The sequence below is a fragment of the Trichosurus vulpecula genome, chromosome 4 (assembly GCF_011100635.1).
Source record: "Trichosurus vulpecula isolate mTriVul1 chromosome 4, mTriVul1.pri, whole genome shotgun sequence".
Taxonomy (NCBI): domain Eukaryota; kingdom Metazoa; phylum Chordata; class Mammalia; order Diprotodontia; family Phalangeridae; genus Trichosurus; species Trichosurus vulpecula.
The window spans coordinates 160,577,134-160,695,824 of NC_050576.1; the positions used below are offsets into that span (position 1 = coordinate 160,577,134).

General features: G+C 45.4%; 5 protein-coding genes across 10 annotated transcripts; 4 read left to right on the forward strand and 1 right to left on the reverse strand.

Moving 5' to 3' along the window:
- The first annotated feature begins 2,500 nt into the window (after positions 1–2,500).
- Positions 2,501–19,271, forward strand: HDGF (heparin binding growth factor). 2 transcript variants are annotated; one of them, XM_036756672.1, is made up of 6 exons: positions 2,501–3,045; positions 13,228–13,304; positions 13,525–13,663; positions 15,621–15,806; positions 16,778–17,028; positions 17,544–19,271. In XM_036756672.1, the coding sequence occupies exons 1-6, from the start codon at positions 2,959–2,961 to the stop codon at positions 17,548–17,550; spliced, it is 747 nt and encodes a 248-aa protein (XP_036612567.1). In that variant the 5' UTR covers positions 2,501–2,958; the 3' UTR covers positions 17,551–19,271. The 2 variants fall into 2 exon arrangements, with proteins under 2 accessions (XP_036612567.1, XP_036612569.1); XM_036756674.1 differs by lacking the exon at positions 2,501–3,045 and adding an exon at positions 3,361–3,491.
- A 10,060-nt stretch (positions 19,272–29,331) lies between these two features.
- On the forward strand, positions 29,332–35,770 carry MRPL24 (mitochondrial ribosomal protein L24). Of its 2 annotated transcripts, none has more exons than XM_036753503.1 (6): positions 29,332–29,432; positions 33,349–33,533; positions 33,625–33,720; positions 33,929–34,032; positions 34,514–34,644; positions 35,514–35,770. In XM_036753503.1, the coding sequence occupies exons 2-6, from the start codon at positions 33,351–33,353 to the stop codon at positions 35,648–35,650; spliced, it is 651 nt and encodes a 216-aa protein (XP_036609398.1). In that variant the 5' UTR covers positions 29,332–29,432; positions 33,349–33,350; the 3' UTR covers positions 35,651–35,770. The 2 variants fall into 2 exon arrangements, with proteins under 2 accessions (XP_036609398.1, XP_036609397.1); XM_036753502.1 differs by having other exon boundaries at positions 29,354–29,508.
- Positions 35,771–36,456: 686 nt separating this feature from the next.
- Positions 36,457–44,562, reverse strand: RRNAD1 (ribosomal RNA adenine dimethylase domain containing 1). Of its 3 annotated transcripts, XM_036754730.1 has the most exons (10): positions 44,325–44,415; positions 41,782–42,013; positions 41,524–41,643; positions 40,875–40,999; positions 40,503–40,695; positions 39,830–39,892; positions 39,347–39,490; positions 37,493–37,983; positions 37,070–37,254; positions 36,486–36,804 (listed from the first exon to the last, which is right to left on the reverse strand). In XM_036754730.1, the coding sequence occupies exons 3-10, from the start codon at positions 41,632–41,634 to the stop codon at positions 36,683–36,685; spliced, it is 1,434 nt and encodes a 477-aa protein (XP_036610625.1). In that variant the 5' UTR covers positions 41,635–41,643; positions 41,782–42,013; positions 44,325–44,415; the 3' UTR covers positions 36,486–36,682. The 3 variants fall into 3 exon arrangements, with proteins under 3 accessions (XP_036610624.1, XP_036610625.1, XP_036610626.1); XM_036754729.1 differs by lacking the exon at positions 41,782–42,013 and having other exon boundaries at positions 36,457–36,804; positions 44,325–44,562; XM_036754731.1 differs by lacking the exon at positions 44,325–44,415 and having other exon boundaries at positions 41,946–42,745.
- Positions 44,147–53,723, forward strand: ISG20L2 (interferon stimulated exonuclease gene 20 like 2). 2 transcript variants are annotated; one of them, XM_036754732.1, is made up of 4 exons: positions 44,147–44,629; positions 45,597–46,402; positions 49,664–49,864; positions 51,062–53,723. In XM_036754732.1, the coding sequence occupies exons 2-4, from the start codon at positions 45,731–45,733 to the stop codon at positions 51,176–51,178; spliced, it is 990 nt and encodes a 329-aa protein (XP_036610627.1). In that variant the 5' UTR covers positions 44,147–44,629; positions 45,597–45,730; the 3' UTR covers positions 51,179–53,723. The 2 variants fall into 2 exon arrangements, with proteins under 2 accessions (XP_036610627.1, XP_036610628.1); XM_036754733.1 differs by lacking the exon at positions 44,147–44,629 and having other exon boundaries at positions 45,441–46,402.
- Positions 53,724–73,531: 19,808 nt separating this feature from the next.
- CRABP2 (cellular retinoic acid binding protein 2) lies at positions 73,532–84,583 on the forward strand. Its single transcript, XM_036757002.1, has 4 exons — positions 73,532–73,744; positions 82,224–82,402; positions 83,207–83,323; positions 83,994–84,583. The coding sequence occupies exons 1-4, from the start codon at positions 73,675–73,677 to the stop codon at positions 84,042–84,044; spliced, it is 417 nt and encodes a 138-aa protein (XP_036612897.1). The 5' UTR covers positions 73,532–73,674; the 3' UTR covers positions 84,045–84,583.
- The last annotated feature ends 34,108 nt before the right edge of the window (positions 84,584–118,691 follow it).

Sequence of the window (118,691 nt, forward strand, 5' to 3'; positions counted from 1 at the left end):
TGCAGGAGTCAGGAACCTGGATCTGCTACTCTCTAGTTTTGTTACCTTGAGCAAATCATTTCATCTGTCTTCAGTTTCCTCCCTTTTTAGATAAGGATTAAAAATATTTGCCTTGTTGACCTCACAGGGTTATTATGTGGCTAAAAAAAAAAAAAAGACAGAATTTGAGAGTTGGAAAGGATTTTGTGAACCATCTAGTCCAACCCATACATCCTTAGTATTAGCAAGCATTTGATTAGCCTCTGTTTCAAGGGCTTCAAGGAAGGAAAACCCATCACCTCCCAGGAAACCTAGTCCACTTTTGGAGTAGTTTTCATTGTTAGGAAGCTTTTTCTTAACATCAAATCTAAATCTGGTTCTTTGCAGTTTCTCCCCTTGCTCCTGGTTGTGTCCTCTAGAGCCAAACAGAATAAATCTAATCCCTCCTTCATATGACAGTCCTTGGCTGATTGAAAAGAACTGTCCCTCCCTCCTTTCTTATTCCTACCTTTTCCTCCATCACTCTTCTTCTCTCTTCTTCCCCTCCTTCCTTTTATTATCTCTTCCCCTTTTCTTTGCCAGGCTAAACACCCCCAGTTCCTTTTCCTGATTCCCATATGACATGGACTCAAGGCCCTTCATCATACTTGTTGCTCACCTCTGTACCCTTGTTATAGGTCTCAAAAGTTTAAAAGTACCATGTAAATATTATTTCATTTTGGCCAAAGCTTGGAAAGTAAACAAATCAAACCACTCTGAAAACCAGGTCTTTAAGCTCATAAAGCAAGCCCTTTCTTTTTCTAGAGGCTACAGCTAGGCCTTGCTAAGCCCTGGGTTCCCACCCCACCCTGGATTTCCAGTAAAGCTTAGGAAACATGTTGTGAAGAATTACAGGTTAGCCTGGAAGGAATCTCAAAGATTATCTAATCCAAACCCTTTATTTTAGAGATGAGGAAACTGAGGCCTGAAAAGATGAAATAGACTTGACCAAGGCTACATAGAAAGCAAGTGGAAAAACCAGGACCCTGTCCAGTGCTGTCTCTGCTATTCTACTTCCATCCCCTTCCCCCAAAAAAACTTAATTGCAAAGAGTACCTTAATATGACCAAAACCCATTTTTCTATTCATTTATTAAGACATTGTAGGTGCTTATTATAAACAGAACATTTGTATAAAACAGCACAAGGGCTAGCCTGTAGTAGATACCACATAAATACTTATTCTCTTTTCCCCTTCGCTGCTGGGGGACATACAAAGTTTAGATAAGATACAGTCCCTTCCCTCAAGTACATTACAGTAAGGTAGGGGAAATTGACACATACACACACAAAAAATTATTTCTAGGTTCAAACCCTACCTTTGGGTGACCATGGGCAAGATCCTTTTTGCACCTCAAGCAACTCAAACTATAAGTGATAGAATATGAATTGGTAGTTTTCAGCTCATTCCTTATGAGATAGGGGATGTCAGGATTACCACCCCCATTTTGCATATTATGAAATGAAGGCTTGGAAAAATAAAATGGCTTTCTCTGTTATCCAGATAATTCAGGGTGTTCTTGCTCAGTCATGTCTGACTCTTTGTGACTCCATTTGGGGTTTTCTTGGGAAAGATACTGGAGTGTTTACCATTTGCTTCTCCAGCTCGTTTTACAGATGAGGCAAATAGGGTTAAGTGTCTTGCCCAGAGTCAAACAGCTAGTAAATATCTGAGGCCACATTTGAACTCAGGAAGATGAATCCTCCCGATTCCAGGCCTGGCCCTCTATCCACTTCACCACCTAACTGCCCTAATTCAGGGTAGGACCTAGAATTTGAACCCAGGTCTTTCAGAATCTGAGTTAAAACCAACAAGAAAAATGGTCATCTAGACATCCAGTAGAAAGGGAGAACCTGCTTCCCAGGAGACAAGACCATTCCATTTCGGGATGGTCCTCAAAGAGGCCTCTAGATTCAAGGTCTGGCACTCTTTCCCTTGTTCCACCTCTCCATGGTCTATTACTGTCACAGCTCCACTTTTCCATAATAACCTCACTAGACTATATGCTCCTCGAGGGCAGGCAGTCACAATCTTCTACCTTTGTGTCCCTCCCTCCTCCCCTTCTTGGGGTTGCAGAGTGCTGGGCACCAAGCTGATTCTGAGGAAACATCTGCTGACATGAAACACACAGGGAGAAGGCAGGACACTTAAAAGCAATAGTATTTGGAAACTCCGTGTCGGCACGAATACAGATGGGATGCTTTTCTGCCCTTAGATCTCTGTAACCACAATGCAAGCCAGGTCGGGGAGCCTACGAAGCAGGCCCTTTGAGCCCTGGATTCCCTCCCCTGGCTATCCAGGAGAGCATCTGTCCACCTTCCCTTTGCCACCCAACTAGGCTGCTGCACACAAAGCCCAATCGCTGCGCTCGGCACTTCACTCCTCCTGTCTGGCCCCCCGGGGTCCCCAGAAGCCTGGGGTTGGGAAGGCGGGGAGGGACAGGCTCTAGGCATCGAGTGGCCGGTCTCATCGAACCGGAGCCGGAGGCCGAGGGCAGGAGAGGAAGGGAGAAGTGGAAAAGGGAGGGAGGAGGGGGGAGGAGGTAAGGGGAGGGAGGAGGAGGAGGCGGAGTAGGGACTGGAGGGAGTGGGGGGAAGAGGCCTCGCTCCGAGGAGGGAGCAATTGAATTTCAAACACAAACAACTGCATGAGCGCTCTCCCACCTCCCGGGAGCTAAGGACCCCCAATCGGCGGCCCGCACCCCTTTGCTGGAGGCGGAGAAGGAGGAGAAGGCGCGGGGAGCTGAGCCTCGGGACCCGGGGCCGGGGGGTGGGCGCCTGTTTCAGGGCAGGGGGGATTGCACGAGGAAGAGGGGGGGCCCGAGAGGCGCCTCCTCCTGTCCCCCATTCGCGGTAGCAGAGTCAAACTTCAGCTCTCTCCTTTCCCGGGCCCCCCTCCCGCTCCAGAATTGAGTTTGGGGGAGCCACCGGAACCCCCAAGATGTCCCGCTCCAACAGGCAGAAGGAATACAAATGCGGAGACCTGGTATTCGCCAAAATGAAGGGATACCCTCACTGGCCGGCCCGGGTAAGGAAGGAAAGGGATGTGCGGAGCCGCTGGGGCCGGGGCCGGGGCCGGGGCTGGGGCCGGGCCGGGCCGGGCCGAGCCGAGCCGAGCCGAGCCGAGCTGGGGGAGCAGATGGGTCCGGGAGGGGAGTGCGTGGTTGGGGCGGGGGGGAGGCGGGGAGGGAGGGATAGGCCACGCTTATGCCCCAGCCGCCCGGGTTGCATAACGCGGGCACTAGCACATTGCACCCGGAGGGGGTGGGGGCAGGGGACGCCTGGGTCCCCGATTTTGCCCCCTCCCCGCCCCCATCACAGCCGGGTTTTCGGTCTCTCCACCTCCGTGTTATATAATGGTCCGGGCAGCTCGTGGATCGGGGCAGCCAGGCCTCTCTGCTCAGGGACCGGGTAGGACTTGGCGGAGAGGAGAGGGGAGGGCAGAGGAGGAGGCGAGCACCTGGATCGGAAAGGGTGAGGGCCCGATTTAAAGTATATGTATGTAAGGGAGGGGGACGACATGCTGGTCAATTTTATTACCCTTCCGCAAATAGCCAGTGTCCCACTCCCCAGGCCCCATCCTGGTCAATTCTCCCTTGGGGCAGTCTCGCCAGCTTGTCTGCTTCACTTGAGGGGCTGTCTCAGTCCCTCTCCAGAAACTCCTCCCACCCCCGGGGATGAGAGATGTAACCTCCCCTATATCCCTGCTCCCTATAATATCTCAGTTCTGGGGTTCCCCTCCCCAGTTCCCTGTTTCGCTCTTTCTGTTTCACTAACAGCACCACCACGACGGTGACGGGGAGGGAAAAGTGCCTAGACCAGCGTGTACGTTTGCGTGTTGGGCAGTGGGAAAAGAGTTTGCTCCTAAATCCTGAAAAACTTTGGGCTTGGGAGTGTGGGGTGTCTACCTGGCTAGGGAGGTAATTGGAGAGAAAAGCACCCCTTCCCCACCATAAGAAAATTCTTCTAATGAACCAAACCCTAATTTAGGAGCCAATGGAAGGATCTGGGCTGCTCTTGGGACTGGGGGTTCATGGGAGAAGGGAGCTTCTTTGTCGTTGAGGAGGGAGGGGGTGGTTGCTCCTCCCTCCCAGGTGTGTGCATCTCCCGCCACAACCGTCCTAGTCTCGGCCATGTGGTTGATCGCCACAGTGTCCCTCTGCCTGTAGTAGGCCCCTGGGGGAAAGGCTGGGTTGCTCTGTCAATTCTGCCTTGGGCCTTCCCTGCCCGCAGTACCTGTCCAGGTGCTAGGGGGGTAAGGAGGAAGAGGGAAAATCAAACCAATAGCTAACTCTGTTTCTTCAAGTTGTACCCTTAGAACTGTAGTGGAAGTTGGGGGTTGGGAGGAAGAGTAGGAACTCAGATTAAGGAGAGAAGGGGAGGTGGTCGATACAGGAAGGAAGAGGAAGGACAGAGTTGAGGGAGTGAGGACCCCCTACTCCTGATTTTTTTTTAAAGGTTTGGGTTATTAGTCACTTAGAGATAGTAAGGGAGGGGAGCCTGGACGGTATTTAACTTACAAGGTTTCCTTTAGAATAACTATCAGAATGAGGGACCACATGAAATTGGGAAGGGGGACAGTGGGGAAGAACCCTATGGGAGAAGGTCCAATTAGGGGGCAAATGCCAGTTTATTGAAAAAGTGCAAAGGGGAGGGGTTCTTCTATTTGTGTCCCTGGGTGTTATGTGGCTAAGCCCTAAATCCTAAGATGTTTGGAGTAAAGGGAGTTTTATTGTATGTTTGTTAAGTCTGGAGGGTGCCATTTGTGCCAGTGACTGTACCTGCGGGGGGAAAATCTCTTCTTGTGTGTAGGGGTGTCTGAATGTCCAAAAGTGGGGGGCGGGGGGAGAGAGAGAGGTGTGTGTGTGTAGGAGAGACGTCTGTTAAGGGAATCTACTTCATGTGTTTTGGGTCTGGGGAGGGCTGCCTTCCCTTTCTCTGGGTGTATGTGGGGGGAGTTTCTATGTGTGTATGTTTGGGGGGTGTCTTCTTTGGGTGTGGGGAGTCTCAATAACAACAATCATAATAGCTAATTTTTGTTTAAGATTTGTAAAGTATTTTATATACGTGTCTCATTTGGTTTACTCATGTGCCATAACAACCGTTGGAGGTAGGTCCTGTGGTTCTCGTTTTACAAATAAGGAAATTGCAGATGAGAGGTTAAGTGACATGCCCATGGTCACACAGCCTGTAGGTATTATAGGCTGGATTTGAACATAGGTCTCTTGACTCTAAGTCTAGAGATCATTCCACTCCATCACTTGTTCCACCTTGTGGGGGAGGTTAAAATGGGGGGAGGGGAACTCTCCTTGTGTGTGTATGTATGTGGGGAGGGAGAATCTCCTTATGTCTCCTGAGGGGAGGGAGTCTATTCGTGTTCTGTAGTGGTAGTCGAGTCTCTTCATGTAAAGAGGGAGTCTTCTTGTGTTTTGGTGTATCTGCTGGGGGTGGGGGAAGTGTCCTTCTTGTGTGTCTACTGGTAAGGGGGGGAACCCTCCCTGAGTGTGTCTGGTGGTGTCCAGGTAGTTTCATGTGTTTGTCTGCTGCTGGGATGGAGGTGGGGAGTTTCCATGAGTGTGTCTGTTAGAGAGGGGAGCAGAGCGTGTGTGTGTGTGTGTGTGTGTGTGTGTGTGTGTGTGTGTAGAGGTAGGGCATCTGTGTCTGCTAGTAAAGTCTCCCTGTGTATATCTACTGGAAGGGGGGGGCAGAATTATTGTCTGTATCTGTTGTTATGTCTCTGTGTGTGTCTGGTGGGAGGAAGTCTACAATATATATCTGCTGAGGGGAGAGAGATTATGTGTGTACCTGCTTGGTGGTGGGGGGGAGTGCTTCTTATATGTTTCTACTTTGGGGGAGGATCCTACTTCTTGGTATGTCTACTGGGAAAGGAGGAAATCTCTTCTGTTTGTGTGTCTGTCTGTCTAGTAGGGGTCTGAGGGAGTCCTCTTATGGGTGCTTCCAAGGAGAAGAGTCTTGTTGTGTATATGTCTGCTGGGGGTGGGGGAGTCACCTTATGTGTGGGTCTTGGGGGGTGTCCTTGATTTGTGTGTGGGGGAGGTCGGGAGAAATCTTCTTGAGTGTCTAGACAGGGAATCTCCTTGCTGTATGTTCTGGAAAGGGGTATACTTTTTGTATATGTAGGTGGTGTCTCCTTCTGGTTGGTATCTGCTTGGGGGGGGAGTGGAAATCTTGTTTTTTGTATCTGCTGGGGGGAATCTGTGTGTGTGTGTGTGTGTGTGTGTATCTTCTGGGAGGGGGTATGTGGAAATCTTTTGTGTGTCTGCTGGGGGGAGTTTTATTTAATGTGTGTGCTATCTGCTGGGGGGGGTGGGGTGGTAATCTCTTCTTTTGATGTGGATGTCTACGGGAAAGGGGATCTTGTGTGTTCAGTGGGAGGCCAGTGTCCTTATGGCGTGTGTGTGTGTGTGTGTGTGTGTGTGTGTGTGTGTGTCTCTGTCTGTCTGTCTGTCTGATTGCTGGGAGGGGGAGGGAGTATTTCTTGTGTAGAAGGGGAGGAATCTTTGCTCATATGGGGGTGGGGAGATGGAGAGACTCTAGGCCCTGAACTTCCGGGCCCTTTTTATAAACCTGAGCCACACCCTCCTTTTGGCCTTTTGGAGGACTATCCACCAGGCCTTTGATCTCCCTAGAAAAGTCCAGGAGGCCTCAACTCCAAGCCGTCTCCTCAGAGGCTGAAGATGTGTTTCGAATGCTGCGCTCGCGCGCGCGTGCACACACACACACACACACACACTTACTTTATCACTCTTTCATGCTCTTCTCCATCCTGCCCATCTCTCCATGTGGAGAAAGGAAGATCCGAGGCACCAGAATCATTGACACATATGAGCACATGTGTGTGGATAATGTTCACACTTGGACTTTAACCTATCCTTTTGACCCAGCTGGTATCTTGGTCCTGGTGCCAGAGCTGCAGTGGGTCACCACAAGCACCAAATGCAGGACTCCCTGCTCCAACTCCTACTAGGGGACAAAGTCCAGAGGTTAGGCTGGGGGCACCATGAAGGAAGTGGCCTAGGCTGGAAGAGATGCTTGCCTGGGTCCCCTTCTGGATTAGAGGGGAAATCGAAGAGGGCTGAAACCCCAAACATCTGTTCCTATTGGCATACTTTGGGGAGAGGCTAATATCTGATTCCTTTTGACATAAGACTAGATCTTAGGATTAAAGAATGGGGAAACTGGGGTTCAATTTTTCCTTGCTTCTGTTCACCTTAGGCCCAGTTCTGGGGAGGGGATGGGCCAAAACGATTACAGGGTTCCATAATCTAATCCTACTCAGGCCTTAAGCCTGGATCTTCCAGATAGGGTTATGTGGGAGCAAGGAGACCAGGCAGGGCCACTGTTGGCAGATAGGAACCCAGACTCTCCCTCTCTCCTCCCCCATGGGAGCCTGTTCTACCAGTAACCCTTAGTGTCCAGAATCACACCCTTTTCTGACCCTGCTCCCTTTCCACACCCAACTATCCTTCCCCAGTCTTCTGATTTCTAGATAATAAGAATGTTGGAGAAGGCCTAGTACATGGTATCTGGAATATAGTAGGTCCTCAACAGATGCTTGTTGAATGAATGAATATGAATACACTGAATCCTGTTATTTTTACCTGTAAGATGAAGTTTAGACTGGGTGATCATAACGCACTAAATCTAGCTCTAAATCCATTGATTCAGTCATAGGTATGTGATGTGGGAATATCATGGGGAGATGCCTCAAGGAGAGGCATCATGATATAGTGGGAAGAATACTGGACTTTGGCCTGGATCCAAATCCTGTTTCTAACACTAAACGTGTGACCCTGAACCTGTCACTTCCCTTCTTCAAGTCTCAGTTTCCTCATCTGTAAAATGGGGGAGCTAATACTTGCACTCCCTACCTCACAAGGTGGTTGAGAGGAAGTAGATTTGTAATCCTTAAAAGATTATAAAAATGTGAGTCGTTAGTATTATAGGTTTGTCATAAGACTAGAACCCCAAGGGAAATCAGCTCTGATGGGAAGAGAGATTGGTCATTCTTCTTTTTCCTCTCATGAAGCTAAAGCACAGAACCAGAGAGATTTAGAGCTTAGAAGGACTTCAAGGATCATCTAATCCAACCCTATCATTTGACAGATGCTGAAACATCCCAAACAAATGAAGTGACTTGTGCCAGCTCACACAGCAAGTCAGGAGCAAAACTGGGACTAAAGCTGATTCCCTTGCCTTTTCCTAGAGGAGTAGTTCATTACCCCAGGGACATCATAGAGTCATAGACTTTTAGACTCATATAATATAGAAGCTGGACTCAGGAGACCTGGGATTGGCTCCTAGGTCTGACACACCATTGCTCTATGATCAGTCTTTTTACTTCTCAGTGTCTCAGTTTCTTTATCCATAAAATGAGACCAGGCACCAGAGTATAACAGATGGAGGAGAGATTGCCTCGGATCAGGAAGGCCTGGAATCAAGTACTGCCTCTAACACATATTGGCTGTGTGACCCTGGACAAGTCAACCTCTCCTTTGTGCAGGAACTGTCTTTTGCCTCTTTTTGCATCCCTGGTGCTCAGCACAGTGGCCGGCACAACATAGTTGCTTAATAAATGTTGATTGATTGACTGACTGACCTACATTGGTAGAAGGATTTTCCTCATCCAAGAGGGAATTCCCTTTTCCAATAAAATCATAGATCCAATTCCTATCCCTAAAATGGGTAGATAATATATCATTTACCTCACAGGATAATTGTAGGGAAAGTACTTTGCAGACCTTCAAGCACTGTTGTTGGTGTCATTACTGCTAATAAGAAGAGCCGAAGGTACCTCAGAGATCTAATTGACTCTAACCCCTTATTTGGCAGATGAGAAGTGAGAGGGCAGAGCCAAAGTACCTCCTTTTATGTAAAACACCTTCACTGGGGTTGCCTGGAATCCACTTAGTTATGAGAAAGGGAGTACAATTTTCTCAATCCCCAGCAAAGCATGCTTTGACTCAAAATAGCTCCAGGTGTAGTGGGATAGGGCAGGGCTGTGGCCTAGGAGTCCAGATAGTTCCAGATCTTGAGTCTTCTCTAATCTGTGGAAATCCCATAGATCCCCTCAGACACTTACTAGGAGTGTGACCCTGGGAAAGTCACTTGACCCCTTTTGCCTCAGTTTTCTCATTGGTAGAAATCAGCTGGAGAAGGAAATGACAAACCACTCCAGTATCTTTGCCAAGAAAACCCCAAACAGGGTTACAAAGTGTCAGACTTAAATGAAATGACTGAACAACAAAGATCCCCAGAGAAAGAAATGGTGGTGGGTGAGTGGTTAACTATACTACTTAGAGGAGATTAGTACTATTTACCAGTTAATAATCATTATCATCATTAACCTCCTCTGGGATCTCCAATCACTTAATAGCTGCCCTCCTCTTTACCTTTACACTCACAGTCTCCAGCATGGAAACTCAGTGAGTGGGGCGTTTGTGTGTGAAACCTAAATTCTCGGTATGATCACACACACCCAAACATAACATCCTTTCTCTGTCCCCTTCCAAGTTCTCACCCACCCTCCCATATCTACATCCATGGTTTCCTTCTGTCTTTCCTCACCTTCTCTAGTCCCAACTGTCTCCTGCCCCAGATTTTCCGGTTCCTGGGTCAAATTGAACCTAGGCTATTGGGTGTGTCAGTCAGACTGGCAGTGAGCCAGTACCTATTTGGGCTCTGTGTCCCTGGCTCAGCCTTGCCCCAGTCTGGGCTCTCTCAGGGGCATGATTAGTTTTAAGATTTTAGAGATTCCCAAGGGGAGATTTTGTAGGCTCAAGTTGGTCTCCAGGCCAGGGAAGAATTATTTGGAGGTCCTTTCATGCCTAGCCCCCCAAACCATTCAAAATTTCTGAGCACTTATAAATTCATCTTGGAGGCCTCCCTGAGCCTGGACCTGGGAGCCAAATAAATAAGGCAGGGATAGGACTTCATAAAAATCACAGAATGTTACAGCTGGAAGAGTCTTTAAAAATCATTTAGTACACTGTAATCATTGTACAGATGAAGAAACAGGCCCAGAGAGGGAAGGGAGAGAAAGTGGAAGAACCAGGATTCTTTGAACCCTATATCTTATTATATCAACCTTAAATTCAAACAGGGCTTGGGAATATCTTAAGTAAGTACCTGATATGGCCAGCTATAAATAACTCAGTGGCCTCTTACCTTCCCACCCGCACAACCCCAGTGTGTATGTGTTGGGGGGGGTGTTGGAAGTAGCTAGGAGAATATGGGGGACAGGAGACAGGGTCCCTTGCTATTTGCTTGGGCTCCACCCTGACCCATTTAGCTCTGACTCATCTACTCTGAGTCACCCCCTGGGGTTGAAGTCAGTGCTTGAGATTCAGGTCCTTTGGGAGGAGGAATATATATGTGTGTGCCTGCATGCGCATGTTCACAAGCATATGTGTGTATTTTAGGGGAGAGAGACCCTGGACTCCAGATCTCCCACTCATTGGAAGAGCACCCTTGATTCTGAATGAGAGGAAATATTCTTTTGCAGCATGAAGAACAGAGATCAGACTGCAGAGAGGACTTTTTCCCCTTTTGAGTGGCAAGGAAGACTTGTAGGATCCTAGAAGTTAGAGGTAGAAAGGGACCTTAGAGATGGAGTCCAACTCTCATTTTACAGATAAGGAAACTGAGCACAACAGAGGGGTTAAACAACTTTCTCAAAGTCACGTGGTTACTGGCAGAACCAAGCTACTAGATCAGTTCCTTTGGACTTTCAATCTTGTTCTCTTTCCTTTCTTTGAATCCCTAGCACCTTCAACACAGTGACTGACACATAGTGAGCCCTTAATAAATTCTTATTGACTGCCACACTGCTTACCTCCCTACCCTCCATGGACCAGGGTGAGAGATGGAGATGTTAGTCTTTTGGGAGATCCAGAAGTGGGAAAGAGAGTCCTCCTCCACCCCAACACACATACACCAAGAAAGCCCATTCTCTATGGGGGGGCAGGTGAGAGGACAGAATGGTCCCTTTGGCCGTGTGTGTTCTAATCATGCCTAGACATATTAGGAGGGCCCTGGGTGCTCTCTCACCCTCTGGTCCTGTCCTTTCTTTGGATGGAATTTGGGATTATAAGTTTAGTGTCTTGAATCCTTTCTATTTTTAATTTCCATCCTTTGTTTTCCCTCTTTCTCCACCCCCAGGCCTGGGCAACTAGATGCCTGGGTTCTTTGCCATGCTGTGTGGCTTTGGGGAGGGGAGTGGCTGACCCTTTCTAAGCCAGTTTTCCGGTGGGGGTGTGTGCTTGTGCGTGGGCTCCGGTGGAGACTTATGAGGGAGGTGTAAGTTCTTTGAGATCTCTGGAATCTGGTGTAATGGAAGTCTCAGGCCTTTCCCTGGCTCTGACCCATAAGTGGCTGGAGTCATATCGTGGGAGTAACGAGCCGCTGCGTGGGTGCCTGCTTCCTTGGGAGACCCTCCATGTTCCTCGTTTCCTTTCTTTTGGCCTAAGTGAGGCCTGCCTTAATCTTCATCCCCACCCCCAGCCCTGGTTTATAGTTCCTGAAGCTCTACCAAGAAGGAAGGGCTGGGACCCGGGGCTTTTGCTATTATTATTTGTCTCCCTCCTGGGATCTCTAAGCATTGGTGTTTCAGATTTTGCTTCTTGTTGGCCCTTAGGGAGCTTGGGGAGGCGGGGTGGGAAGGCTTGCTGGTAATAGGGCCCAGGTGTCCTGGCAGGGGAACTCTCCCTCCCGCCCCTAGCCAGGTCTGAGGGTTCCAGGCATTGGTCTCGTGCTGTTCTCCATGTTGGGAACCTTGGTGCTCCAGTCTCCCTGCTGTGGTTTGATGGAGAGAACTCAGGTGTACGACTCCAGGCCCAAGACCAGGGGAGTGGGGCGAGAGTTTTGTGTAAAGTGGCCCAGGTTCCCCTCCCCCCGCTTATCCTGAAGGGCCAGTGGGGGAGGGGTGGCCACATTCCTGGTTGCTGAGTGGCCCGGGGGCGGGGCCGGGGCCGGGTTGTCATGGCGACAGGGATTGTGTGTTGGGGAGGGGAGAACCTGCCTTTCCACCCCCCACCCCCACCCTGAGCACACGTGCTTGTGGAGAAGACCACGTTCTCGGGTTCAGGGCTGGGCTGCTTCTTTGCCCCTGGGGGGAGGAGGCAGCTGGGGACCAGGACTTCTGCCCTGGGGAGGAGCTCTGGATGAGCCACATGGGGGGGAGGTTGTGGTTTAAGGAAGCTAGCAGGGTGGGGGTGGGGACAAAACTGAGCTCAAATTAAAAAAAAAAACACAAAAAACCTCTTTCTTTGAGTTTAAAGTATTCTATTTTTTGAGGGGCGCTCTGTTTGCCTTCCTGAGGGATGTCTCCCATCTCTCGGGAGGTTCTTTGTAGGTTTGGGTTGGGTTTTTTTTTTGCCATATATCTCTCTCTTTTTGCTGCCTTTGTCTGTCTGTCTATCTGTCTGTATGTCTTGTCTGTGTTAATCACACCCTAGGTCAGCCATCAGTCCTGTCTCCTCCACCCTGAATCAACCTCTGGGTCCTCAACCAACATGGCTACCCAGCCTCTGTCCGGCGGGAAGCCAAGCTGCTTGTGGTGCTGCAGGGGCTGCTGGGAGGTGTAGTTTCCTGAGCTTTGTAGTCTGCTCTAGATGGCCTAGCCCAGGATCCTGGGAGCCCTTGCAGGGCTTCATGCTCCCTCTGCTATGGGGCCTCCAGCTCCTGCCACCCCTCTAGAGCCCTCCCCTTTCTCCTCTCCCGTTTGTCCACATATTAATCGTCTCACACCTTTCAATAACAACCTTCCAGACCTTGGAGGTTGAGAGTGGGGAGGGGAAAGAGGTATTGTTTCCACGGCTATAGCTAAGCTTTGTTCTTTGCAGAGGGACCTGGCGCAGATGGTTGTTTCCACTGCCCCAAGGAGGTGGAAGGAGGCCTGATGTGGAAGTCAGGAGATATGGGTTTTGGTCTGGGTGCCAACGGTATATATTAGCTGTGTGATTTTGAGCCTCAGTGTCCTCATTTATAAAATCAGGGGATTAGTCCAGATGATCTCTAGCTAGCTAAGGCTCTTCCATGGCTCAAATGATGTGCTTTGTAATTACCTCAGAAGTGACCTCCTCTCCCTCAAGCAGATGTCCCTAAGACTCAGATGAGAGGCTGAGCCATCAGGTTCATGTTCCCTTCTCCTATTTCCCCCCCCACCCCCGCCTCCCCCACTCCTACCTAGATTGATGAAATGCCGGAAGCTGCAGTGAAGTCAACAGCCAACAAGTACCAAGTTTTTTTTTTCGGGACCCATGAGACGTGAGTGAGGTTTGGGGAGGGGAGGGGAAAAGAGGGGGAGGCAAGAGGGGAAGGAGGGACTGGAGAGGTGAAAAGACAAAGGGTGGTAGGGTGGTTAAAAGGGACAGAAGGATGAGGGGGTAGGGAGAAACTGTGAAGAGAAGAGGAAGGAGTGGTATCTGCTTTCCCCTCTGCATGGAGGCAGCCAATAGAATGACCTTGCATTTCCTCCATCTCTCAGAGCATTCTTGGGTCCCAAAGACCTCTTCCCATATGAGGAATCCAAGGAGAAGTTTGGCAAACCCAACAAGAGGAAAGGTTTCAGTGAGGGTCTATGGGAGATCGAAAACAATCCTACTGTGAAGGCCTCTGGCTACCAGGTAAGGCCCACTCCCACACACTCGGGAACCTCCAAGGAGAGGAAATACTCACTTTTCTCAAGTTGTTGCCATGGGGAAGAAAAAAAAAAAACCTACTGATAAACACTTGAGGGACAGACTTGAGGACTTCTGGCAGTGGTATTGGGTGGGGGAAGTGTTAGCAGAAGAGTTGAGGAGGAGATAACGAGAACATGGGGGTGAAACAGCTTATTTAGAAGCTCACATGATGGAGGGTGAGGCACCCGGGCAAGTCTGGGGCTTCATCCACTGGAGTACAGAATCAGAACTCTAAGGAGTCTAGGACTCTGAAGCTTGAGGAAAGGAGGGACAAGAGGTGGGGAGAGAAGAAAGCTGGGGAGTTGGGATTCGGCAGAGGGGCATTTCTGTCTTGGTGAGGAAGGGTGTTACGGTGGCAGTGAAGCAGAATTTATATTCAACTCTTTCTTTATTTTCACCTCTTATATCCAAGCAGTTACCAAGTCCAAAATCACAATAAAATATCTCTGGCATCTGGTCATTCTGGCCTATCCCCACTGCTACCCCAGGCCTTCATCATCATCCATCTGAAATGACATTATTAGCCTCCTAACAGACCTTCCTCCACTCTTCCTTCCATTACAACCTCCTTATTACTGAAAATATTTTGCTTTTTTTTTTTTAATTCATACATGTAATCTTGTTACTCTTATTCACAAACTTTCACTGGCCCCTTCTTGCTAGCAGACTAAAGTTCAGTCTGACCTGGCATTTGAAGTCATCCATCATCGCCGTATAATTTTTTTCTTCAGTATTTTTTGGGTCACCATCTCTATATAATTAATAAACATTTTTAAAGCATCTTCCATATGGCATCGACTATAAGCACCGGGTACACAAAGAAAGGCAAAAGACAGCCCCTGCCCTCAAGGAGCTTACAGTCTAATAGGGGAAAACAACAGATGGCTACCCTGGTCACCTCCTTAAATGGATAATTCTGGAGGAATTTTCCAGTGTCCACCCTCCACCTTCTCCAAACAGGGCAGGGCAGGTGTCAAGGGTGGGGAAGGAGGATTACCTTTGTGCTTCATCTCGTACTCTTATATCTTCTCTTCACTGTTATCAAACTAGATTGCTCCCTTCCCTTTGGACACACTGAGCTTTCCTACCTTTGTTTATCTAAAGTATTCCTAAACCTGTAATGTCTCAGTCCTCTACCTGCTAAAAGCCTACTCCTTCCTTCTAAAGCCCAGCTTAAAAGCTATCCCTTTTCCAGAAGTTTTCCCTAATTCCTTTCTAGGTCTTACCTTCTCTCTCAGACTTCACTGAGCACTTTTGTGGTGGCATTTATCTGGTGCATTTATCATGTTATATTCTGTGTTACAGCACCTAGTCTTTGGGTCTTATCCACCTACTAGAATGTGAGTTCTAGAGCCCAGGGATCTTTAACTTTGTTTCTCTCTCTGTGCTCTAATCTCAGTAGGCATTTAATGAAGGTAAACTCACATCAACAAGAATTAATTAAGCACCTACTTTGTGATGGAGTCTAAGTTCCTTCCCATTAGAGGCTTACATTCTACTGAGGGGGTCCCAAACATATAACGTGTAGAGTGATTAGTAAATAAAAGGTAACAATGTTGAAATGAATGGAGATTGTTTTAAGTGAATCCAATTAATCTGTCCAAGATAAAAATAGAGATTTGAGGAAATAACTCTCATCAAAGAGACTTCCTGGGAGGTATCCCTTGGACTGGAGGGAAAGGAAAAGTTCATCATAGAGAGGGATATGCGACTCCCTTCCCTATTAAACCATCCTGTGTGATGGTTTTTTCGAGGACTTAGAACCATGATCCCCTCAGACAGGGTGGAAGAGGGAAAAGAGAAAAGGAAGCACTAGGGAAAGAGGCACAAATAAGGGGGCCTAAACCATTTCCTGGGACCTACTTATTGTTGTTGTTGCCCCCCCTCCGCCCGCCACCAGCCATCCCAGAAAAAGGGGTGTCCAGAAGATGCCGAGCCGGATCGAGAGGTGTCGGAGGGGGATGGCGAGAAGAAGGGGAACACAGATGGCAGTAGCGATGAGGAAGGAAAACTGGTGATCGATGAACCTTCAAAGGAAAAGAACGAGAAAGGAGCACTGAAGAGGCGAGCAGGGGACTCACTGGAGGTAACACAATCCTTAGGACCAGCTACCTGGGATGGGGAATACTCCATCTCTTCCCCAAAGCGACAAAGAGAGGCAAATTTCAGCCCAGTATAAGGAGAAGCTTCCAAACAGTTAGCACTCTTCTAAAGGATGGGTTGTCTTGAGAGCCAGTGGGCTCCCCTTCATGGGAGTTTTTCAGATGCACACTTGCTTATCGGAGATGGCTATAGAGGGGATTCTTGCTCAGGCAGAGGTTAAGTTATATTATGATATATATGTTATGTTGTAGCTAGCACTGATGTAGCACTTTGAGTTTTGCAGATTGATATAAACCTTAGGTAAGTGTGTGTGCACGTATATATGCATACATACATATGTGGATGTCTATAAATATGTGTGTGTGTGTGTATAAAACTTGATCCTCACAACAACCTTGTGAGGTAGATGCTGTTTGTATCCCCACTTTGCAGATGGGGAAACTGAGGCTGAGGGAGATTAAATTACCATGACACCATGCTGCCTCTTGGGGTTCTTCTACCTCTAAGATTCTGGGAGGTTGGGTAATGGACCTGAACTGAGAGGTAGAAGAAACTGGAGAAGGGAGTGGAAGGGAAGGAGCCCATGTGGGAGCTCAGGAGACCCTGAGCCAGGAGACTTGTATTGGATCCCAGCTCTACAAGCTCCTAGCAAGTCACCTTCTCTGAGCTTCAGTTTCTTCATCTGTAAAATTATAATAATTTGCCTCATGGTGTTGTTAGGAAGATTAAATGAAACAATGTATCTGCAAGCACTCTATATAAGAGGAAAAGCTTTGTAGAAGTATATTATTATTGAAAATCATTATAACTAAGAAGAAGAGGGTGAGACGGGAGTGGTTATGAGTGAGGTTAGTCTGGGGATGAACTGAGGGGGAAGGAGGCCTATGTAAAGATCCCTTTCACCTGATCACTCCCTTTCCAACTCTCCCCTCTGCCCTCTCCTGTTGAATTTAGGATTCCCCCAAAAGACTTAAGGAATCCCAGGACCCGGAGGGGGAGGGGGATGAGAAAGAGGAGCTGGCCCTAGAGGGAGAAAGAGCCCTCCCCACCGAGGGGGAGAAGAACAGTGCCCCCTCGGAGCCAGGCCCTGGCCGGGGTTTGGTTGAAGAGGAAGAGGAGGAGGAGGAAGAAGAAGAAGAGGAAGAAGAAGAAGAGGCTGCCAAGGAGGAAGGCCCTACCCAGGGTGTCAGAGATCACAAGGAGAGGTAAATGAGTGAGAAAGAAGAAAGGACCCACCCTGGTGTAAGAGCCCTCTTAGGATCCTTGCCAGAGATTCATTTGCACACTGACCCTACAAACTGACAACAGGGACTGTTTTATCTAAGGGGTGAGACTTAGCACAGTGTTAATTAGGGTGTGGGTTTTGGAATTAATCACAAATATTTATTGTACAATTAGTATGCGCCAGGTACTGTTCTGGCATAGGAGAAAGGAAAGGATGGAGGACAGTCTACAGGAAAGACTTTCCAAGGCCTGGGATAGTATACATTAGGATGTGGGGATTTGGAGGAGAGGGGAGATTGTCTCTACCCTTGGGCCAGGAAGGAATTTCCTGTGGTCTGCCTCCTGATGTCTGTATGAATGTGGAGGTGGGGAGGAGGATGTATCCTGTTCTGGAAGCAGCTTGTATAAAATATGAGGGAAGAAGTCTCTAGTGAGCTGTAAAGAGAATGGACCCAAAGTAACTCTTCTCTCTTGTTTGTCTTCTTGTCTTCTTCAGCCTGTAGCCGACAATGTTTCCAGAGGAGCCCCCACCCTGTTCCTGCTGCTGTCTGGGTGCTATCGGGGAAACTGGTCATTGCCTGCAAACTGGGAACCCCCCTTCTCCTGCCCCTTGTCCCTGATACCCTGACATCGGCAGCTCTCTCTTTCTCTCTCTTTGAGCACCCCCTCCCCACTCTCCCTTGGGCCCAGCCCACACTGGGTAAGGAAGGAAGGGATCAGGGCCTGGCACCACTGTCTCTCACCACTCTCTCTGACCCTCTTCTACTTGGCAGTGGAATGCCTCTCTCCTCTCCTGAGTCTCAATCCCTTCCCCACTCTCGACCCCTTGCCCCCAACTCTAATTTTGGGAGGACTCAGTTTTGGGCAGGGTGCTAGCTTCCTAGGGCTGTTTTTTCAGTGGGGAGTTGACAGGGGCTTTCCTGAACTGGCTAACTTCCTGACCTTTCCCTCAGCCTTTCCCCACCTCCACCCTCATCCCTGGAAAGACTGGTGAGTTAGGATGTGGGTTTTGGGACAGAAAGGATGGAAGGTGGGCTATAGGAAGGGGGCTGGCCAAAGTATTGGAGGAGGGTGCAGCATTACATGAGGAAAGGGGTTGTCTCTTGAGGGAATAATCTCTGCCCTCTACCCCTGATCTATCATCCCCATGACTTGGGATGATCTGCTGATTCAGGGAAAGTCTGACAACTGAAGTGGGGTTAGGTAGGGGAATAAATGCTTGATGATTGGTCCCCATTCCTGCCTCTGGTACCTTAGAGCATTCTGGGAGTGACAGTTGTTTCATTCATTGTTTCTAAGGTTACTACATTGGGGCATTGAGGGTCTAGCAAGGGGTTAGGCTAGTCCTTTAGTAGGTTCACAGAGAAGGTGGCCCCGGGGAGGGTGTGATTGTATTTGAAAGACTGTCTCCAGTGAGGGGTGAGAGATTGTTCTTCATATTGCTATCTTCCTGCCCTTGGCATCAAAAGTCTCCCTCCCAGGGTCCAACATCTGGGAAGAAGTTGCCCCAGTGAAATGAGGTAGGGAAGCTGGGCATTAGATCCCTCCCCTTCACTCCTTCTAATCCCCACCCCCTGGTGCTTCAGGCCCTCCCTAAAGGAATATTTATCACCAAGGCAAAGAAAAAGTAAAGTGGCATTTTTTAGGAAACATTTTTAATAAAAAAAAATTACAAAAAAAATTTTAAAATATTCCCTAATCCTCCATGCCCCTCTTCTCCTCTCTCCCCCCTACCCCTGTCTGCCCACTTCCTCCTCCCCATCCTCTTGTCTTTCCTGACCCTTACTTCCTCACCGCCTACTGCTGCACCTGGATTTTCTGATTTGCTGGAAATGTAGATGTCTTATTTGGGGTTTAATGACTTTCTTTTTTGTAGCTGGGCTTTGGTTTTTTCCTCCTTGTGTCTCTCTTGTGTTTCTTCCTCTTCCCTTGTGTCTCCTCACCTACCCCCAAGAAATAAACCCATTCCTCTTGCTATTACCACCAGATTCAATTTGTGACCTACAGAGAGAACAAAAAGAGGGAAAAAAGTCCCCTACCCTTCCCCAATTCTCTCTCTCTCTCTTTCTCTCTTTTACATCTGCTCCCCTTCCCAACAACCTCCTCTCTCCCCTCTCCCTGGGCTCTGATGAAAAGTTGCCGACTGTAGCTTTGGAAGTTTAGCTCTAAGAACCGGTAGACAATTTCAGTTCTAGGACAATAAACCTGTTGATTATTATTTGGGGCCCTGGCTGGTTCTGTTTTTTTGGTGGGGAGCATTGGGGAGGAGACTGGGTATGGGTTTTCCCCCTCCCCTTCCCTGCCCCCTGGCTCAGACTATTTGGAACTAGGACCACATGTGTAACAGCTTGGTTGGAGCTTAGAGACAGGGCCATCTTACAGAATTTGAATACTGGGTGCAGTTTAGTAAGTGTAGATTTTACTGCCCTAAACTTTTAAAAAAATAACAAATCTTATGTCCTTTCATAATAACAGTGAGCATTTATATAACATTTTAAGATTTGCGAATTCCTTTACATATGTGATCTCATTGATCCTCACAACAACCCTGTGAGGGAGGTGCAATTATTATCCCCATCTTACAGATGAAGAAACCAAAGCCAGGTAAGTTAAGCAAGTTGCCCAGGGTGATACAGCTCATAAGTGTTCAAACTGCAGTCTTCATGACTCCAGGACTAGCCCTCTATTCATTCTACCACCTAGCTGCCTTTTTATCCAGGTGACATAAGGATTCTCTACTAACTTTGTCCTCAGATGCCTCAGCATGGCATGGATGAGACCCTGAGGTCTCAAGGCTGTGCCAATGGAGCACAAATTCCTCCAAGTCCCACTGAGCTGGCATGGCTTTGAGCATGGCAATGGAACCATACCATGTCAGAACTAGAAGGATCTTCTATATAACCCAACTCTTTCATTTTGCAGCGGAAGAAATGGAGGCCCAGAGGAGGGAAAATACTTCATCTAAAGTCACATGGGGGAGTTTGTGGGAGAGAAAAGACATATACCCAACTCCCAATTCATATGTTTTTCTCATCTGCCCTGCTGTCTATCATCCAAGGACCAACCTGTCTAAGAGAGAGAGTCTCATCTTCAGAACATTGGCCATCCGGGGATGAGTCTTTTTTTGGCCACAGTGATAATGTGAAACTGCTAAGGTTTAGAAGGGTTTTCATTTGCATCAGTGGGAAGGGGCATCTATATTAGGAGAGCTAGCTGGCCCAGTGAAAAGAGTGTAGGACAGAGTGAGGAAGATGAGTTCAAATCCTGTCTCCAGCACTAGCTGTGTGACCCAGTAGCAAGTCACTTAACTGCTGTCTGCCTCAGTTTCCTCTTTTTTAAAATGGGGTAATAATAGCACCTGTGTCCCAGGGTTTTTGTGAGGATCAAATCAGATAATATGTAAATTATATAAATGTTCACTATTAATGTTATTAAACTCATTTTCAAAGTATCAGTATAGGCTACAATGAACACTAAAGGGAGCCTTGAATGGGGAAGAACAAGAGTACGGCCTGCCAGTGGAGGGGTGGGTATGTATAAGGTGGTGTGTGGGGAGGACTCTTGGAATCGTGGGTGTTGGAATGAACCTCAGAGGTCATCTAGCAGACCTATTATAACTGAAATAAATTCTGTCTATAACTTCAGCAAGGGCTCATTCTAGCATATATTTGAAGGCTTCTGGTGATGCGTAACCCACTGCAAAAGCTGCCCATCTCACCTGGGTACAACTCTGATTTGGCAAGGTCTGTAGTCTCACCACCCTGATTTGCACCCACCCCGAACCTCAACAAATAGGAATTTGCCATTGTCCTTAAAATGTGGCATGTGAACCCGAATGTGTTAAGATGTGGTCTGACCAGGGCCAACCATATAGAACAGGATTACTGTCTTCCTCACTCTGGGCACTTCTGTGTAGCCAAAGATTATACCTTACCTCTTCAAAATGTCCATGGATCTGTGATCCCACCAACTTAGGTAATTTCCATAGATACAGATCAGAATCCACCTCAACTTGGATGGTTCTTGTCCATGTTACAGGGATAACTTGGGGTAACCACCTTCTTTTTTGCCATTCAGTCATTTTTCAATTGTGTTCAATTTTGCATAACCCCCTTTGGGGTTTTCTTGCCAAAGATACTGGAGTGGTTTGCCATTTCCTTCTTCAGTTTATTTTACAGATGAGGAAACTGAGGCAAGCAGGGTTAAGTGACTTGCCCAGGGTTACACAGTGAGTGTCTGAGGCTGGATTTGAACTCAGGAAGATGAGTCTTCCTGATTCTAGGCCCAGTACTCTATCCACTGTGCCACCTAGCTGCCCCAACCTACCTTTAAATATCTACACTTTGTACATACCAGTAGTCTTCTGTTATCTTTTGTTCTCTCTATGTGACCAGCTCACCTCCTCTCCTAAACTTACATGTCTTTGAAGATAGCCAGTTTTGTATGTTCGACCGATGCTATTATCTTTTTCATCACAGTCTTGCCCCTCAAAGCCTCCCTTGTGTCAAAAACAAGCCAAAGTGACATCTGATAATGCATACAGTAATCTGTCATAGTTGTCCCCCACCTTTCTGTAGTAAGGGAGGAGGTGTACTTTATCTCATCTCCAGGACTTACACTGGTTTTTTTCCATTACTCAGAATTCAACTTCCTTTTTGCAATCTTTTCATTAACATTGTTATTGTTTCTAATTATTATTATTTATCTCTTGGCTCTGCATCCATTCACACAAATTTCTCTAAATGTTGATATTTGTTGCATCTTACTGCATAATGATATTTTACTATATTTTTACCTTAGTTTTTTCAGCCATCCTTCAGTTGATGGGCATCTACTTTCTTTGCTGCCAAAGACTGCTTCCGTGAATATTTTGCTATATATATGCCTGTGGGTTCTGTCTTTGACTTTCTTGGAGATATGTGCCCAGTAGTTGGATCACTGGGTCAAAGGATATGGAAACAAATCCAAAGCAACTGGACCCCTCTACAACTCCACCAACAGGGTATCTGTATGCCCATTTTCTAGTGCTCTTTCTCTGCCATCTTTTGCCATCTTTGCCAATTTGGAGAGTGTGAGATGAAACCTCAGAGGTCTTTTAACTTATATTTCTCTGTTAGTCATTTGTAGTATTTTTCTTGTGATCACTTATGGTTTACAATTCTTTTGAAAACAGTTCATATCCTTTGACCACATATCTTAAGGGGGATTGTACTTGGTATCTTATATTTTGTATTTGTTGCCAATTCTTTACACGCTTTGGTTATCATATTTCTACATATATTGCAAATAATTTTCCTCTTTACTGTTTCTCCAATTCTGTCTTCATTGATCTTACTGGCCAAAAGCTTTTTAATTTTATGTAGTAAACGTTTTCTGTTTTATTTTTTATGATTTCTGTTGCTTATTTAGTTAAGAATTCTCCCCCAGGCATAGTTGTAACAGGTACCTAATCTTGTTCTTTCATTTTTTTTTAATGGTGTGGGCTTTTATGTTCAAGTCTCATATCTATTTGGGCCTTATTGTGCTACATGGTGTAAAATCTTGGTCTAAGCTTAACTTTAGCCAAACTACTTTACAGTTTTCCCAGAAGTTCTTGTCAAAAAGGACATCCTTTGCCCAATAATTTATTTATCAAACCCTGGGCCACTGTTTTCACTTTTTTCAGTTTTTTGGTTATCTGGTCTGTTCCACTTGTCTGCTTTTCTGTTGCTTAACCAGTATCACATAGTTTTGAGACTTCTGCACTGGAACATAGTTTGAGGTCTGATAATGAAGATATCCTTTGTTAGAGCCTCCTTGCTGCACCATGTGGTGGGTGCAACCCAACTATCAATGGCCCTGTCAGTCCCCAGTAAATGTGATTGTTGGGTTTTAAGGGTCTTTGTGGAGAGGAGCAATTTAGAACTATCGAAAGAAATGCACAATTTTCCAAATGTAATCTGCCATTCTCTTTTATTCAATTCTGGCCTAGGCCCACTGTCTTCCTCCATATGTATATACATGCACAATACATGTATGTACACATGTAAAATGCATGTGTGTGTGCATATATACATGTGCATTTGTGCACTAGATTGGCCATCCAACTGCATTCATAGCCTAGACCAATGGTATCAAACTCAAATAGATTCCTGCAGCACATTCTGACTTAGAAAACCACAAATTAACATTATCTATATTCTATTGTATTTTTGTTTTATTTTGTTAAACATTTTTCCAATTACATTTTATTTTGTTTTTTATTTATTTATTTTTAGTTTTCAACATTTGCTTTTATAAGATTTTGAGTTCTAAATTTTGCCCCCTCTCTCCCTCCTCCCTAAGATGGCATGTAATCTGATATAGGCTATGCATGTATAATCATGTTAAACATATTTCCACATTAGTCATATCATAAAGAAGAATCAGAACCAAAGGAAAAAACCACAAGAAAGGAAAAAAAGAGAGAAAATAGTATGCTTTGATCTGCATTCAGACTCCATAGTTCTCTCTCTGGATGTAGATAGCATTTTCCATCTTTAGTCTTTTGGAATTGTCTTAGATCATTGCATCCAATTATATTTTAATATGGCTCTCCCTGCACTTGGAATTTTGCTGGCTGGGAGTGTGACACCTCTGGCTTAGACAATACGCATTCTTGAACATCTATTTTGTTTTTCCCGTGCCAATTGTTAAGTCAGTCTCTTTTGAGTGGCCTCAGATCTTATTGAGGAAGACTTGTAATATTCTGGGAAAGATCACATTAACTTTTTTGGCCACCTTGTCGCATTGTTGACTCAAAATACACTGACTCAGAGTCTCTGGATTTTTTTCTTCCCACATAGATTGTCATATCTTCATTGTCCTATGCTTGTACAATTGATTTTTTGAACCCCAAGGGTAGGTTCAGAGAATCATAGCTTTAGAAGTGAAAGGAATCTGAGCTCAAATCTGGCCTCAGACACTTACTAGCTGTGTGACCCTGACAAGTCATGTAACCTCTGCGTGCCTCAGTTTCCTCATCTGTAAAACACAGATAATAGTAGCACTTACAGAATTGTTGTGAGGATCCAATGAGGTGATAATTGTAAAGCATTTAGCACAGTGCCTGGCACATAATAAGTGTAATATAAATGTTAACTATTTATTATTATTATTTTTATCTTATCCAACTCCCTCATTTAATGGGTGAGGAAACTCAGACCGAAGGAGGCTGTGAAGTTGCTCAAGACATACAGTAAACTTGATAGGTAGAATCTGAAGCTAATTCTGATGATTCCAGAGCAAGCCAGTGGTCTTTCCATTGTACCATGACCTTTTCATAAATTTTCAATAGCAGCTCAACACTTCTATCCATTAATTCTTTCTGTACCTTTGAATGGTGCTGTGAACCCGGGTTCCAGTTTCGCCTCTGCTCCTTTCTTGTTGCTTCATTAACTCAGATGTAAAAGGGGAGTGTTGGAGTGGGTGACTTCTAAGGCTCTGGGCAGCTCTAAATCCATTGATCCCTGTTCGGTTACTCATTGAGAGCCCCTAGGTTCATTCTGTAATCAATAGAAATAGTGTCAGGTTTGGAATCAGTCAAACTAGGTTCATATGCTAAATTAAAACATAGTTGTAGGCCTTGGAGTCAGACTTGAGTTCTAATCCTGCTTCTGAAATTTATATGATCTTGGGCAAATGACTTAATCTCTTTCCACTTCCATGTCTTCGTTCATCTGTAAAATCTGGATAATGACAGTTGTGTGACTTACCTCACAAGGTTATTGTGAGGAAAGGGCTTCACAGACCTTAAAAGTGTTATATGAGTGAGTTGTTATTACCATCTCCTAACTTATCTTTTCCTTATTGACCATTTTTGTTTTAGTCTTCCCAGTCTGATGATCATTTTTAGTAGAGAAATATTAATACTTCAAAAACCTTGGATTTTACAGGTTTGGGAATCTCCTTAACTAAGGCAGGTCACAACTTGGCTATAACTTAGGAGATAAGTCTTAGTTGCCTGCATCTCAAGTTAAGTGAATTGCCCAAGTCATTTCAACTAGTAGATTTCAGAGGGCAGGATTGGAATCCAGGTCTTCCTGGATTCTATCCAAGGCTAGCGATCTTTTTGCTACACCATGATGTCTTTCTGTTTTAGTAAAGAAATTAGAAGAAAAATTGAGAGTTGAGTAGTTCTCTCTTGTCTCTATTTTTCCATTATCCTTTATGTTTGTTGGATTTGTTGTTGAATCCTGCTACTTAGGATTCATCACTGATCTTACTACCTTCTGATCTTAAGTGGTCTCAACCCTTTCCTTTAAGCTAGTCAATGTGGTATAATGGATACTGGGCTTGGAATCAGGAATCTACCTCAGATACTTACTAGCCGTGTGACTCTGGACAAGTCACTTAACCTCCTTTGTGCCCCAGTTTCCTCATCTATAAAATGAGAGGAGTTGAACTCGATGGCTTCTGAGGTCTCTTCCAGCTCAAAAACTATGATCCTTAAGACTCTACTTAATTTTGTCAGTTTCCTGAGCATCCACACAGGTCTATTTAAACCAATCCTTCTGTGTTTAATTAGAAAGATTTGCTTTTGTGTTTTTAGAATTTTTTTAAACCATTCCAGTCTTGTGGTGTTTACATTCCATATAGAATTTTAGGTCTTGGGATCCTATCTATTTTTTCTCTTAACCCTTTTAAAGTTTCTTCCTCTGTAAAATAATGCAAACCACATGACCTATAAGATCCCTTTCAGCTACAGTCCCAAAATCTAAAGTGTGCCTTAGAGAAAGATTTCCTAAGCCATCATGAAATTTAAAATCAATTCTATTTTGGCAACGAGTCCCTCCTTTTTGGTCAGACTCAGATCTTTATACTGAAGACGGTGGAACAGCAGTCTTAGGGTCAGGAATACCTGGTGAGACAGTAAGCCGCAGAACACTTGCTGCTCTGCATTGATAGTGAGGGTTCCCTAAACCAATGAAATAAAAGATAAACAAACAAAACAAAATGCAAAACAAACCATGGGGGAAGTACCTACTACAGGGAGGTCTTGTGCTAGGTTTGCCATACAAAGATAAAAACAAAACAGTCTTTCTCCTCTAGGTTAAATTCGGGGAGATACAACATGTATACAAAATAATTTGAGGAAAAAGAACCCTAATAATGTGTGTGTGTGTGTGTGCGTGCGCGCGCGCGCGCGTGTGCCCATGCACACGTGTGTTCCCTGAGGTGATAGCACCTTAGCTGATCTTGAAGAAAGATATACGGAGGTTTGAGATAGAACACAGAAATCAGGGAATAGCTCATAATCCAGTTTGTCTGGAATGTAGATATGCATAAGTCTATTCTAATAATAGTACTGTTTAATCATCTCTTTTGTCTATTCTTTTTGAATGAAGTATATCTTTCTGGGTGAGAGGAAGCATGATGTAATGGAGAGCGTGCCGGACCAGGAGTCAGAGAAATCCCCTGGGTTCAAGTCCAGCTTCCAATAGAGGCGATCTGCTTGTTGTATCATGACTGGCATGTCACCCACCCTCTCGGTGCCTAGGCAACTAGCTAAGATGACAAATAAAAGAGTTGCCTGTCTACTTGGCAAGTCCCCACACTGATAATCCATTGTACTGGTGAAATCACAGGTCCAGATCACCAACATTTTTTTAAATTCTTCATAGCTGTATTTCATTAATGAGTCATAAGATTAGAGGACTTAGGTCTGGAAGGATCCCTGGAATTTTAGGGTCCTGCTAATCTAACACCTTTGTTTTATAGGTGAGGAAACAGGCTTATGGGGGGATGTGACTGAGATTTGGACCTCACTAGGTGGCACAGTGGATAGAGCACCTGGCCTGGAGTCAGGAAGACCTGCCTTCAAATCCAGCCTCAGACACTTACTAACAGTGTGACCCTGGGAAGAAGAGGAGGAAGAGTCATACAGTGGAAAGAATAATGATTTGGAGTCAGAACCTGGGTTTGAATCTTAACTCTCCCATTTACTACCTCTGTGTCCTTGGGACAGTCACTTAACTTCCCTAGGACTCAGTTCCCTCATTTGTCAAACAAAGGGGTTGGACTAGATCCTAGTTCCATGATTCTTTGACCACTAATTCACCTTGATTATTCATATTTTATCCATTTGTATAAAAATATCAACAGCCATGGGTCTTATCACTCCCCTTCCTCTTGAAGACTATCTCTGGAGAATCACGTTTTCTCCACTGAGGCCTCTGCCAGATAGTCACTCCATATCCTTTAAGGTTCCAGGTATGCTTCTACTGAGGAAGAACCTCAGATCTACTTCTCGCCTGCCCACTACTTCCTAAGTCCTTGTCATACCTTGCCGTAGCACAGATCATACGCTGATACCAGGACAATAGCCCTGCCTCTACCTTAAGGGATGCTCTGTTTTGGAGACAGACTAACTAAGGAGAGCACTAAGGGAAATACGAAGATGATCCCTGCTCTCGTAAATAGTGCATCGTACTTTATGACTAAGAAGCACTTGTTTTCAGTTATTTAATTTGATCTTCACAGCAATCCTGTGATCCAGGTAGAACATTATTCTCATTTTTCAGATGAGGAAACAAGCTCAGAGAAGTTTAATTCCTCCAAGTTCACAGTTGATAAAGAGCAGAGCCACAATCAGAGCTCAGATTGGCTTTCTGTTTGGTTTTTAACTCCAAATAACAGAATACACAATATAGTAGAAGAAATGACACACACAGAAACAACTAAACAAAACAATGCCTAATAGCAAAATTCAGCATAAGAGGGCTGGATTTGGAGTCAGGAAAGATCTGGGTTAGAAGCCCATCTCTGACACTAGGATTAGCTTCAGTTTCCTCCTCTATAAAGCAGGGGTAATAATTCTTGCATTAAGTAATTCCCTGATTGTTGTAGGGGTCCTTCACTGTAAACATGAAAGGGTTATAGAAATGAGTTATTGTTACTATAGCAAGAGAAGTGCGGCTAAAGTGTTATGTGAGATCTTGAGAGATGATCAGGGAAAGCTTTCTGGAAGAGGCAGCATTTGAACTAAGCTGTCTTTATTCAGTGAACTGGCATGGGGTTGGGGATGTGGTTTGGGTTGGGTCTGTACACAGGGGAGCAGTAAAGAGGTAGTGGATGTGTTAGTTTGTTGGACATTTGAAAAGTCCAGTTTGGCTGCAGTGCAGAGTAAGTAGAGGGGTGTGATACAAAGCTTAGGGAGGAGGGGGAGGCAGGAGGGTCTTAAATGCTGGTTAAGGAGTTTGAACTTTTACTGGGTAGCCAATCAAGAGTCATTAGAGATTTTTGAGACAGTAGTAATGTGAATAGATCTATAAACCCCAACAAAACACAATCTATTGTGGTGGTAGTATGAAAGAAGGATTGGAAGAGAGGAAGAGATCGGGAAGACCACCTTGTAGGCTAGGTGATGACAGCAGTGGGAACAGAGGGTGGGTTGGACCTGAGATGAACTTGGTAACTAGGTAAAGGGAAAGGATGGAGAAGGAAGAATGAAATACAACAGCATCTGAGAAGCTGAGAGGATTTCAGAGGTTAATAAGCCTGTTTACTGGTTAACACTGGAGTGCCTGGTTGGTAACGTTGGTGACCAGTGTGAACTGCCATGTGTGAACCAGTATCTTCCTTTCTGTAAGCCTACAGGTGAGAGAGAGAGAGAGAGAGAGAGAGACAGAGACAGACAGAGAGAGAGAGCACTAGCTCCGCTTTCTCCCATCGGATCACAGAGTGAGAAGAGGCCTGAGAAGACATGTACGTCCTCACTTAAGAGAGGAGGGAACTACAACCCGGTTAAATTCAGTGATTTGCCCAAGGCCACACTGGTACAGGTTCTAGGGTTCCAGTTCCAGTGCTTTTTGAATTCACTGTACCTCCCTTATGAATCCAGTTCTGTCCTGGCCTCCCTCCTCCCCTTTATGGGAAGGCTCATCCCAGAACTGAGGAGTCTGGGAGGCGCGGGACGATGGAGGAGGGAGGATGCAGAAGTTGGTTCGCCATGTGCCCTAATTACCCAGCCATCACCACCTAGAAAATGGAGCAGCTTTTTTTGCTCCGCGTAGAACTACAATCCCCAGGCACCTCAACTTAGGCCATGCGCAGAAATTCGTCGGACCAGGAAGCCCGTTCCGCCTAGGCCGAGACTCCAACGCCCAAGGTGCACCTCGGTGTTCCGATCTCACCACGTCTTCCTCAACTACTGCTCCCGACATGCTCAGTAGCGGTGGACTACAATTACCAGCAAGCCTAGAGACCCGATCTTCCACTCAGCTTCCTTTGCCTCGCCGCCCAACATTGCCCAGAAAGCCAAGCGTCTCAGTTTTGTCATCCCACGTGCGAAGGTGAGAGGCGGAGTCGGAACTGAATGTACCCTAGCGTTTGGAGTTGAGGCGACCTGATATTTGGGCTGGAGGCGGTACTTGTTCCTTTTTATCTTCTGTAGGAACTTGATTTACCTTTGGGAGAAGGGTCCTTGCCCCCGGGATATCAGGGTAAGGTGCTTGGAGATCCTGAGCGTGCCAAGATGGGGAAGGGTCAGCCAGACCTTTACAGACATCTGACAGCAGGATGGAGGGAAGGGGACAAGGTCTTTCTTTCCTACCCTTCCCCATACCTACCGCTTATCTGGACGGAGGCCGGGGGAGGGACTCGATGGCCTAAGGGAAAGCCTCCCCTCCTCGCGCGGGTTTTTTGGGAGGAGGGGGCTGCCCCAGAAATAGATCGTTCTCCCATGGAGGCTGGATGGCTCTTGCCAACGAAATTGTGGGTATTCAGGCGATGGGGTGGTAGCTATAGAGCTGAAAAGGAACTTAGAGGCCATCTCCTCCAGCACTTACATTAGTCTGAAGCCAGGGGCTGCGGTGTCTTATAGGAATAAAGTCATCAGAATCACAGAATTTGAGAATTGGAAAGGAATTAAAGGAAACAAGTATTTATTAAACACCTGCTATGTGGCAGGCAGCGGGTTAAGCGATTTACAGGTATCTCATTTGATCCTCACAACAACCCTGGGAGGTAGGTGCTGTTATTAACCCCATTTTACGTGGCACAGAGATTAGGAGATTTGCCCCACATCTGAGGTTGGATTTGAACTTGGGTCTTCCAGATTCCAGGCCCATGGCTCTATGCCTGTAAGAGAACTCAACCCATCTACCCCGAAACATATTCTATCCTTGTCACACCATATCTGAAGTATTGTGTTTAGTTCTGGGCAGACATATTGTGAGGACTTTAATAAGCCAAAGGTCCCTCAGAGGAGGGCCACTAAAATGATTCCACTGGGGAATTGATTGGAGGAGTTGGGGATTTAGCTCAGAGAAGAGGAAGCTCAGAAGGAACATATGGTAGCTCTCTTCAAGTACTTGAAAGGCTAAAAGGTGGGATTACACTTGTTCTGTTTGGCCCTAGAGACAGAAACAGAAGCTATGGGTGGAAGTTGCAAATAAACACACTTAGGCTTAAGGTAGTCCAAAAAAGCACCCTCCTAATAGAGCTATCCAGAAGTGGACTGGGTGCTATTTGTGGCAGTGGGTTACCCCTCACTTGATGTCTTGAAGTAAAGATGTGGATGCTTAGGATGTATGGTAGTATCATCAACTTAAGGGCTAGAAGGGACTTGTAGAGATCATCTTGTGTAACTCCTCTGTTTCACAGGGAATGGAAACCCAGAGGTTAAGGGACTTGCCCAAGGTCATATCAGAGATAAGATTTGAATGGTGGCACAATGGAGAGAGTGCTGGGCCTGAAGTCAGCAAGACTCATTTTCCTGAGTTCAAATCTGGCCTCAGACACTTACTAGCTATGTGACCCTGAGCAAGTCACTTAACCCTATTTGCCTTATCTGTAAAATGAACTGGAGAAGGAAATGACAAATCACTCCAGTATCTCTGCCAAGAAAACTCCAAATGGGTCATAAAGAGTTGAACATGACTGAAAAGACTAAACAACAGCTGCTGCTGCTGCTACTACTACTACTACTACTACTACCACCGCCCCTTTGATTATAGGTCCAGTACTCCCACATACTACCAGATTCCTCTTCTGTTGTAGGATGTAGTAGTTCAGAGGGGTCAACAACACTCCCAAGTTCAGCCTGAACCAGAGTAAAAAGTAACTGGGAAATAGTTAACTAAATAAAACAGATAATAGTATATTTTAAAACCAAGTCAACATGTGGCCTACAGAGATCCTTCTGTATGGTTTAGTGGCCTCGCTTCCTATTAGAGTTTGATGCTTCTGGACTAGATTACCTCTGAGGTTCTTTCCAGCTCTCATATTCAGGGCCTAGACAAGAGATAGTCTACAGGTTGATCTGCCTCCCACAATTCTTTCCTCACTCTAGTCCATCCTCCATTCAGTCACCAAAGCAATTTTCTTAAAGCATAGGTCTGACCATCAACCTCTTCCCTCCTTTAATAAACTCCAGTGGCTCCCTATTACTTCTGGGAAGAGAAGACCCTCAAGGTTTCTGGCCAAAATAGAAACAATTGCCATTTACATTCACTCTGAGCCAATCAGGGCCCAAACGATGACCAAGTGGGGCTTGGCCTGGGATCTATTGTTGGCCAATCAATGAGGGCCAGAGTAACTTGGGTTTAAGGTATGGTCCTTAAGAAAGACATCTAGCCAGTAAACTCCAAGGTATCTATTGAGGTTTCAGGGATCAAAATTTACACTCCTTTGGCAGAGCACTTGCAGGTAAGGATATGATACCCTATGTGGACAGAGGGTAGGGAAAGGGAGAGCGGGAAGAAGGAAGGAAGGAAAGAAAAAAAAAGCTGTGTTGTCCAACTGGCCAGTTCCAGTTGGGTCTCCAGTGGGGTGGTTCCTACTACTACTCACAGAAGTTATTTGTCCCTCATTGACATCAGGGAGGTGATGCCATGACATACAAGTGAATTGGATTTAACTGAGGGAGGGCTGTGCTAAGTCATCAGCCTCACTTTTTTCTCCAGAGCCATCTGGATCCAGTGGCAAGATATAGATCAGGCCCACTGGAGATGGCCCTGGATGCAGTAGGAGACCCTGGCTCGTGCTGATGGCCCAACAGTAGGTCCCAGGCCAAGCTCCACTTGGTCATTGTTTGGCTCAGAGTGAATGTAAATAGCAACTGTTTATTTTGGCTCCTCCCAGATTGATTTTTTTTTCTTTTTGACTCTGCCTCATTTCTTACCTAGCCTTAATCACTGGATGGGTGTTGCCTCAGTCAAACTGAGACATGTTAAAGACTTTAGCTTAAAAAGGCCAAGGTCTCCCACTGCCATCTCCAGTCAACTTGATCTATATCTTGCCACTGAGCCCCGATGCCTCAGGAGGAGAAAGTGAGGCTGGTGACTTTGTACAGCCCTCCCTCACTTAAATCCAGTTTTCCTGCATGTCAGCATCGCCTCCCTGATGTCATGGTCCTCTTCTAGAAAGAAGGACAAACAATAGCAAGGATCAGATACAAAATTATATCTGTCATTCAAAGCCTATCATAACCGAGCCCTTCCCCCCATGTACTCTTTGATCAGTGATGCTGACCTCTTTGCCATTCCTTAAACAAGACACCCAACTCTTAGCTCCAGACATTTTCTCTGCCTGTTCTCTGCCTTCCATGCTCTCCCCCCCTAATTTGAGCCTCTTAAATTCCTTGAAAAGCTAAAATTTCACCTACAGGAAGCCTTCCTCAGTCCCTCTTAATTCTAGTGCCTTCCCTCTGTGGATTATTTTCTGTTTTTCCTTGTTTGCACATAGTTGCTTACATGTTCTCTTGCCCTAGACTGGGAGCTGTCTGAAGGCTTTGCCTTTCTTTTGTGTCTCCAGCACTTAGTACAGGGCCTACCACACAGTACAATGCTTAATAAATGATTGACTGAGTCTATGACAGGTTTCTTCAGGTATTTGAAGAGTTGTTCTGTACAAAGGGGTTAGGTTCAGATGACAGACTAGAAGCACTGGGTAAGTTACTAGACATAGTTGAGCTCATTAAAAAAACCACCACTAACTAGAGCTGTTTGGAAATGGCAGATGTCTCATGAGATGTAGTGAATTTCCCATGTTTGGCAGAGGCCAGTTGATCATTTGTCGGAAGCTTTTGAGGAGCAAGGTATCTTACATGGAATAGGAGATTAGATGATCTCTTAGATCCATTCTAGCTGAGATCCTGAGGTTTCTTTTGGGCTAGAGACAACTTTTTGTCTCATCAGCTTTCACCCTCCCTTTTGGTTCCCTCTACCTCATGGCTTCTGCTCCTTGGGTTGACTGATGCCATTTCTGGTCTGGACAATTAATTGATATTAGTGTTCAGTTCTCATCTCCTTTCACCTACATACTGTCTTTCCAACCTCCAGATATGCGTCTGTCAGCCTTGCTAGCCTTGGCAGCCAAGGCCAGCTTGCCTCGTAACTACCGCTATGGAATGAGCCGACCTGGATCGATGGCTGACAAGAGGAGAAACCCTCCCTGGAGAAGGCAACGTCCAGTCCTTGTGGAGCCTATACCTGAGGACTCCTGGAATGTGTTTTGTGGGGACACGGTGAGAAATGCAGGGCTGACAGATATGGATGTTGGAGCAAAGGAGAGAATGGGCCTGAGGTTCTTCCTCCCCTGACACTGTGTACCTACAGGTTGAGATTCTGGAAGGCAAAGATGCTGGAAAGCAGGGCAAAGTGGTTCAGATCATCAGGGAGAGGAACTGGGTTGTCTTAGAAGGACTGAACACGGTAAGTAGTGGGGATTGGGACCTTCTGCATTGAGTTCTGTTAGCTTCACTTTTTTGCCCCTTTCTTTACCAAAAATCAATCACTGATAACAGCAAAGGGAGGGTTTGAGGGCTGGGCCCTGTCTCTCAGCTCCTGGGATGGTCCTTGGGAGAGGTGGGAGGGGCTTCCTCATATCGGTTTCTGACTTCTCCCACCTCTCTCCCCACAGCATTTCCGATACATTGGCAGGAGCAAGGATTACAGGGGAACCATGATCCCCAGTGAAGCCCCCCTGCTTTTCCGCCAGGTCAAGCTTGTGGATCCCGCTGACAGGCAAGAGGGCAGGACATTGACCTTTTGGAGGAGCATGAGGGCAAGAGTCTGGCATTTCTAGGTGGTGAAAGGGATGGAATACTGGACTTAAGAAGTCAGGAAGACCTGGTTTTTGAATCCTGCTCCAGGCACTTGCTTGCTGTGTGACCCTAAGCAAGCCCTTCATCATCTCTGTGCCTCAGCTTCATCTCTAAAATGAGGAGCCTTTATGGCCAATTCTCACATCTTAATCAGAATGATCATTGTGGGGTTGGATTGAAACAGAACCTCAGGAAATGCTGCCTGGGGCAAAGAACAGGGGTACCATTTTGGAGAACAAGAGGAGAAGTGTTAGCTTTATAGCAGGAGAATGTTTAGACATCACACAGGATTTCTCAGGAGTCTGAAGAATTCAGTTTTTTACATTCTGCCAAGTTGATTCTTTGTGGTTGGAGAAAGAATGCGGGGCCATATAAACTTGGTTCACTCTCCTTCCCTGCAGGAAGCCAACTGAAGTGGAATGGAGGTTTACAGAGGAAGGCGAGCGTGTACGAGTCTCCCTGAGGACAGGAAGGATCATCCCAAAGCCTGAGTTCCCCAGACCCGATGGCATCATCCCTGAGCAGTGGATTGGTGAGTCAGATTATATAGAAGACAGAACTTAAGAGGGATAGGTAGCTTTTCATGTGAGGAGTCTCTTGGGGTAGGGCTTGAGGCATCACTGGTACAAACATGGGGCTGGTACTACAGGTCTTTAGTTATCTAAAAGCTATTAATGTGAAAGAAAGAATAGGAGTAAGTGGAATTTGGAGAGGCTGATGACATGTATCACCTTGGAAGACTGGGAATCTCCTTCCCGTTAGGTGGTAGCAGGTGGTACACTGGGCCTGAAGTTAGAAAGACCTGAACTCAAATCCAGTCTAGCTGTGTGATCCTCAGCATCTCTTAACCCCCTTTCAGCCTTTTTTCTCAACTCTAAAATGGGGATGATAATAACACCTACCTCCTAGAGTTGTCTCAGATGAGATGTGTGTAAAGCTTTTAGCATAATACCTGGTACATAGTAGGCACTTAATAAATGCTTATCCTCTTCCCCTTTCCTTCTCTTGCTTCTCTCTCTTTAGGATCCGAAGAAACATGCAGAGTTAGGGGAAAATCAGTGAGGATGGAATAGAGGGGCTGGGACAGCATCTCTAGGTGGGCTGGTGGAGGAATGTCTTGTTCTGCTTGGTCTCAGAGAGCAGAACCAGGAGCAGTGGTGGGCATTTCCAGAGGCAGATTTTGGTTCAATAGGAAGAAAACTTCCCAGCAATGAGCAGTCTTCAAAAGCAGGATGGCTCGCCACTGTGGGCAGTGAGGCAGTTGAGCACTTTAAAGTATGTGGTTGATAGGATTTCTGCCCACGTACAGGTTAAGTTAGACTGGACTAGACAGCTTCTAAGCTTCCAACTCTGAGATTCTGCAATTCGTGTATCCCTAATGTAACTATGCTGGCTCTACAGATGGCCCCAAAGATACATCCGTGGAAGATGCTCTGGAGAGAACTTATGTCCCCTGTTTGAAGACGTTGGGAGAAGAGGTGATGGAGGCAATGGGGATCGTGGAGACTCGGAGGCACAGGAAAGTCTACTGGTATTAAAGCTATGGAGGGGACTGTCTTCTTGGCAGCACTGCCTCTCCCCAAGATCATGACCCTGGGCGTCTGAGGAATTGCTCTAAAATTTACTGCTGTCTAATAAAGATAAGGATTTTGTGATGAGTGCGTAGCTCTCTGCCTTGTAGGAAGAATAAAGGGATGTGGCTGAGCTCCATTGCACCAGTGATACAATGCTGCTGTACTGGAATAGTCAGAGGTTTCTCTTTTTTTTTTCCCCGGGGACCCACTGGGCCACTTGGCATGGTGGCAAGGAAGGTCAGAATATTAGGCCAACCTGGTTTATTTCATAGGTGATGAAACAGAAGACCAGAAAGGGGAGATGATTGGACAAGGCCCTTCACCTCAACGGGCCTCTTTAACCATCCTTTAAGTAAGGGGGTTAGACTGAATGGTCACTCAGGTACCTTACAGTTCTAAATTACGTAATTTGAGGACTCCCTTGTGACTGCACAAGGAGGGCAGAAATGAGGTTTAGCCTTGCCAGTGGATGGCAGTGCGTGGGGGGCAGGAGTGGTAGAAGACTTAACCTAATGGGGCATCTGTGAAATACACCAAGGAGACCTGGGTGGCAAGGTGTCCTCAGGATTTACCCTTTGGGGAAGCTAGGTGGTACAATGGATAGGGCATTGGCCCTGAGGTCAGAAGGACTGAGTTCAGATCTATCCTCAGAAACTTAGCTGTGTGACCCTGGGCAAGTCATTTAACCCCAATTGTCTCCAAAACAACAACAACAAAGATCTACCCTTTGCTCACATGGCATTCAGAGAAGTAAGAGGCAGGAAGGATTTGATCTTTTAAAAATTATTTTTAGAATGTTCATTTTTTAAATAACAGAAAAAGTCTGAGTTCCAAGAAGCATATATATGGTTAGGGATAAGCCAAAGGTAAAAAGATGTGGTTCCCTAAGTGAGAGGGGATTATCCATATGGCTCTCATCTCTAGCATGGTCTCACATATGTCCTTGGGAACTGGGAAGTTTTAAAGAGTCTTGAAGCCTCCCTTCCTGTAACACTATCAGCTTTCCTCTATTTCCAGGTCAGAAAGTGCTGGGCCCAATGGGGTCTTAGTGGCCACCAAGACCAAATTTCGAGGAGATAGTTCAGGCCTGAAGACAGGGAGGAGTTCAGCATGGCAACCTGAGGTGGGAAGAAAGGAGGGAGGCTCAAGATGTTAGAAAGCTGCTCCTCCTTCAATTCTGCCATTGGGTCCCCACCTCTGAAACCCCTCCAGTGGAGAGATCTTTCAAGTGCCCCTTAGTTCTCTGCAGAGGCTGGGGCTCCTTGGAATTCACAGGCAGTAGAAGGTAAGGGTGGAGAGATTCTTGACTCTGTGCCCTCTCTGCTGGGGCACTAAGCTTTCAGCATCACCTTCTCCCTTCACTCCACTTGTGCTGGGACTCACCTTGCTCCTGGAGGAAAAGCAGCCGATCCAGTAGTATTAATGTCTCCACCAGTGGTGCCAGCAGCAGTGCCAGGCTGAAGAACGCCACCACCCGATGTTCCTGTGCCATGCAGGCATTCAGGGAGGCCAGGTCCAGGGGCAGCCCAGGGTCCAGTCCCACCCGTTGCAGCCCTAGCCGTATATACCTGCAGGGCAGTGAGTGGCAACAAGAGCATTTTAAGGTAGTGGAGATTTATCCTACTGGAAGTGTTCTGAGATGGAACCCTCCACCCTAAGTTCCTTCCAGATACTACTTTAAAAAAGATTATAGGCCAAAGTCTGGAGTAAGACCTCTACCTTGAATGCCTGGAGACATCTTCACTTTCCCAACCCCTTCACTCAGGTGCCTTTCCCCCTTCCCATCCATGCATCCCCATTCCTTACTCTTCCAAGGGCAGCTCATGGGCCCTTGGGATGCTTTGCACCCCAGGTCTGCAGAGGCCTGGTTGGGCACCCCGGATGACTGTCTCTAGTGCAGCTCGGTAGCAGTGGGTGCGGAGGGTAGGGCCTGCTCCCCGAAGCCGCTCTGCGTACTCCTCCAGAGCATGGCAGGCACCCTCTCGGAACTTGTAGGGCAGTCTGTGGTCCTGGAGCCCACTAACCCAGTGGCTTAGGGGGTAGCCCCCAGGGGTGGTGAGCTTCATGTAGCAGCAGCCCACAGATGCCAAGGCCACTGCCTCTGGGCAGCAGGCAAAGTGCTGCAATAGAGTCACACTTAGGTCACCACAGGCATGGAGGCCGGTCAGGAGCAGGCGTCGAGCAGGGGCCTGAGCTGACTCTGACTTCAGGGGTGATAGGAGCTCCTGAGACAAGGCAGTGGGGTCGACCCAGCTAACAACATGATTTGGGGGGCGGTGTGGGACAGCTGAGATGATCTGCAGGGAAAGGAAAGAACCAGCACTTAGCACAGTGCCTAGCATATAGCAGGCACTTAATAAATACTTGCTGACCTGAGTTCTGGGGGCCTAAATTCAGTACTACCCAGCCTCTAAACGGTCAAGGAGTTTGGGCTGGAAAGGACGTTATCCTGGAGATAACCAAGTCCAACTCCCTAATTCATATTGGTGACAAAACAGCCCAGAAAAGAGAAGTGACTTCACTGTCACAATCACAGTGAGAGGCAGGGCTGAGATTGGAACTTGGATTTTACAACTCCAGACAGTATTCTTTCCACTTGGACAGAAATAAGAATGCATCACATTGCCTTCCTTCCACGTGTCTCTAATCAGGTTAGTACTCTGCTCACTATCACCTATTTTCAAATGTTCACAATCCCTTGGTATGAAGGGTCCTTCACAATCTGATAGCATCCTACCTTTTTAGCATTCTCTTATACTATTCTCCTCCAGGTCCCCCCTAACAACCCCAGGGGGTGGGAAACTGCCTCTAATCACCCCTAGAATGTTCTTTCATTCTTGTTATTGAATCCCTACTCCTCCTTTAAGTCAACAAGCCCAATTCAGGTAGGAAGACTTCTCTGTCTCCTGGACTTCACCTAGTAATCTGTTTCAAACCTTTCTGCTACATTTGTTAAGTATCATAGTACTCTGTGTTTCTCTTTTCTCCCATTAGTCTGTAAGCCCCGCAAGGGTTGGGAGGACTCTGCTTTATCTATCCAACGTTATTACTGCTCCTCCACCGTGCTTGGCATTACTAGGTACCTGTTAAGTGGGTAGCCCGCTCTGTGTGTCTGTGTCTCTTTCCTCTGCTGTCATAATCTGCACAGCCCCTTAGGGGTGGTGGTAATCAGAGGCTGGGGATGAGATGGTGTAGAGTCAGGATCCTTCTCCCCCAAGCTCAAGAGTGGGGGCAACAGATTGGAGCAGGCCAGGCCTGTCCTGAAGAGAAAGTCTAAAATCATTTGATTCTGACAGCAGGGAAGAGAATTATAGGTACATGTCTTTCTGGCCCAAGTCTTTGGAACTGACAGAACCCCCAATTAGAAACCTCCTAGTTCAGAAATTCTTGGGAATAACTGTTATAACCCCTGTTATAAATGCTGTGAAGTATCATGAGTTTTATCATGTATTGCCAGATCCCCTCCCAAGAAGAGAAGCTTTCCACTATGTCCTTCCCAAGGTCAGGGATGGGAGCAGAACTATGCAAAAGACAGGAAGGAGATTGAGGCTGGGAGCGCAGACTTTGGAAGTGAGACAGCTCAAGTGGGAGAAGGTTATTTTAGGATCAGAAAAGCCCTGCATGGCTCTTTCAACCATATTCTTGGGGAAGGAATCTTACCTCTGGCCTCCTCTGTTTTTCCTTCTTCAGGATACTAAGGAGTTCCTGGTCCAGATGCTGGGCTCTCTCCACCAGTCTCCTATCCTTTTCAATGCCAGTCACAGAAAGCCCCAGCCCCAAGGCCAGGAATCGGGTGAGATGACCCTGCAGCCACGAGGGTAGGGGTGAGAATATGTCCCAGTTGTCCTTTTCACTCTTCCCATCAGGGGCTAAGCGGCCTAACATCACATCAGAAGGTATGGAAAAAGTCTCAGGCATCCCTGTCCCCTCAATCCTATCTCCTGGACATTCGCCCTTTTCTACCACAGTTCAAATCCTTCCTTTCCCTTTTTTCCTAACTTTGTACCTATGATAACTTGCCGTCATCTCCCTCTTTCCTCAAACCCAGAATGGACCTTGGGTGGACTACCTCCCAAATTCTACCTAATGTCTTGCCAACAAAGATAAGGGTAATAGACCTAGGGAGGACTGATAAGAACTCACCTGGCCAGAGCCCACATCCACCACCTGGTTGCAGCCTGTAAGATCACTCAGTTTCTTCACCAGCTGGAGGAGAGGATTTGGAGTAGAACAAAGATCTCTCAGCCACTGTCTCCTGTTCACAACAGCAGGAGGCAGTAACTGAGGGTAGTCTGCTGGATGAAAGAATCAGTACAGAAAGCCAAGATACCTAGAACCTAGAGTAGGGGGTTACATGGGGGAAGAATGTGAGAAACAGTAGAAAACAGGTCCCTGGTCTTCTCAGAGAACAGAACCTGGCTTGACCTGCCCAACCTGTTCATTTTCTCCCCCGATTATGGGGTGAAGGCGCTTACCCCCATACCACCTCACCCCCATCTCTCCACAAATTCCACAAGCCCTAGGGGCTACAGATGTGACAAAAGTAAAGAATTGCAGACAAACATAAAGAATGCTACACAGACACTTCCAGAGAGGCAGACACCAACCAAGACAGAACAGGGAAAATAGAGAAACAAACTCAGACAAAGATAGCAGCTAGAGAGAAGAGGAGAAATGGGGGTGGTAGTGGGGGAATCATGGCCTTGGAGTCCCTGGGAGGGTAGAGATCTCCACATTTAACTCCTCTGCCCTCACCAACCCTACCTCCGCCATTCTTCCCTCAGTCCTCCCTTCTCATTCCAGGGCTATTCCTCACCTCTCCCAGTCGCCTTATCTCATGTTGTTTCTTGGGCTTGACATGTTTCCGGAATTGGGCTGCCAGCCGGGAGCTCTGGCTGGGGTTCTCCTGGAACTCGGATGGGCCCAGGGACTCAGGTGTCCGGGTAAAGGCCAGGGCATGGGCAGTAGCCTTCAGGGCCAGAAGGGTCAGTGGCCACACTGATCTGTACCTGAGACAGCGAAGGTCCTCCTGTGAATGTTTCCATCACAACCAGAACAGATCACCCAACCACAAAATAAGGAAGTCTTTGGGCAATTTTATCTCCAAACGACCTTGCCCATGAATTACAGATAGTTACATGAAATTAACTCTTGATAATTTTTGTTTACCTGGAAACCACTCCCATACCTGATCTCTTCCCCAGCACTAGGCATCTCAAGTAGCATAGTAGCAATCTGGGGTGGGGTCAGCCCATCTAGGACTTCTTGCCATGAGCTGGGGAGCTTCTCCCACAAGCGATCTGTAAAGAACTCCTACGAAGTAACAGAAAACCAGTCAGTAGCTGCACACTGCTGAGGACCCCCTAGGCTGTCTATCACCACTTCTCCCTTGTGCCCCAGACAGCAGATGTGTGTTTCCAGGCACTGTGGATCATAATACTTAAAGATGGAAGGTCAGTTAGAGGCCTTCTTCCCTCCTAGTCTACTTTCTTCCCTCATTCTGAAGATGGAAAAATAGAAATTTGGAGAGCTTCCTGATATGAAAAGTGAAAATTGAACTAGATGATCTTGAAGCTCTTTTCCATCTGGATCCCAGAGATCATAAAGATGGCAATGGCAGGGCCAGGATTTGAATCCATGTCATCTGATGCCTCTCATTTGTACCTGCAACTTTATTACCTAGGCCTTAGTTGGAGGGAAGTGCAAAAGGATAATGGACAAATGAAATCCATAGATGTCCCAAAAATATATACTTTGTGTTACCATCCATTTCTTCTTCCATACACATATCCCCCCATTCCTGCCCTTAAACTACTCCAACCCACAGCCTTATTTACAATGATGTAGGCATCCAGGATGAATCCATAGAGGGGAAGAACACGGGTCAGGTCCACAGCTAGCTGCCGCCTTCCCTCTAAAGAAAGTTTTCTGGCAGCAAGGCCAGGCATCCTGCGGACCTACAGAGAGAGCAGAGAGAAGAAATCCAGATGTGACCCTTCCTGCCCCTAACTGAGGCTGTACCTAATGTGAAAGAGATCTGCGGGACTCAGTGGCCTTAGGCTACAGTGATAGGCATGTTTCCAAGAATAAGGTACCTAGTCCTAGTCAGACCATGCCTAGGTACTATGTTCAGTTTTGAAGTTAGGAAGATAACTGATGAACTAGAGAGTATCCAAAGGAGGCAGGCCAGGAGGGTGAAGGATCTTGAGGATGTTTGCCTTGGAGAAGTGCTGGGAGGATATATAACAGCTGTCGTCACCTATCTGAATGGCTGTCATGGAGGAGAGATTGGCTCCAAAAGGCAGACCTCAGAGCAGTGGGTAAAAGCTGCAAAAAACCAGATTGAGGCTTTATGTAAACAAAGATTTAATAACAGAACTTTCAAAATATGGAATGGAGTCCTTCAGGAGGCAATGGGGTTTCTCATCACTAAAAGTCTTCCTCATGGGCTAGATCAGGGCTGTCTAAAACATGGGCCATGCGCCCCCATGCGGCCTGCTTGTGTCCACCACAAGCACAGAAATCAACACAAATGCTTTAGTTAAAGCATTTATGTCAATTGCCACGCCTGTAGTAAACATAGGTGGGCCCCATAAAATCGCACTATGGGCTGTATTTGGCCTGCGGGCCACACTTTGGATAGCCCTGGGCTAGATGAACACTAATTCAGGAGGCAGCCCTGTGGAATCCTGTTTGGGTATGCACTAGACAACCTCTGAGGTCCCTTCTGTGATCCCTAATGACCAAGGCTTTAACTGCTGGCCCTTGTGACAAAGGGGACCTTGGAGACACCAGGGATCTGTATCCTATTTCTTCAAGTCCTGCTGCCTCCAGACCATGAGGAGACAGTTACAGGATCATTAAATGTAATTAATTAAATGTCAGAAAGAATCTTGGACACTACGTACTTCACCCCTTTCCTTTGAAAACTGGGGAAACTGGCACCCAGATTGGTGCTCCCCATCTCGTGTTCTGCCTTATCCCCCAGAGACCAGATTCTTAGGTGCTTATGATTGGTCCTAGCAATAACATTAATAATCACTAGTACTGATATATCACTTTAAGATTTGCAAAGCACTTTATAAATACTATCTCATTTGATTCTTACAACAACCCTTGGAGGTAGATAAAATTATCCCCATTTTACAAATAAGGAAGCTGAGGCAGACAGATTTAAATCACTGCCCAGAGCCACATAGCTAGTAAGTGTCTGCACCTAGATTTGAACTGAGGGCTTTCTGAATTCAGGTCCAGCCTTCCCTCTGCTTTGCCATCTAGCTGCCTAGATTTTAAAGAAAGAGGAGGAGCGGCTAGAGCATCTTTATAGTTACTGCTTTTTTTCTTTTGTAGTGGTAAAGAACTGGAAACTACATAGGTGCCCATCATTTGGGGAATGGCTGTATGAGTTATGGCATATAAATATAACAATACTATTGTGCTGAAAGAAATGATGATTTCAGAGACCTGGGAGGAATTTTAGAAAATGATACAGAGTCAAACTAGCAGAACCAAAACACTTTATGATATAACATCAATACTATAAAAACAAAAAATTCTGAAAATCTTAAGATAACTCTACTCAACAATCAACCATGATTCCAGGGGAATGATGAATGCTGGGCACCTCCTGACAGATGATGGAGTGACACGCAGAACACGAAAATAATTCTTTGATGTGGCAGTTTGTTTCGTTTGACTATGCTTCTATGAGACAATGGCGCTTTCTTTTTTTCTGTCTTCCCAGTGGTGGGGAGAAGGTGAGAGAAAAAACAAAACTAAATGATTTAAAAAAAAATGAATGAAAAAAGCAAGCAAGGAAGGAAATACATGTTTATAAAGCACCTACTATGTACCAGGTGCTTTACAAATATCACATTTAAGACTCACAAGCTTGGGAGGTAAGTGCTGGCATCTTACAACTGAGGAAAACCAAGCAGATATAGGTGAAATTGCTGTGGTTTGGGGGTGCTGGGGACCCCAAAATGCAAGGCTAGGGGGCGGGGTGTCTGCCTCGAAAGAATTCTACCACTCAAGCCTTCTTTCAGAGACACCGGATTAGGCGGGCTCATAGTAGGTGCTTAATAAATGTTTACTTATTATTTCTTATTTACCCTGTATATAGTTTGCTTTGTGTGTGCATATACGTAGGTATACGCTTACACAAATATATGTTTGCATGTTGTCTTGGCCATTACTCCCTAAGCTCCTTGAGGGCAAGGTCTATCTTTGCTTCTTTTTGTATTCCCAGCACTCAGCACAGTGACTAGCACAATGTAGGCACCTAGTTCACTTGATGGCCCGATTAAAAACAGCTTGGAAAGCAGACGCGATGTAACGGGGAGGTGAGCCAGATTCCTGAGACACCTTGCCCACGCGGCGCACTCAAGTCACAGAGCCCAGAGCCGGGAAAAGGGGGAGGAGATAGCGTGGGAACGTAAAGACGTCACAGAGCAGTAACGCGGGGCAACGTCACGCGCTAGCCGGTGTGGGGTGGAGCCTCCGGGCCCCGGCAGGGATGAGGGCAAAGGAAAAGACTACCCCAACCACCCCAGGCTCCGCCCTGCCCGCCCTCCGCCCGGAAGTGAGGCCCGACCCCACGGCGTCCACCGGCCTCTCTCCCCTCATTCCCCGACCTTACCCTCCCAGTTGTACTTCCACGGGGCTCGAGGGGCCGGGGAGCGCGTGCCGCTCCCGCCCCCGTCTACCCCCCCGCCACCTCCCTTTCCGCTTCCGCTCCCTTTTCCCCAGTCGGAGTCGCTTTCCTCCCTCCCCGAGGTGGTGGGGGAGGGGGTCGCCGTGGTGTCTGTGGGTCCTTAAGCGCGTTCCCGTCACACGCCACCAAGCCTTCGCCCGCGTGTTTGTCGCCCGCAGCCGCGCAGGCGCGGTCCCATCTCCACTTCCGCCTCCTGTCGCTTCCGGCCTCTACGGGGGCCGCCAGAGGAGGTGAGTGAAGCGCCATGGGGCGTGCGCCCGGCGTCCGTCCGGGGTTTCCTCGGGCAGTGTTGGGGCTAGATCGGGGTGGGGCCCCGGGCCGGAAGGCTCTCCGAGCCCCCGATTGATTACCGCGACGCCGTGGAATGTGATGCCATCCTGCAGCAACTTCCATGGCCCCAGCCTCAGTTTCCCCCCTTGTTCATTCATCCCCTTCACGGGTCGGGAGCTTCTGCTGGGCAGGACAGTTTTCGGAATCACAGGATTGAAAGCCGCAGGCGTCTTGGAGAGCATCTAGTCCAATCTCCCGAGTCTAGAAATGGGGAAACTGAGGCCCAGAGAAGGGGAGGCGGACACCGGGGCCCGAAGCTTCGAGGTACATTAGCTTTTGAGGTGCCGAGAAAGTGGAAGAGTCTGGGGGAGCAGGAAGAGCCCGGAGGATTCGGGTAGGGGACAAGGGCGGAGAGCAGATCCATTTTCTAGGCTTTAAACCTGAATGAGGTGGGCCAGGACACCATGGTGGTAATAGAGATAGCAAGTATTACGACCCACATTTTCCGGAAGGTGTCGAAATCTTTAACAGTGTGGGTCGTTAACCACTTTCTAGTTGCAGGACATTAGGCGGATCACTTCCTTTCACCCTGAGTGCCTCAGTTTCCCAAGGAAGCTGACTTAACTTGAACAAGATTAAAACCTCCATGTTCTTTCTAAATCCAGTCTTTTTTTTTCCCCATCTGTATCATGCTGCCTCTCAACATCTCATTCATTCCTTTGCTTTTGAGTAGGTTGTCTTCCCTCACTCTCACTCCCCCCAACACTGGCTTTTAAAGTGTTTTCTCTATTCCCTGTCTTAAGACCCTTCAGGTTGGTATTTTTCCTGATATCTAAGGTTATGCTGAGTCTTATAAAGAGTCATGTCATCATCCATCTATTGGACCCTTAGACTCTGGGGTCAGCTTGGTCACTCTTCTTTCCATAGGGTATGCTACACACCTCAAGATGTGGGTCTCTGGCCTTTGGCCAGGAATAAGCCCCCAAGCTTCCCTGTTTTTAGAAGCTACTGTCTGAAGCCAGATCCCTCCTGGTCACTCTTCTCTCCAACCCTTCTTGACAATGTCTACCCTGATTCTCAACTTGGACTTTGGGGACTGTCCTCCCCAAAAGAAGGCAACTGAGGGGAACCACAAGCACCAGCGTTTCATCCAACGACAACGGCGGATACAGAGGAACCTTAAGCAGAAACAGATGCAGGTCCCTGCCAGGCCTTCGGGATCAGGGCATTCTAAACTCCAAAATAAAGGGGGGGCGCTTAGCACAAATAGTAAACAGAAACTCCATCCCCAGGGCCCTGAACCTATAGGGGAGACACCCAGTCAGAAAAATGGAATTGAAAAGCCCTTGAGTAGGAAAGTATCAACAGTGTCTTGGTTGACACCTGCTCCTTCAAGGAAGACCAGTTCAGTATCGGTGGCATCTAAGGTAGATCTCCTGTCAGAGTTCCAGAGTGGCCTCCGCCCCCTCCCACCTGCCCGAACCCTCCCGCCTGCCCCAGAGAAGGGCTACAACAAGAAGATGGTGGCTCTTGATTGTGAGATGGTGGGCACAGGGCCTAAAGGCCATACCAGCTCTTTGGCCCGATGTAGCATTGTAAGTTACAGTGGTGACGTGCTATATGACGAATACATTCGTCCTCCCTGCAAAATTGTGGACTACCGGACCAAGTGGAGCGGTATCAAGAAGGAGCATATGGTTAATGCCACCCCTTTCAAGGCGGCCCGGAAAGAGGTGATGGGAGTGGGGAAGGAAGGGTGGGGTTAGGATGCCTGGGGTCTTTTTCTTAAAAAGAAACAATTGGGGACAGCTAAGTGATGCAGTGAATAGAGCACTGGCCCTGGAGTCAGGAAGACCTGAGTTCAAATCCATTATCAGACTCTTGACACACTTACTAGCTGTATGACCTTGGGCAAGTTACTTAACCCCAATTGTCCTGCCTTCTCCCCTCAAAAAAAAAAAAAAGGAAACTTATCAGGGAAAAGGCTTGACAGAGATTAGGTAAGGAGGAAGACTTCTAGATAGGGACTGGACTTTGGTGAAAGCTAGTAGGGAGTGAGAGAGGAGGTAGTGTCTTAGTTAACATTACATACTGAGCACAGAGCCTTGTTCTGAAACTAGGTCCCTAAGAAAGGGTAACCCTACTCCCACATTTCCCACCAAGACTTGGACAGAGACTGAAACAAAAGATCAAGTTGTACACAGATATTTAAATATGGGGGAAGGAAGGATGTTGATTTGGGAAGCCCTCCTGGACTAGGAGAAAAATGCAGAATAGTCTTGGAAAAGAGGATGAGCAGTAAAAGAAATAATGCAAAATGTAGGTGATAGAATTTTCCTAGATATTCTTTTCTCAGTCCTGTCACTACTGTCAGTCAGAATGCAGAATCAAGTGATGAGATGCTCCTGAATGATCCCTTCTTAGTCCCGTCTCTGCACTCAGGCCTTGGACTGCTTTTCCCTGTCTCACACAGGAGGGATCTAAGTGTACCTTTGGAGGAATGTGTCTATTTTTCAAGTGCTCTGTGGCTGGCATCACTTGGCTAGAAGTCTTACAAGAAGGTTAGAACTGGATGGAAACCTTAGGAAACATCTAGTCCAACACCATTATTTTGCAGATGAAGAAAAGGAGGTTCAGAAAAGTAAAGTCACACAGTTATTCATGGCAAAACTAGGGCGGCAACACAAAACTAGGGCTTAACAGTCCAGCATTCATTCCACTTCACCCTGCTTACTTCCTGCCTTATCCTAACGCTTAGTTTAGCATCCCTTCACCGAGTGTGGGCTTTGTGCTTCCTGGCTCCCAAATAGGACCTGTTTCAGTATCACATCAGCATTGTATTGTCCAAGGCAGTCTTTAATGTGTGAGTATTCAGATTGAACACCTCTTACCATACCCAACTGTATCTGACACAGTAATGACCCCGAGGAACTCAGCTTTGGCTGTAGGATTCTTCAGAAACCTGCAGGTGGTGCCCTTGGGCCAGCTCTCTATCTCTGAGCTGCTTGAAGGTACTTGGTATCCTGTGCTTTTTTATTTGTGCCCATATATCCTGTCCCATAAGCTTTCAGTATATAGAATCCTGTTCTGATCTCCAAGACTGACCCAGGCAGAGGAGAGAGAATCTCCCTGCTCTTGGTGAAGCTCTTTCTCCAGTGGGGGAATACTAGAAGCCAGGGGCTAGAGTTGAAAGGGATCTTAGTCTAGTTGAACCTTATTTTAGTGATTGAAGCCCCAAGAAGGGACATGATTTGCCTCCAGTTGCACAGATGGTAAATGGCAAAGTCAGAATTCAAATCCAGGTCTTTTGCTCTAGGGATCTTTCTGGTATTCTGTTTCCTCTCTGGTTCATGCCAGTGCATTGTGGTGTAAATGAAAATATGGAGGGGAAATTCCAAATAAAGACAAATGGTTGAGTTTAAGTTAAGAGACGGTTTCCTGAATTCTGGAAAGGGTTTGGAAGAAGGAGAATGCAGAAGGATGCAAAAGAAGAAGTGTAGTGGGGACTTGTAAAGCTTGAGGTAGCTGAGCTGAATTGGAGTCCCAAGCCCAATCTGGGGAAGAAGTAAGAGTGATGGCCAATTGTTGATAGGAAGGAGGAACGTGAATGCCGGGCTTAGGTTGAATTATCTTCAGAAAGCATTTGCTCCCTGCTTTTTTGTCAGTAGCCATATGCTGGGTGGCATACGAACTGATGGAATTAATGCCTCCATCGGAATATATCCAGCCATGAGTGCTGTCCCTTGCAGAGCAGACTCCCTCAAGAGGCCATGTGCATACTCCAGTCACACTGCCCCGCCTGAGATATTCTTAGGACTAAGCTGGGGAATTGCCTTTAGAGCAGAGATTCTTCATTTTTCATTATGGACTCTCTTGGCAGTCTGATGACTCTGCCCAGAATAATGTGTTTAAATGTTGTATGCCAAGGAAGCCAATTATGTTGAAATACAGTTCTCAAAGTATTTTTTTTTTAAATCATGGACTCCAGCTTAAGAACCCTGGCTTTATAGCTTGTAACCTATTCTTTTGACCCTCAGAGTGGTGGCATATCATCTTTTGAGGGTGATTTTGATTTTTTGAAACAGCCAGAAGTCATTTGGAGCCAAGTGTGGCAATAGAAGTGAGTGATTAAGCTAGGAAGATACAGTTTTTAATTTTTAGAGAGTTGTGATTATAATATAGTGAGACTGATTTTTTTTTTAAGGGTAGGCGGTATTCATACAGTATAGTAGAAAGAGCACTGACCCTGGACTCAGAGAATCTTGGTTCAAATTCGGCCTTTTACATTGTAACCTAGGAAAAATCATTTAACCTGAGCCTTCATTTCCTCATCTATAACGTGAAGAGGTTGGATTAGATAGCTTCTTAGGTCCCTTTCTGCTCTAAATCTGTGATCTTCTTATGAGGTATTTATGATAGGGATCATAGGAGTTGGTGTAGTGGAAACAATATTGAATATAGAGTCAAGATCCTAGATTCTAATCTCTTCTTTGTCTTGGATTAGCATTGTCACCTTGGTTAAATCATTTCTTGGGGCCTCAGTTCCATTATGTATAAAATGAGGATGACAGATCAAGGTCAACAGCATTAAAATCATTAAGTACTCTTGAATACTTTGTTCTAAGGTAAACCTAGCAAGCCAGTAGAAACTTAGACAAACTTACAATTCAGGGTAAGGGTGAGTAGATTTATCATTGGGTTGGAGAGTTGGGGGGAAGGGAGAATCAACCATTCGATTTCCAGTTCCAGAGAGTAGAGCAAGAGAAATCACCTGCTGTCATCTAATTAAGCTAGGCAAGGTACCTTGACAGAGGGGAATTAGAGAATTTAGAAACAATTTGACTGTTTGTGAAGATGTAGTGGCTTTTGAGAGCAGTTTGAGAGGGAGACACTGCACAAAGAGGATATGGAAGGGGGTGTATCAGCTAAGCGGGGCCATGCTGCATTTGTACGTGGAGGAGAGATGTCAACCACCTGTCCTTCCTGAATTTCAGATCTTGAAGATACTCCTTGGCAAGATTGTAGTGGGTCACGCCATCCACAATGACTTCAAAGCCCTCCATTACTTTCACCCCAAGAACCTTACCCGAGACACTTCCAGAATCCCTATCCTTAATTCCCGGGCTGGCTTCCCTGAGAATGAGTCAATCTCTTTGAAGCGTTTGACCAAGCAGCTGCTCCACCAGGACATTCAGGTAAGTGGGTGGGGGTGGGTGAACATTTTCTAAGCTCCAGAAAGCATCTCTAAACTTCTCCTTCATATACCAACTCCATCCCTACCCCACAGCTTGGAGTTCTGTTAGTCCTTTCAGCCCCCTTTTTCCTGGAGTTAGCCCCCTTGTCTTTGACTGGAGGTCTAATAGGGATGGCCCTGGGCTTAAAGGCAAGGCGACTGGACTCCAGCCCTGCTTCTAATTTGCTATATGTGACCATTCTAAACCCACCTGCCCTCTCTGACCTCACTTTTTCCATCTGTAAAATGAGGATAATAATATATCTCTTCATTTTTTTCACAGCTTGATTTTTTTGGGAATAAAATGATGATGATAACCATGAGTAGATAGGCCCTGGAATTGGGTTTGGCTAAGAAGGAGAAGGGTAGACCTTCTTCTGAAGAATAGTTATAAAAAGTACAGACAAAGATATGACTTCACTATACCAACCTCAGGGAAGTACCAATCTCTCCCAGAATTCAGCCTATCTCCTGAGCCACATAGAAAAGGGGAAAAGGACTGAGAGCAAGAACCCGGAGAAGAAATGATTGAGGGCTAATAGTGTCCTAGACTCCAGTGATTGATTTGAAGGGTAGTTCTCTGAAAACGGAGGATAGGTTTTATCAGTACAGAATGCAGAATAAGATGGAATTAACAGACATTATATAGGAGGGGCAGAGATTAGACAGCATGGATTTCCCAAAGGTGAAACCCTGAAATGAAGAAATTCACAATGACGGCTCTATTTCTAGAGAGGTCTGACTGTCAGAGGAGAGACAGATGGGTTTTTGGTTTATTTTTAAAAATCTGGACCTATGATATTATTTTAAGAGACTCTTGGTGATGGAACTCCCTCTACCAATGCAGATCAGTAGCTGTTCTGCTTGGGGCAATAGGAGAAATTAAATTGATCTACCTGGAGTCACATAACCAATAAGTGTCAAAGGTGTGACCTGAACCAGGTTCTTCCTGATTCTGATGCTAGCCCCTACATCTACTATACCACATAGTCTCCTTGTAGCTAAAGGGTACAACTTAGACCAAGTACTTATTAAGTGCCTACGTCATGCCAGGCAGAAATAAGATCGAGAGAAAGGAGTTGGTACATAGGGAAGTAAGGAGAAAATGGAGAAGCAGTACCTTATAGCTTCACTCTACTCTCATCTCTTCTTTCCTTAGGTAGGGAAGAGCGGGCATTCCTCAGTTGAAGATGCCAAGGCAACCATGGACCTCTACAAGTTGGTGGAAGTTGAGTGGGAGCAACAGCTGGCCCGGTCTCCTCCCTCTCAGGAATAGGGGAGGTGGGATTGTGGGACTGGTAGTCATTGCAGAGAGAAGGCATCAGACTGAGGGTAAACAGCTACCCAAGGGGGAACAGACTATCCAACCAGCCCAAGACTTAGGCTGGAGCTGTTGGGAAGTGAGTCTGTCCCAGACCCAATCTCTCCGACCATAGACCATTGAAATTTTTACCACAGGTGTTGTGTCCTACTTGTCTAGAGTGTTTCCCCTCCCAGTCCCATTGAAGGGGTGGGGTGAGGGGAAGCTCCCTACGTTGAAAGCCAGCCTTGCTGCCCACCCCTTAATATTGGTGTTTCAGGCTGGTTAGAATTCCCAGTATGCCTTGCTTCAGCCAGGCAGCTTGGCTAACAGGACAGTGCTGGGATGTGTAGTTTCCCCAGATCTCCCTTAAGTCATTATGGCTGTGATTAAGTACTTTTGTCCCTAAGTACCATCGGCCAATACCACTTTTAGTCCAGGACCCTCATCTCCCCATTCCTCATATCTGGAGGAGCCACCTCTGATTATCAGTTGATTCTCTGTTTTTTCACTGGGTAGTGGAAAGCAAAAAAATCAACTTTTTCATGGTTACATTTTTTAAAAATACCCCTTTCCTAAGGGGAAGAGGTATTTATTTGAGTCCCAGGTGCCTGCTGAGAAAGCATTTATGTTTTCAATGCTCCCTCCTTCATGTTAAGTGAAGCCTCTAAATGCCCAAGTTACTGCCTTGTAAACTCACAAAGGAATTTTTATAAAGGAAGAAGTATTGTTTTTTGCTACTTATTAAACAGATTCAGGACAGTGTATTTTGTAAAAGAATGCATAATATGGGCTAGCTACAAGTAATTCAGTAAAGGAGTTTCCTGGTTTGTGAGTTTGAAAAGCCCTGAACAGCAGCCAGCATGTGGATAAGACCAATCTCAACCTCACAAACATTTACTAAGGATCTTCAGGTGGCCATTGTGTGCCCTTTTGTTCACAGCTGTGCTCCAGATCCCCACTCATAAATCAGATGTATTGTGGATAATAATGCAGTGAGATACACAGAATGGCTGGAAGTGTGGCATCTCAAAGCTAGTACAAGTATAAGTTTAGATGGTATGTATCTTGACAAAGAGTATGTCTGAATACCCTGCCATGGTCCTATCAAGTCTGTAATTTTGTGTTCAATTTTGAACACATCCCGTTTTTAGGAGGAATGTTGATAAGCTTGGAGCTGGTACTGGGGGGACTTAAAACCATGTCATTAGAGGCATGGTTGGTGGAAACTGATGTAGTTAAGACTGGAGGAGGAGACTTACACGTGTCTTCAGATATTTGAAGGTTTTTCACGTGGAAAAAGGATGAAGTCTTTTTCTGCCTCACTCCATTGGTTAGAGCTAAGAAGTTACCCAGGAACAGATTTCATCTTACTATGAGGAGGAATTTGACCTGGAAGGGACCTTAGAGATCATTCCCTTGTTTCTAAGATGAGGACAGAGTTAATTGACCTGCCCAGGGTAATATAAGAAGTAAGCTGCAGAGCTGATGTTTGATTTCAGGTCTCTTTTTCCAAACTGGACGTCTTCCCCAGTCTGTGTGTGTGAGCAGAGGCTGAATGACTGCCTTTGGACACATGGGTGAGATACATGTTTCAGGGAGGGTTGGACTAGATGACCTCTGAAATCCTTTGCAGTTCTGAGGTTAAATAATTCTATAAAATGGATCATTTGGTGCAAGAAAAGGGGATAAATGGGTGAAGAAGGATATTCTGAAGCAACTGCAGGCTAGTTTTTCAACATGGAAGCCCAAGGGGTTTTCTTTCTGCCCTTTCAATCTGGGTTTGCAGTTTGTACTCACTTTGGGTAGTGCAGGCATTTTATCCGCACAAAAGACCCGGGACCATGGTTCTATAATCACTGCCTTGCCTCTGGTGACCAGAGCTACCTCGTTGGCTGCCATTGGAAAAGAAAAGCTTCGCCACAGTAACGTCTCTTCCTTCAGCCCAGCCAGGCCCCAAGTATTAGCTCATTGACTCCTTCATAACATGATCTACCTGCACAGACAGCCAGCAAGACCTGAGCAAGTTGGTTCCTGTTGAGCCTAGCAGGCATTAATGTCCATGTTGGCATAGAAGGAGTGACACTGTGCCTGGTCCATTATCACAGAGAACCAGGAAGTCTATGGAGTCTGCATAGCCTGAACAAGGGTAACCTATGTTGGCCACATTAAGAATCAGAATTGGAGGTGAAAACAGAATTAAGTTACCAATATCCATCACGGTCAGTGAAGAAAAAAGATACCAGCAAACTCATGGAATCCAGGTCCTGTTCGCCAGGACTGTTGACTAAAATTCAAATCTTTTGCCTTTATGGGAACTATTTATGAAAACAATGACAAGGTCACCATGGGAAGAAGACCAGACTCCATCTTATACATGTGGAATTCAGAGTACAAATATCTAGCCTCGCTGAAGGCAGTACCTGGAAGTGTCTACTAGATTATAAACTCCTCTAAGGCAAGAAACAGTGTATTTACCATATTGGTCCAATTTGAGTAAAGCCTGAGAGTGTCCAACAAATGTTATTTTCAGTGTGTACTTATATGTCTTTTTGAGATTTCATTTTAGTGGTGAATCTTACATTTAGTTTAATATAAGTGACTGAGACTCTGGCTCAGAATTGTTTTGTGAGATCCAAACTTATGATTTCATTGGTTTAGAGATGTCTTAGTGAGAAAACTCCCGTTACCAATGCAGATCACCAGCTACTCTGCAATGTGTAGTCTTAGAGAGTTTAATCCTGGAAGCACTGAGAGTTTGTGACTTGTCTAGAATCAGTCATCATGTGTCAGAGTTGGATTCAAACGCAGGTCTTCCTTGACTTTAAGATAACTATCTACTCTGTTATACTGCTTCTCAAACAAATGACAACAGTTGATGATAGAAATGTAAACACTACCGTAACTAATTAATATGTTAGTGTCACAGAATTTCATAGTTGTAAGGAATCTTAGAAATGAGATTAGTGCATCCTGTACCAAAAGGATCCCTGTACAGCATAACAGGTAGTCACTAAACATTTGTTTGAAGACCTCAAGTGAGGACCCACTTCACTTGTGAATAATTCAAGTTATTAGTAAATCTTTACTTAAATTGAGGCCAAATCCACCTTATTGCAACTTCCATCCACTGTTCCAAGTTCTGCCCTCCAGGGCCAGGCAGATCAAATCTAGTTCACTTTTCACAAAGCCCTTCAAATACTGGAATACAGCTTCACTGTGGCTTTTCTAAGCTAGTCTGGCTCCTTCCATCCTCATATGGCAGAAACTTGAAGACCATCACCATCCTGTGAACATGCTCCAATTTAGCATTGTCCTAACTCAAGTATGTCCAGGACTGAACACAGTACTCCTACTGTGGTCTGACCAGTGAAGAATATTACGTAGCAACCATGTTCTTGGATACTGCCTCTCAGTGTGTAGCCTAAGATCACATTAGCTTTCCTGGCTGCCTTATTACGCCTTATTAACCTTATTAACTGGGCTAACACCCATTTTATACTTGTGATATTGACTTTTTGAAATCAAGCATGACTTTACACTTATCCCTGTGACTTTCATCATACTTGCTTTGACTCAGTGTTCTAGCTCACCTTAAGATCTTTGTACATTCTGATATATCTGAAGATTGGAAAAGCATGCATCCCATACCTGTGTGAGTCATCAAGATGCTCAGAATCCAGCCCATGGGCAACCTTCCAAGTTGACATTGGATCATTAATAATTACACTTTGAACCTAGCAGATCACTTCTGAATCTACTTAATTGTAGTATCATCTAGCCCACATTTCAGCATCATTTCCCCAACAGTTAACATTCGAGACCTTATGAATTCCTTTGCTAAAATCTCAGTAAACTAGATCATTCTGATGTACACAACCTGTCAAAAAAAAAGTGGAAATAATCCTGTTTTTGATGGTCATCCTGGATCACTTAGGTCCTTTTTCAGATATTCACTAACCATCTCTTTAATGTGTTCCAGAGTCCCCACAGAAATCAAACTATTTGGCCATGTTTGCAGTTTCCATTCTCTTCCCTTTTTTGAAAATTCAAACACCCTTCTCCTACCTTCTGTTCCTGAGTTCTCCCAAGAACTTTCAGAGACCATGAGATGGTGGATCACTGTCTGCCAGTTCTTTCGATTCTTGAGCATCTGGTTAAGTGACTGGAATTCATCAAGGACAACCAAGTATCCTCACAGCAGAAAGAGAACTGAATTTGAAGTTGGTGAACCTGTAGTGTCATGAGCAAGTCATTCATTTCAAGATCTCAGTTTCCTCAACTGTAAAATGAGAGGGTTGAACTAGATAATCTGAAATCTCCCTTTTAGGTCTAACTCCTGTATTTCCATAACGTGTCCAGTAATAATATTAACACACTTCGTAGTTTGCAAAGCTTGCTACGTATATTTTTCTCATTGTCTAATATATGTTGTAGCTAAAATACAACTGAATGATGTAGGTCACAGTGTTTAGAAGTTGAATTTAAAGATTACTTATCTATAAAATGAGAAAGTTGGTCTCGATGACCTCTGGTCATCTGTGGTCTGCCTGTAATGTCAATGGAATGAGCATGGAATTTGGAATTACAGGACCTGGTTAAAATCCTCAGCTACTTAAAACTTGGGCCACTAGGTGGCGCAGTGGATAGAGCACCTGGCCTGGAATCAGGAAGACCTGAGTTCAGAGCCTGGGCAAGTCACTTAACCCTATTTGCCTTAGTTTCCTCATCTGTCAAATGAGTTGGATAAGGAAGTGGCAAACCACTCCAGTAGCTTTGCCAAGAAAACCTCAAATGGAGTCATGAAGAATTGAACAGGACTGGAATGACTCAACAACAAAACTTAATACTTGTGTGTATTTGGCCCTCCAAAGGGTTGGACTATTTGGTATTGATCCCTGATGGACACTAGCCAGAACTTAGAATCAATTCCATTGTTATATGGATGGCTATAATTCTAGCTTATATTATAGTATTTAAAGATATACACAGCACTTCTATCGCAACAGTCCCATGAAGCAGATGGTGTAATTGTCCCCATTTTACTGATGAGAATATTAAAGCTCAGAGGCTAAATGATGTAGTGTTAGAACTAGAGTTAAAATTAATATCAAAGCTATTAACTTAATTTACCAGTCTTCTAATTACCCCTACCCCCATTGAAGAAGAAAGAAAAATGCCTTATAAGAAATAGGTATAGTCAAGCAAAACAAATTCCCACAGTGGCCATGTCTCTCCCTCTTTCTATCTCTCTGTATGTATATTTGTATACATACACATATATGACTCAGTCTGTCCTCTGAGTTCATCACCTCAGGAGGAGGGCAGCATGTTTCATCATGAGTCTTCTGGAAGCATGGTTGGTCATTGAATTGATTAGAATTCTTTTAAAGACTCTTTCAAAGTCGTTTAATTTTACAATATTGTTACTGTATAAGTTGTTCTCAAGGATCTGCTCATTTCATTTTGCCCCAGGTCATCGAAATCTTCCCAGGTTTCTCTGAAACCATCCCCTTCGTTTCTCATAGCACAAGTGTGTTCCATCACATTCATATGTCATATAACTTGTTCAGCCATTCCCTAATTAATAAACACCCCTTCAGATTCTGGCTCTTTGCCACCTTCCCCCCCCCCCAAAAAAACCTGGTACGTATCCATTTCCTCTTGTTTTTGGGGGGTATAGATCTAGTAGTAGTCTTTAAAGGGTAGGCGTATTTGAATAACTTGAGCGTAGTTCCAGATTGTTTTCCAGAATTGGCTGGAATCAGTTTCACAGCTTCTAGATTAATATACCATTTTTCCCACATTTTTTTTTCTTTTTTGGACTAACTGACAATTTGAGGGATAGATTGAACCTTAAGAGTTACTTTAATTTGCATTTCTTGTTATTTAGAACATTTTTATTTTCATATGGCTATTGATAACTTTGATTTCTTCCCCTGAAAATTGCTTATCTTTGACCTTTTAGAAATTGGGAAATGGCTCTTATTATAAATTTGGATCATTTTTTCTATATGTCTTAGAAAAGACACTTTTATCAGAGAAACTGGCTTCAAGGTTTTCCCCATTTATCTGCTCCTCTTCTAATTTTAGCTTAATTGGTTTTGTTTGTTCAAAAATTAATTTTATGTAATCAAAATTGTCCAAATTGTCTTCTGTGATCCTTTCCCTTGTTTGGTAATGAACTCTTTGCCTATCCATAGATCTACATCAGAATTCTTTCCACTGAACTATGAGGCCTAATTTAACCCCCTCGTTTTACAGATAAAATTGAGATGGAGTGATTTGCCTAAGGTATTGAGTGGCACTGCTGTACTCAGAATCTAGGTCTTTGACTTCTAGTCAAAGTTGTGTCCTTAACAAAACACCACAAATCATTAGGAATGCAAACGAGCTGCAAACACCATATAACTGTTGTTTGTTGTCCATATAAAACATGTTGGATTCACTGTTTGGGTATATGGGTCAGGGTATTTCACAGTCCATGTGTTTGTGGCACAAAAACCCCTGGGGAACTCCAAAGCCTAGTGTTTATTTGCAAGACTGGCCTTTTCTCCTGCTCTTCCTTTCCCCAGGAGGACAGCCACAAGAGGCCTTGCATGATTCTCCTTATGCTGCTCCATCAGTCTTTGTTCCCCTTCCTCTGCCCTGTTTTATTAGAATCTTGCTGAGCCCTCAGTTGAGGATAGGTGTTCCATTGCATCTAATCTGACCTCTTACTTCTACTCCTTCCCTCCTTTTCTTCCCTCTTTTTCCCTGTGAATAACAAACATGTTCTGTTTCTTGCTACATCAATGCATTCCTAGCTTTCCTTTGCCATCCTTCCAGACTGAAAACCTCAGTCATCTGTGACTCTTCTTCCTCCTATCTAATCAGTTGCCAAGACATACCCATTCTCTCTCCTCATCTTGTATTTAGATGCTTTTCTCCGCTCACATGACTACCACCTTAGTTCAGACCCTCATAACCTCTTGACTAGATGTCTACAGATACCTAGTTAAATCATCTCCTAGCCTCTTGTATCTTCCCTTTTCAGCCTATCCTTCACACGGCTACCAAAAATTACCCTGAGGCACAGGTCTGACCATGTTATACCTAGCCAGAAACTTGTCAGTGATGCTTTAGCTCATAGGATAAAGTAAAACTCCCTAGCCTGGAGTCTAAGACCCTTCACAGTCTGAAGCTTTATTTCTTGATGTTCCCTTCCACGTGCTCGACACTTCAGCCAAAATGGACTACCGGCTAGCTGTTACATCCCCTGCTTCTCCATACCTCCATGGTCTCCCCATTGCCATGAATTAATATCTTTCTCTTCCTTCAAGGCGTAGCTCCACTGTCACCTGTTCCACGAAGCCTTTCCTGCTACCCACTGGTCAGGAGCAATTCTTCTGTTGCTGAGTTTCTCAGGAGGCTCTGAGCATCCCTTCCCACTCATCAGTTACTTGTATATATTTCTTCCCCATTTGTCTACATGTCTCAGCCCCTTGAGGGCAGGGACTGTGTCATCTTTTCATCTTTGCATCAACACCCAGCAACATACCTTGCACATAGAAAGACTTAAATAATGTTTATGGAATTGAATTTATTCAGTATTTATAAAGGACCCATCACGGGACACTGAGGCACTGAGGATAGAGACAAAAATAAAATATCTGTTCTCAAGGAACTTACATTTAATTGGGGAGGAAGGACATAGATAAAACCTCTACAAAATATGTGTCAAATACATCTAAACTAATTTCCAGGGGTCAAGGGCATTCATGGGGGGTGGTGGTGGTGGTATAGCTTAAGCTGAGCCTTGAAGGAAATCATGGATTCCAAGAGGTGACAGTAAAGAGGAATAATAGTCTTTGCAGAGGCACAAGTGGGAGGTAGAATGTCCTGTCTGTGCAAGGAACAAGTAATCATGACATACATGAAAGAATGAATTAGACTGACTAGGGCTTTAAATGTAAACTGGAAAAGTTGATGTTTTTTGCTGTAGGTAATTGTGGGAACCACAGAAACTTCTTGAGCAAAGGAATGATATAGGCAGACTTTTTCTTTAAGAAGATATGTTGGGCAAAAAAAAAAAAAATCAGCTTGGCAGCTCTGTGTCTTCCTCACTTCCCATACAATCCAACCAGCAAGCATTTGCCAATATTTAATATTACCACATCTTAACTTCCGCCTCTGATTCCTATTTGTTGCAACCTCCCTCCAACCCCTCTCCCCCATAAAAGCCCTCATTCCCACCCATGTAGACCATACTAATAGCCTTGTGTCACATCATCTCACTTCTGCTCTCTTCCCTACCTCAAACTATCCTTCAGACTTGGGCCAGAATAAAAACTTCCTTATACATAGAAGTGGTCATATCGGCCATCAGTGACTCCCTGTTGCCTGCTTCCTAGTCACTCATGACCTCTAGCTAGCATGACTCCTAGACACTCAGGACCTCTAGCTCACCCTACTGTGTTAGCCTGCTTCATCTGAACCTTGCCTGCAGTCTTTCCTGTCTCCAGTCCTGACTCCACACAGCTGCCAAAGCACGCTCCTGAAGCTCTGGTCTGACTATGGTACTCCTTTGCTCAAGAAGGTCCTATCATTCCCAAATGCTTCTAGGATCAAATATAAACTCTGATGTGTAAAGCCCTTCCCTGTCTGACTCAACGTGTCTTTCCAGGCTGTTAGCACGTTACTGCTATCACATCCTCTATGGCCCTTCTGAAGTGACAACTGCTTGCTGGTCCTCATGCCTGTCATCTTCCATCTCTGTATGTTTGCAGAGGCTGTTCTGAGCCTCAGATGCCCTCCCTCGTCTCAGCCTCTTCTTGAGCTTCCTTCTGAACTCAGCTTTGCACCACTGTCTGTGTCAAGACCTTTCCTAACCCTCCCAGCGACTAGTGCTCCCTCTCCAAAAATCATCTTTTATCTGCCTTTATTTTGTATAGATCTTGTATCTATTTATTTGCATCCTTGTTATTTCTTAAGATGAAATTTAAGTTCCTTAAAGGGAAGGCCTTTCATTTTTTTCTTTGTATTCACAGCACCAGCACATGCCTCAGACATAGTATGTAATGAGTGCTTATATGCTTGAGCAAAGTTCAAAGGCTTCAAGGCCCTCCCAATCCTCCCCCTTCAGTCTACAGCCAAACCAAACTATTCACCCTCCCCAGGAGAGTTTTCTGACTGCCTTTTTTCACTATATTACCTCTGCTTGTATTGTCCTCACCCACCACACCCCAGTTGAATTCCTGTTTGAAGCCTAATTTAAATGCCACCTCTAGGAAGCCTTCCCCATCTTTCTCTCTCTACCTTCAAGTAAAAACTCCCTCTCCCTTAGATTTCACAAAACAGTTTATTCACACCTCATCTATACTTGTCTACTTTAAATACCCATGTATTATCTTGTGGTCTGTTCGTTTGTGTCATCTCCCCACTACAACACAGCCAGTCATTCTAGCATCTAACTGCTTGGTAGACAGTGTTTTCTTAATAAATATTGAGCTGAAGTATATTTATAAGTTCCATTCCTTCCCTCCATGCTTCAGTAATACCCAAGAGGCTCTTCCCACTCAAAAGTCTGCTCCAATGACCTCTCTTGGCCCTGTTTTTCTCATCTGTAAACTGAACAGGAGGCTGAATTAGATAATATCGAAGGCCCTGTCTCCAGTTTTAACAGTCTCTGATGGTATGTCCAGCTGGAGCACTGAGATAGAAGGGAAGGCTCAACACTAATTCAAGTAGCACTTTTGAGCCCCAGCATTACTATTAGTTGTGATTTCGAACTTAAACTCTGAGCCTTGGTTTTCCTTTTAAATGGGGTTTATTTCACCTGCATCACCTATCTCACAGGGTTGTTACAGGGATCAAATGAGATAAAATACTTTGTAACTTCATGTGGCGATAAATGTAAGTTAACTTCTCCGAGGCTCAGTTTCCTCATCTGTAAAATGGGACTCATAAGTGTATTGCCCTCCTCACGGAGCTGTTAAACAATCCAGTTCAACGTTTATTGAGCACCTGTTAGGTGCGAGGCACTGAACTAGGTACTGCAGGTAAAAAGATGTGGTTCCACTCTCCTCTTACTCACCTTCAGACACTTAAATGGGAGTTACTACATCTGAGGTAACTTGTCCAAGATTTATATATGAGTGCAGTGATGCTTTCTCACAGAATCTGAGGATCAGGCATTGGAAGAGGCTTCAGAGAATGAATATCCTGTCCCTTACAAATGGTCATCCAGTCGGTCTGGCCTCCCCTTCATCTGAAGACGCCCATCCTACACCCCAGGCTGGATGGAGAGTTCATAAAGGAATGCCCTTCGCAGCCGGGAATCTTGTTCTGTTGCTTGTTTAGAAGAACTCCAGGAAAGTTATCCGAATGAAACAGGCCAAATGATTCCAAAGAGAAAGACGGTCCCAGCCCTCGTGGAGTGGGGAAGATGGAGCCCACACCCAGAGCAGAGACAATGGCGAGATAAGCCATACAGCCCTAGACAGAAGTACCTGGGGGGAGGGATGTGAGGGGAGATGTGTAAAGGGGGATGCCAGAGTTCTGAAGCACATGCTCTTGGAGATGGGCTCTTGAAGTAGTTTGGTGGGGGTTGGTGTGTAGGGTATTCACAGGATCACGTGATGTCAGGCCTGGAAGCAATGAGTTCACTTAATCTAGTACCCTCCTCTTTTTTTGAAGGTGAGGAAACTAAAACCCAGAGAAAAGAAATGTGCCCAAGGTCACACAATGGCAAAGCTAAGATTTGAACCAGGTTTTCTGACTCCAAATTAAAGTCAACAAAGTGCCTAATAAATGCAAAGCACTAGTTAAGCATTGGGAATACCCCAAACCAATCCCCACTGTCTATTCCATCCTTTCTACTACACAATGCTTTGTCTCCGTGGGACTTTCACCCTGGGACTCCCCATTGCAGAGATAGTGCTTCCTCCCTCAGCAGTCAGTTTTAAGAGGTTTAACTGAGAACCTGCTCCACCTATCACTGTACAAAATGTGGGAGATTAAGGAGAAGGATGACAGTCTTAAGTGAGGCTCTCTTGACCATTTTGTGTCATGGACCCCTTTGGCAGTCTGATTAAGCCTGTGGACCCTCTCTCAGAATTATATTTTTAAATGCATTAAATAAAACACACAGGAAACCAATTACAAATTGGTTTACAAAAACCAATTACAAATAAAATGCAAAAGGAACCAATTATATTTCAATATAATTACTAAGCATTTTTTTTTAAACTAAGTTTGCAGATCCCAGGTTCTTTTAGACCACTGGTCTAAAGAGACTAGACTTGCCAACACGAGGTGGAATATGATGAAATATCTGAATAAATGATATAGTTGTTAAGTGATAAGGATTTCAGAGGAGATTGATCACTGGACCCAGTGGCCAGGACGTAGCCCTTTGTGTTGGGGCTCTCAGAGGACTAACTTGAAACTTGGATTATCTGGAATCTGAAGGCTTTAAGATTTAGGAGGCATGAGACCATGGCTGGGAGACTGGCAGCTGTGAAATCCAGGAGCTGCTGGCTCCTTTGATCCCCAGCGACATGTCCCTGTGGATCCCAAAGCTACAGTCCGAATGTCTCCCTCTTCCTTGGTGAAAGGAGACAGAATGATCTGTGTTTTGGGTGGGGGGTGTTTGTTGAGGTGGGGGAGAGGATTAGACAATTTACATGTACCCTCTATAATGGGCCCAGTAACATTCAAGAATCACACCCCCTCCCCTTCAGAAAATTGGAAAAAGGGTTGAGAGATACTGGAAGAGAAGGGTAAAAGCTTGGGATGACATGGATGGGGCAGAGTCCAGGAGCTTGATGGCAGGAGGGAAGTTGGGGGCAGAGGCTGAGGGAATTATGAGGGAAAAGGATTTGGGGAGACCAAGGAAGAAGGGTAGGAGTTAGGAGGGACATACTAGGAGAAAGGGGGCTGAGGGGACAGTGGAAAAGCAGAGAGGGGGCTGGGAACAGGGCAGCAGTTAGGCACAGTAGGTGGTGGCTGTCTTTTTCAGCTCCCTTGACAGCTGAGTATATCCAGACCCCCATTCCCCCATTAAGGAGGGAAAATCAGAGCCTCTTGCTTCCCACATCTTTTTCCCATTTCCATCTTGCCACCAGTTAGAGCCCTGGGGTCAGGTTCAGGCCAGTTCCCCATTTTTCCTATCCCTCTCCCCCATCTCTCTGGCCCTGCGTAACACATGGGAATGTATGAGGAAAGGTCACTGCAAGGACAGAGCCAAATGAGGTGGAGGTTCAGGTATGGGGATAGGGTCCTAGATTCTATTGTGTTATGCCCAAGATAGGGTGAAAGTGAGGGTTAGGCTAGGGATGGTGGGGGCGTCTGAGCTGGACTTGTGTCCAATTCTATAACCGCATGAATATTTTCTGCAAATAAATTCTTTGTTTTCATGTGGCATAGGTAATAACGAGAGAGCATAATATAGTGGGAAGAGCCCTAGATTTGCATTCCTAAGACCTGTTACTATTTTTTGACCTCAGGCAAATCACTTTCCCTCTTCTAGGCCCCGTTTTCCTCATCTATAAAATGAGAGGGTTGGATGATCTCTAAAGTTCCTTCCAGCCCTAAGTCCTGTGAACCCCAATATGATCCTATATCTGGGGCCAGGCTAGAGCTGATGGTTCTTTGTTCCCTTCTCTCTATCTTCACGTCTTACAGTCATCAGTCCCCTTCCCAGTCCTATTATGGAAGGAATCCCAGAGAGGCTCCCACCTGGGTCCTGAGTCCAATCGTCATGAGGGAGAAGCAGCTGTTTTGAAGAGATGCTAGGAAAACAAGAAACAGAGACTTTGGGGAAACTTCATTCTAGTTTCCTCTCATTTCTAGGCAGAGGCAGTAGCACCATGGATAGAGCATTGGACCTGGAGTCAGGAAGACCTGAGTTTGAATCCTGTCACAGACTCTAACTGTGAGACCCTGGACAGGTCACTTTATTCTCTCAGCCTCAGTTTTCTCAGCTGTGAAACAGATAAAACCACCTCACAGGGAGCTTGTGAGAATGATCTGAGATAGCACATAAGGTGCTTTGCAAACTCAAAGGGCTGTATGAATGCTTCATTGTGGTTGTTGAATTGTTTCAATCACGTCCAACTCTTTGTGACCCCGTTTGGTTTTTTTTGGGCGAAGACACTGGAGTGGTTCATCATTTCCTTCTCCAAGTCATTTGATGCATGAGGAAACTGAAGTCAACAGGGTTCGGTGACTTGTCCAGGGTCACACAGGTAGCGTCTGAGGCCTCCTATAAATGCTAGCTATTGTTATTATTGATTAGTAGACCTTCCTTCAACCTGACCTCTATCCCTCAAGTGCTCTATGTGCTTCTGCCACCCCCTGTGGAGAAAGAACTTAAGAGCTTCCACAATTTGTGCTCCCCCATCCCCGCTCCCAAGACTAGCCCTGTATCCCTCTTAGCATCCTCTTCCCTCCCCTCATTCCCAGTCCTCTTTGATCTTTTCTGGGCCCCTGAGCCTGGGAGGCCTGCTCTTGTTCTCTGCCCTCCTATGGCCCAGGGAGGAGAGGGATGACCTCCCCCCTTTCCCTCCTCCTCTGAATCTGACTTTGATCTTCTCCCTCTCTCCTTAGGGGCCTCCTAGGTTTTTCTGGTGGGGAAGGTGGGGGGGTTGGGGAGGAGACCAATGGAGATGGGGAATGCAGACAGGGGAACTCTGCCTCCTTTAGTCAAATAGGAAAAGTTACAGCTGGCCAAAAGGAGCGGGAGGGATGGAGGTTAGACTATTGGCTGTTTATCTTTTCCTAGGGCTCTGGGCTTCCCCTCTCTGATGCTCCTCAAAGAGACTTCTTAACCCAGGCCCCAGGCCCCTGGCCTCCCTCTGTACCCCAACCCCTCCCACCCAGGCTGCCTGGGGTTAAGGGGCAGCATAGGAACTAAAAGAGCAGGCACTGGGATAAAGATTGTGAAGGGGTGCAGGGGCCCCTGGGTAATTGAATCATAAAAGCAGAGAGGAGTTTAACTACAGGTCACAGAACTGACTAACTTCATCATCCGGCCCTTAATGCCCTGGGGAAGAGGGGGAGGGTCACTTTGGAGGCTGCAGCTGGCCACAGCCAAGTTGGGACCTGCCCAACACCAGATGTTGGCAGCTGCCTCCCTTGTTCCCAAATGACTGCCTTACTACCTACCCCTAAGGTCCCCTCTTTTCTTCTACCTTAAGGGATCTTTACTATCTCCTGCAGGATTGAGTTTTTTGCAGGGGCAACATTGGGAGAAGTCTAACCTGCATCTCCTTAGAGTGGAAGAAGAGGGTGCTGAATGGGATGGAAGAGACCGGAGTGCTTAAGGAAGACAGGTTCCTGAACAGGGGTAAAAAGACCAAGACACCAGTGTCAGGAGAAGAGACAAAAATGGAGATAAATGGACAGGACTCACCTCCCTCCAAAAATCTCAAAGCACTCAATCGTCCTGCTCTTCCCCGATTTACAAGAAAGCAGAGTCAGGATTAGGTGCTTCTTCCCAGTTTGAACAAGAACCCAGGCATCCTGACCTCCCAGCCCAAGAGTTCCCACCTCCTCCCTTAAGTTAGCCTAGCCCAGCCCAGCCCTGGGGAGAGTTGTTGGCAGCTGGAGCTGGGAACTGGGCAGGCAGGGCCAAGAACAACAAATGCAGGATCCCAGCCCAGGAACGGGGCAGGCTTTTTTCTCTCTGTCTACCTTCAATCCCATCTCTTCTCGCCCTCCATCTCCTGATTCCTCTCAGCCACATCTCTCAAGGAAAACCATCTTTCAGATCCCAGAGTTTCCTGGTAAAGCCATTAAGGAGACCTTTTCCTCAGCACCAGGTAGCCTTTCTCCTAATCCAGCTCTGATCCCTAGAGGCTTCTCCTCTTTTCCCAGATGCCCATTGGGAAGATCTTGTAGTCTTACTTCCACCCCCTTCCCACAACAACAGTCTCCTTGGGGAGTAAAAGATCTGCTATCTTAACTTGAAATAGGATTGAGACACTGAACCCAAGGATAACAAGGTCATAATTTGGAGAAGGTAGGGGCTGTGGAGATCACATAATCCAACCCCTTCATTTTACAGATGAGGAAACAGAGATCTGGAAAGCTGAAGTAATTTGTCTGAGATGGCAAAAGTAGGAAATAGCAGAGTTAGGTTTTGAACCCGGGTCCTGGACTCCAGAAACAGTGCTTCTCATCAAGCCTTTTAGATTAGGGTTCCTGGGGATAAAGAAGGGCCAGACAAGAAGTCCCAATCTGTTTCTCTGTAGTTGGGAAAGAGAGAAGGTGATTCAGTTGTCTTGCCTTTCATTACTTCATTCTTTCATTCACCAAGCCCTTATTTAATGTCCTTTACCTGTTGAGGAACAGCTGAGGCATAGAGGCCTCAGCCAGGAAGACCTGAGTTCTAGTCTGACCTCTGACACACTGGCTCTGTGACCCCACCCCCGCCCCCAATCACTTTATTTAGTGCTCTAGACAACTCTCTAAGACCAGAAGTTGCATTGGTAGAATTTCCTCATCAGGGAGTTCTTAGCACTGAAATTACAGGTGTAGTACCTATCCCTGTCTCTGAGTTCAGAGCACTGTATTAGGCACTAAAAACATAACCAAAGATGACAGAATTAGGCTACCTGGCCTCAAAGAGCTTGCACCCCACTAAAGGGAATGACAATATGTAAACAAATAAGTATCCTGCAGCAGTGTAAATGTAGGACAGTGTGGCAGGCCTATAGGAGAAGCCAAGATGACATTCTGTAGGAACATTTGAGGAGGGAGGAGGTTAATTTTAGCTGGGGAGGATCAGAGAAGACTTCCCCGAGGAGGTGTGGTGAGCTGGAAGGAAGAGGATATTAAAAACAAAAAAGCCTTTGGCTTTGGAGTCAGGATCTGGGTTTGAATTTCAGCTTTGCTCCTCACTGGCTGAGTAACCTTGGGCAAAGTTCCCGACCTCTCCAAGGCTCAACTTTCTTTTCTATAAAATGAAGGAGCTGAACTAAATGATCTCAAAGGCTCCTTCTGGCTTCAAATCCTAGTTTCCTATGAACAGGAGATGGGGCCATGGTCTGGGTGGGAGGGATGTTCAGTGCAAAGAGTAGTGTGTGCGTGTGTGTGTGTGTGTGCGTGTGTGTGTGTGTGTGTGTGTGTGTGTGTGTGTGTGTGTGTGTGTGTGTTCAGTTGGGTTACAATGGAGAGTGTGGAGAGTGCAACAGAGCAAGGCTGGAGAGGGACATTAAATACTAGGGTAAGAAGTTTGTGGGAAGCCACTAGAGGGTTTTGAATAGGGAAATCTCTACCATAGGCAGATTGATTCATGTAGCCATTGTGAAAGATGGATTCAACAGGGGAAGATGAGGCAACAAAGTCAGCTGGGAGACATTTCCCCTTCTTTCTTCCTGTTTCTATCTCCTTTTGCCCTCTCCTCAGACCCAGGTGTCCTACCTCCTAGCTTTGAAACACACCCACGCACACACCCACACCCGCACCCACTGTCTCTATTTCTCCTTCCTCTCTCCTTGTCCACTAGAATCCACTGCCCTGCCTATCCCTGTTCTTCTTAACCCTCTATGAGTGAGAGGCAGAGGACCCAGGTGAACAGGCCTGAGCCTGGGTTCCATTTCTCAGTGACGCCCAGCCAAACAAACCCTCTGACCCAGCAGATGTCATAACAATGCTTAGGGTGAGGCAGTTCTACAAGATGCTGAATTTGGCTCAAACACCACCAGCCTCCATCCCTGCTTGAGAGCTCATGATGCTTGACTCACACCCTACAGAGGTCATCAGCTCCCTCCCTGGCCATTGGGCTAAGTGCCCCAAGGCCCCCCAACTAAATCTCAACCCCTGCATCTCCCAGCAAAGCAGAAGAGGTGCAAAAGAAGGGAAACTCTTCTCCAAAAAATTCAGCCCTCAATTACTGTCACCTAACCTTAATTATCAGGAAGACCTTTCTATTATTCAACCTTGATCCCTCCTGCTGCGATATCAACATCATTTATCTTCAGTGAGAACAAATCCCCAAGACTTTTTCTTTCCTTAGGCCTCTCCCTCTTTAAGAACCTAGGAGTTTTGCCTCCTCTTCTGGGGAAGCCTGTGATGAAGGCTTCCTTCAGAGGGAGGGGGCCAAGGCATGGGGCGCCAGGGGCAAATCTGTTGCTGATTTGGTCATAATTAGAAGGCCAGCAACTTTGGGAAATTCCTTCCCCTTTTTGATCCCAGTGGGAAATTAAAGCCAGTTGTTTGTAGACTCAATGTGACCGATGCTGGATGGGGTTCCTCCCTACCCCATCCTTTCCTCAATGTCCCTAGCCACTGCCTCTTTTGTCCCCTGGTCATACCCTCTACTCCAGTGCCCCACCACCAATCTCTTACCTTCTTCTGAGTGTCGCCTAGCCACAGCCCTTTTCCCTTGGTTCTTCTAGCTACTGCTTCTCTCCCTCAGCCCTAGCCTCCACCCTCCAGTCCCTTCCACTTACCCTAGTGACCTTTTCAGTGTCTTTCCCTCTCTTCAAAGTTATTTCCATCTTTTCCCTTTTTCTCGGTATCTTTCAGCCCCTGACACTCTCCATCAGTATCCTCCAACCCCATCTCTCTTTTCTAATTCACCCCAGCCCCTTCCTTTCTCCCCCCAATGTCTTTCAGCCTCTGTCCCTCTCCTCGAATACCATCCCCGCCCTGGCTTCCTCCCTTTTCTAAATTCACTCTGGTCTCTTTGTTCTCCCCTAGTGCCCCCTAGTCTCCTTCACTTTTCAGTGCCTCCTAGCTCCCCCCCTCTTCCCCAACCCTTTTCCCTTCTTCTTTGGGTCCTCCAGCTCCTGTGCCTCTCTCTCAGTTTTCCCAAATTCCTTCCCCTATCTCTGTGTCCCCTAGGCCCTGCCCCTATCATTCAGAGTCCCCCATTCCCTTCCTCTCTCCCCCAGTGCCCCTAATCTCTTGCCCTTCTCCCCCAGAGTCTCCCTGTCCCTAATCCCTTTCCCTAGGGTACTCCACCCCCCCCCCCAGGAAGGGGAGAGGATGGAAAGGGTGAACGAATAGGTCCTGGCTTTCCCACCTCCTGACCCTGCCAGTCTGGTCGGATCCCCTCCCGGCAGGCAAAACGGCCCCCTCTGTGCAGAAGATTAGGCCCTGGAGCGGCCAAACCGCAGACTTTCACATCTGGAAAGAATTCCCCTCCCAGCCTGACTTCCCTTTGTCTTACTCCTGTCTCTTTTGGAAATCTGGGCCTGGCTAGGCAGAGGCAGGATTTGGGGAGTCTAAGCCTTCCTGTCCCCCAGCCCCAAGTTGTGCTGCCCCTTGTCTCCTTGCCAGAAAACCCCTCCCCAAGCTGGGGAGTCTGTGGAGGGGCTGGAGCAGGGAAAGGTGGGGGTCGTCTCTGAAAAGAAGAGTCCCCTCCCATCTCTCCTATTGTATTATTAGGCCATTTTCTCCTAACCTTTCTGGAATGGATTTTAGGTTGAGTTGGTCTTCAGAGTGGGGAGCATTCTGGGAGAGCACTGTGACTCAAGAGCTACCCTCACCCCAGTTAGCTATGGTGGTCAATACTTTGGGGAAGCTAGGGAAAACCCATAAAGGCTTTTCCTATATTACCATGACTGAGCTAGCTAGGGGAGGGAACTGGAGATACACCAAAAAAGAAAGAAGGGAGCTGGAAGGGGACATTAGGGGAAAGATTGGGGAAGAGGGACAGGAGTTGAGGGACACTGGGGAAGAATGGAGGGGACTGGAACTGGGTGAGAAGGAAAAGGGCTGGGGACACTGGGGAAGACGGGCAAGGGGCCATGGGGCCACTCAAAAGGGATATGAGGAATTTAGGGAAGAGCAGCAGGGACTGGAGATACACAGAGAGGGGACAGGATCTGGGGAAGAGACACCAAAGGACTGCAAAACAGGCTGGGACGTTTCCAGGAAGAATAGGAAGCAGCCTATATCTTTTGTTAGAAGAAAGTGAGGTGCACAGTTGCATACCTAGTATTCAAATCCAGGTCCTTCTGACTCTGAGCCACTCCAGCATGGCCAGAGAAGGAAGGTGACTTATCCAAAGTGACCCAGTAGCTGGCCTGGGGCTCCTGGCTTCTGATCTAGAGCTCCTTCTGATGGGAGTGTAGTATAGGGGAAAGATCCCTTTATCAGAAGAACTGGGTTCAGTCCCTGGCTATGCTCCTTCACCTTGGGCTAATCATTTCCCCTCTCAGTCTTTCTTGTAAAAGGAGGCAGTTTGGACTCCATTTCTAAATCTTTTCTAGCTTTAAATCCTTTGCCTGGAATTCACTGGCCCTTCATGTATCTTTGTGATGTTGGGTCACTTGATTATTTTCTGGAGATTTTTAGGGCCCTAGGAGTCAGGACTAACTTTAGTTTTGTACTCTACCTCTCGAGTTTCTTTTGTCACTCCTAGCTTTCTCAAAGATGGTAGGATTTTAGGATCCTATCATTTTTACAGAGGAGGAAACTAAGGCTCTGACTCCATCATTTTATTTTACAGGGGAGGAGACCGAGGCTCAGACAAGGGAAGGAACTTACTTGCCTGTGGTCACAACTAAAAAGAGCATTCAGGACTCTGCCTGTACTCTTACTTAATGAATCCTGTTGATAATGGCCCCATTCAGAAATCCTTTCTGTCTAACCACCATCCCTTTGTGGCAGGATCAGCTCAGCATCATCTTTCTTTTACCGTTCTTTTCTCGAAAAGAATCCACCGGCAGAACTTCCCCCAAACCTCTAGCTCTCTCCTCCATTGCTTTCTGGTCTCTTTCACATTCCTGGATTGACACGTTGGCTGTTTTGCACAAGCGTCCTCTTCCTCCTCCCCCAAAGCCTTCTCTTCTCTGCTATGCTCCTCCCAACTCCCATCCCTTCCCCCTTGCTGCTCAGTTGATCCCACCATTTGAAGCCTTTCCTGCAGCCCTTAATCCCAGGGACCCACGTCCTTGTTCATGTGGTTAAGTGCTTGGAGATCTGGAAAACCTGTTTCCTATACTGTACCATCCCCCAGCCCAGCTTCCTCCACACTACTGACTGCGTTGGGGCGGGAGTGGTGGGGAGGGGGTGCACAATTGCTCGAAGGCGGGACTCGGACTGAGTTTTCCATCAGAGCCTTTGGAATGAGTTGAGCTGGCGGGAGCTGGGGACCTGGGGCCGGGGGAAGGGGGGAGTTGGGGAGGGAGCGAGGGGGACATATGCACAAGATTTTCCAAGGCGAGGCCCGCTCAGCCCAGCCGCCTCTCCCTCAGCTGAGATCCCAGGGAGGGAGTGAGGGAGATGGCAGAGAAGTAGGGAGGGGCGGTGAGGGGGGGGAGGGTGAGCGTCAGTGCGTGCCTACCTCTGCTCACCTATCTCCGAAGCTATCTCTTTGTTCTTCCTTTTTCTCTCTCTCTGGCCCTCGTTCTCTGTTCTGTGCATTGTCTCCGTTTCTTTTCCCCAGTTTCGCTCCCTCTCACCCTCATTTCCCTCTCCCTGTTTCTTTCTGTCTCTTTCACCCTCTTTATCTCTCCCCCTCTACCCCGCTATAGAGAGTCTGAATCTCTTCCTCTCTCTTTGTACTCCGATCTTTCTCTCCTCCCTCCTTTCTCCCTTTGTCTCCCTCTCCGTCTTGCTTTTCCCATCTTTGTCTCTTTTGCTGTTCTCCATTTCTCCTCCCCTTTTCCCTCTTTCTCTTCCTTCTTTCTGTCCTCCTCCTGCCCACCTCCTCTGCCTCCTCCCCACCTCCTCTGCCTCCTCCCCTCTGTCTCTCCATCTTTCCTTCTGTCTTGGTGCCTCTCTTCCAATGGGTGGATGTCGGAATCTTTCACATGACAGCCCCCGGAGGGACTGAGACTACTGGCCAGAGACTGCTGGGTGTCTCCCCCACTCCCCAACTGCTTTGATCTCCAGACTTCAAAGCTGCTCCCAAAACGGTTCCCACTTCTTCCGCTGCTATAACTGCCCAGAAAAGTGATACCTGAGCCCCTCCCCACAGGATCCCTCCCCCCTGCAATCCAACCCTAGCATCCGCCTCTCCCTCCGGGAGCCCTGGGACTTTCTCTGTTCCCCAGGGGATCCAGACCTCCTCCTATCCCCAACCTCCCCTCAGGCGGAGACCCAGGTAGCCTTCCTCCCGCGGCCCAATCTCCTCCACGGGGACTCAGACGTCCGGTGCTTCAGCCTTCTGCCTCTCCCTAGGTGGTTTTTCAGCAGAGTTTTCCCCTCCCCCCTTTCTCCTTCTCCTCGCTTCCTCCCCCCTCCCCCGGGCCCCTCTCTTCCTAGACCAAGGCAGAAAAAAAAGTTCTTTATTAAAGGGACTGTGTCAAGTGATTGGCTATGACCTCTGGCCTTCACAACCTCCTTTCAGATTCTTTATTAACCCTTTGATGTCTTTTAAGTATACAGCTAGGGAGAGGCGCTCAGCCCTTAGCCGCCAAGGGGGGTGAGGGGGGATGGGGAACTCAGGTGTCTTGTTCATCCCCTGGACGTTCCCAACACTTCCTAATCGCTTCCAGCAGGGGGCGCCAGTGCCTCACCTGTTGTCCTGACCTTCCTGACCCAAGGACTGGCCTCTTTCCCCTTCCGATTCCCCAGTGATGTGCTGAGAAGCAGAATGTCTGGATCCATCCCATTTAACATGTGGTGAAGGTGCTTGGGCATCCAGTCCACTCTAATCCTCTCGTCTGCTCTCCCTTTCTCTCCCCCTACAGTACAAAGATAGTCTGGTCTATGGATGCCCTTACCCTCAGTGCCTTTACCACTCCACTACAGTAGGCACGGACCACAGCTTTAGAGCGCTTGGAAAGCTATCAGAATCAGAGTACCGAGGCTCACCTGAAGGATTTGGCCGAAGCGCGGGCTGAAAGAGGGTGGGGAGTGTGTGGAGAGAGGAAGGGGTGGAGAGAAGTAGAGTTCCGAGGTGTAACCCTGGATAGGAGGTGGAGAAAGGGAAACTGGGGCCTGAGGGGTCCAGGAATTTGGCTTTCCAATTCTGTCCCCTCCCCCTCCTCCACCATCGGCTTCTTGGCTTTCCCTGTGCCCACCGAATGTATCCTCCCAGTCTAGCTGTCCCATTCACTGAAAAAAGAGGACCCAGGCATCCCTTCCCCCTCTTTCCCTGAAACCCTGAAAGTAGTTCAGAACCTCTTCTCCCCTTCCCTCCACGGCCCTGACCCAGGTTACAGGAGGAGAAGGGATGCACATTGTGGGGGAGGGGGAAAAGATCGGCCCAGATCTCTGGGGATGGGGATTGGGAGTTGGCATCTCCAAGTCCCCGCTAGTAGCGAAGGGGAGCCGGGCCCCGCCAGGTGGAGAGAGGATGGGGTGGGGCGGAGCGGAGGGAGGAGGCCGAGGAGCCGGGGCGGGGCCAGTGGCCCTTATAAAAGGAGCCCAAGCCGGATCACTTTCCCGGCTTTGGGGTTTCGCTGTGATTGTCTCCTTCGCTCGTGGTGCTTAGAGATCCCGCGGTGGGAAGGAGAAGGAGGTGTCTTCCGAAGCTTCCAGTCTTCCAAGCCCTATTTCTGGGGGAAAGTTTACCCACTTCTGCCAAGATGTCCAACTTCTCGGGGAACTGGAAGATCATCCGTTCAGAAAACTTTGAGGACTTGCTTAAGGCGTTGGGTGAGAAAGGCTCTGGGATTAGCCCTGGGTGGTCAGAATAAGAACGGGTCCCTGGGGAGAGGGAAAATGCCAGACACTTAGAGACACCCCTAGAAGGCGGTAAGTGACTGGGGAGGGGAAGATGTTTGATGCCTGGGTCGTTTCCCGCCAGTCCCCCCTACCCCGAGTGAGGGCGAGGGTTGAGGAAACTGTTGAAATCTTGGGAGATGGGGTGGGAGATGCCTCAGTTCCTCCCCTCCAAACTGTGGTGTGCCCGATATATGGGTCCCTAGAGGAGGAAAGGAGAATGATAGATACCTCCTCATACCTCCCAGGGAGAGAAGGTATGAGGAGACATACACCAGAATTCTGCTCAAGTTTTCCTGGGAATCATCCCATCAGTCCCCCACCCCAATAACTCAAAACCCTGGGAAGGGTGAAATTAATTTCCTGGTTTGGATAGAGATGGGGGCAGATAGGCTTCCTTAGGGGATCTCAGCTTGGTAAGGTTGTCAGCTGAGACTTGATTGGCTGTCTGCATCCCTGGAGGTCATACCTGGGAAAATTCCTCATGGAGCTAGATGCCTGGGTCTGCCTGGCACCAGTCCCTTTTATATGGGTCTCAGTCTTTTCCCTCCAATGAATAGCAATCCAGTCCCTAGGAGGTTCTCGATGAGGGAGTAGGTGGCTCCCAGCTATCCCTGGTCCCTTCTTCCATCCAATTAAAATTATGAGTGACTGAGCTTGGGGTCCCCTTTCCTTCTATGACTGAGCCATCTCACCTCCCTGATTCCCAATTCTCTTCAGGGACCCAGGCATCCTGCGCCCATTCCAGACTCCCTTCATACCTCTATCCTCAGCTATCCTGCCTTCTCTCTCTCCTGCTCTATTCCTACTTCCCTACCCCCTTCTGCAAGATGAATATTTTCCACCAGCAGCTTCTGGATCCTAGGAAAATAGTTCTGGATAATTATCACTTTCTTAGGTTTCATCAAATGGCTTTGCATGAAGCCCAATTCTTTCTCCACCCCACCCCTCTCCTGAGTCCCTTCTTTCTTTGCACTCTCCCCTTCCCCCTTCTTCCCCTTCCCATGCTGGTTAGGCAGGGCTTACCTGCTACAGGAGCATGGGAAGTGTGAGGGACCACCTAGGAATTGTAGCCTTCCTCCATTTCAGACCCTCCCCTCTATCTCTGATTTCAATTGTTCTCACTCTGACTCCAGGAGGATGCTTTGGAGGATTTAAGACAGGAATCTGGTGCACAGGGTTCAGAGATCCAGAGGCTGGAGATAGTCAGAGTTGCATGGAATCTTAGAGACACCATCTAGTTTGGCTTCTCTCCCCCCACCTCCACTTTACAGATGATGAAACTGAGGCAAGGTGATCTGCCCTAGGTTTCACAGCAGGTTAGGGCAGAGCTAGGGCTTGGAGCCCAGGTTTCTTAATATCTAAATCAGTGTTAGTTTAGAGGGAAGGAAATGCCAGAGAAATGGGGAGTGTCTTTAGGGCCCAGGACCTTGAAGAGAAATAACAGGGCACAGGGACTAATTCTGCTGTGGGAAAGGGATGGAAGTTAGATAATAGGAGAGACTAAGGCTGGAGACAGGACAGAACAGCAAGAAGGGGCAAATAGTGCTGCTATGGTCCTTCCTGAGAGGAGATAGAAGATTTTGGGGACTGAGCAGGGGTTACCCTACAAGGCAAGGGACAGATAGCATGAGTTAGAACCCTGTGAAGGATTCTAGATCAGAGTTAGAATGTCATAGAGTTGCAAAGTGGAGCTGGATGGGACCTTAGCAACTATAAAACTCTGCCGCCCCCCTCCCCCCGCCTTTTACCGGTAAGGAAACTAAGGGCCAGGTAGTTTGGAGACTTGGTCATCCCTGTATCTTACTGCTGACTGTTTGGAAGTTTCTCGAAGTCTAATCTGTACTCCTCTTGTTCTACTCTCCATGGAATGGAGCCCAGGCAGATCTCTGGAGAATCCCCCTTCAGAGTCTGGGACCATTTATGCATGCCCCCCTCTCCCCTAGCTTTGTCTTCCCTGAGCTCTGTCCAGAGAAACCTGCTCTAAAGGAGAATGAGGCAAGAGCTCTGGTTCTCCCAGCCCCAGCTGGAAAGTGAGATCTGAGACCTGACCTTGTTGTCCGTCTGTCTCCATTCTGTTTGTCCTCTCTGCAGGGTCCCTTCAGAGCCACGTGTCCTTCCCAGAACATGCTGGGGACAGATTGAAAACAGACCCATTAGACAAACACACATCGCCAAAGTCAGCTGAAATCATCAGAACCCTCTCCCTGATTGTGCTCCAGCAGGGTGGGGGCAGGGGGGAGGGGGAGGGCAAAGATGGGGACAGAATTTTTTCTAAGTCTTCCTGAGAAAGAGGACAAACCCCTGACTCCACCACACTCCCTTCCCACCCCTACCCTGGGAAGTCCATCTGGGGTGGCTTAACCTTTAGTACAGTATAGAGAAGACCCTGGACTCTCATCCCAGCTCTGCCACTTACTAGTTACATGGCCTGTTCCTAAAGGGCCTCAGTTTCTTCTAGCAGATGCAATGAATAGAACCTCAGGCCTGGAGTCAGGAAGACCTGAGTCCAAATTTGGCCTCAGACATTTCTTAGTTGTATGACTCTTAGCAACTCACTCTGCCTCAATGTCCCCATCTGTAGAATGTGAATTATAATGGCACCTACCTTCCAGGTTGTGGTGAAGATAAAAACAGTTCTCAATCACTGCTGGTCATTATTATTATAACATGAAGATGATAATAGTCACACTGCCAATCTTGGAGAGCAATTGCCAGAGTAACATGAGGTCGTGGTTATGAGCCCTATGTGGATTGAGCTAATAGGCTTATTACCATTCATCTTATTCTCCTGTTTTGGCATCACTCTACCTGGTGGCCAGGTGTGGGACACCTGTGTTTTACTTCTCTTCCCCAAGTCCTACTACATAATTAATTCCCTTCTCTGTTGATGGGCTAGAGGTAAGTAAAACAGGAAGCCTGGTTACCCTTTCCAGTCCTGTTTTCTCTTCGGGGTAGTCTGATTTTCCACTTTTCCCTGCTCTGAGATCTCAAGGATACCAGTACATCATCTGTCTTTAGCTTTGGAGTCAGGGTACCAGGGTACAGCTGGAGAAAGAAAGCTTCTCCTCTGGACTTCCTGGAAGGAGACAACTGGATCCTCCTCAAGAGGTCCTCAGCTCATCTCCCCTCTTAGGACCCAGGAGTCCTGACCTGGGGCAGAGAAGTGTTTGTGTTCCTTGTTAATAGTAACAGCAGGGCTGGAGGCAGGCCAAGACTCAGTAGAGTCTGGAGGTGAGGAGAGAATCCTGCTGCCCTGATCTCCCAGCTCACCCCCACCCGCTGTCTTCCTTCAGGGTTCAATTCTAGCCTAGCCCAGCCTAGGGCCGGGAGCTGGGGAGAAAAGAAGGCAGTGGGTAGGACTAGGGTTCTATGTTTCTAGACTTGGGATCACACCTTGGGCTTCGTCACTTCCTTCCCTTCATTTTGCTTCTCTTTGCTTCTCCACCCCCCAATAAAAGTTGGAGGAGAGAACAGACAAAGAGTCCTGCGGAGGAGGCCAGGCCCAGAGTGATAGGGGTGGGAATGGAGGGGAGGGACAGCCTCTTCCACTGAGAAGGAAGATTTTCCAGAGGCCTCACTGGGGTCTATCTCTTAAAGCAGGGCTGTCCAAAATACGGCCCGCTGGCTGCATGTGGCTTGTAGTGCCATTTTATGCAATCTGCCTGTGGGTTTTAATTCTCAGGAGCAAAAAAATAAAATAGTAATTTGCATAGAATACTTATTAGATTTTTTAATTCCATCACTAATAAATAATCTCGATGTTAATTTTCTTTGATGTTTTTAAGAAGTATTACGGACGGAACATATTGCATGGAATTTTCAATCCATCTGTGGGATGCGTTCCGGCTGTATGGTACAGACTAGTCAGTATGCACCTACCTTTATGCTGTTGTATTGTCACTTTGTTGTTTTGTGTTTGCTTTCTCACTTCGTCTGTTGTATTGATGACACGTGTTCCCCCACTTTCTATTAGTGTACTATATTTTTTATTCTGGGTGCGGCCCTTGCATAATTATTTTATTTTAATGTGGCCCTAAGATAACCTAAGGTTGGACAGCCCTGACTTAAAGGATTATAGGATTTAGGGAGGAGTGGGGCCTTAGAGATCAACTAGTCCAATTCCTTCATTTTACAGATAAGGAACCTGAAACCCAGAGAAGTAGGGGCTTACCCAAGGTCACAGAAATAATAAGTAGCAGAGACGGGATTCAAATCTGTGTCTTCTGATTTCGGATCTCCGCTACATCAAGTTGACTGGAGTGGGGCTGGTGAGGGATCAGAGAGGGAGAAGGAGATGGGTCCCTGGTGCAGATGTCTAAGAGAAATGGGAAATGCCTAGAATGAAGGACTAAAGGAAGAAGGAGGGTGGTGTGGGGGCTGAGTGAGTGTCAGGAGACCTAGGCCTATGCCCCAGCTCTGGCTTGATGTCACTGCCCCCCTCTTTCAATTTCTTCATCTGTCAAATGGGATTTAACGTCTGAACTACCTACCTCAGCAAACGAGATAACTTGTAAAGTGCTTTGCAAACCGTAAGATGTGATGTAAATTCAAGCTGTTCCTATTACTTCTCTGGGTTTGTTGGGAGCAAAGTACTTTATGAATCTTAAAGCAGTATAGAAATGTGATCTTTTTTCCTTGTCTTCCCAGAAGCAGGGAACAGGTGGGAATTTCTGGTTGGTGGAATTGACATCAGGGTTGGTACCCGGGTCAGTTTTCCAAAATTCCCGAGCCCTTCTCTGTGGATCATGAGTGGTTCTATGCTTGGGTTGAACTCCTGCCTGGTATCCTGCTCTGGGTCAGGACTTGAAGCTCCTGGCCCACAGGTCTCTTTTGGGTTTGTCTCTCAGCTCTGACACTTTCCTGGATGTGAATGCCCACGGACACTTAAATCACCAAATCCTGAAAGAAATGAAAAGCACTTACCAAGTCCTTCTAGGTTCCAGGCTCTGTTCTAAGGGCCCGAAATATAGCTACCAAAAAAATGAGGCAGTCCCCCCTTCCTGGAGGTAACATTCTAATTGGGGGGAAGACTACACGTTTAAGGCAAGGGATTTGGTTTGCTCGGATACGTACTTTCTAGAAGCTATGGTAGTATCGATGACTGTGCTTAAAGAAAGAAGTGGGAAGTAGACCTTAAAGAACTATAGAAATGTGAGTTGTCTCTTCTCCAAAAGGACCCAAACATTCCCTTTCCTCTCTACGGCCTTTTGTTCTCCCCAATCCTTCACCACTGAATTGTTCCCTCTTCTCATCTGATCTGACTTTTGCCTGATGCCAGAATCTGAAATTCTAGGCTCTTAAATTTTTTTTCATGGATTCTTATGGCAGTCTGATGAAGTCTATGAATCCCTTCTCAGAATAAATTTTCATACACAAAATAAAATAGAAAGAATTACAAAGGAAACTAATTCTATTAAAATACAGTTATCAATAAAAAACAGATTCATGGACCCCAGGTTAAGAAACTCAGATCTAGAGGCCAGATCGCAGGAAGGACTTCCCTATACCAAAAGGGAGGTAGGCAGACAAAGGAGGTAAGAGCTTCCTTCTGAGGGAGATTTAGGAAAAATTAGCCCCTCTAACCCATACCCCTTTACAGGCATGTTTGGGGGAAGGCCAGAACAGCTGACCTAGCCTGAGGGGAGGATCCAAAGGCCACAGGGGGCAAGCAGGGCAGAAAAAGGGAAAAGATGGGACAGAAGACTGGAGTTAGGTGGGGTTCAAGGGACTGAGAGTCAGGGAATAGGAACTCAGATCCTTTTGGCTGCCTGTGGAGGGAAGTCTGGACACCTAGATTCAGCAGCACCCTTAGGGGAGGGGTTCTGGAAAAGCTGCTGGAGAAAGGCTCCAGAGAATCCAAGATATCACCATGAACAATGGGCGGGAGAGGGCAGGCTCTTGGAGGACACAGGAGTGACTAGGGGTGGCCTCCAGGAAATGCCAGGGTGTGAAGGGAGGAGAAACTGGCGCTCCCTGCTAGAAACCGGCCCTGATTCACTCCCAGGAAAGCCACAGAGACAGGGAGAGGTTGTTAGAGACAGTTCCCATAGAGGCTTGGACCCAGAGGTGCAGGGGACCCAGGTGCCTTGATTCTTAGTCATAGGACTAATAAATACCTCAAAACCTAGGGGAGAAAAATATCCTCTTAGCCTCCCTTCCTTCAAGGCCTATTTCCAGTCTTATCTTCTCAAAAAGCCTTCCTTAACCTCCCCTCCCCATCCTGGTACCATTTTTGGCAGCATAGCTCCTAAGAGATTAGTCCAATTCTCTCACATTTTTTTTTTTGAAGGCATAGCATCTCTTTTTTATTGCTACCAATAAAATCAGATCACTAGGAACAACCTGTTTAGTAAATACCAACTCTATGCCAGTTTTAGAAAGCTAATTAAATGCTAATCTCTTTCCTTTGTAGAAGGCGCATTTATGTATAGTCATGGGACAACCCTCTTCTTTCCCCCCAATCTGCTGAGACCATTCCATGGAGCATGAATGGGAACTGACCTACAGAGGTCACATAGCAATGGGGGGGTCCCCTTGACCACTACCATTACAAGAGAAATACATGGGACTATCAGGTCAACTAAACCAGATACCTTGAGTACTAATCCTACTAACTTCTTCATTTTCAGAAAACTAAACTGAAGCCCAGAAGCAGGGGCATGCTGGTAAATATTTAACAATAGGCTCCTCAGAGGGGGGAAAACATACATTCAATGCACTTTTAAGTTTAGTCTGCCTTGGTAACATTTTCTTCATCACTTTTTTAAGTTTAGACAATTAAAAAAACACACATTAATCAAACCCTCATTTGTAGCATTTGCTGATTCTGAGCTATAAATGCCCTACTGAAAATTTAACAGTTAGCTCTCATACCTGGTTCTAACCCAATTTGACATAATAGGTAATTGACAGAGCCAGGATTATTTTTTTTTTTAAAGAGGAAGTGGGGGTTGAGTGATTTACCCAAGGTAGCATAGCTAGTAAGTATCTGAAGGCAGATTTGAACTCAGGTTCTCCTGACTCCAGGGCTGGTTATCTATCCACTGCGCAACCTACCTGACTCCAGAGTTCTTTTCCCAATACAGTGAGGTATTTATCAGGCACTTAGAAATGCTACATCAAAATAGAGAGGAATTATTTCTCAAATGGTAAACTCCTAGGGACAGAACTTCTAGTAGATAGACTGCTGGAGTCAAGGAGGTCTGAGTTCAAATCCCGTCTCAGACAAGTACTAGCAATATGACCCATAGCAACTCATCTAACCAGTGTGACTCAGTTTCTCTATTTATAAAATGGAGATGATAGTAGCACCTTCTTCCTGGACTTTTCTGAGGTTCAAAGGAGATATTCTGTATAAAGTGCTTTATAAACTTTAAAGTGCTAGCTATTACTACATATGTTATTATCAATGCTAGCTATCATTCTTCCTCATGGGACCTGGCATATTACAGGTGTTCAATAAACGCTTTATTGAGAGAGGGAACAGAGACACTCAACATTAGAGATCATCTCCAACCAGTACCCAAATCATGGATCCTCTCTGCAGTATCCCCAGTGAACAGTCACCTGGCCTCTACTTAAAATGAAGAGGATCCCAAGGCCCAATCCCACTTTTGGATAGCTCTATTTATTAATATATTTTCCTTAAGTTGTGTTAAAATCTGTTGTCATATGACCTTTGCCCGTTGGTACTACTTTGGAGGATCATGGAATTTGACCCTCTAGGGGACCTTAGACACTGTCTGGTTAAAGTTCATCATTTTTACAGAAGAGGAAAAAAAAGATTTGGGGAGAAGGGGCTTGTTCTAAGTCACGAAGGGAGCACAAAGGAACCCCCTTTCAAATCTGTCTTCAGATCCAGCGCTCTTTCGACTATGTCATACTGTGTCTGTCTGAGGGCTATCTCCAGTGGTCCTGATCTACATCTGGCCACAGGGCCCAGATGGCTCAAGGAGGAGAAAGGCTGGTGACTTTGCACAGCCCTCCCTCACTCAAATCCAATTCAATTGCCAGTCATGGCATCACCTTTCTGATGTCATGGTCTTCTTCAAGAACAAAGAACAAGCAACAACAACTGTATCTGTCCTCTGGAGCCAAACTGAACCAAGTTCCACATTTCAAGCCTGTTGTTATCATTTCAATTCAACAAACATCAAGCCTCTCTCCTGCCTTCCAAGTCTTTTGACTCCAAATTCAGGGCTCTTCCACATCTTCAGGGATGGGACTAGGGGAGGGGGAAGCAAGGGAGAGGACCTGCAGTAGGGTACCAGCTGTCCTGGGGCCGTGTTGCAGGTGGTGCTGAGGGTGGGATCCTTGAGGAGTGGGGGTATCCTCTCCAGCGGTACCCTGCAACAGGGAGGAATTCTTACATCCATGGGCAGGAAGTTACAACTTCTCCATCCCTTGGCAGGGGTGAATGTGATGCTGAGGAAGATTGCTGTGGCAGCCGCCTCAAAGCCAGCAGTGGAGATTAAACAGGATGGAGAGAGTTTCTACATCAAAACCTTTACCACTGTGAGGACCACTGAGATTAACTTCAAAATTGGGGAAGAGTTTGAGGAGCAGACAGTGGACGGGAGGCCATGTAAGGTCAGTGTTCCTTATGGGAGGAGGGAAGGGAGAGGGAAATGGTTGGAATAGGCTATAACAGGGGTAGGGAACCTGCGGCCTTGAGGCCATATGTGCTAGGTCCTCAAGTGTGGCCCTTTGACCGAATCCAAACTTCACAGAACAAATCCCCTTAATAAAAGTATTTGTTCTGTAAAACTTGGTCTCAGTCAAAAGGCTGTACCCAAGACTTAGAAGGCCACGCAGGTTCCCCACCCCTGGATAACATCCTGACCCCTTTGGAGCCTACCTTTCTGCCTCATTTTACCCTTTTTCTGGTCAGGAAGGCTGATACCTGCTTCTCCACTGAAAAAGTCTTCCAAGTCTGCAGCTAAATTGCACTGATTTCAGAGTCTCATTCTCCACCTATGTCTTTCTGTGATATGGCTTCCAGCCCTTTTACTGAAGTCATAACTAGGGTGGGGCAATTAGGACTTCACCCCAGAGTACCGAACCTAGAGGGCATCAGGAACACTTAAGCTAGTTTAAATGGGTTAGGAACAATTGAACTTAGCAATTAGCTAGCAAGAATAATTAGTTAAAAATAAGAAGCTTCCTTCTGGGAGGGCTTGACAGGCTCAACACAGATGAGTACCTTCTGAACTTCTCCCCATCCAGCCACCTCCCTCTGGCAACAACCATTAGCTGCCTTGCTATGTCACATGAGAGCCTCTTTAGAGCTGCTTGACCTGGGAATGACCCATGGTTCTTGCCCTGGGTTCTAGTGGGGACTCTGCCTTCTGCTGACCCCACCCCATTGCAAAAACTTCTTCCTCCTCACCTTAGAGCCTGGTGAAGTGGGAAAACCCGAACAAGATGGTCTGTGAACAGAGACTCCTGAAAGGGGACGGACCCAAGACCTCCTGGTCCCGGGAGCTGACCAACGATGGAGAATTGATCCTGGTAAGTGCTCCCCACCCGCATTTCCTCTTGCACAAGAGCAAATTGTCTCCCATCCCCTAGCTCAGGCTTGGTTCTAATGAGTGTCCCATGCAGGTGGATGGAATAGGGATTCATTTTTGTCCTGCCCCACCCTACTCCACCCCCAACTGCCTAACCTAACCCTAACCTCTACCACCTCTACCACCTCTACCATATTGGGAATGATGGCTAGGTATGAGGATGAAGGGAGACACAGAACAGGAGATCCCAGCGCTAACATTAGATTTCTTCCTCTACCTTAGTCCATGTTCGAATACCCCAATTCTCTGAAAGCTCACCCCTGGGCAAAACTGGGGGATAGGAGGTAGTCTGGCTCCATTTCATGTGGGAGGGTTTCATGAAGTCAAGGAGGCCTTGGTGAATAAGAAGCCAGGACTAGAAGGTGGGGAGAAGGGAAGGCCTCTTTGTGGTCTATATTGGGGAGGAGTGTTGGCTTTGCCTTCTCTTCCCACAAGGACTGATACTGGGGAGGCTGAGAAAAATCATGTCCCTTTCTACCACCGACTCCAGGCAGGCCTCCTCTGCCAGTCTCCAGAGGGGGAATAGAGGCCAGAAGAGCCAGGCCCTACCCCCACCCATCTGGAGGACTGCCTTGGTCCTCTCCCCTAGACCATAGTTTCTGTCCTTCCAGACCATGACAGCTGACGATGTGGTGTGCACCAGGGTCTACGTCAGGGAATGAGTGCTGAAGGGATGTTCTGAGAGGCTCCCCTACATCTTCTGCCTCTCTCCTGCTCCATGACCTCCTAGTAACCACTCAACTTCAGAGTCTTTTGTTTACCTTGCCATACTTTCCTTCCAACTCTGCCCAGCTAGTTCTCTACCCTGCTCCCCTGACCTACCCTGCCTCCTGTTATATCTGGAAGCCAACATCCCTGGGCACTTCCTAAAGCCCACCTCTGCTTCCTCTACCCCTTGCTATTTTACCTGACCCACCCCAAATGAATCCCTGACCACTCTGGCCAGGGACTTTGGCTTCCCTCCCTCTGTCTCTGATTAAGAGACTCCGTCCAGCAGAGGTCCTCTCCATTTCTGAGAGATCCTGAAAGAGAGGGTGAGAGAGTGCTCCCCATCAACACCAGACAGAAGCCCATGGCCTCTGCCTTATCCCTAAGGCCTCTCCCTCTGTCCCACAGCATTCTCTTCCTTCCCCGTATCCCTGTAGCTGATTCGATTTGGGATATTTATTTGTTAATGTTATTAAACCATTTGAAAGCTAAACCTCTGTCTGACCACTAGTGTTTGATTTTGGTGGGAGGAGGGAAACCTGGGAGGATGGGTGTGGACATATGGGAGATAAGTGGGTGGGCAGCAGGTAAAAAGATATATTGTTTTTTTTACTGCCAAGCCCTTTGAACACATGACCCACATTTCCTCAATTCCCCTTTGGTCCCCTGAAATCTGGTTTCTGCTCCCACAACTCAGCTGGATGCTCTTTTAAAAAGGTACCAGTGAACCCTCCACTGTCAAATCCAGTGACCTTCTTAAGTTCTCATTCCTCTTGACCTTCTGACAGCATTTCCAACTGTCCACCAGTGTGTGTGGGGAAGGAGTCCTGGTGTCTGCATCCAGAAGGCCTAGGTTTGAGTTTCCTGGCTCAGACCCCAGGCATGAGCTATCCACTCTGTGAGAAAGGAGAACAATACCTTTGCTACCTACCTCTCAGGCTTGTTAGGAATGATTTTTATTAGTCTTAACCACTCCCTCCTTCTTAAGACTTGGCTTGGGTGACAATGCATTGTCCTTATTTCAATTCCTATCTGCTAGCACCTCCTTATCCTCTCTGTGGGCATCCCTCAAGGCCCTGGCCTTCGCCCTCTGCCATTCTCTATTCTTTATCCTTTTGGTGATCTCACCTCCTCCCACACCTTCCATTGTCACCCATGTATGGGTGACTTCCAAAGCTTCACCTCCAAACTGCCTACTAGACATTTCCACCTTGATATTCCATTGGCCTCTCACATTCAAAACATCAAAAAATGAATTCTTCTCCCCTCCAATGCCCAGTGTCGACCTCTTTCAATTAGACCGTTGGTGATACCACCAGACACCCTTCTAGCCTCCGAGCTTCAGACATTATTTTATTTTTCTTTCTCTATGTTCCAACCTGTTCCCAAGTTCTCTCATTTTTTCAATGTCTTTTCAATTCCATCCTTTCTTTTCACACTTGCTTACAACTCATCTTCCCAAATCTGAATCCTTACAACAGCCTCTTAATCTTTCCATGTCCCAGTCTACATGGGACCATCCAGTCAATCCTATTGCCAGAGAGAATCTATTTACTCCCAGTGATCCAGGTTCTCTCTGAGCCTCAAGTATTAGTGGAACATGGAGCTCGGCCATGGAATTACCCACCTGCGTCATTTTTATGTTAAAAAATACCTTTATGGATACCTTTTTGTCTTTATATTATAGTCATTTCAACCACCCTCCAGACTGAACTCTTCCTTGTGACAAAGAAAAAACGATCAAAATAACCCGATGCGGTAACTACCTAATAATAACTATCAGTAACCATCCAGTAATGATGATGATGGCTAGCATTCATATAGTGCTTCAAGGTCTATAAAGTACTTTGCATATGTGAACTTATTTGCTCCTCACAACACCCTGTGAGCTAGGTGTTACTATTACGTCCCCTGTACCAATGAGAAAATAGGCTCAGAGGTTAGGTTGTCCAGGGTTACATAGCCAGTGAGTGTTTGATCAGGATTTGAACTCAGTTCTTCCTGACTTTTAGCTAAGTGTTCTTCCCACAGTGCCGCCCAGCTTCCTACGACTAAAAATGTAGACGATATTCTGTCCAGTGGTTTCCCATCTCTCTGCCATGAGGATGGAGATCTATTTACTTCATTTTTACACTTTTTTGATCATAAGCATTATCAACCAGTAACAAAGACCAATAATAAAAGATACATACAAAATGAGGAACTAAATCTTATCTTCAACCCCTAGCAGTTACCAAAAGAGAACTGAACAAATTAACAGACAGATAGTGGATCCCCTGTTCAAGAAGAGGCTTCAGCGTTTCCCTTGTAGCCTCCAGGCTAAAATACAAATTCCTGTTTGGCATTTAAAGTCCTTCACAATCGGGCTGGGACTTATCTTTCTAGGTTTCCTCACATGACTCCTTCATGAATTCTCCATTCCCACCAAATTGGCCTGCTAGTTGTTCCTAGTATGGGACATTCCATCTCCCACCTCTTTGCCTTTGACTAGGCTGTGCTCCATGCCTGGAATGCACCCCCTTCCTCATTTCTGCCTATTTGGAACCCCTGGCTTCCTTTAAAGCTAAGCTCATATGCTGCCTCCCACAAAATGTCTTTCTTGATGGCCTCGATTAGTGTCCCCTCAAATAACTTTATAGTTACTTTTTTTTATCTGTGTGTGCAGGTTGCCTTCTGTCTTTCCCCCTAATAGAATATAAACTCCTTGAGGGCAAGTATAGTTTGATTTTTGTCTCATATCCTCAGTGCCTAGCACAGTGCCTGGTCCACAGTAAGTGTTTAATAAATGTGTGGCAAATGAAGGAATGAAACAAAGAAGAAAATGAATTTATTGGCCTAGTGGGGCTTTCTAAATGTAGCTGAAGTTCCAGACCCTTGGCTTTGTATTTAAAAATAAAAAGCAAAACTCATTGTTGTCAGGGTGTCCAGAGCTTTGGTTCTGCTGTCCTTGTGCACTAACTTATATACAACATGCTCACCTTCGGTATATGTGTAGGCTTTATCTTCTTCAGCTAGACTAGAAACTCCATACAAATTCAACGTGCATTTTTTAAAAGTTAAATTTTATTTTAAAAATGAACAGAATTCTATTTTCTCTCCCTATCCCTGTTCCACCCTGCCTTTGAAAAAAGAACAAAAAAAAATACCCATGTAATAAATATGCAGTCAAACAAAGCAAATTCCTACATTGGCCATTTCAGAAAATACATACATGTGCACGTGCACACACACACACACACACTCACACGCACACGCATGCGCGCACGCACACACACGCAACATGCGTTAATTAAGCACTTACAGTGTCCCGGGTGCTAGGAGCAAGACGAAGTTCAGAAGATAGCTTAGATAGAAGTTTAGAAGATAGTTCTGGCCTTCAAAGAGCGTATAAGCTAGTAGAGGAATAAGGTATAAACATAGGAAGGGTGGGATGATGGTTAAGACGCTGGGTTTGTATTTAGGAAGTCCTGAATTCAAATCCTGACTCAAGACACTGTAATTCTATGATCACAGGTGAGTCACTTCATCTCTGTTTGCTTCAGTTTCCTCATTTGTAAAGTGGGGATGGTAATAACAGCCCCTATCTCCCAGGATTGTTGTGAGAATCAAGTGAGACAGTAATTGCGAAACGTTTAGCACAGTGCCTGGCACACAGTGCAATATAAATGTCAGTTATTATTATTATTTATTATTTACTCTCTTAGCCTCAGTTTTCCTATCTATTAAATGGGGATGATAATGATAATGGGCCTGCCTCCCAGGGTTGTGGTGAGGCTCTAATGAGATAATATATGTAAAATACTTTGTAATCCTTAAAGCATTTTATAAACAGCTAACATTTGTGTTTATGAATGTTACTTTATGTGATCCTCACGACGGCCTTGTGAGGTCAGTACCACAAGCATTGTGATTTCCATCTTAGGGACGAAGAGAGGTTCTCAGAGAAGTTTTAACTTGCCCATGGTCATAGCTTGTAAGCATAAGAGGCAGGACTCACAATCAAGCCTTCCTCACTCCAAACCCAGCATGCTGTCCTTCATGCCGAACCTCCTGCCACATTTTTGCACAATACTACCTACACACCCAAAGGATGAAGCCGAATGGAGGTCATTTACCCATGGAGGGAATCTGGGAAGGTTTCCTGGAGGAGGAGGCATTTGATTTCAGCTTTAAAGAATGAGTAGGCATTCAGTAGGTAAATACGGGGAGGGAAGGTATTCCAGACCTAAGGAGCGGCCTGAGCTGCTGTACAAAGCAGACGATGGGGCGTTTGTGTCTGGGGAGGTGTCAAGACAAAGGGTGATCCAGCTTAGCAGGAGTATAGACTGTGTAGAAAGGAGTAAAACGGGATAAGTCTGGAAAAGTAGGGAGGCACCAAGATGAGGCAAGCCATTGCCCCCAGGGAGTGCAGTGCGGTTCAAAGCATGTTAGATTGGGAGGGAGAGGCCCTGGGTTCAATACCCAGCTCTCCCACTTAGAACCTCTCTGAGCCTCATCAGAATTCACATTTATTTATACGATACTTGAGAGTCTCCAACGCACTTTCTTTACAACACCTCTTTGAAATACGTATCGTGTATATTTATTTATTATAAAATTTAAATTAGATTTAAAATTATAAAATTTAAATTAGACTTAAAATCTAAATAAATTATAAAATTTATTTATCATAACATTTGCTTGTTTATTCCTGACCCATAATCCCACCGACATGGAGAAGGCCCAGGGTGGAGCCCTCTCTGCCAAGGGGCATCAACAACTAGTCTACACTGTACAGTCTTACCCAGCTGTCTTTGGGCCTGGGCCACTTGACTGTGCTCATGCAGCTAGGACGTGTCAGAAGTGGGGCTCAGCCTGGGTCTTCCTGATTCCAAGGTTAGCCCTCTGTCCACTATACTGGCTGTTTCTCAGGATAAATGTTATTATCTTCATTTTACAGACAATAATCTTGGGCTCAGAGTGGTCAAATGGCATGTCCACTATCATGGACTTATTAAATATTAGACTCTAACCCCCATATTCTTTTAAGGAAAGCGTTTTAATTCTTACTTTTATTGTAAGGTCTTAATCTGCAAAATGCTTTCCTAAAAATAACCCTGTAGGTGGTAAGTAGTACAAGCATTATTATCTACCTTTTACAGACGAAGAAACTAAGGCCCAGACGTTCGGGGGAGATGACTGAAAAGCGTCAGAGGTGGGCCTCAGACCCAGGTTCCTTGACTCCAAATGTAGTATCAAAAACCCTTAATAACAACCCTAACAATTATTATTATTGTTGAGGCAGCTGGTGGCACAGTGGGTTGAGCTCTGGGCCTGGAATCAAGAAGACCCGAGGGGTTCAGATCTGGCTTTACTAGCTGTGTGATCCTGGGCAAGCTGCTTAACCTCTGCCTGCCTCAGTTTCCTCATCTGTAAAATAAACATAATAACAGCACCTACCTCTCAGGGCTGTGTGGATTAAATGAGATAAATGTAAAGTGTTCGGCATCGTTCCCGCTACATAGTAAGCATGACATAAATGTTAGGGATTATTGTTATTATTATTAATTAATTATTGATCATATTATTGCCTCCTTAGGGTGGCAATGTGGTTAAGTGGAAAGGGAGTGGAATTTGAACCCAAGTTCAGAGCCTGGCTCTGCCAATGACTCCCTGTGTGATCTTGTGTGAATAACTTATCTTCTCTGGATGTCAGTTCTTCATCTTTTAAGTGAATGGATTGGACTAAGGTTTTTTCCCAACTCTAAATCTATTATCTTATGATCTTTTTATGTCTTTGTCTAAGCCATTGATAAAATGTGGGATGGGGCAAGTCCACTAGAGACCTCCAACCGGCTTGACAGTGTCAACCAACAGTCATTGGTTATGGACATTCAACCAAATATTGAGATAGGGACCGGATCTATGATTTCATGGATATAGGTGAAGATCTCCTTCTACTGATGGAGCTCAGTACCTTCTTTACAACTTAGAGTCTTCAAGAGCTGCCCAGAATGGAGGTCTCAGACGCTGTAGGCAACACTCCCAATTAAGGCCTGAACCAGATTAAAATATAATATTTAATATTTAACAAAATAAATAAAATACAGTAGGACACAGATAATGTTAATATGTGGTTTTCTGAGTCAATATGGGCCCTGAAGGGATCCTTGTGCATGATCCTTGTGTCTCTCTTCTCTATATGAGTTTGATGCCAATTGGCCTAGAGCACTGAGACATCAAGGGACTTGCCCAGGGCCACACAGAAAGTATCCATTAGAGACAGAACTTGAGAGCAAGTCTTCTTTGTTTAGAGACCAGCTTTTCATCAACTACATTTATTGTCTTTCCAACCAATTATAAATCTGCTTAACTGCACTGTCAACAAACCCACATGTCTTCATTCCATCCATAGCAACAGCATGAAGAAATTCTTTCAAATTTCTTTCTTCTGATGTAGCTAGGTGTTACAGTGCCACCAGCCCTGGAGTCAGTTCAAATCACAGCCTTAGATGCTTACTAGATGTGTGTCCCTGGGCAAATCATTTAACCCCAATTGCCTCCGAAAATCACATGTTCTTATAAAATCCAGTTTGTCTATGTCTTTGCACTTCTTTTATTATTCTTTTTAAAAACATTATTTTTCATTGTGAACTTAATGATCAACCAACACAAATATTTCAGTATATGAAATGGATAAAAAACATGACTTTTTTGTAATGAACCCAAGCTGTTTTCCAGCGATCCCCACTTCCCTCTCTAAGTGCCCACAAACCATTTGTTAATAATCTGTTCTATAATGTTTCTGGGGATCAAGGTCATGCTTACTAGTCTATTGGTTACGAAATCTACCTTTTCCCCCTTTTTTCAAATTGGAATAGCATTTGTTCATCTCTAGTCTTTGAGCACATTACTTCTCCAGGATTCCTTAATGGTTATGGATGATGATTTTTGCAAATGCTTTCAGTCCCCGAGAAGCCAAAGTTTGTCCCAGCTTAGACACCTGACCTCAGGTTTTCTCTTCACATATCCTTACTTAACATGGGGTTTCAATTTCCTTTTTACCCTGTTTCCAATTTGAAGACTACCCTTTTTGATAGAGAAAATGCATGCAAAAGAGTTGAATGGTTCTGCTTTCCTTTGTTATTGGCCAAAAGCATCCCAACTACCCCAAGAGCAGAACATTTTCCTTCCTTGCTCTTCTTGCACCAAATACAGCTTCAAAAAGCCTAGGATGTTGCCCAATAGATAAATTGCCAAAGGATATGAACAAACGGTTTTTAAAAGAAGAAATGAAACCATCAACAACCACATGAAAAATGCAAAATACTTCAAGTCATTAATAAGAAAAGAAATACAAATGTTTAAAACTGAGATTTTATCTCATACCCATCAAAGTGGCAAAGATTATACAACATAGAGTTAGTGTTAAGAGGCTCTGGGGGGAAGAGAGGCACATTAATGCACTGTTGGTGGACCCATGAATTGTTCCGACCATCCTGTGAAACAATTTGGAACTAAGTGAGAAGAATATTACTAAAAACATTCCTAAGCAGATACCCTTTGATCCTATGATCCCCATTCCCGAATACCAAATTCCCGACAACGACAGAAATAAAGGTCTCATATATAGTCAGTAGTGGTTTTTTGTCATACCAAAAATCTAGAAAGAATGGTTTCCCACTAATTGGGAAATCATAAATATCATGCAATATTATTGCACCATGAGAAATGATGGATATGGAGAATTTAAAAAAAACATGGGAAAATTACAACTGATACAGGGTAAAGTCAGCAGAATAATATACATGACAACTACAATTATGAAAGCAACACAAAAAGTAGTTGAACTTGAATTAAAGACAATGACTAATGTTGGTTCCACAGGTTTCATATGATGAAACATACTTTCCTTTGCACAGTAGGAAGTTGATGGCTTATTAGTGCTGAATATGCCATGTGTTGTCAGACAGTCCTTTTGTGGGTTAGTTTTGCCTACTAATCATTTATCTTTGGAATTAGGGAAGGTTCTATGTGGGGAAAGGGGTATCAAATGCATGGCACGTTCATTCTATGATATTGTGTGGCTAGAATCATGGAATCCTTGGTCTCTGAACAGTTGAAGTTGAGGATCTCTGCAAAGGCAATAAAAAGGGTCATGGAAGGCAGTAGGATCCATCACATTACAAAGAATCACAAATGAGGTAGGGCAGAAAGAATACAATCAAAGGAACATGATATTGAAAGATGGGCCAGTTACATTGTAAGAGTAACAGATGACCAATGGACAGCCTGAATGCTCCATTGGTATCCTCTTGATGTCAAAAGAATTTGAGGAGTTGACCAATCCCATTGGGTGTACCCCCTGCAATGAACTTAAGGGAAGATGTAGATGGGAGTCTCATAGGATGGGTAAGCATGGTTGGGTTGAGATCTGCACCACTGAAGAAAATATCTAATCTAATGAGTTTGCAGGTCCATTGGAATATTTCAAGAAAACTTTATACAAACAGAAAACACATGTGCATGCACAAACACACACCAACAGCCTCTAATGGTTTTTCCTTCTTTAGAAATCTTCCCTTCATATCTTTTTCTGAGATGAATAGTTGAGATGACCTCTTTGGATTCATTCCAGCCCTACAACTCTGAATTTATGTTTATCCAGTCAAATCTCAATATTTTGTCTTGGGTTATGGGGACCTTTTCCCCATTTCTTCTTTATTTCAACTTTCTTATCTTCTTAAAACTTTTGACTTTGATTCACTACTCCATCTGACACCCATACCCAACTCACACCTCATACACTTCCAATTTGGCTTTCCAACAAAGTATATAAGATATTTCCTCCATTCTTCCTCCTCCTTTGCTCCTAGGCTTCCCTTTCCTCAACCTTGCCCTTCACTTTCTTCCTCTAGGAATACACAGACTTGATTTTCCCACCCCCAACATTTCCTACTGTCTGGAACTGTGCCTTTTGTCTGTGTTTCTGTCTGGGTTCTGGCCATGTGCCTTGATTTCTTTCTTCATCAGGACCTCCCCAAGCAAAGGAATTGTGTCTCTAGACATCTGCCAGGGATATTTCAGGGTGAATTCCAGAAAACTCAAAGAATAAATTAATGAAAAAATCTATTAAACATTTACGATGTGTTAGATATTATGCTTAAACACTGGGATACAACTACAAACAAGCAAGAAAGTCTCTGCCCTCAACAAATCTACATTTTAATAAGGGAAGTCAACATGCATATGCGAGTCATGGCCAGCAGGAAAGTCAATTGGAATTACAGAGCAACTGATTGGCATGACCTTACTAGGAATGATTGTGTTGGTGAGGTTACTCTTCTCAGAGCTAGACTTGGAAAGGAGTGGTATGGACCACTGGCATGGAGATGACCTGAAAGTAGTGAGAGGGGCCAGAGACTCAGTCAGAAAAGGTGAATACTCCCCAGTTAGAACCCAGAGTGACAGGGCTGAGAACTTCCAGCAGGAATTAGAGGATGGAGTATAGGAAGCTTGGCATGGAGATGGCCAGGAAGAAGCTCGACTTGAACACACTAGTAAATAGGAAAGGTATTTGGTATCAAAAGACTGGGGGGAATGGAGGGGCCATGCATCCCTGATTTGGGGGAAAGCAGAGTCAAAGACAGTAGGTGGGATCCCATGTATAAAATTCTGTAGGGAATGTCATCCCAGGAGAAATGAGAAGCCCTCCAGAATGAAATTCTGAAGACATAAAGGGAAACATTTCCCATGAGGAAGAAAAATGGAAGTTGTCTGAAGAGACAGATATGAAGGCCCAGAGGACTTAGCAAACAACTTAGATTCAATAAAGGTATATACAGAAGATGAAAGCAACAAGAGGTAACAAGAAAAGAATGTGACCTGATCCTGTAAAAATAGGGTCAGAAATGCTAAAGTTCAGAATGAGCTGAAGCTGTTGTGGAAAGCTAAAATAATAAAAGGCTTTTTTTCCCCCTTTAAGCTATGTCAGGACAGAACGGAGGGACCTTTGGAGCTAAGGCTCTCCAAAAGGCCAATGGAAAGGGTCATGGAAGGCAGGAGCAGGGTAATAATTACAAAGAATTACTAAGGAGGTGGGGCATAAAAGATACCATTAAAGAAGCATGTTTTTGAAAGATGGGCTAGTCACACAGTGAGAGTGAGAGATGACCAATGGATAGCTATCCTCTGGATATCAAGAGGACATCTCTTGTAGTGTCTGGAGCTAATGATAACCAACAAGAGAGAAGAGGCTGAATTGCTCGATTCTTGTGCTTCTGTTGTTGGTGGGGGTTTTTTGTTTGTTTGTGGGGTTTTCTTTTCTTTTCTTTCTTCCTTCCTTCCTTCCTTTCTTTCTTTCCTTCTTCAATCCTTCCTTCCTTTCTTTCTTTCTTTCTTTCTTCCTTTCTTTCTTTCTTTCTTTCTTTCTTCCTTCCTTCCTTCCTTTCTTTCCTTCCTTCCTTTCCTTCCTTCCTTTCTTCCTTTCTTTCTTTCTTTCTTCCTTCCTTCCTTTCTTTCTTCCTTTCTTTCTTTCTTCCTTCCTTTCTCCCATTCTTTATTTATTCCTTCCTTACTTCCTTCTTTTCTTTCTTTCTTTCACCAAGGAGAATGACCTTTGAGTTGGAAATGACAGAACAAAAATGACCAACAGAGAGTTGTTGCCCAAGATAAGTAAGGAAGCTGTAAGAGAGCACCTTGTTACCTCTGATGAACCCAAGTTACTTGGCTCAGAAGAATTCTATTCTTTTTTTAAATTTTTTTTGAATTCTCAACTATTATTTATTCAATATTTTTAGTTTTCAGCATTGCTTTCCACAAGGGTTTGAATTACAAAATTTCTCCCCATTTCTCCCCTACCCACCACTCCAAGATGGCATATATTCTGATTGCCCCATTCCCCAGTCAGCCCTCCCTTCTGTCACCCCACTCCTCCCCATCCCCTTTTCCCTTACTTTCTTGTAGGGCAAGATAGATTTCTATGCCCCATTGCCTGTATATCTTATTTCCTAGATGCATGCAAAAACTTTTTTTTTGAACATCTGCTTTTAAAACTTTGAGTTCCAAATTCTCTCTCCTCTTCCCTTTCCACCCACCCTCCCTGAGAAGGCAAGTCATTCGACATAGGCCACACATGCATCATTATGCAAAACCCTTCCACAATACTCATGTTGTGAAAGACTAACTATATTTTGCTCCCTCCTATCCTCTCCCCCTTTATTCAATTTTCTCCCTTGACCCTGTCCCTTTTCAAAAGTGTTTGCTTTTGATTACCTCCTCCCCCTATCTGCCCTCCCTACTATCATCCCTCCTTTTTTATCTCCTTCCTCCTTCTTCCCCATGGGGTAAGATACCCAATTGAGTGTGTATGTTGTTCCCTCCTCAAGTCAAATCCGATGAGAGCAAGATTCACTCATTCCCCCTCACCTGCCCCCTCTTCCCTTCCTACAGAACTGCTTTTTCTTGCCATTTTTATGTGAGATAATTTACCCTGTTCTATCTCTCCCTTTCTCCCTCTCTCTCAATATATTCCTCTCTCATCCCTTAATTTGATTTTATTTTTTTAGATATCATCCCTTCATATTCAACTCACCCTGTGCCCTCTGTCTATATATATATATATATATATATATATATATATATATATATATATATATACACACACACACACACACACACATATATGTATATTCCCTTCAGCTACCCTAATACTGAGGTCTCATGAATTATACACATCATCTTTCCATGTAGGAATGTAAACAAAACAGTTCAATTTTAGTAAGTCCTTTATGATTTCTCTTTCTTGTTTACCTTTTCATGCTTCTCTTGATTCTTGTGTTTGAAAGTCAAATTTTCTATTCAGCTCTGGTCTTTTCACTAAGAAAGCTTGAAAGTCCTCTGTTTTATTGAAAATTCACATTTTGCCTTGCAGCATGATACTCAGTTTTGCTGGGTAGGTGATTCTTGGTTTTAATCCTAGCTCCATTGACCTCCAGAATATCATATTCCAAGCCCTTTGATCCCTTAATGTAGAAGCTGCTAGATCTTGTATTATCCTGATTGTGTTTCCACAATACTCAAATTATTTCTTTCTGGCTGCTTGTAGTATTTTCTCCTTGATCTGGGAGCTCTGGAATTTGGCAACAATATTCCTAGGAGTTTTCTTTTGGGGATCTTTTTCAGGAGGCAATCAGTGGGTTCTTTCAATTTCTATTTTGCCCTCTGGCTCTAGAATATCAGGGCAGTTCTCCTTGATAATTTCTTGAAAGATGATATCTAGGCTCTTTTTTTGATCATGGCTTTCAGGCAGTCCAATAATTTTTAAATTATCTCTCCTAGATCTATTTTCCAGGTCAGTGGTTTTTCCAATGAGATATTTCCCATTGCCTTCCATTTTTTCATTCCTTTGGTTCTGTTTCATTATATCTTGATTTCTCATAAAGTCACTAGCTTCCACTTGCTCCAATCTAATTTTTAAGGTAATATTTTCTTCAGTGGTCTTTTGGACCTCCTTTTCCATTTGGCTAATTCTGCCTTTCAAGGCATTCTTCTTCTCATTGGCTTTTTAGAGCTCTTTTGCCATTTGAGTTAGTCTATTTTTAAGGTGTTAATTTCTTTGCTATTTTTTTGGGTCTCCTTTAGCAAGTCATTGACTTGTTTTTCATGGTTTTCTCTCATACTTCTCATTTCTCTTCCCAATTTTTCCTCTACTTCTCTAACTTGCTTTTCCAAATCCTTTTTGAGCTCTTCCATGGCCTGAGCCAGTTCATGTTTTTCTTGGAGGCTTTTGATGTAGGCTCTTTTACTCTGTTGACCTCTTCTGGCTGTAGTCTGAATATGAGTATGTTTTCGCTGCCTGTTCATGTTCCCAGCCAACTACTTGACCCTTGAGCTTTTTGTCAAGGTATGGCTGCTTGTAGAGTAGAGAGTACTTTGTCCCAAGCTTGAGGGGTTGTGCTGTTGTTTTCAGAGCTATTTCTACACAGAAAGCTCTGCCACACCAGCGCTCCTCTTCCCCCAAGAACCGCCAACCTAGACCTCAACTCAGATCTAAGCAGGCTCTGCACTCCTGCTCTGATCCGCCACTTAATTCCTCCCACCAGGTGGGCCTGGGGCTGGAGGCAACTGCAGCTGTAGCTCTGTAAGTAGCCTCAGAACTGTACCATCTCTGCCACCCCTAAGGCGGTGGCTGACCAGGAACTCCTTTCACTCTGTCCCCGCAGTTTTTCCCACTAACCTTCTCTGTTGTCTTTGGTATTTGTGAGTTGAGAAGTCTGGTAATTGCCACAGCTCACTGATTCATGGCACTACAGCCTGTTCCACCCAGCTCCCGGTCTGGTTGGTCTGGGTGCAGCCCACACTGGGCTCTGCTCTGCTCCCAGTATGTTGGGATAGACCTTACCCAGCAAACATCCAGGCTGTCCTGGGCTGGAGCCCTGCTTTCCTCTGCTATTTCGTGGGTTCTGCAGTTCTAGAATTTGTTCAGAGCCATTTTTGTAGGTGTTTGGAGGGTCCTGGGGGAGAACTTTAGGCCAGTCCCTGCTTTCCAGCCACCATCTAAGAATTCCATTCTTAAGTGTAAGAATTGACAGCTGTTATTGCTGTGCCATCATCAGTGATATATGAAAACTCATGGAAAATGGGAGAGATACTACATGACTAGAGATACATCAATGTTGTTCTGATTTTTCTTAAAGGGAAGAAAACAGAGCCTATACAAACTATAGGCCAACAAGTGTGAATTTAATTTCTTGGAAATAAAAAAAAACCATCATTCATGATTAGCGAAGATCGAGAAAAGGAAGAGGTGATTGGTCACCAGGAGTCATCGTGACTTCCTCAAGAACAGGTCATTCCAGTTTAGCCTTAATTCACTTTTTTTCATAGCGCTCCTAAGAGTCAACTAGGCATAGTGGACAGAAAGCCTGCCTTCGAGGCAAGAAGATTGGATTCAAAGCCAGCATCTGATACTTAACATCTAAGTGATTCTAAGCAAATCACCTAATATTTCCATGCCTCAGGCAACTCTGTAAGACTAGTTGAAGAACTTTCAGATCGTCCATCTTAGAGGGAGTCTTCTCACTGGGAATTCCCTACTACAATGAAACCACAAGTCTAGACCAAAAATTTGTAACCCCAGTCCCAAAGTCCATAGATATGGGACTCTTTGGTGGCCGGATGGCTCAGTGGATAGAGCTCTGGGTCTGGAGTCAGGAAGACCTGAGTTCAAATCCAGCCTCAGACACTTACTAGTTGTGTTACCCTGGGTAAGTCACTTAACCTCTGTTTGTCTTAATTCACTGGAGAAGGAAATGGCAAACCACTCCAGTATCTTTGCCAGGAAAACCCCATGGACAGATGGAGCCAGGAAGAGTAGGACACAACTGAACAACAATGGACTCTCTGGTATCAGGGAATGCTGGATATGTAATATACCTAGACCTTAGTAATGCATCTGATAAAGTATCTCATACCATTTTCATGGGGAAAATAAGAGATTTGGACTATCTAAGATGATAATACAATTAGAAAAATTCAGAACTGGTTGAAGGCTGAACTAAAAAACTAATAAAGGTAATTAAGTAAGCTAATTATTTTAAAAATATTTCCATTAATAAGCATTTATTTTTTTTCTCTCTCCCACCTTCCGCTTCCCCTTCCCCAATTGAGAAGCAAAAGAAAAAGAAAAAGAAAATCCTTATAACAAACATATATAATGAAGTAAAACAAATTCCTGTTTTGCCCAGGTCCAAAAATGTAGATCTTATTCTGCATATTGACTCCATCACCTGTCAGGAAGTGGGTAGCCCTCTTCCCCATCAATCCTCTATTTTTTTAAATTAAAAAATATTTGGAGGGGCTCACTTTAAATTTTATTGATGGGTTTTGTTTTCACATTACAAACATTTAGTGATTGCTCTCATTTTGTGAGAAATATTTTGTAAAGAAGTAAAACAGTTACGTAAAACTAATAATACAAAGACCTCATTTGAAAGTATATGCAAAATTTTACGTCTGTAGCACATACTTCCCCTCGCCACCTCTGTATTTTTAAAAGCCAACAGAAATTCATTTTGTTTCCCCATCCCATTTAAAAAAAAGGAAAGGAAAAACAAATTTCTTGTAACAAATACACACAGTCAAGTAAAACAGATTCCCTCAATGTTCGTGCACAAATATATATATGTATATATAAATAAATATATAAATATAAATATAATATAAATATATAAATTCATCACCTCTCTATAATGGATGACACATTTCACCATTGGTCCTTTGAATTATGAATGGTCCTTGTCTTGATCATAGTACTTACAGCTTTCAAAGTTGTTTGTTTTAACAGTATTATTCTTTATATAAATTGTTCTCCTGGTTCTGCTCATTTCACTCTTCCTTAATTTATAAAAGTCCTTAGAATTATTCAGTATCATCGTTCATTAATTCTTCTCTGCCAACTGGGCCAAGACCCTCCTCTTCTCTCCAGTGGAGTACCTCAGGGACACGTACTGAATGCTTTGCTGTTGAATGTTTTCATCAAATTTGAAGGTAACACAAAACTGGGAGGCCTAGCTAAGATACTGGACAAAAGTCAGGAGCTGAAATCTTGACAGGGTGCAATACTGGACTGAACATAATCAGATGAAATTCAATGTAAGTCTTACGCTTAGGTTCAAAGAATTAATTCTTTAAGTAGGGTATGAAGGAAGCATGGTTAGACAGCAGTTAGTAGATTGAAGACTGGATGTGAGTCAGTGGCATGATGTTAAAGCCAAAACAACCAGCCAATGTGATCTTGGACTATATTAAGAGAGGCATAATATCCCGGGGAAGAAGGAGGTGACCATCTCTCTGTACTCTATCCTAGGCAGACCTCATCCAGAGGACAGTGTTTAGTTCTGGGGATGATAATAAACTGGAGATTGTCCAAAGTAGAGTGACAAGAATGGTGAATTGGGTGAATATAAGAATTGGTTCAAGGAAACAAGGTTATTTAGGTTGGAGAAGAGAAAAATCAGGAGAGTCTTGATAACTGAGTTCAAGGCATGTCATGTGGAAGAAGGATTAGTCTTATTATGTCTGGCCCCAGAGGGCAGAACAAGGAGGAATGAGTAAAAGTTACAAAGAGACCGACTTGGATTTGATGTGAGGAATATTTTCCTAAACAATTAGAGAGGTGGGAGAGGAGAATGGACTGCCTCAAGAAGGAATGGATTCTCACTCACTGGAGGTCTTCAGGCAGAGACTGGACAGCCATTTGTCACATGTATCATTCCTTTGGGGGATTCCTTTGGGATAGAGGATTAGACCAGGTGGCCACTTGAAGTCTCAGTCAACGCTCTAGTCCTGTGATTCTGTAATGTTAGTTTTGCTAGTTAGGATTTATATGAGTGACTTGAATGAGTGACTTAAGAGTCAATTAAGCTGGCATTTATTTTTCTAAAAGTTTCTTCTTTTATTGTGAATTGAAGAAACACCAACACACATAAAAATTTTGTTATACAAAGAACAGAAAAGAGGAATATATAAAACAATGAACATGTTGTGCATATAGTTTGCTTTTTTCAAGTCTGTATTAAATGTTTTTAAATACGTGAAACCATGAATCAATTACACACAGCTTGGCTTCTTTTTTTTTTTTAAACAAATACCATATTATTTATGGGCAGCTAGGTGGCACAATGGACAGGGTGTTGGGTCTGGAGTCAGGAAGACCTGAGTTCAAACTTGACCTCAGGCACTTACTAGCAATGTTAGGATAACACTGCATATTGAGCTGCATAATGGGCACCTACCTTGAAGGGTTGTTGCAAGGATTAAATGAGATAAAATAAATGGTTATTCCCTTCCTTTTCCCCCTCCCTTCAACAAGTATTTTTAAAGTACCTAACTGAAGGTCTACAGAGTCATTGTGCTGACCTCATTGTTGTATGTCTGTGAAACCTGGACAGTCTACCAGCGCCATGCCAGGAAACTGAATCTCTTCCATTTGAATTCTCTTAGGAAGTTTCCAAAGATCACCTGGCAGGATAAGGTACCAGACACTGAGTCTTTTCTCAAACTAAACTACCAAGCATTCAAACTCTGCTTCAGAGAGTGCAGTTCTGATGGTCTGGCCACATTGTTCGAATGTAAAATGTACACTTGCCAAAAAGACTGTTTCATGGAGAACTCACACAGGACAAGTGCTCACATGGTGGTCAGAAGAAGCAATACAAGGACACTCTCAAGGTCTCTCTCAAGAACTTTGGAATTGATTGTGTGACATGAGAGACACTGGCACAGGACCACTCAGCATGGCATAGCCATATCAGAGAAGGTGTTGTTCTTTATGAGCAAAGCAGAATTGAAACAGCTCAGAAGAAATGCAAGATGCGCAAATTTAGAGAATCCACCCCAAATGTTTACATGGGCTATTTGTGCCCAACCTGTGGTAGAGCATTCTGAGCTCATATTGGTCTGATCAGCCACGGTAGGACACACTGAAACTTGACTCTAGCATAGTGATGTCACTTTGGTCTTCTTTGAGAAGGAAGGACAACAACAAACTATGGTGCTATGGTAGGTAATGGGGTTGCAAAGATAAAAATAAGATAGCCCTTGGACTTGAGGACCTTCTATTAGATTTAGAACGGGAAAAAGTCTTAGAGGAAATCTAAGAGAACTCTCTCTTTTTATAGATGAGAAGACCGATATTCAGAAAAATATTTCATTGTAGTCATGGAAAGAATGATAGATTTTGAGTCAAAGGACCTATGCTATTTTGGGCAAATCACTTAATGTCTCTAGACTGCAGCTTTCTCAAGTGACTTGCCCAATATCACACAGATAAAAAATATATTTGAGCTAGGATTTGAACCCAGCTCCTTTGATTTGGATCTAGAGTTCTTTTCCCTTCAAGAAATGACTTTTCTGTGCCTCAGTTTCCTCATCTGTGAAATGAAGGGTTCAGATGTGAAGATCTTTAAAGTCACTGGCTGTTCCAAATCCTGTGATTCCATTCTTCTTCTCTTTGGATCTACCCCTAGGACCTAGGACACAGAAGACTATCATACTGGCGCTGCTCAGGATGAGGGAGACTTTTGCCAGAGACAGCAAGGGAGATAAAGCCACGATTTGTCTACAGCTTGAGATTGGATCTGGGAGGTGGCAGCCTCACCCTGACTGCCCCACCCAGCTGGTGAGAAATCCTTTCCAGGCTTCCCCTTCGCCCACCCTAGTCTGCCTTCCGCTAACCCTGACAGCTGGGAGAACAGGACGCAGGTACCATCCCCGGCCCTGAGGGATTCCAGTGGAACAGACGCTCATTTCCATGGTGATTTACATCTCATTTGCATGTGATTCACTTAATGATGAAACCCACAGAAGCATTTCCAGACCCTCTTCCCCTAATCCCTGAACTGCCTAAGGGTCTTTCCTTACCCTTTACCTCCCTGGAGCCTCAGTGTCCCCCAAATCAGTCAGGTAGGGAGCATGGACAATGCCTTTTCCAAGGTCTGAGATACACCATTGATGGAACTGGGACAGATTCATCAGGAAAGCCCCTCATTACACAAAGACACAAACATCAGAAATCATGGAAAGGAGGGGAGGTCAGAGACCAGAGTATTAGGATCCTATTTTCAACCCCTTCCCAGTCTCACTCCAACTTCTATGTGAACACATTCACCCCCACATAGACAGATAGAGACAGAATGGACTCTCAAGACACACTGATTGGTTCAGAGACTGGGGACAGAGACATCGAGAGATTAAGAGAAAAGATACATGGAAAAAGAAAGTCACAGAAAGAGAGAGAAAATAGACATAGAACTAAAGAAAAACATAAAAAAGAATAGATGTAGACAAAGAAATATATGAGGGTGTTGTTGTTTGTCTTTCATTCTCGAAGAGGACCATGACATCAGGGAGGTGATTCCAGGACATGCAAGCGAATTGGATCTAAGTGAGGGAGGGCTGTGCAAAGTCACCAGCTCACCTTCTCCTCTGGAGCCATCCGGGCCCAGTGATGAGATATAGATCAGGACGATTAGAGATGGCCCTGGGTGCAGTGTGAGGCCTTGACTCTTTTAAGCTAAGGTCTTCCCCAGGTCTCAATCTGACTCAGGCGACGCCCATTCAGTGATTGAAGTGATGGAGCCGGAGAAAGAAGATGCATGAGAGTGAGATTAAATCATTGAGGAGAAGGGGTGAAGGGCCAGATGAGGGGAAAGGAGAGTGGGAAAATGGCTAGAGAAGGAAGGGAGAAACCAGAAAACAGAAGCTGTCAGCTGGAGATTGGGGGGGTGGGAATAGCACTGAGAAAGAGGGGCCTGAGGGCTGTACCCTTTGACCTGGGGCTGCTAATGATAAAGAGGCTGCCATCAACCAGAGGGTGCAAGATAGATGAGGTGATGGGGCCTCTGGGGGCCTTTGTTATGAAAGAAGAAAGAGAAACTAGGGAAAGGGAAGCTCTGCTGTGAGCCCCTCCAGGATGTAACCTCCTATCTTCGCCACAGCCCCAGCATCCCCACCCACTGGGGCCCCCAGTCAGATTAATCTCACTCCTTCAGAGGGAGAGAGGAGAAAGGAGGGCCTTGGGTGAAGAGAGAGAGGGGGGGGGGGAGAGACAGGATAGAGAGAGAGAGAGAGAGAGAATCCACTAAGTATTTCTCTTGACTGAGTCAGCCTCATCAGAGAAAGCTGAAAGGATCTGTAGCAGTCATTTAGTCCAAACTCCTGAGGAAACTGAAGCCCAGAGAGATGAAGTCACTTGCCCAAGATCACACAGTAGCAGAGGTAATATTCAAACCTAGATTTTCTGACTAAAAATCCCATTATTTTTCCAGTGAATGTACTATGCTGGAACTGAGAAGCCTCTGAGGAGGGGGGAAAGGGGAAGAAGTGGGGAGCCACTGAAGGAGAGGACAGAAAATTAAGGAGACACTGTGGGGGAAAATTCTGATGGAGAAGAGGATATTGCATTTGGAGAGTTTTGTCTACGATGAAAATGAGATAATCTTATGAAGATTACATCTGAAAATAGCCTTCTGCAGCTGGGCATTTTGGGAAGTCAGATGGTTGGGAATCCTCTCCTCATTCTAAAGGGTACTGCCAGGGGGTGGGCAGGCACTGACCTCCTGACCTTTCAGCCTCAGCCTCCCCCCTTCTTTGGCACTGCCAGTGGATAAACCAGTTCTACTTCCGAGGAGCTGGGATAAGAATCTTTGGGCTGGGCTCCTCCCTGCAGGAGCAGAAACTTGGCGGTGGGACAGCAGCCCTCGCCCTGAGAGAAGACCTTAGTCCCCAGGTTGCTCCCCCTCACTCTCCATCCTCCTAAATCAAGATCTCCCTAGCCATCCCTCTTCCTTGCCAGGGGGTAGGCTTTCACTCTTTAAGTCAGGCCTGATGTTCCTCTGGCTTAATGTCTCTGACCCCTGGACCATCAGGAAGTGCTTCTGTCTACCCATCCATCCATTATTTCCTAGGATGACTTTAGCCTGTTTTGTTGACTAGGTAGATGGTACCTAGGGAGGCCTCTTCTGACTCTAGCTTCATCTCCTATAAAATCCACTGAAAGCTGTCTAACCTTCAGCCTTCCCACTGCAGGACTGACTTTCCTCCCTCTATCCTCGGGGTTTTCCTCCATCCTACCCCACCTCAATTTCCCTTGTATTCTCAGATCTCTATGCTATTAACTCAATGCTCTGTGACTGTTGGGAAGTCACTCTCCATCTCTGGACTTCTATTTTTTTCATCTTTAAAAGAGGTTCCTTCCAGTCTTGACATTCTAAGACATAACCTCTCCCAAGCCCTCTTCAGCTGTCCTTTGAGAACTTATATTTTTATTGGCTGATTGGTTTTATTAAGTTGATGTATAAAGCACTTCTCCCCTCTCTGCACCCTGCTCCTCCCCCAGCCCCAGGTCCCTCTTCTTCCCTTTGGTTCCTATTTTCCAACCTGCCTGTCTCATCCCAACAGCTGCCCTGATAAATGGCTCCCCTGCAGTGAGGTGGGCCCAGTGGTCCTCTGTCACTGTCACCATCACTGGGGGGTTGAGATATGGATGACCCCACTTGACCCAGCTTTCCCCAAAGTTCTACCACCTTTCCCACCTCCAGGAGCTTAGGTCATACTCTCCAGTAGGAAGGAACATCAAGAGGTCATCTCATCCATCCTTCTCCCCCCCACCCTTCTCTCCCCCCCAACACCCCCTAATGCCCAGTCTGGGCTCTGCTCTGGGTCCAGCTGGTTAGGCTCTCTTTATAGCTTCTTTGAGACTAAAGCCTTGAAGGGAGCCTAGAGACATGTGGGAATGGGACTAGTGTGGGAAGTTTAAGGCAGGGGAAGGGAGAGGTTGTTCTCTGTAAAGAGACTCAATTGCTTCAGCCTCGTATAGCTGTGTGACTTTTGACAAGTCATAACCTCTCTGGGTCTCAGTTTCCTCATTTGTAAAGTGAAGGAATAGGACCTAAAAATCTTTTTAAAAAATTTCTACTGTGGGATACAGTGAGATTTCCGTATTTGTTCTATGGATATTTGTGCCCATGGCCTGTTAGGAGGCACAGTGGATAGAGTGTTGGGCCTGGAGTCAGGAAGACTCATCTTTCTGAGTTCAAATCTGGCCTCAGACACATACTAGCTGTGTGACCTTGGGTAAATCACTTAATCCTGTTTGTCTCAGTTCCTCATCTGTAAAATGAGCTGGAGAAGGAAAAGGCAAGCCCCTCTAGCATATGCCAAGAAAATCCCAAATGGGGTCATGAAGAATCAGACATGACTGAACAGCAAGACTAGAAGATCCATATGGGAAGGGAAACTATCCTTTTTATCCTCTTCTGTCCCCCCAGTGCCTAGCTAATACTGTGGCTTGTGCAAATAGGAGATTAATAAATGGTCAATGAATAAACACTTGTTTGTTCTGAGGCTGGAAACTAGGATCTCCCTGCACTTCTCACTCTCCCACCTGCAACTTTTTCCTCTGACTCCATTTGACATACTCAGACTGAGGTCAAACTCTCCTATGATGAGCTCAAGATGCTGGGCACAGGGGTAATTGGCTTCTTTTACTTGGTTCTATCCGAGGCCGGGAGAACCCGGGATCTGACCTCATCGTTCTCTCTGCCAGGCAGGGTTTTCTGGGAATGGAGACTCAGCAAGTCTGAGTCAGCCTGAGGCAGCAACTGCAGAGAGACAGACTTCTCAGCTCTGACTGGCCTTTCCCTCCTGATGGGGAGGGAGTGGGAGAGGTGTGGTTAGACTCACCAAGTCCCATAGACCCATAGAATGTCAGAGCTGAAAGGGACTTTGGGACGCCAAATGTTATTTATACCATTAGAGCTGGGAGGAACCTAAGGAAATAGAACGTTAGAAGATAAAACATTAAGAGCAGGAAAGCACCCAGGAATGTAGACGGTTAGAACTAGCAGTAAGTGTTGGATCCTCAGATCTGACACCTTTTTTACAGACGGAAAAGCTAAGGGAGGGCTGCCAAAGCCCCAGCGAGAAGCTGAGATTACATTGGATTTGAAGTATTGAAAGTGGATACAGAAAAGACTTCAGCAATGCTGACTATTAAGTGTGTTGTTTTGGGCGTTGGTACTGTTGGTAAGAGAAGTCTTTGGATTTCACAGACAACAAACAGATTCCCATCTAATATGTATGGGGTTCTTTGGAAAGAAAAGGAAATCTTTCCTGCTGTCTAATCGTTATCCTTCATGGTGTAGGGCCTCCTGCCTGGTGGAGGTTTTGGAATGAAACTGTTTCCCCGCCTCCCAGACTTAAAGATTATGCTCCCAGGACTCCTAAGTGGATCTCTAAGCTGTGTGTGTGTGTGTGTGTGTGTGTGTGTGTGTGTGTGTGTGTGTAAAAACTCCCTATTCAGGTGGAGGATTAAGTCCTAAGGTTACCATAGCTGAGCCAGTGATCCAGCTGGGGAGGGTTGGGGGGGGGGCCTGACCCTTGGTCTGTTCCCAGGGCCCTTGCCCCATGACTGTCTCTGGAAGGGCAAGAGGAATCCAAATACCCCCAGGACTCGAGAGGAGAAGAAAAAAATAGGGGAGGAGTTGTGGATGGGGGAGAAAACAGAGAAAGATTTTATTAGAAGCCCACATCTCCTGGCTGTAGGCCCCTCCCCCACATCAGCCTATTTAGGGACACACTAGGATGGATCTACCCTGAGCCTTAGGCCTCTACGAACAGCATCAGCTTCCTCAGTGATTCTAGTGAAATGGAATTTGAGCCAAGGGCTTTCTTAATTTAATGCTACTCATTTCTGAACCCCACTGATTGCTGAACTCCAAATAGACAAATTCTCCTGAATTTGAAGTCAAATGACCAGGATTCAAATCCTAATTCTGCAACCCACCAGCTGGGTGAGCTTAGAAAAGTCACTTCTCTTGTTTGAATTCCATTTCCTATTATGTAAAATAGGGGGATTGGAAGCGATAATCTCCACGATCCCTTCCTGCTGATAGATCTTCTTGGTCTTGGTTCTCCCAGGAGTTCAAGATCAGTCACACCCAGAAGGGTGGAGCTAGCCATGGTCACAGCCTACTGTTAAATTTTCATTTAATCAGCAAAGGTGACAAATCAGGGCTTGGTTTGCAATTTTGTTGATTTCTAGATTTAAGAAAGTGACAGCGAAAGTGTTAATGCAGATTAAACTTAAAAGTGTGTCCCGCATACATTTTGTTTTTGAGAGTCAGTAACACTCCCTTCCTGATCACCTTTCCCCTCTGCTGTCCAACATAGCTTAACTGTATCCACAATTCTGGTAGAACTCTTCTCCTTTTCTCCCCTCATCACACCATGCATTTTAAAGCAAAGAGTATATTTTTCTAGTGTTTATTCACAAGGGAAATGAGTTTGTGTATATAGAAAGACTGTATCAGAGTATAGGAGTTGGAAGTGTATGAAAAAGAAAGTGAGGCAGGCCCAGACTGCGCCATCTACACTTATTCTTCCCAAATGTAGGTCCTCAGTCCTAGGTGGACCATGATTCTCTCCTGGCTTGAAGTAGCCCCCTCTTCCCAAGGGTATGGTGACTGTCCTCCCCAACATCCTTCTCTGATCTGTTTGAATTGAACTCATTCACCCTTCTCTCATCACAGTCCCCAAAGAGACAGGAACCAAGATCCAATACATGCCAGAATATTCATAGCAGCACATTTTTTTGTTTGTTTTTAGAACTGTAGCAAAGAATTGGTAACAATGTTAGTGTCCATCAAACAGGGAACAGCTGAACAAACTGTAGTTATGTGAATGTAATGGAACATTAGTGTACGGTAAGAAACGGAAACAGGCAGCTGAGTTGCACGGTGGATAGAGAGCCTGTTCTGGAGTAGGGAAGACGAGTTCAAATGAGGCTTCAGACACTTATTGGTTGTGTGACCCTGGGCAAGTCACTTAACCCTGTCTACCTCAGTTTCCTCATCTGGAGCTAGAGAAGGAAATGGCAGACCGCTCCAGTATTTTTGCCAAGAAAACCCCAAATGGGGTCACAAAGAGTCAGATATGATTGAAAAAAAAAAACAGCTAAACAACGGCAACATAATTAAGTTGCAGAGATAAGGCTCAAATTCAGATTCTTCTGGCTCTAAGATGAGCCCATTTTCCACCATACCATTTACTCCTCAGAAAGCGCCTAAAGCCTGTTCAGTTTGTCCCACCTGAGATATAGGAACCCACTAGCAGGAACAGCCACTAACGTTGGGACCCATAGACAAGGACAATCGCCCTGGTGAAGAGAAGACTGGAGTTGGGGGTGAGGGGTGGGGTTTGCTGCTATCCCAGAGATCTGTCTTCAAGTATTTGAAAGATTGTCAGTAAGAGAGGATTAGTTTTGTTCTGTTTGGCCCGGGGGGCAGAACTAGCTGCAAAGGGTGTAAATCCCGAAGAAGAAAATTTAGGTTTCTCGTCAGGAAAGTTTTGCTAACAATTAGAGCTTTCCAAAGATGGAATGGATTGCCTCTGGGGATGGACGGAGTCCCCTCCTGGGAAGCCTCCTAGCAAACTTAGAGAGGGTTCTTTTTTCTTGTATGGATTGTCCTAGTATTAAAATAGTCCGCTACGCTAGATTATGCAGTTTGGGATGCGGAAGATCTCAGTTCAAATCCAACCTCAGACACTTACTAGCTGTGTGACCCTAGACAAGTCACTTAATCTCTGTCTGCTTCACTTTCTTCATCTGTAAAAAGGGGGGATAATAATAGCACCTTTCTCCCAGGGCTGTTTTGAGGATCAAATGAGATAATATTTGGAAAGTACTTTGCAAACCTTAAAGTGTAATAAAAATGATAATTATTATTAGTTAAGGATTGCCAAGCTCTATATATATATATATATATATATATATATATACATATATATATATATATAACCAGGGCACACCATAAGTGGTCTATGCAGCACACAGACAGAAATATACCCTGGGACAGGAACATACCGAGAATGTTGTCTTCAATGAGGCAAGAAATGTCTGGAGCACCTCCTATGTGGTTCAAATACTGGACACAAAGGCATAGAGGGCCGAAGGCTCTGCCCATCAGTCACACCCCCAGTTCTCTGATGTGTGGTAGGTATTGTTATCAGATTTAACAATGGACTCATTGCTTTACTCAAGGAAGGGTCCATCATTGCACTCTCCTGGCATAGTTACAGTAATAATAAAATCCCATTCCTTACATTTTTAGGATAATAATAACTCACAGTTACGCAGCATTTGAACTTCATAAGGAGGGGGGAAGGGGGATAGGGGTTACTCTGAGGAAACCGATTCAGTGACTTGCCCAGTGTCACATGGGTAGTTAAGTGTCTAAGGATAGATGTGAACTCAGGTCTTCCTGACAGCAGCTTCAGCGCTCTATCCGCTGCATCATTTAGCTACCTAGTAGCAGACCTGTTCAGCAGAGGTGAGGTGCTCAAGTGCCAGATGTACCAGATAGGAGTCAGGAGATCTAGGTTCAAATACCTTCTCCATTACTCACTACTGGAAGCCAGTTCTGCTCTCAGGGTCTCAGTTTCCTAATTTGTCAAAGGAGGAAGCTGGACTCAATGATCTTGAAGGTCCTTTCTCATTCTGAACTTTGTAGGAACTGTGAACTCCACCAAGCAGGCAAGCCACTCCCTTCCCATGAAGCTGAGTCAAACCACCATCCCTGCCCAGTGTGCCAGCCACAGTGCCTGGGGCCAGGGAGCTCCTTAGCAGGAAAGTGGGGGCATCCGGCCTTCCTCCCCCTTCTACCAGAACCAGATGGCCTAGCCCACAGCACCCGCTATCCTAAATCTCCCTTCCTCTCCCCTCCATGACTGGGAATTAGAAGTTAAATCTTTCAACAAAACTTTCCTGTTATTGTCCCTCCATCATCACAGCCCCAGACTCAGAAATCAAAGGACAAATAGTGTGCATGAAGGGACTGCCAGAGGTCATTGTGTCCCCTGCCCCTTCCTTGGGGGAGGACCACCCCTTTCCCATTAACCCAATGGGATTCTATCCGGTATTATAGGCCCCCAAGAGAATGAGACTCCACACTCTTCTTTGCTCAAATCTTTTAGTTGGGATTTCCACCTACTCTAATCTCAATGCCTTCTACTGCCACTCCTTGTGTCTTGTGTGTATGGGGGTAGCACTAGAAGACAAAGCACCTGTTTGCCTGGGAGGGCAGTATTATGAGCTCCTGGGGAAAATGGAGATAACCTATCTGCTTTATTCAAAGTCTCCCTTTCCTATCAGTAAGGGCTTTGCTTTTTGCCTCCAAGTCTCTTCTGTTCTTCCCTGTCTCTCCCCTCTTTCTGTCTACCTTTGCTTCTTCTTGGCCTCTCTCTGACTCTCTCTCTGTCTCTGTCTGTCTCTCTCTGCTCCTCTCAGTATCTCTTCCTCCATCTATCTCTGTCTCTCTTTCTGTCTCTCTGGCCCTCTTCCACCCCTTTTTTTCTGTTTCCCTCTTCTGTGTTCCTCTGGGTACTGATCCATCTCCCTACCTATTTTTCCCTCTCTGTGGGTGGGCGTTTTCCTTTCCTTCCTTGTCTCTTTCTCTTCTTGGCCCCTTATTCTCTTCCCTTCCCTCCTCTCTCCCCTCTCATTGACTGCTCCCTCCCCCTCCTTGCCTTTCTCTTTCTTCCCCCCTCCCCAACTTCTGGCTGGGGGCCAGCATTGTTCCTGGCTGGCTCCCCCTCCCCCTCCTCCCTCCTTCCCTTCTCTTTCCTCCTCCCCACTTCGCTGGCTCCAGCCAGCCCATGGGGTGCCAGCCAGGCCCCTTCCCTGGCTCTGGGCCCAGCCCTGAGGTTGGGGGTATTGTGGGGGAGGGGGGATCACCTCCCTCTCCACTCCTGCCCTCCCCACAGTCCTTCCTTCCCTGCTCATGGCAGGGGGGTGAAGGGGGGAGGCTTGGGTTACCGTGGGCCCCTGGTTATTTTTAATGCCAATAGCTCAGCAGATAAATATACCTCCTCTATCCCCACCCTTCCTAGCTGCCTAAGCCTGAGCAACACCTCCTTCCCTGTCCTCCCAGCTCCCTCGACTTTCTGATCTCATCTCCACCTCCTCCCCCCACTACCCCGGTTCCTTTTTCCCAAGTCCCCTTTACCCTCAATTTTGCTTAACCTCCTCTTTCCTCTCTGCTTTACCTCACCCCTATCCCCTCTCCTTTGGGACCCCCACAAAGTTCTTCCAAGCAGAGGTGGAGTGAGACCCTGAGTACTGGTGCCACCTGGTGGTCACACTTCACAAAAGTCGCTTTAGGGAGCCAGCAGTGGGCGACCAATCCCCGAAACCTTCTTGACCCTTACCTTTAATACTTTTGAATCCAACAGACATTCAGGTACCTCCTATGTACGAAACATTAGGCTGTGGGGAAAAAACCAGGCCACAATTCCTAAGCTCTTCTCTGAGCTTACAGTCTACATGTGTACACAAATAACTAAAATATATCAGGATGTGATAAGTGCATAGGAGAGAGAAAACAGAAATGAAGGAGAAAAGCCAATGAATAAAAGATGAGCTGTTCAGGAAGGGAGGAAAGGAGAAAATCTTCAAAAAGAATCATAGAAGCCCAGATTTAATGGTAGAAAGGGCCATAGAAGTCATTTAGTCTGACCCCCTTCATTTTACAGGGAAGGAAACCAAGGCCCAGAAAGGTTACGCGATTTGCACAAGGTTTTAAGTTGGTTGGTTAGCTGTTGCCCTTCATGCTTGAAGAGGAGCAAAATGACATCACTATGGCAGGGTCAAGGTACAGTGTGTCCAGCTGTGGCTGATCAGGCCAATATGAGCTCGGAAGGCTCTACCACAGGTCAGCCACAAATAGTCCAAATGAACATTTGGAGTGGAGATGTCTCTAAATTTGTGCATCTCGTGTTTCTCTTGAGCTACTGCCCTTAGAGAGCTACTGCTCATAGAGCACAATGCCTTCTTTGATGCAGGGATGTCATTCTGGGCAGTTCTATGCCAGAACGTCCCATGTCTTTCACAATAGATCCCGAAGTTCTTCAGAAAAACCTTGAAAGTGTTCTTGTGTTGCTTCTTCTGACCTCCACGTGAGTGCTTGCCTTGTGTGAGTCTTCTGTAAAATAATCTTTTAGGCAAACATGCTTTTGGCATTCGAATATGTCAGCCCATCTGCAGTAGAACTTGAATGCTTGGTAGTTCAGCTCAAGAAAGGATTTCGGTATCTGGGACCTTATCTTGCCAAGTGATCTTTAGAATCTTCCTACGACAATTCAGATGGAAGTGATTCAGTTTCTTTGCATGGTGCTGATATGCTATCCAGGCTTCACAGGCATACAACAATGTCTCTGTAGATCTACAGTTTGGTAGGCAGCCACACTTTCCCACACTTTCTTTTGGAGACTCCCAAACGCTGAGCTAGCTCTGGAAGTGCTTGCACCAACATCATTATCTCTGAGTACATCCCTGGAAAGCATACTGCCAGGGTAAGCGAAGTTATCCACGACACTCAAAATTTCTCCATTTGCTAATTCCACATACGGTTCTACGTTTGGATGTTTCGTTTGGTTCCATGTATGGATGGTGCAATGTTGGCTGGTAGAGAACCTCTGTTTTCTTGGTGGTTAACTGTCAGGTCAAAATTAGCACAAGTGGCAGAGAATTACTCTATACTCTGTTGCATTTCAGCCTCAGAATCTGCACCAAGTATACAATTATTTGGGAACAAAAAGTCAAGCACCAACTCTCCCTCCACTTTAGTCTTGGCTTGAAGCCTCTTCAAGTTAAATAATCTGGCCGCTGGCCTTGATGCCATTTCTGTCCTTGTTGCAGCTTCCAACAACATCACTGAAAACATCTTGCTAAGAAGCATGGGAGCAAGCACGCAGCCCTGCTTCACTCCATTGATGACTGGGAAAGCACAAGAGCACTATCCATTATCCAGAACCTGTGTAAGCATACTGTCATGGAACTGGTATATAATACTGATGAAATTGTCTGGGCAACCAAATTTTGCCGTGGTCTTCTACAAGTCCTCACAACTGAAAGTATCAAAGACCTTGTTCAGATCTATAAAGGTTGTGTAGAGACCTCTGTTCTGCTCCTGGCATTTCTGCTGGAGTCCTCAGGCAGCAAACACCATATCGAGTGTTTCTTGGCCCTTTCTGAGGCCACACTGGCTCTCAGGTAGATGACCATCATCCAGGTGAAGGATCAGCCTATTAAGGAGGACTCTGGCAAGAATTTGCCTAAGAGAGAGGCCTCCCTATGATTGTCACAGAACAACCTATTTCCTTTTTCTTTATAGAGATAGACAACAGAGGCATCCTTGAACTCCTGGGGGGATAACTTCCTCTTGCCATATAGCCGGGAAGATTTCAGTCAGCTTTTGGATGAGCAGTAGACCCCCGGTCTTGTAAATCTCAGCCGGAATAGAATCAGCACTAGGCACTTTGCCACAGGAGAGGAGGCTAAGAGCATTCAAAACCTTTTCTTTAGTTGGGGGTTTGGCTAGAAAGGGATTTGACTTCAACCTGAGGCATACAGTCAGTGACTTCAGCGTTGGCTGATGGCAGTCTGTTGAGAACACACGAAAGTGTTCAGCCCATCTCTCCAGGATCATGTCTTTATCAATCAATGGCAAAGATACTGGAGTGGTTTGCCATTTTCTTCTCCAGCTCATTTTACAGATGAGAAAACTGAGGCAAACAGGGTTAAGTGACTTGCCCAGGATCACATAGCTAGTAAGCATCTGAGCCAGATATGAATTCAGGAAGATGAGTCTTCTTGACTCCAAGACTGACACTATCCACTGTGTCACCTAGCTACTCTAGAAGTAGCAAGACTCCTTTGTTATTCGATGAGCCCCAGTGGGCTCCCTATTACCTCCAAGATCAAATATAGAATCCTGCTTGGCTTTTAAAGCACTTTATAACATGGCCCCTTCCTAGCTTTCCAGTCTTCTTACCTCTCATTACCTTCTATATACCTTGTGATCCAGTCATACTGGCCAGTTTGCTGTTCCTCAAACAAGACCCTCCTACCACCTCTGGGCACTTTCACTGACTGTCACACATGCCTGGAACTCCCTGCCCCCTCATCACCACCTCCTGGATTCCCTGGCTTCCTTCAAGCCTCAGCTAAGGTCCCATATTCTCTAAGAAACCTTTCTCACTCCTTTTTAACCTTAGTGTCTTTCCTCCAAGATTATCTCCACTTTATCTCATATATATCTTATTTGTACACAGTTGTTTGCATGCTGTTGCCCCATTAGACTTCAGGCTCCTTTTTGCCTTTTTCTGTAACTCCAGAGCCCCTAAGGCATAAAGCATAAGAACATAAATGCTTAATGATTTGTCTTGACTATTTTGCAAAGAGGAACAGGTTAGAATTTGTGATAGAAAAGGAAAACTGAACATAGGCTGAAGTGAGCCCTAGATTTTGGAAGAAGAGATTTCAAAAAGGTTGGAGGAAGGATAGGTAGAATGCCGTGGTTTAAATCTGTCCAGGGAAAGTTAGACCATTAAGGATGGGAAGTTCTTAAAGATGAAATTCTGAAGGTTCAAAGGGAAATAATTCTGATGAGGAGCAAAAGGGGAGAGACAGATATGGATGCACAAGGAACTCACTGACTAATTTAGATGTTCAAAACACATGCAGCAGATGGAAGCAAGGGAAGGTAATAGAACATGAATACAAAAATGGCACCTTCCCTTAAGATTAGTGTCACAAATAGTGACGCTCTGAATGAGCTGAAGGTAGCGATGAACGCCAAGGACGATGATGGTGATGACAGCAACAACAGTTTCTTTGAGGTGTATTAGAGAAAAAAGAAGGAATAAAGAAGGCATAGGGTCATTACTTGTGATGTGATGTGATGTGATGACAAGGGGTCATACGAAAAAGCGACAACCATGCACTCTTCGCTCAGAATGATCTCTGAACTGGAAAGGATAGAAAAGTTAGAAATACAAGGGGAGTTAATATCCAAAGTAAGGAGATTTTAAGAGAACACCCAGCTACTCTTGATAAGCATAAATCACCAAACCCAGACAGACTGCATCTCAGGGTCCGGGGTGTGACTACTAAGTAAAGTTATTACACAGAAAGGGAGAGATGCTGCAAGAACGGACAAAGGCAATGTCCCAATATTTTAAAAAGGGAAGAAAGCAATCTACAAACAATAGATTGATGAACCAGACTTGACTACTGGCAAAAATCCCAGAGCTGATTATCAAAGGGAAGATTATTGAGTATCTAGAAAAGGAATTGGACAGCTAGGTGGCGCAGTGGATGAAGTACCAGGCCAGGAATCAAGAAGACTCAACTTCCTGAGTTCAAATCCAGACTCAGACACTTATTGGCTGTGTGATTCTGGGCAAGTCATTTAACCCCTATTTGCCTCAGTTTCCTTACCTGTAAAATGAGTTAGAGAAGGCAATGGCAAACCACTCCACTATCTCTGCCAAGAAAATCCTGAATGGGGCCACCAAGAGTTGGACATGGGGGGGGCAGCTAGGTGGTGCAGTGAGTAGAGCACCGGCCCTGGAGTCAGGAGGACCTGAGTTCAAATCCGGCCTCAGACACTTGACACACTTACTAGCTGTGAGACCTTGGGCAAGTCACTTAACCCCAATTGCCCTCAAAAAAACAAAAAACAAAAACAAAAAAAGAGTTGGACAGGACTGAAAAATGACTAAAGAAAAGGAAATACTTATCACAAAGAGTAAGGATGGCTTCATCAAGAACAGGTCACTCAATGCAAATGGAAGTATAATTTTTTCACTTTTTTTGCTTTGTTTGGCAGCATGGCTAATATGGAAACACATTCTGCATGATTTCATTTGTATAATCGATATCATGTTTCTTGCCTTCTCAATGAGTAGGGGAAGGATGGGAGGGAGAGAGAATTCAGAACTTAAAATTTTTAGAAAGTGAAGGTCAGAAACAAATAAATAAATATAAAAAAGGAACAGGTCACTCAAGAATAACATTTCTTTTTGTTTTGAGAGAGTTAATAGACTAGTAGAAGAAGGAGAATTTGGTAGATGTAGTCTATTGTATTGATACTTCAGTGGAGCATTTGACAAAGCTTCTCATGCTGTCCTTGTCAATAGAGATGGGGTGGAACAATTAGGTAGATTGAGAATGGGTGGAACGGCCAGACTAAAAGAGTCATTGATGGGTCAAGTCACCTTGGTAGGAGTCTCCAGTCGACCTGCTTGGCAAAACATTGTTGAACTTCTTTATCAATGATTTGGGTGAAAATATGAATAGCATGCTTACCAAATTTGCATATGGCACAAAACTAGGAGGGATAGCTAAAATGTTAGATAGCAGAATCAGGATCCAAAAAAAAAAGTTGACAGTCTAATAAAGTAGAAAGAACCCTGGCTTTGGAGGCCAGAAGCTCTGGGTTCATATCCAACCTCTGTCCTTACATATGTGATCTCGGGCAAATCACAACATTTCTGGCCTCAGTTTCCTCATTTGTAGAATGAGGGGACTAAGTTAAATGACCTCTAAGGTTCCCTCCAGGTCTAATTCTTTGATTCTATAAATATTGATTTAAATCTAATAAGATGAAATTTTAAAAGTGTAATGGTAAAATTCTACACTTGGGTTCAAAATTCAACTTCAAAGTATAACAGAGGGGAGTTGGGGCCACATAGCAGTTTATCTGAAAAAGATTGGAAGGTTTTCGAGACCTGCAAACTCAATATAAGCCAACTGCTTGATACGTGGCAACAAACAAACAAACTCATGTGATTGTAGATTACATTGACAGACATAATGTCCAGAAGGAAGACTATGCCAATTCTGTCATCCTCTGGCCTAGTCAAGTCAAATCTTGAGTATTGTTTTCTGTTCTGGGCATCACATTTTGGGAATGACATTGAAAAGCTACAAAGTATACAGAAGAAAGTGACCCAGTCAGTGAAGGCTTACAAAAATCAAGCCACTCAAGAACTGGTCTAAGGAAATGGGAAGTTTAGTCGGGGGCTGAAAAATCTTTGGAGAGACATGAATGATATCTTCAAATATTTGAAGGGTTGAAAGAGATTTTAGATTTGTTCTGCCTTGATCCAGAGGGCAAAACTAGTAGCAAGTGGGTGGAAATTGCAAAGTGGACAGTTTAGGCTTAATGTCTTGAAGTAGAATGGGATCGAGTTCTCCAGTTCTTACCCTGGGGCCCTAGGCTGCGGATTGGTGAGAATTCTCCATAACTGGCCAGACCCACACTCTAGCATGCTGTTCTTCAACCATCTTTATGTCAGGCTGCTGCCTTAACAACAACCTTCCCCCCTCTAACTTTCCCTTCAAGATTTCCATTCTGGACAAAACAATCAAAAAAACATTACCATTCCTGGAATAGATGTGTAAATAAGTTGCCCTCTGGTGAATTCTACTCCCCATCCCTGCAACTTCTCATTCCAAAACACTCTTTCCTGGCCATTACTACCTTATGTACATTGTCTTTTCTAAGCTCTTTGAAGGGAGGGACTGCCTTGCTTTTTGGAATGGCATACCTAGTACTTAGTGTGTGGCACATAGTAGCACTTAATGAATGTTTTTCATTTATTCATTCGTCAAGAAAAGTTTCCTAACAATTATATCTAACCAAAAATTGCCACCTCAGAGGGTAGCGGATCCTCTCTCCCTTGAGGTCTTCAAGTAAAGACTTGAAGTTGATTGTAGAAGAGACTTTTGGTCAGTACTAGGTTGGATTAGACTCACTCTTGGGTCTCTTCCAACTCAGATTTTGTGATTCATCCTCATTCTAATATGTCGACTCCCTGTGTGTCCTTGGTCAAGTCAAAGAAACAGAGAATGTCAAAGTCCTTCTTGGTACAGCCAGAGATAACATTTAGCATTTCTTGGCTGCCTTGTCACACTGTTGATAGTCAATGTCTTTGGGCCTCAATTTTCTCATCTATAAAATGGGGATCTTCAATGATAATAACTAATGATAATAACTAAGGTCCCTTCTAGCTCTAAGACTTTATTTTTCTAATGCATTCTAACCCTTTTCCAGATCTTCAAGAACAAGGGCCCAGACTCTTCTGCCTTTTTACCCCTTCACCACTGATTTCTGGCCTACTGGAAGTCTCTCCCATGGTCTAATTTCATCCTTCTTACTTGGAACAAATAGTGGGGAGGGAAGGGTGAGACAGCATCGATTCCGAGAATATCAGTA

Excerpts from the sequence above, each read along its gene's own strand:
- MRPL24 (XM_036753503.1), top strand. The coding sequence starts at position 33,351 with ATGCGTCTGTCAGCCTTGCTAGCCTTGGCAGCCAAGGCCAGCTTGCCT. Across the intron at positions 34,033-34,513 it reads CTTGTGGATCCCGCTGACAG|GAAGCCAACTGAAGTGGAAT; the intron begins GCAAGAGGGCAG and ends CCTTCCCTGCAG. Across the intron at positions 34,645-35,513 it reads CATCCCTGAGCAGTGGATTG|ATGGCCCCAAAGATACATCC; the intron begins GTGAGTCAGATT and ends CTGGCTCTACAG.
- HDGF (XM_036756672.1), top strand. The coding sequence starts at position 2,959 with ATGTCCCGCTCCAACAGGCAGAAGGAATACAAATGCGGAGACCTGGTA. Across the intron at positions 13,664-15,620 it reads TGAAGGCCTCTGGCTACCAG|CCATCCCAGAAAAAGGGGTG; the intron begins GTAAGGCCCACT and ends GCCCGCCACCAG. Across the intron at positions 15,807-16,777 it reads GAGCAGGGGACTCACTGGAG|GATTCCCCCAAAAGACTTAA; the intron begins GTAACACAATCC and ends TGTTGAATTTAG.
- RRNAD1 (XM_036754729.1), bottom strand. The coding sequence starts at position 41,634 with ATGCCTGGCCTTGCTGCCAGAAAACTTTCTTTAGAGGGAAGGCGGCAG. Across the intron at positions 39,893-40,502 it reads AGATAAGGCGACTGGGAGAG|CTGGTGAAGAAACTGAGTGA; the intron begins GTGAGGAATAGC and ends CCTCTCCTCCAG. Across the intron at positions 36,805-37,069 it reads GCTTTTCCTCCAGGAGCAAG|GTTGCCATGCTGAACTCCTC; the intron begins GTGAGTCCCAGC and ends TTCCCACCTCAG.
- ISG20L2 (XM_036754732.1), top strand. The coding sequence starts at position 45,731 with ATGTCTACCCTGATTCTCAACTTGGACTTTGGGGACTGTCCTCCCCAA. Across the intron at positions 46,403-49,663 it reads TCAAGGCGGCCCGGAAAGAG|ATCTTGAAGATACTCCTTGG; the intron begins GTGATGGGAGTG and ends CCTGAATTTCAG. Across the intron at positions 49,865-51,061 it reads TGCTCCACCAGGACATTCAG|GTAGGGAAGAGCGGGCATTC; the intron begins GTAAGTGGGTGG and ends TTCTTTCCTTAG.
- CRABP2 (XM_036757002.1), top strand. The coding sequence starts at position 73,675 with ATGTCCAACTTCTCGGGGAACTGGAAGATCATCCGTTCAGAAAACTTT. Across the intron at positions 73,745-82,223 it reads GGACTTGCTTAAGGCGTTGG|GGGTGAATGTGATGCTGAGG; the intron begins GTGAGAAAGGCT and ends ATCCCTTGGCAG. Across the intron at positions 82,403-83,206 it reads TGGACGGGAGGCCATGTAAG|AGCCTGGTGAAGTGGGAAAA; the intron begins GTCAGTGTTCCT and ends TCCTCACCTTAG.